Source organism: Amblyomma maculatum, unplaced genomic scaffold (genome assembly GCF_055883805.1).
Source record: "Amblyomma maculatum isolate TAMU_Amacu unplaced genomic scaffold, ASM5588380v1 scaffold_13, whole genome shotgun sequence".
NCBI classification, from domain to species: Eukaryota; Metazoa; Arthropoda; class Arachnida; order Ixodida; family Ixodidae; genus Amblyomma; species Amblyomma maculatum.
Genome location: NW_028146738.1, coordinates 5,254,185 through 5,398,363, shown reverse-complemented (window position 1 = coordinate 5,398,363; position 144,179 = coordinate 5,254,185). Strand labels below are relative to the sequence as shown.

Genomic DNA, 144,179 nt, shown 5'->3' with positions numbered 1-144,179 from the left:
GAAAACCAAATGAAATCGTCACACAGATTTCATGTTATGGCAAGAAGGAATGCTTTTTTGCCAATAAAAAGCAGGAAATATGATACAGGAGTGTACATATTTCTATTCTCTAATGCTTCTGAAAATTTAATTTGTGAGGCTGCTTTGCTAAGTTTCAGAGTCCAGACAAAGTAGCAATTTTTTTGCTGTATCCCTCTCCTTGATATATGGTTTTAAGACTGCCCTTTGCTTAGCACTTGCCACGCCATATAATATTGGACAGCATAGATCTCAACAAATCTAAGACCAACAGTGATGTTGCTTACCATATGCATGCACTGCTTGATGGTAATTTTCACTAGTCAGCACATTTTTGGCAAGTGCTTGACGCAAATAAATGGTATAATTACAGCCCGTTATACCATCCCATTTTTTTCAAACACAAAAATACCCGTTTCCTTAATGTATTTCTAAACCCGATCTTCTGTGTGTTCAGAGATTTCAGTGTTTTCACCAATACAAATAAACATACAAAAGTGCCCAGCTTCCTGAGGAATCTGGTCATTTGAATCGGCTCCAGCTATCCAATCATGAGAAGAGTAGTATGTAGACCTCAATGGCCCAAAGCTGTATGTGGGCTGAGTGGTGACAGTGCAGAGCTCCGGACTAGTTTCAACCATTCATGGTTCTGCTTGTGGGCTATATGCAATGCCGCAGTAGACGGCTCTGGATTGCGTTGACTGCCTGTAATTCTTATGGTGCTATGATTGCATAGTACACAGCTGTATTGCATTTTTTCATACAAATGAGGCTGGACTGTGGGATTTCATCTCGGAACCTTTATGTGCCATGCAAAGCCATTGATGCAGCAGGAGATAAGTTGCAAAATGGGTCGAATTAAAGTAGCATTTTTCTCCCTTGAGTTACTAGCATGAGGGCCTAGGGAACATTAAACAGCAAGATATATTCTTGTAAGTAAGGGACACTATTTTTGTTAGAAATTCTGAAAGGACACTTTTAGTTCCATTATCCTGTTAGATGACATGACTGTACAAACTGATGTATTTAATACAATTGCTCACTCTTCACTTGAACTTCGACCACAAATGCAGTTTGAGACAAGAGCATTCTGTTGACAGGTAAGCAACAACCCTAAGAAATATTGAAGGAAATAGAAGAGGAGAGAGGCGAGGGTTACTCTTGAGGCTTTTTTTTGTCAGGAAAAGTGCCCCACATGTTCAAAACAGCATAAAAAGTGTGAATTTGTTACATCATTTGGCTTTTCACTTTACTGCATTTTGCTACAGCCCTATAACAAAAACCTTATCTCCCAGAAAAAGAGCAATACTTCAGTTTATAATGTATCAAACAGGATGTCTGCTCCTTCACTTCTTTGGACAGAATTTTGACACCAGAGATGAATTGTTAAGATATCCACATACACCACAAAAACACTGCATCGTCAAAAAGTAGCTGTTTCACTCAAAGAATCCTCAAAACACATCTAACAGCAAAACATATAAAGAAGTAAAGACAATGATACAAATTCACACATTTTCAGTTAATTCTCACTCTACAAGCTGAACACAAAAAAATGTTTAGCAGTGGTTTGAACTCACCATTGCATGACATGCTTTTTTACTTGTCTATATCAATTAGAAATTAGTAGAAATTTTTTTTCCTTGACAGAATAGGAAAACTGGCACAGGCTGCCAGTAGGATCTGAACCTATGCAGACTTTTCGGAAACAGGCAGTGGTGGTACCACCAACTGCCCTTGTCCAAAAACTCTGCATTTGAGTCTCGGGATGTTTAGCAGACCACTATTTTCAAAATCCCCGACTTATCCAGATTTTTCCCTATTATTTCAGTTCAATTTCACTGATGAGCGAAGAGGCTCTAAAATGTAGCTGCTGATGAGCAGACGAATATATCTCAACAAAAAGTTATTTATTAATATTATTCTGCAATTTACAATAATGAAAGGCTGTTATTAGTGTTAACGGCCAGTAAAAACATCAAGTTTACTGAAAATTAGAAGGGCACTGATGCCAGGCTCAGGAGAGCTGATACTACTAGCTGCGAAATTTGTGAATAGACTATGAATCAAAAAGTGGTAGTTTTGATTGGTCGAAATTTGGGTGTATACGAATAGTGGCAGTGCCCGCAACCATTAAAGGTCCACAGAAAGGGTCACCAAGAAGGGTAAACAACGCCATAACACTGATAGATATTGAACCACCCATCATTCTCCAACAAAAAATTTTCGATCTACTTCTGCAACACCACATATCGGCGATTAAAAATGAGCCTTCCAATTTTCCCTCTCAACTCGTATGCCGAAGGAAGTCGTAAAGAAATAAAGAATACAAGCAAGTTCAAAGCTCCACCCAGAAATACGTCACTTCGACAAACTTCTGGTTGCTGCGCGCTCACTCGCTCACTGGCATACTCGCGTCAACCCGTCCTCACTCGCCAGTTCACACAGCCCGTTCACAGGCAGGATTAACCACAGTTACGTGAAACTGTGGTTAGCCCATGTTACGTGATAGACCAAACCCTGGTTACACCACTAACCGCAGTTATTGCAAACCGAACTTGGTGACCTCGGCTTGAGTCACTAACCGAGGTTATAGTGGTGTCTGTTGACGGAGGCTACTCGTCGGCGCCCAAGTGCGCGAAACGTATGAGTGGGTCTGCTTCACAAAGTTATTCATTTGTCTACGGTATCACGTTTAAAGATCAATGTATTGAATATCCGGTGTCTTGTGCCACCCGACATCTGATTATGGCCAACAGCGCAGCGTACTGAAGCCTTGTCCTGCCTGCAGTATCATTTGAACAGCTTGTAGCTGAGCAGAATGTCAAAAAATGCGCGGCCTTAGCTGTAATGAAAGTACATGAATTTGCAACGCTTGCAGCACAGGATGCTGTGAGCAGGCTGAGGTATGTTACACAATTACAGCTAGGGTGGAGCGCCCGAGTGCGGCGAATGATGGCACCGTGCGTGACCATCCCTAGTCATCGCTAGGCCTAAATGTTTCGCTTCGAAGCTGTGGCGATTGGTGCTTTGGAACCGATCAACGCTGTCGTAAATCGTCTACTTATGAAACACCATTATTGTGAATCCTATCCTGGCATAGTAAAAGAATCGTAGGATTAACTCTGGTGACGCATTATTCGCAAAGCTAGTATGAGCAGATATCAGATAAGCCGAAATGCTCCAGCGGCAGCTGGCTTGAGCAGAAACTTTCTTGTATCACAGCTATCGCTCTTACCAGCAATTTGCTGCTAGTCAGCGATCCTCATGAGGGCTTCATACTTGATAATCGGCTCAATATTCCAGACGGCAACAAATTTTACCATGCTTTATTCAGACGTTGGTGCTAACGATCCGCAGTGTCGTTCGCGTACGGTATGCGAGAGGGGCCACAGCGGTGGTGTTTATGGCAGTCGAGGAGGTGCTGCCATCGTGTGGTGCTTGACCGTGCTGTTGACGCCTTGTCGGATGACAATCCAGTACTTCTGAAACCACGTTATATAAATGAGTAAATGCAGCTTCGTTCTGCCGATCACTGTGTCACTTCAATTGTACTTGGTGGGCAATGGCCACCTAACCAAGAGTGGTGAGCTGTGTAACAACAGCCCGCACACGCCTGAGCCTGAGGAGTTAGCACAGCGCATGAGCAGACGCCTTTCGCAGCTAACGGAAGTGTGTCCGTGACGTCGTGGCTTCAGTGGCCGCAGCAAATGGCAGCTTCTAGCAAGCCTTGCCAGTCAACTCACTCGTGACGTCACGGGTTAAGGAAATAGTTCCATGCGACACCACCAAGCGACAACTTCTCTGCCTGCAAATTTCAAAAAACGCTGTTTTTAAAAATTAATAATAAATCGCTGGCTTTGTTCCAAGGAGTTATACTTTGGGTTAATGTTCAAAAGGATTCGTTCTACACACTGAACACGTTTATCAGTGGCTTCTTGGTGACCATTTTTGTGGACCTTTAAAGGAAACTGAGTCTAATTGCAAACTTTCAGATTGCTGATAAATATGTAATCTGGAAAATAAAATTGGTTTAAGACTTGCAGTAGCAAAAATTGTTAATGATAACAGCCATAGAGTTAAGGGTTGACGCGAGTCTTAGAGCAGTCGAAAATGGTCAAATATCGATTTCGAGAAAAGTCATTTTTGGAATGTTTATCCTTTCGAGCACCTGGACTCATATTATTAATGCTGAATTCAGTCAGGAAATGTGATATCGGCTTTCAATACCTCATGCCAGCCACGAAATGCCCCTTAAAAGAAGGAAATTTGTTCGTAATTCCCAAGTGCACTGTGGGCATTGCAGCTGGCCGATTGCCGCCATCTTGAGCTTCTTCTGAAGTTTTCTTTGTGCGCAATTTGCACTACCTCAAAATGGCATCGCTCAAGTGTACTGGCTGCGACACCGTTTTTTTCCGAAGGCCGTTTATGGTCTGATTAGTTCTCACGCGGCATACTTTTCAAGACCCTTCTGTTGGGCATCCGGGTTTTTTCCGAGCGTTGGCACGCATATGCCAAAAGTATTATTGGCCTCAGCACAATGCGGTTTTCAAGCATTACATCAAAACTTGCCGGGCATGCCAACGTCACCGACTAAGCCAGCTGGACTGCTCCAACCAATTGATCAGCCACAAGTCTCGTTCCATCAAGTCAGTATAGATTTATTCGGCCCGTTTCCGGAGTCCTCGCTCGGTAAGCGGTATATTTTGGTCACCACCGACTATCTCAGCCGACACTGTGAGACAAAAGCTCTTCATCGTGGAACTGCTGCTGAAATTGCGACCTTCTTCATGCAGAGCATAATTGTTTAGTAACAGGACTCACCGAACGGCTCAATAAGACAATCGCCAACATGATTTCAATGTATGCCAATGAAGACCATCAGAAATGGGACAAAATACTTCCCTATGTCCCCTTCGTATATATCACTAACCGCAAGAAATGACGCACTTCACTCCGTTTCATTTAGTCCATGGTTGCGAAACCATGACTATGCTGGACGCAATGCTGCTTCCTGATATGTTAATCCGTCATGAATGCCGATGAGTTCGTTCTTCATGTCGAGGCCGCCCATCAACTTGCGCGACAGCATATCCGGCGCCAGCAAGAAAGACGCTCACCGGTATGATCTACACCACAAAAATGCAAGTTACGAGCCCAGAGAACAAGTTTGGATATGGAGCCTAATCCATATGAGGGCAGTCTGAAGAGCTACTTCATGGACACTTTGGCCGGTATTGAGGTGGTCCGCCAACTCGGAGAAGTGAATTATGAAGTTTTTCCCCAGGGAGCTGTTTGTTCCTCTTGACGGCCGACATCCAAAGTGGCACACGTCGTTCGAATGAAGGCTTATCACGCCCATTAGCTGCTCGTTCATATCTTACCCCCAGCCACCCAACACTACCGTAGTTCCTTGTTGCACGGTTCCCCCAGTTGTTAGCGCCGAGGCGGACGCCTTTCAAAGAAGGGAGTAATGCCGTATTCCTAATGAATTTCGTAGTGCCGTCATGTGGCTGTACTGCAGTACCGGATGTTTTAGCTAGCCTTAGCCATACTAGTGACTCTGGTGCTGTCTTTCTCGAGTTCCCGGCAGCTTTGCCACGTCCCAGTGCCATGTCACAGTGATTAAACCTACCTTCTGAATTACATTGGCTGCTCTGACTGACAGTGACATTTGGCATGCTTGAAAAGCATGCCGCTTTATGTCTCCCATTGCCTGGCGCGATCAGCATGCCATTCTATTTTGCGTTCGCCGCCATAGCTGGCACTTCATGCACACGTACATTTATGCTCGTGTTCCTCGATTCATCGCTTTGTGCAGTTTTTCTTTGAGATCGAGATGCCAGAAAACAGTAGAATATCACCGTGCATAAAACGAGCCTTTGGAAGCCGTCAGGAACGGGCACGAAATAAAGACCAGACGACGTCGGCCACAAGCGTGCTGTCGAAACCTGTGTTACAGCCGGTGCCAGACTTGTTAGATGTGCAGGGAACATCAACCGCACTGCCCAATGAAGACACTGCCAGTTCAATTACAGCACGAATTGCATCCTGGATCATGGTACTCCACGTGTTGACACTGCCACTGCATAGTACCCTACGGCAAAGCCGGCAAAATATCTTAAGTGGCCAGTGCAAAATCCTTTGACAGAGAAGTCACCTACCCAACACGAGTTTCACCTCGGCATCAACGTGGAAGGCGATGCCAGTACTGACTTTGTGATTGTGGACATGAAAGTGTTAAGCAATTTGCTTGCACACACGAAGCGCAGAGCCTGCGACGAGATCGCGAAGACGTGAGCGGTCAACCACTTGAGTGTCACAACGAACCTTTTCAGGGTCACACAAAAGTGTTTCATGGTGGGGCTCGGACCTCTTTGGCTCCGGACTGCTAGTTCCCTCAAGAAACTTTCAGGGATTAAATACTGTGCTTGCAACTGGGCACACCTAGCCCCGTGCTCTCGTCGGCCAAAAAGAGTTCAACCCATAACTTCATGCAAATATCTTTTGCAATTTCACCATGCACAGATATTCAACATTCTTCAAAATGTTTCCTTGGATGGAATGGTGTTTTGCAGGGCAACAGATAATGAACATTCAAATAAAATTTCCAGTTGAATATTCCACCTAAAATTTTGTGCAGTCAGTGTCAAAACCTCAAAATGCAATTTTCTCAACTTTATATTTTTTGCCAACATGACTTGCCTTACGGAACTTTCATTATCTTATTGTGGTATAATTCTATTAGGTTTTATCCTCCTGAATTCAGGGAGAATTGAACTGTGCAGCCATGCCACTTTTATGTTGCTAGGTACATATCAAATTTTGGTTACTGTAATGTCAGGCTGACAGTATAAGCATTCGTGTGGCGGTTAGGACCGTACGTACCTCCATACATACACACTCAAGCATGTGTGAAGTGTAAATCTGATGTCTGCGCTTGCTGGCATTTTACGCAGTTAACATTTGTGATGAGCAGGCTTCTGGAACGGCTGGAAGTTATGGATTCAACAGAGGCTGGCTCTTTTGGCAACTCATAGGTCGGACATGTCCACATCGGCTCTCAAGAGTCCGTGCAATCCCAACTTCCATCGGACCACCTCCAAATTACCAAGCAAAGATCAGAGATGACAGGAGTCTGACAATACCAAGTTTTTGACGAACGGACCACTGCTTTTTTAATTATAGCCACAATTCCATCGACTACGCCAGCATCAGGCTTAGCATGGCAGCAGAGGTGCAGGACTGCGAGTGCTGGCAGGCGGCGACAGCCACTGTGGGGGCGAGGATCTAGATAAGAGGTCCATCTAGGCCAACATTTGGATCAAGAATGGACGGTACCCAAGGCCACGATTTATCGATGGACACTACACTGCGCCCGAACCTGTCTCCGCCTGACAGGAAAACAGGCGGGATGCCAGGTGCCAAGACCAGCAACGCCAAAGATACAAATTCCATGGACAGCGCCTTTCAAGGCAAGCAGAAGATCATAGTTTCTAGACTATGGCAGAAAAAAGCAAAAAAAACAGGAGCGGCAGGGCAAGATTACCGAGAATACGACAGGAAACGCTCAAGTGGGCAAGACGGCGACAATGGTGCTGCCAGCCAAGATGACCCCTACGGCGGGACATGACTCCAAGATGGCAAGCGGCGCGGAGACCAGCCAGGAAGGCCGCGGAGGTAGCACCACAATGCAGAACTCCAGCCAAGGTCACGGTGCAGCTGGCGCGCCTGCTCCAAGTGGGTGCTATGGACTCGGTGGGGAGGGAGCGTGAAATTCAAAGCATATTAAAGGCCCGTCAGACTACTGCCGATGAATGATGCATAGATAATCTTCAGACCCCAGCAGGGCCTGGTAGTGAAGAACTTGATGACACCCCAAGTGGCTAGCATTATCGTGTGTGCCTGTGGAGGTCCACAGGATTTTCGTCTAAGACTTGTTGGTCCATTTCCGACCGGGATCCGACATCAGTCAACAGCACCCCAGACATGCAGATAGCAGAGCACATGATGAGCAGATGAGCATCTGCAGCTTGAATTTCTAGGAGACCACTCGGTCAATGCCTTCATGACTACACCAGAAGAGTACTTCAAAGGGGTGGCCCACAGCATCAACTCAGGGTCAACAGAGCAAGAATGGAGAACCTGTTCGTCAGGACCCAGGGTGTGAAAATAATCGCAGCTGGGCAAGTCCAAGTCGGCCCTCATTGTCATTGAGGGGCCAGTCGTACCAAAGTGAGTGTACTACTATGGGGCAGATGCCATGCAATCCGTACAAGCCAGCGAAGCATTTTTGCACACCTGCCAAAAGCCAGAACACCGAGCAGATGTATGCCCGAACACGTTTATCAGCGCATGCAGAAGATCCACCAAGCAAGATCTGGAGGAGGGTCACGAGTGCGAACCCTAATGCGCTCTCTGTGGGGGAGCACACGAGACCGGAGCCACTGGCTCCCGACGCAAGCTCAAGGAGATCATAAAGAAAACACACGGCCACGGCAGAGCTGCACAGAGATGAGAGGCATCATGAAGAAGCATCAGAGGTAGTTAGTTTGGATGGGGAGGAGGAGACATAGCGTAGGCGTTCCAGGTCCATTCCAGGTCGGAGATTAAGGCGGAACCCAAGAAGCCAGCACAGAAGAGCAAGCCAGGCGTCTGAGAGAAGAAGAGACAAGATCTTGATCAGGTGAGTTTGCCAGCACTGGCCTCCCAAAAACAGCTGGAGGAGTAGAGAACAGAAATTCTTGTCGAGCTAAAAGGAATTAGAAAGGAGAACACATTAGGAACAATTAGATCAGATGCAGAAGCACACTAACATTACACAAAACAAGTTCAAAAAATCCACACCCTCAGTAAATCAGACTACCGAAGCCATAGGAAGGATAGTAGAGGAGAAGCTAGCACACCTGCTCCCATACATAATTGAGCAAATCATGAAAGCCATGGAGCAAGTCACAGCCTATATAAAGCAAAAGTTCCAGGTGATGCATATCAAGATGACCAAACTGATTAGGAAGCAAACACCAGCCATCACAGTAAGAGAAAGGGCTGAGAAGCCACACCACAGGCCCGGACTGACCAGATTGCAATCTGAGTCCGATCATGACTAGACACCAGAAGGCGAAGCAAGACCACCTAGAGATGTGGCAGTGAAATTGTAGGAGCATCAGATGCAAGAAGGGGATGCTGTCACAGCTGCTGACCTCGCAAGCGGAACCATCGGCTGTGATAGCCCTACAGGAGGCAGGCAGTTCCCTTTAAATTCACGGGTACGAGGTCTTTGCTGCCAATGGCGAGCTGGAAGGTGGCGACAATGTTGGAGAAGACTTATGGCCAATGCAAAGGAATTGAAACACCCCACCTGGTGGAGGTGGTTCAAAAGGGTGACAAAAAAACGGCACTTTAGTTCTAAATGAATACAGCCCCCCCCCCTCCCTAGTGGAAGATAGACTTTGACAGGCTCCTCGAAGAAGCATTGAACTTGGCAAGAGGACATCAGCTAATTATATTAGGCGATTTTAATGCAAACGACCCGAACTAGGATCTTGTGCGACAGGACAAGAAAGGCCACATCATTAGAGAACTAATAGACAGGCATGAATTGGTACTGGTAAGGGACCCGGAAGTGCCCACAAGGACAATACCCCGGACCTTACAATGGTCAAGAACTTCGGCGACGTTGAGTAGATAAACATGCTTAACGGTCTGGGTAGTGATCACCATATAGTGAGCACAACCATCCGCATGTACAAGATTAGGCGTCAAATCGGTGCAGCCACGATTATAAACTGGCACAAGTTCAGAGAAACGCAGAACCAAGGCGAGATCGAGGATGTTGTTAGCTGTAGCGGGGTACTACGGGAAAACAAGATATACACAATAGACAAACACAAATGAGGCCCCAAAAATAGACGCCCATCTCCCTGTGGGAAGGTAGAAGGGGACTTAGGAAGATGGAAGAAACAGAGGCACATCGAAAGTTTAGGCTGAAGACCGTCGAGATCAGACAGAAGGCTGCGAAGTGCACCGAACAACAGGCGAGAGCCAACTGGGGCCAATTCTGCGAATCACTGCAGGGGACACTCAGCACTTCCCAGACATGGTGAATCCTAAAAGCCATCATGGACCCCACACCAAGACCAAGTGAGAGGGACAGAAGTCACTGGAGTGGCTGCTACACACATTCCTAGGCACGAAGAAGAATGTGATCAAGGCCATCTATGACAAATGCTACGGAGTAGAGCTAGAGGATCCATCTCCAAACGCAGAATACAAAGGAGTCCCAAATCTGAAAATGGACAGGCCGATCACAGAGGAAGAAGTCCAGATGGCAATAGCCAGTGCCACTTGAAACACTGTGGCTGGCGACAACAAATCACTGATGGCATAATTCGGAACATGAGCAACAGAAATATCAAGGCAATGGAAGATTTCATGAACAAGCATTGGGAAGCAGGAAGGATGCCAGCGCAGTGGAAACACTTGGTGGTCAAAATGATCCCGAAACCAGGTAAGAAATTGGCAATAGAAAATTTGAGGCCCATTTCTTTAACTTTGTGCCTGGGGAAGATTTTCGAGAAGGTTGTCAACAAAAGACTGCAAAATTACTTGGAGAGCGCTTAGATGCCAGACACCATGTTTGGCTTCAGGGAAAAGCTATCAGCCTAGGACGTTCTCCAGTAGAAAAAAAGAAGACGTCCTGAGAGTTATCCCATGCTCAGCAGAACACGTGGTTTTGGCAGTGGACATTAAAGGTGCATTTGATAATGTGAGTCACAAGGGGATCTTGGACAGTCTGGTAGACACGAATTGTGGAACCAGCCTACAAGTGCATTCAGAGCTTTCTGAATAACCGGACAGGCAACATAAAAACAGACACCTTTTCTCTGCCCAAGGGACGCCTCAAGAAGCAGCCATTTCGCCCACACCCTTCAACGTGGCAATGATTGGCCTGGCCAGGCGACTCGAGAAGATGGAGGGCATTCAGCACGCTGTCACGAATGACGTCCTGAACGACCACAGGATCACTCGGGGAGAAGGAAGTGAAATTGCAAGAAGTAGCATCTGTCACAGAAGAATATTGTCATGGACAACAGGGCTAGACTTGACTAAAATGACGGGATGAAGCTGTACCAGCAGGCGAAGTCCGGCACACAGCACGCGAGAGTCAACTTCAGTGTCCTCTTCTTCCAGGCGCAGCAAGAACATGGGGACACCAGGTGGCATTACTCCCCCTCTTAAAAAAAGAGATAAGGGACGGAGCGCGAGCGATGGCCACTGTAAGCGAAAAGAAAGACCAGCACATTGACAGCATAGATAACGGAGGCGGGGTAAGATGCCCTACGCGACAACGAAACAAGCGCATAGCGCACTACCGCGTGAAATAGGGCTTCATGCGGACAACGTGCACGATCTCGGAGCGTGGTTGCCGACGCGAGGGCTGCACAGTACCCACTGGAAGAACTTCGTAAGTCACTTCCGTGACTCGGCGCAGAACTTCGTAAGGTCCGAAGTAACGAGAAATCAGTTTATCGCACAAGCCGGGCCGACGCACCGGGGTCCACACCCAAACTTTCTCTCCAGGATGGTATGCGACGTGTCGATGACGGAGGTTGTAGCGGCGTGCATCCGTGCCCTGCTGTTGTTGAATGTGAATGCGGGCAAGTTGACGTGCTTCCTCAGCGCGCTGAGCAAACTGCTCGGCGTCTGGCGTGAGTGGATGATCATCTGTGCAGCTCGGAAGCATGGCATCCAACATCGTCTGAACGTCACGTCCGTAGACTAGGCGAAATGGTGTAAAACGCGTCGTCTCTTGGGTGGCCGTGTTGTAGGCATATGTGATGTAGGGGAGAATTTCATCCCAGTTTTTGTGCTGCGAGTCTATGTACATTGCGATCATGTCGGCGATGGTTTTGTTGAGTCTCTCCGTGAGGCCATTCGTCTGCGGGTGATATGCAGTAGTTTTTCGGTGGCTGGTATGACTAAGCTCGAGCACATCGTGCATGAGCTGTGCCGTAAACGCGGTGCCTCGATCGGTTATGACTAGGGACGGTGCACCATGACGCAACACGATTTGCTGCATAAAGAATTGGGCGATCTCAATTGATATGCCCCGCTGCACTGCCTTGGTTTCCGCATAACGTGTGAGATAGTCAGTCGCGACTATAATCCATTTGTTACCCATCGATGACAGCGGAAATGGGCCCAGTAGGTCGATGCCGACTTGGTCAAACGGCGACCGAGGTGGAATAATAGGTTGGAGCAAACCCGCGGGCTTGAGAGGAGGCACCTTTCGATGCTGACACTCGCGGCAGCCTCTGACGTAGCGATGGACGGCGTCAGAAAGTTTAGGCCAATAATAGGCTTGACGAACTCGAGCGAGTGTGCGTGCAAAGCCCAAGTGGCCGGAGGTGGGCTCATCGTGGCAAGCAAAAAGGATATCGTCGCGAAGGTCGGCCGGCACCACAAGGAGGTGCGCTCGATCAACAGTGCTGGAGTTTTTCTTGAATAAAACGCCATTCCGAAGACAGAATGCAGACAGGTGCCTTCCAAACTGACGGGGGACGTCAGCAGCGCGACCCTCCAGGTGGTCAATGACAGGCCGAAGTTCTGGGTCAGCTTGCTGTCGGGTCATTATATCTGAGGCATTCACTAGTCCAAGAAAACCTCTGTCATCCGTGGCGTTATCGACAAATCCGATGGGTGCCCGGGAGAGTGCATCAGCATCTTCATGCTTCTGACCAGATTTGTACACAATGGAGTAATCAAATTCTTGGAGGCGAAGGCTCCATCGTGCTAGGCGCCCTGATGGGTCACGGAGATTGGCCAGCCAACACAAAGAATGGTGGTCAGTAACGACTTTAAACGCACGGCCATAGAGGTAAGGCCTAAATTTCATAGTTGCCCACACAACCGCGAGGCATTCCTTTTCTGTAGTGGAATAATTTGTTTCAGCGCGGGAGAGCGTGCGGCTGGCATACGCAATGACCCTTTCCACGCCAGCTTGGTGTTGTACGAGTACAGCGCCAAGGCCGATGTTGCTGGCGTCGGTGTGGACTTCGGTGGCAGCGTCTTCATCAAAGTGCGCAAGAACAGGGGTAGTTTGCAGTCGTCTGCGCAGCTCCGCAAAAGCCTCCTGTTGTTCGGCGGCCCACACGAACTGTGTATCATCCCGCGTGAGGCGGGTCAGGGGTGCGGCTATCTTGGAAAAGTCGGCGATGAAGTGGCGGTAGTACGCACACAAACCCAGGAAACGTTTTAAACTCCTCTTCGTGCCAGGAACGGGAAATTTGGCTACAGCGGCAGTTTTGTCGGGGTCTGGCCTAACGCCTGCGGCACTTACAAGATGACCGAGAAACTTCAATTCTTTGTAGCCAAAGTGGCACTTCTCGGGCTTGAGCGTCAAGTCAGCTGACCGGAGGGAGTCTAATACTGCGCGAAGGCGTTCGAAGTGTTCTCCAAAGGTTTCAGAGAACACGACAACGTCGTCGAGATAAACTAAACAGATTTGCCATTTGAGGCCGGCGAGAACGGTGTCCATCATGCGCTGAAAAGTAGCCGGCGCTGAACATAGGCCGAATGGCAGCACTTTAAACTCATACAGTCCATCTGGGGTGACAAAAGCTGTTTTTTCGCGGTCCCGCTCATCGACCTCAATCTGCCAGTACCCGCTCTTCAAGTCAATGGAGGAGAAGTACTGGGCACGGCGAAGCTTGTCGAGCGAATCGTCGATACGGAGCAGCGGGTAGACGTCTTTTTTAGTGATGTCGTTCAACTTTCGATAATCAACACAGAAGCGAAGGGTACCATCCTTTTTTTTCACCAGCACGACAGGGGACGACCACGGACTGTTGGAGGGTTGGATGACACCATCACGAAGCATCTCCTGAACCTGTGTCTGAATCGCTTCACGTTCCGTCGTTGAGATGCAGTACGGCTGCTGGCGTATAGGGCGGGCATCATCGGGAGTAATTATGCGGTGCTTCACAAGAGGCGTTTGCCGAATTTTCGATGACGTCGCGAAACAAGCACTGTATTTTAGAAGGAGAGAACGCAGATCGTACTGCTGTGTCTCCGAGAGGTCTGTACTAATATCCAGACGATCAAGGGATGGGCGCACATTTTCAACTTCTCCGAACGTAAAACATTCAGAAACGTCCGCTAAGGCGTCGGCGAATGCAATTGCAGTAGCGCGGAAAAGATGGCGGGGTTCGTTCGTAAAGTTAGTCACCAGGAGCTTAGATCGGCCGTTACGCAGATGGATGAGACTCCGCGCCGAGGTGACGCCGTGGGTGAGCAAAAGGGACTGGTTGCCCTCAGCGACCGCCGTTCCGTCACGTAGTTCATCGCAGTTAACAGTCACAAAAACACTAGAACGTGGAGGAATAGAAACGCTCTCGGCGGAAATTCGAAGAGGGACACGGCTTTGGCGGTCTGCGGTGTCAGTATCATCAGCTTTCTCGGTCGAAAAGGTCACGGTGCGCTTCCGGAGATCGATAATGGCCCCATACACCCGGAGAAAATCGACACCAAGGATACAGTCGCGGGAGCAGTCAGGTATCAAGAGGCAGCTGACAACAAACGTGGAGTTGCGAATTTGGACTCTCGCCGTGCACTGACCGCTCGGAGTTACGACATGTCCGCCAGCGGTTCGAATCTGCGTGCCAGACCATGGCGTCATCACTTTCTTTAGAAGCGCCGCTAGCTTCCCGCTTAAAATCGAAAAATCAGCACCAGTGTCTACCAATGCACTAACCTTATAGCCGTCGAGGAGCACGGGTATATCCAACGAGAGTCTATCTTCACGTGTACGAACTGTCGTCGGGGCCGTCAAGTCGCGGTCACTCACGGGTCGCGTTGTCGGGGGGTCTTCGTCGCGTCGATTTGAAGCGGACTCGCCCCCTGAGGTCGCTGTCTTTAGTTTTACCGGCTCGGACTAGGTGACCGTCGCTGCGCCATTCCGGAGGAGCTGGGCTGCGAGGATGTCGGCGTGGAGACGGAGATCGTGACTGTCGTCTAAAAGTTGGCGCCATGCGCTGCTGGGCTACGTAGTCCTCAATATCCCGGGGTCGTTGGCCTAAAGGAGGGCTACGCATGTCGATGGGGAAACCCTTCAGTCCCAGTTGTCGATATGGGCACTGTCGATACAGGTGACCAGCTTCTCCGCAGTGGAAGCACAGGCGCTGCCGATTTGGGGCACGCCACAGGTCTGCCTTTCGCTGGGGTGGTCGGCGGTTGTCGATGTACGGCTCGGGGTGGGCTGAATGCAGTGAGCCTTGGTCGGGTGGCAGTAATTGCGTGGAATCAGTCGGGGGACGTCGCAAGATGTCCGCATACTTTGGCCGACAGGACTCGGTGGAAAAGGATGGCGGGTTAGCAGCTGGTACCGAAGGCCGAAGTGCTTGCTGGAGTTCTTCTCAGACAATACTAGCGACAGAGCCGACCGTCGGCTGGGGAGCACCGAAAAGCTTCTGGAGCTCTTCACGCAAAATGGAGCGGATGATTTCGCGAAGAAGATCCGGACTAGTCCCGAAGGCCGAATGCGGCTCCGTGAGCGAAGCGGCGAGTACCGGCCTGTCGTAGGTCGCAGACCGCTGCTGGAGCATCCTTTCCATCGTGATTGCTTCCGAAACAAACTCGGCAACTGTGCTCGGCGGGTTGCGCACGAGCCCAGCGAACAGTTGTTCCTTAACGCCGTGCATGAGATGGCGCACCTTTTTCTCTTCGGGCATGGCCGGGTCAGATCGTCGGAACAGCCTAGTCATGTCCTCCATGTACATGGTTATGGTCTCATTCGGCATCTGTATGCGAGAGCGTAAGGCCCTTTCCGCTCGTTCTCGGCGATCCGGGCTGATGTAGGTGTCCAGGATGCAGCGGCAGAACTCGCGCCACGATGTCAGGGCGCCTTCACGATTCTCGTACCAAATGCGAGCGCCATCTTCCAGGCTAAAGAAGACGTTCCTCAGCTTTGCGGCGTCGTCCCACTGATTAAATGCGGCGACCCGTTCAAACTGGGCGAGCCAGTCTTCGACGTCTTCCGTCTGACAGCCGTGGAAAGCCTTAGGCAGTCGTGGGCTCTGTAGAGTGTAGTACGTTGGAGTTTGCATGACAGGTCGAGGGGCGGCTGCGGTGGTGAATTCCAACGGCCCGTGCTCAGGTGGTAGGCCTAGGTTCCTCCGGCTAGCGCGGTGAACAGGAGTGTCGATTGGCACAGGACCTGAATCCTGGGTATGTGGAGGAGTGCGGGACATATACTGGGATCGATACCCTGCGCCGACACCAAAATATGTCACGGACAACAGGGCTAGACTTGACTAAAACGACGGGATGAAGCTGTACCAGCAGGCGAAGTCCGGCACACAGCACGCGAGAGTCAACTTCAGTGTCCTCTTCTTCCAGGCGCAGCAAGAACATGGGGACACCAGGTGGCAATATCTAATGCAGAGGGGCTTGGAGAGCTCATAAAAAAAATCAGAGCTGATCGCATTCTGGAGAGTGAAAGGCAACCAATCTGTTCTCACAGACCAAGGCCAGAAGCTCGAGATCTGGCTACAAGGAGAGAGTGCCCAAAAAGCAACCGTGAGGATCCTGGGGATGTGGCACAAATCAAATCAAAAGTGCCAACACACACTTAATTTGCTTGAGACTGCGACCCAGCAGGTCGTCAGAATAGCTTCATCATCATCATCAGCCTGATATACCCACTGCGGGGCGAAGGCCTCTCCCATATTTCTCCACTTAACCTGGTTCTGTGCTAGCTGCATCCACTTTGACCCCTGCGAACTTCCTAACCTCATCCACCCCCCTAACTTTCTGCCGCCCCCTGCTACGCTTTCCTTCCCTTGGAATCCAGTTTGTTACCCTAAGGGACCATCGTTTATCTTCTCTTTGCACTACATGTCCTGCCCATTTCTTAATTTCCACTAGAATGTCATGTAACATGAGTTATTTCTCTGACCCACTCTGCACGCTTCCTACCTCTTAACGTTACCCCTACTGTTTTTCGTTCCATAGCCCTCCGAGTTGTCCGCAACTTAAGTAGAACCCTTTTGGTTAGCCTCCATGTTTCAGCCCCATAGGTGAGTACAGGTAAGATGCAACTGTTGTATACTTTCCTCTTGAGTGATACCGGTAAGCTGCTAGTCATCATCTGCAAGTGCTTGCCAAATGCGCTCCATCCCAATCTTCTTATTTCCTTTTCATGGTCTGGATCTGCGGTTACTACCTGTCCTAAGTAGACATATTCGTCTACTACTTTAGCTTGGGTGACCTACTAGAACAGCTTGGGTGACCAGCAAAAAAATGGGGACGACGAAGCTGGACACTCAAACTGGTCCAGAGCCTTATGATTAGCAGAGTAGCATATGCGCCACCCTACTTTAATATTGTTATGTTAGGCGATGCATGCGTTGATATGCAATAAAAAAGAAGAATCTGTAGTTTCTGGCAAAGACGACGACGTTCGAGCAGTGTCGACTGGTGCCTGCAGAAAAGGCCTGTTGTGTGAAAGCCTTGTCTCCTGTATCCGCTCTGAAACCTCGAGCTGAACTACACCCCATAACATCTTGGTGGAGACGCTTTCGATCCCCTTGCTAAAGCTACTAGTGTTTCCGCGGCAGAAACCTGGATTTGCACAGTGGATGCCATCTCCCCGAGCTCACCCCACCAACTGCCCCAGTAAGCATGGCATCCCAGGACGCATCACCCGCTTTGCAAACTCCACCTGCCCCCATGGTCTTAACCAAAATCCGCCATCCACCTATTTTTAACGGTGAAGACAAGACGAATGTTGAAGATTGGCTCGATGAATACAAAAGGTGCAGCAAGAACAACCTGTCGGATGCTAGCATAATGCTTGCCAACATCACCTTCTACCTAGCGGTAATGGCAAAGACCTGGTTTACCAACCACGAACAGGAGATGTTGGGACATCTGCAAACAAAAACTTCTGCACTTGTTCGGCAAGCCGATTGGGCGAGCTCTAGCAGCCAAAAAAGAGCTGGCTACTCGTGCTCAATCGTCAACCAAATCATACCTCGCCTACATACAGGACGTCCTCGCCCTGTGTCAAAAGGTGAACACCTCCATGACTGAAGATGATAAATTGGGCCATATACTTAAGGGTATTGCTGATGACGCATTCAAAATATTTTTCTGCAACGACTGCTCTATGGTGGACTCAGTCATGCAAGTCTGTCGCCGTTTCGAACAGGCGAAGCAGCGCTGCATCGTCCATCGGTTTGAGCGCCTTCCCAACATGGCGACTACATCCTCATGTGACGATCTGCCCACTTTGCAGCAGCCTTCAAGTCAGAACAACCTCACTACCATTGTCTGCAGAGAAATCGAGGCCTTGACTTCTGTAACACTTACATCAACTCCTCCACAGCCAACAATAGCTATGATACAGGCTGTCGTCCACAAAGAATTTGCCAATGTGGGCCTCGTCTCCAATCCTACCACGCCATCCCCTGCACCACAGCCAATACCAATGGTTGCTGCTGCTGCTACCACAAGACAGCCCTACACACAGCGCTACCCTACCCGCAATCCTGCGCAGTGGGGCACATCTGACGATAGGCCTATTTGCTTCATCTACTGTTGGGCTGGCCATACGTCCCGCTATTGCCGCAGCCACCCGGCTCCCCCTTCTCGCCCCTATTAGTCCTGTCCGCCATGAATACTATGCCCCACGGCACGTTTCTGCCACTCCAGCACAGCTTCGTAACGAGAACATTGAGCAAGCCCGTCGTCCTAGCCGTTTGCCATCGCTTCAAGCCCACAGTTTCCGATCACCTACTCCTTGCCGCAGCTTGTCCCCAACGTACCAAGGCCCCTACTCGGGAAACTAGGCAACGCAGCCGCTGGACGTGACGCTGCGTTACCAACCTGGACAGCCAACTGTGTTTTGATCTTCGCACCACACCACAACCTGATCAATGTCCTCGTAGAGCTATTAAAGAACAGTACCATCGGGGATCAGCTTTCGCCATCAGCTTAGCCCTTGATAAATTCGCAGCTATATTTGAGTCCCTGTTCCCGCTCTCATTGACACTGAAGCCCACATTTCAGTCCTTAGTTCTTTGTTCCGCAAACGCCTAAAAAAAAATTCTTAAGCCCGCTAACACCTCTACAGTTCGTTTTGCTGATGGCAAAAATGCTACCATCATTATAATGTGCACTGCACGCATTAGCATCGCCAGCCACCACGTCCCTGTGCTCTTCGCCATCCTTACTACTTGTCAAGACGTCAGGCCTAAATTTTTTAACAGCCCATTACCCTCTTATTGACTGTTCCTCCGGACTTCTGTGCCTAGCCCTGCCCCATTGTGTTCACAACCCTAGTGCTGACCATTCCCAGCCTCGCCTCCGCTCCAGTACATTTACTCGCCTACCTCCCGAGGCGGCAGTACACGTGCCCATGTCACCTTTTCCTTCCCTTCCCGACGGTGACTACGTTGTCAACCCCATCGCCGACATCACTCTACAGCGCAACATTGCCCTACCTCATAACAATGCACACGTCGCAAATAACTTCACCTAGATTCCCGTACTCAACTTCAGCATGTCTTCGCAAGTTCTCCCGGAGGAAATTTTTCTTGCTGAGCTGTTACCTTTGTCCAACTATACTATATCATCAGTGCTGTCCGACCATCACGCCGAGGTACCTGCCCAACCAGTCCCATCATAGTCCGGAGGAATGCATCTCAGCCACGGTTGCCTCTGACCTGCGTCCCAAATATGCCAGTGCCCTTGCCGGCCTTTTGCGGTCATACAGCGACATTTTTGATTTCGGTCACGGATCCCTGGGCCAAACGTCCCGTCACACATCGCATTGATACTGGAGATGCCCGCCCTATTCAACGACAGCCTTACAGAGTTGCTCTTTCCCAATGCCGAATCATTCAGGAAGTAGAGAAAATGCTGGCCAGCAACATTATTGAGCCGTCGAGCAGCCCCTGGGCGTCTCAAGTAGTACTCGTCAAAGAGAAAGAACAGCTGGAGGTCTTGCGTAGATTATCGACACCTAAACAAGATAACAAAGAAAGACATGCACCCTCTTCCTAGGATCGATGACGCCCTCAACTGCCTGCATGGTGCCAAATACTTCGCTTCTCCATCGACCTCCAATCTGGATATTGGCAGATCTCTGTTGACGAAAAAGATTGTGAAAAGACGGCTTTTGTCACACCGGATGGCCTCTATCAATTCAAGGTGATGCCTTTTAGCTTATGTAATGCCCCTGCGACCTTCGAGCGCATGATGGACTCCTTACTACGTGGGTTCAAATGGACCACATGTCTGTGCTACCTCGATGTCATCATATTTTTATCAACCTTTGAGGGCCACCTCCATCGTGTTTTGGCTATTCTTGGCATCTTCCGAAGAGCTGGCCTTCAGTTGAACTCCAAAAAGTGTAGCTTTGGTCGCCGGGAACTTAGGTCCTAGGACATTTGGTCAACACCCATAGCATCCAGCCGGACCCCGACAAAATTCGCGTTGTGTGTGGTTTTCATATACCGAAATCTTGCAGCGACGTGCGTAGCTTCCTCGGACTTTGCTAATATTTCCGGCGATTTGCACCAAACTTCACGGAAATCGCTCGTCTACTTACACAGCTTCTGAAAAAAGAGGTCTCTTTTTCCTGGGGCCACAATCGGCCGCCTTCACCACTCTTATTGGCCACCTCACTGGTCTGCAAGTAATGGCTCACTTCAATCTGTCAGCGCCCATAGAAGTACACACCGACGCAAGTGGTCATACGGCAGTGTGCGCCGTCGGTTCTTTTGGCCAGGCCTATACCGCGCAGCCCGCTGATACGTGGCTGCTTGTGACCCCTGTCAACACCGGAAAAAGCCATCATTTTTACCAGCTGGACTTCTGCTGCCGATCGACATCCCCATAGACCCATTTTCTGGAGTGGGTCTGGATCTTTTAGGGCCTTTACCACTGTCTGCATCAGGCAACAAATGGATTGCGGTGGCCACTGATTACACCACACGCAACGCGGTCACACGAGCAGTACCAACCAGTTGTGCAACTGATGTCGCTGCTTTCCTCCTCAACGGCGTCATATTCGTCCATGGAGCTCCCCGCCAACTGCTCACCGACCGTGGTTGTTGCTTTCTTGCACGTATAGTCGACGAAATCCTACGGTTGTGCAACGTTCATCATTCTTTCACAACTGCCTACCATTCACTGACAAACAGGCTTACCGAACGCCTTAACCTAACATTGACTGACATGCTGTCAATGTATGTTTCTGATGATCACCGCGACTGGGACATAACGCTGACTTTTGTAACATTTACATACAATTTGTTGCGCCACGACACTACCGGCTACTGCTCCTTCTATCTTCTATACGGCCGTGAACCTCTGCTTCCTTTTGACAGCCTGCTTCATTATATCGCCACTGCCAGCTCATGCTCGTGAAACCATAGCCCAAGCTGATGCTGCCCGCATTGTTGCTCGCAACCAACTCGCAGCCTCCCAGAAACTTCGCTATGATTTCTGTCATCGCAACACCCATTATTCTTGTGGGTCTCTCGTGCTGCTTTGTACCCCAGCTTGCCACATTGGCCTCTCGGAAAAACTTTTGCCCACTTATACAGGACCCTACCGTATTTTACGACAAGTGACTCCAGTGACATACGAAATTGTGCCTTGAATCCCGCACGCCATACCTCTACACCACGCACCGAAACGGTCCATGTTGCACGCCTAAAGCTGTACTACATGGACGAGGGTTTGGACGATAGTACGTACCGGGACGGTGCTTTTCAGCCGGCGGGTAGTGTTATGTTAGGCGATGCATGCGCTGATATGCGCATAAGGAAAAAGAACCTCGGTAGTTTGTGGCGAAGACAACATTCGAGCAGTGTCGGCTGGTGCCTGCAGGAAAGGCCTGTTGTGTGAAAGCCTTGTCTCCTGCATCCGCTCTCTGCAACCTCAAGCTCAACCGTAACAATATGACCAAAGAAGAGGAAGACAGAGTGGATGCCATCATCAAAATGGCAATCAAGACCACACTCAAGCTCCCCAAGTACACACTAAACCACAAGCTGGCAGCCCTGCGTTGACACAATACAAGAACAATAATTGGCAGAAGCCCAGATCAAGTCTCATCTGAACAAACTTCTGCAAACAAGGACGGGAAGACGGGTGTTGGAAAAGCTGGGGTAAAGCACTCACCTACAGGCTTATAACAGGACAACAGAGGTATCACGGGAAGCCAGAATTTGGTACGGAGTTCGGCCCCATACCAAAAAACAGACCCCCCCCCCCTACACCCAGGAAGGAGGCAGGCGAGCGCAGAGTATGAGAAAACATTCGGCCAACAAGTCACGTCAAGGTTCACTGATGCAGCAAAGGGGGCGGTAGCCACGGTCACGGACTGCGAGGGCCGCGAGTCTTACTCCAAAACTGTATGGTCACCGTGGCAGAAATGGCTACATCGCACTGGCCCTTAGGCAGGAAAGAGAAATGGGGGAGAGTGACAAGTCGGATTCTCAATCCACATGCAGAAATTTTCAATGGGGCAAGATACCAAGACAGCACACCAAATCCCGACTTCCACAAGCGAGCCAACAAAACCATACATGCAAACACGTGTGGATTCCGGGGCATGCAGGGATCACGGGAAATTTTTACGCAGAGAGGGTAGCCAGAGGAGGTAAAACCTACCGTGTACCTAACAGTCTCGCATCAGAGGACCTGATTCCGCTTGATCCCAACTACACCATAATACTGCAGCACTACAGAGGCTTGCGGGAAGTACATCCGGAGCTACATAAAAAGTGAGGCCATAGTTCTGAGGCGGCTACAGACGGGCACCTTCATTAATTTACACATATCAAGATGCATCCCACGACATTCAGAGATGAATGCCCATGGTGCGGGAGGACCCCTGCCCTGTACCACATAACGTGGAAATGCAGTGCACATCAATTACAAACCATTCCAAACCAAAATGAAAGGCAGTGGGAGGCTTTGCTGGCCAGCATTGACCAGGAGGTTCAGCTATACCTGGTCACAAGGACTCGCAAGCTGGTGAAAGCCAGTGGTGCCCTGGACTGGGGGAGCCAACCGCTTGTCACCCTCAGCTTAAGAGGTGAAGAAAAAAATCTCCAAGCATTTTATAATTTTCTCACTCACTCACTCACTACTGAGTCGACAAAACGCACTTTGAAGACAGGCATGAAAAATTTCAGTATCTTGGAAATAGGCTGGCCCAATGCGACCAAAGAAGGACACGAAGTTCCGACATGCAAGGTGGCAGACCGATTCGGGTCGATAAATGTTTGTCTGGGATGAACCGGTTACATGCATTCAGCAAGGTGATATTTGCAAGCTTACCAATGGTTATGCATCACTGTGGAAAGACTGCCTTACTCTGTATGAAAAAGTCTGCAACTTTCAGATCGGTTTTTCCTGCCACTCAGTGAACCTAATCTAGAGTTCATGCAGCAGTTGCAGTTGAGACTGAATGCCAATGTTGAACGGAGGCGATCGCCAACTTCACAGGTGAATGTGGCCAGTACCGGTCCCATGGGTGGTGCAGCCTTGCCCATTCCATCACCAAGCAATGGTCACCCTGGTGTAATCGGCTGGGGCCCATGAGGACGGGGCCACCAAGGAATGCCCTAAAAAGCTCCCTGCGCATTGCCCATGACAGTGGTATCAAGGCTTAACCAGAGGTATGTGCGCTGTTTTAGATGGAAGCAGCGCTTAACTATACCACTTTTTATGCCATCATGCTCAAGGTTCTCCCCAGAAATTCTCGACCACAAAAGCTGTTGGACATTTGTTAGCAAACAAAAAAAAGGAAGATAGTATCGGGGGAGCAGGGGATGATGACGATGACGATAATCGCCCTTGATACAGAAGGTTGATTGTAAATCCGTAGTCATTCGTAATCAATCCTGGCTGCATTTCGATGATGGGAAATACAGTTGGCCATGTACAGTGCAATTTCAGTGCACGCTAGAGAACCCCGGGTGAGAGAAATAGTCCATAGCCTACCTCTGCAGCATCCCTCAGCCTCAGATCCTAGTTGTGGCCCAGTGGTTTTGGTCACCTGCCTCTGCTGCGGGAGGTGGATGGTTTGAATCCGCCGCTGGCCAGCCACTAAAAATTGATACAGACTTCCTCCGACCTTGCAGCCGGGTTCTTCAGGAAGAGAGCCTGGGAGGAGGCTCTTCAGATGTGGCTATGGCTTGTGGAAACTGACTCAGTGTAGAAACTGGTGCATATGTGCAGTCACTGTTCGTGTCCCCGATGTTACCCCTCTCAGTGAGGCCGACACAGATAATGAATAGCCGAGTACATCCTGGTGAATTTGAGCCCGATTTGTTGCCAGAGTAAAAAAGAGCCACATAATGGGCTTTTGCCGTGCTAAGTGAACTTATTGTTGTCTGATAGCAGAATGGATCACTGGCCATTGGCACAGCTATTTGGGACCTATGACCCCTTCCCCAAGCATTTCACCCCAATGAGCTGAGCACCAGGCCGGGAGAAAGCTTGTACCCATTGAAAACTGGTGGGTACTCAGAGGCAGCGGGGATTGAACCTGGTACCTCCCGAATACGTGGCGGATGCTCTACCACAAGGCCATCATCGCTTTTGCCTAGTGGTTAGAGCACCCATCTCAGCTGTGGGACGTGGTTAGTTCGAAGCCCAGTGCCGGACACCCACCGGTAAAAATGGGTACAAGCATCCCTCGGCCTAGTGCTCAGCTTTTTAGGGATGTGCGCTTGGGAGAAGCTCTGTAAACCCCGCTGCGCCCCCTGGTGGGCCAAACCCAGTTTCAAACAAGTAGCCTGAAAAGGTGTTTCATGTTCATCTTGGTTCTCACTTTGAGCCTTGGGTACCACAGCAGTCAGAAGCAATGATAAAAAAAAAGGCCACATATGGGCTTCTGGGCGAGGCGGGCTCATGGTCGTCCGATAGCAAATCGAATCACTGTTCCATCGGCGCAATTATACCGGCCATGACCCCTTTCCCAAAAATTTCCCCCTAGAAGAGCAGAGCACCAGGCCAGGGGAAAGCTTGTACAAGCCAAGCCAATTGAGGAAGACGTACTTCGCATACGCTCAGCTAAAAAGCTGTTTTCCAGCATTCATCTGTGCCTACGGGCCGAAAACCACCACAAAGATCCTGGTCATCACTCCGTGCAAGAGTTGAGTTTGGCCATTCGGTGGATTATTTCCTCTTTTATCGGAATTTCACCGTCAAAATGGAACAGCTATCTAGGCCTAACTCTCAGACCTAGAGTCGCATACTCTACCAGACGTCGACGGATGCCGGCCCCTGTGGTGGCCCGCAGACTACCACTATGAAAAGCGTTGTGGATGGAGATGATACTGACCCCACAGAATTCGAGAACCGTGAGTGGGAGACTGTTCTCAGCATGCACAACCGCATGAAGAAGAAATACGCGAAACCCGCATCGAGCTCTGTGAATGCCGGCAAGAAGAAATCTGCCATTCAGAAAAGCAGGCAAGATCCCACCATCCGCAAGAGGGCACCAATGCCGAAGCTCCTGGAGAGCGACTATAAAATAATCTTCGGGCCAAGAGGCTGGAATTAAAACGACTATGTGCCATGTCGCCTACTGCAGGCCATGTGCGCATCTGCAAACCTACCACATGTAAACGTCCTGGACGAAGATATTTCAAGGATCAACTCCAGGAACAACAAGTACACGATCAGCACGCCCAATCGTCAACGAGCGAGCACTTATGTGAACATCAAATCCATAGTTATAGACCAGAAGACCGTCGACATGGCACCCTACATCGCGGCACCCGACAATGCTATTAAGGGCATCGTATACAATGCCTACAATATCGGAACTCTGGAGGAAGTCCGCCAAGGCTTTATCAAGCGGAGCCCGAACATCCCCGTACTCAACGCAAGGAGAATCGGCAAGTCAATATCTATCCTGATCACCTTTGGAGAGGAAAGGCTCCCAAGACAAGTTTTATACTGGGGATCAGTGTTCACCGTCTAACCGTACCGAGAGCGGGTAGAGACATGCTACAACTGCACGAAGACGGGGCGCAGGACAGATGTGTGCTACAAGCCATGGCTAGAGCATTGCCGCAGATGCGGCGAAAACCACCCGGAGTCAACGGATGGAGAACTACCGTCGTGTAAGCCCGAATTCATTGTATGCAGGGGGATGCACAACACCGGCAGTAGGAATTGCAAGTATAGGCTGCTCAAGACACGGCCCCACAAGCCCAAGAACGACCTAGGGCAACATGACTCTGCACACCAGCCACGATCGCGGGTCAACGACAACCACAAAGGCTGAGAAGTAGGTCGAATTCCTTTCCACCACTGCCGGGGACAGGAGACGGAGTCGTCGGCTCAGGTCCTGACCAAGTCACAGGAAGGAGTCCAAGCAAGAATGGAGACACAAGCAAAAAGGTGAGCTGGCCAGTTAAGACCTCCCCTTGGGAAACGGCTCGAGAGAAGGAACTGGTAGAACAACTCGCTAATAGGGACAGAGAGCTTGAAACCATAAAGAAGGAATTGGCAGAAATGAGGAAGCTTATTATTGATAACACGAAAATGCAGACGATACTCAACAAGTCACCTACACAAAGCACTAGTCAATCGTCTTCATGTAATACTAACGAAATTTTACGTAACGAAAAATCAATGAAGATGGACACCCGAGTTCCTGCGAAAAGACCTCTACCCAGAGGAAAACACAGAAGACAGCAAGCCCAAAAAGGTGGCAGAAAATTCGAATGAGGAAGCATCGACCCCGACTTACAGGAAGCTTAGGTTGGACATGAATGTACTCATGAAGTAGGCAGGAGCTCAAGATGCCAGAGTAGATGCAGCTTCAGCTAGAGTTGACAAACTAACCAAGCAGGTAGATAATCTAACGGCGGAATTCGTCATGGTCAGAGAACAAACAATGACTTGCTTCCAGCAAATCATGGAACGACTAACGACCATAGAAGCAAGGCTTCCCCCGGTTTCCGGCAACGCCCTCCCTCAGCTGCCACCGCAGCAACAGTCCTAGGACATCATGGCCCCTCACCACAAAATTAAAATGTGGCAGTGGAACTGCAGAGATTTCCACTCTAAGAGAGGGAACCTGCAGGCACACATTCAAAAAATTGAAAACACACCCGATGTAATCGCGCTACAAGAGGCAAGCGGAACAGTAAAAGTAACTGGCTACACCGCGTATACCCCGCTAGAATTACAAAGGGGCCATAAACCTAGGTCGTTCACGGCTACGTTAGTGCAGAGAAATTTGACAGCAATACAACACGAACTCGAAAACACGAGTGAAGACTATGTAATGATTGAACTAATCCCAAACACAAAGGGAGACAACAGTCTCTTTATTCTGAATACGTACAACTCGCCCAAAAACCGAGGGGCAGGGCTGGCAGATCTTTTACGGAAAGCCATAAGACTAGCTGACAGGAAAGGGCTAATAATTACTGGGGACTTCAATGCCCCGCATCCGGCTTGGGGATATAGGATGACCTCCCCCAAAGGAAACAAACTATGGATGGAAATTCAACACTTAAGACTAACAATACTAAACCCACAAGACCCCACAAGGATAGGCAACAGCATCAGTATAGACACATCCCCAGACTTGACGCTGGTCAGAGACCTTGAGGGGGAGAAGTGGTCAAACACAGGACACACCTTAGGTAGTGATCACTACATTATAGAGATTGCAGTACATACCAGACCGCTGAAGGGGATGTTGCACAAAAAGACGCTGACAGATTGGGATACTCTTAGAAAAATCAGAGTTAGAACCGCTCTGAGAGAGATCGTGAATCTAAATCAATGGGTTGAACGACTCAAAAGTGATGTAAACACACACACTAAAAAGATCCCAACCGCCGGAAGTGATATTACAGATTCGAGGTTGGCCCACATGTGGGAAGCTCACTAGAGCCTTACGAAAAGATGGAAAAAGCAGAGGCGCAATAGAAGGCTAAAGAAGTGAATATATACACTTGAACAACAGATAGAAGAATACGCGAACGAACTTCAGAGTCAACACTGGGGGCAGATTTGCGATGAATTGAATGGGAAACTTGGGTGTAAAAAAACGTGGCAACTTCTTCGCCACTTGCTAGATCCAGGACAAACTAAGACCACCGCTCAAGGACAGCTGAAAAGATTGGTTCATAAATACCAGGGCACGGCTGAAGATCTCATAGAAGAATTGAAGAGCAGGTACCTTAATACGTGCAAAGGGGGTTCATCTGCACCATATCGAGGACCAGAGAACACAGAGCTAGATAGAGACATATCAATAGCAGAGGTATGGAGAGCAATGATTCAGCTAAGAACCACATCAGCAGCAGGAGCAGATAGGGTCAACAATAAAATGCTGAGAAACTTAGATTTAGTATCAGTCACAGCACTCACAGACTTTCTTAATGGGGTATGGAAACGAGGTAGAATGCCTTCAGAGTGGAAACATGCTAAAGTGGTCTTCATTCCGAAGCCTGGGAAGAAACTTGAAGTAGGCAACCTCAGGCCAATATCGCTAACATCGTGCCTAGGGAAGCTGATGGAGCATGTAATACTAAACAGACTTCAGGAGTATGCAGAAGAAAGAAAGGTATTTTTCGAAACAATGCTAGGTTTCAGGAGCAAGCTGTCCACGCAGGATGTAATGATTCAGCTCAAAGCAGACATAATTGACGCGCCCAATAAAGGGGGCACAAAAACTGTACTTGGCCTTGATCTACAGAAAGCCCTTGATTATGTCAAACACGAAGCCATATTAAATAATCTGGAGGAAATTGCCCCTGGCAAGAGGATTTACGATTATGTTAGGGATTTTCCAACCGAAAGACCAGCAGAAATAAGCCTTGGAGACATCAGGTCTGAAACAATTAAGCTAGGAGACAAGGGCATCCCTCAGGGCTCAGTTCTTTCCCCTTTCTTCTTCAACCTAGCGTTAAAGAACCTTCCACCATTACTGAAAACTGTGAAAGGGGTGAAACATACGCTATATGCTGATAATGTCACGTTATGGACATGCACAGGCAACGATGGGGAAATAGAAAAAATCTTCAACAAGCAATTGACATTGTTGAAAAATATGCGGAATGGGCAGGGCTGAAATGCTCACCAAGCAAATCGGAACTTCCGGTAATCCAAGGAACAAAAAAACGCAATATCAACGCTGCAGACATTTTGGTGGAATTAAATGGCACACCGATAACCAGAGTGGATGAAATCAGGGTCTTAGGACTGATAATACAAGAAAATGGAAAGAACACCGAAATAATAAATCGACTTAAGTCAACAATTAACATGACAACCAGGTTGATAAGGCAAATAGCCAACAAAAGACGTGGGGTTAAAGATAAAGATTTGTGCCGAATTGTTCAGGCTTTTGTGATAAGCGGATTAGGGTACACCATTCTCTACCTCAAGTTAAGGGTGGCAGAAAAGAACAAAATTGAAACGATCATAAGGCAGGCATATAAAGCAGCACTGGGGCTACCCCACTGCACACCTACGGAAAGACTTCTTAAACTGGGGGTATACAATAAGACCATGGAACTATGCGAGGCACATATAATAACACCGCTAAAGAGGCTCGATTGAAGTCAGGAACGCACTTACTATTAAATCGCTACCAAAAAACATGCACCCTGCTTTTCATGAAGGCAGGAGGAAAGCAAGAGCAAAGGCCCTTGAGGCCAAGTTAGAAGGCTCTAAATACACTGTTTATGTAGACGCGGCGGAATACAAAGGAGGCAACTTTTTTGCTATCATGGGCATGAACGACTCGGGTAAAACATTAATGGCAGGTTAAAAAAAATCAAACTACTCAGGGACAGCGGAGGAGGCGGCTATCGCCATGGCGATGGTCAGCACCAAAGCGGTTACCATAATTAGCAACTCCAAATCTGCTATAAACAATTTTGCGAGGGGCATGACCTCCAAAGAGACAGAGCGAATTTTAAGATATAAAGACTGGAACCAAAAAGAGGTGGAATTAATATGGGTGCCGGCACACTCGGGGAACAAAGGAAACGAGTTGGCTCACAGTATAGCTCGAGGTTATGTCAGCCGAGCAGTGAGCCAGGTTTATTCCCCCAATTTCTCGAGAGATGCACTAATCTCATTTCATGACTACACTAATCACTTTAAACTAAAAAGGAGGATATATCCTCCACCAGACAAGAAACTAGACAAAAGTCAAGAAGTAATCTGGAGTCGGCTCCAGACGCGTGGCTTCTTCAGCCCTTCTAAATTAGCGCACATGTATCCAGCACAATACAATCCAAACTGTAAACACTGCGGCGAAATAGCAGGATATTATCACATATTACGGAGCTGCAAAAAAGCGCCGCTACCAGCAAACCTACTACCAGTCCCTTCTTTTGAGTTGTGGGAGGCTATACTGGCCAGCTCAGACCCGTTAACGCAAGTTCGGGCTACTGAGTGGGCTCAAAAAGGTCGCCGAGAGCAACGAACTTGAGGCCATCTAAGTGTAGCGCCCACAAATCGCTCATTGCTGACAATAAATGTTTTCCACTCCAAATGCACCCACTGAAAACCGGTGGGCGCTCGATGGCAGAGGGGATCGAACCTTGTACCTCCTGAATATGAGGCGGATGCTCTACCACGATGCCACCGCTTCAATTAAAATTATGGGGCATCAGCATAATTGGACATTTTTATATAATAATGCATCTCACTGACAATATAAATAACATAGCTCTACATGGCAGGCCATTTGGCTACAGCTACATTTTGATCAGAACAAAATAATATTGATGGAAATGGTCTTAACGACCCGTAAGAGGTTACCTAATTAGGCATCAGTTATGTTACCATAGTATGAGAACTAATTAAGACAGAGTGAAACAAATTACATTTTTAAAAACAGCAGGAAGAACTACACCTGCATGCTAAATTTGATTACAATATCTAATAATAAAAATACAAAATAAAGATAAAAAGAAAAATTATGGCCGATTTGCATGTGTAATCAAATGCAAAGGTGCGTAGCACTACTTATCCCTGCTATACCTTTCCATCGCTTGCAGTCGTGCATCCCGTTGTCCTCGAGTTTTTACCACACTTTTGTTCCTCTTCACTTCGGTATCCATTTCACGATGACGTTCACTGTCTTGAGCAGTTTCCAGAGCATGCTCAGCACATTTCCTTTCTTTGTGCTTCTAGATTCTTGCACTATTTAGCTGTAATATCAAAATCAGTAAACTCACAATCCCATTGTACTTCGGCACACTGTGCACAGGGAACCTGAGCTGCAGTGCTCGACGGCCCAACTATCCATTGCGACGCGAAGCAAACAGGTAGCATAGCCGCACACTCAGCTTTCTTTACACCATTTTCAGAAACGAATGAAAACAGGCACAATGTACCCCTCTTCAATACACTGCTCTGAAGCCGAAAGGTCTGGGATGGGATCATAGGGGGAGAGAGGAGAAACGCACTTGAAGGCGGAGGTGAGCGCATGCTGCTTCACGACGCGGCAAGCAGCTCGAAGCCAAGATTCAGGAAGCACCGCGAGTGAACTTCTGCTGTCCATGACGGCTAAGGAGTCACTGATTAGAGGGGTGAGATGGCGAAGTTGAGGACGCGCGAACGACACACGACTATTCACTGCGGAGCAGCACACGCCTGTGCAACACTGCCCAGTAACAGCTGCCACGACTGCAACAAACACGCCCCTCTTTTACTGCTTTATTCTCTCAGTGGGTGCATCTATGCGGCTGCTCCGCCCCCTCAGTATTAAGTCGTGTTATGTGAGCGTCGCCACTTTCCCTTCGTACTCTTCAAGTTCACGGAGATGGATGGACAGAGAGAGAACGGCTTCTGCTGTAGCTATGCGGCCGCTCTGCCTTCTCAATGCTGAGCTGTGCGTGTGTTGCCCCCCCTTCTTTTTCTCCATTTCAAGTTCACTAAAGAGAGACAGAGTGAGCAGCTTCAGACAGACATAGGTGAAATCCGTGATTGCGGCTAGCAGTAATATGCAATAAAAAGTGATTTCTAAAAGGCAATAATGGCAACAGCAGAAAGCCTCTACTGACTGTTTCTAAATGGTGCAAAAATTCATAAGCACCCGAAAAATGAATAAAAAAATAGTCACTTTTTGAGCGAAGCTTCCCAACATGTATGATCCCAAAGCTCTGAGCTTCAGAGTACGCGACTCGTCTACCCCGGCAAAAAGCCCAAGCCAATCTAATACAATATGGGTACACGCACGCGCTTTGCAGTACAGGTCACTGATCACTTTTGCACTGGCCTCAGCCGGCGTGGTTATTCCTGCTTTTTGTCGCATACTACTCTCAAGCAGCGCTCCATATATTTTATTAAGTACTCAACTCACATGTGTATTGGTTCTTCTATTGTGGCAGCTCAGCCATGCATTGGCGTGAAAGTAATATATCTCGCCTCGTCTTACAGTGTAGCCGGGTAGCAGCTGTGCGCTCATTACAAAAAAAAGTGCATGAACAACATACTTGCCTTGTGCCAGCTTAAAATGAAAATGTACTGCAGTACAATAGTAAGGATGGCGAAGAGCACAAGGATGTGGTAGCCGGCACTGCTGACGCGCACAGTGTACATTCCGATGATGGTAGCAGCGTTTCCATCAGCAATACGAACTGTAGAGCTTTTAGTGGGCGTAACAACTTTTTTGAGGCGCTGGCGGAACGACGAACTAGGGACGAGTTGCAGGAGCCAAGGCTTCGAGTTCTCTCCGGATGATCCGAGTGATGTTTAGTGGATGAGAAGGCTGTTGCAAAGGTGCCAGGTCAGCGCAGGATGATGTAGCCGCCGTGTTCGGAAGGCGCTCGAAGCATGTATGAGACGTTGTTTAGCCTGCTCGAATTTTCAACAGACTTGAAGTACCAAGTCGGCGGTAGAGCAATCCGTGCAGAAGAGGATGTTCAATGCAGCATCCGCTATACCCTTGAGGATATACCCTATCTTGTCACTTTCTGGCATGGAGCTGTTCACCTTGCGGCACAACGAAAGCACGTCTTGAATATCGGCAAGGTAGGGCTCCGTGGGAGATTGGGTGTGAGTAGAAAGTTCTGTTTTTGCTGCGACAGCCCGCCCAATCGACTTCCCGAACAAGTCCTGAAGCTTTTATTTAGAGATTTCCCAGGTCACTAGCTCTTGCTCGTGATTTTGAAAACATGTTCGAGCTGTTCCCGCCAAATAGAAGATTATGTTCGCCAGCATAATGATCGCGTCCCAGTGGTTGTTTCTGCTGCAGTGCTCGTACTCATCTAGCCAGTCGTCTATGTCTGGCTTGTCTTTGCCATTAAAGATGGGAGGGTGGCGGATCTTCATGAGTACCACTGGCTGAACCGATGTTGCTGTGATGGTAGGGGCTGCCTCGGAGGTCTTGGTTGTCGTTGCCGACATTGTGAGCCCAGGTAGGTGGCGGCCACTGCGCATATGCAGCTTTTCCTGTGCTATTTTGCTCTTCAATTCTTTTCTGTGCACAAGGGGACCTTCAGTCACCTCCACCAAGACGATACGTGGCAAGGTAAGGCTAAGAGATTAGTCCAAGATGACACAGCACACAGAAACACAGCAGCGCCAACCAGGAACCAGCCGACACTAGTCGAATGTCTTCTCCAAAAACCACGAGATTCTTCTTCATTCCTTATGCACATAACAGTGCATGCACTGCCTAATGTAACAATATCGTGCCATTCTCCCTGACTTGGCGAAATTTTTGATGGTTTCCCTGACATTTCCGCTTTTTCCTGGTGCATGAAATCTCCCTGACAATTCCCAGTTGCTAGACACCTTGAGCCTTGTGCTCCCTCAATCTTAAGAGGGCTCACCAGCTGCAAGGCAACTCAGATTTGAATTTTGTTTGTCGATAGATGGCAGCACTTAAGCACCACAAAAGGGAGGAAAGTTCTATTCCCCGTCCAGGTGTGTAAATTACACCGTGACACGAAAGTGTTACTTCTTCCGCGTACAAAAAGTAGAGCCGAGAACTTTCAGTTGATATGCGGCCAAACCTGGGGGACCGGAGTGGGGGCCAGAGAATGGTCCTTTTCTCCAGTAGCGCACCATTGTAGCGTTTTCTAGTTTGGGTCGCCTATGCCCCCTCCCATCTTTTGTGCGAAGGAAGAGAAGGTAGATGAGGAGGAAAGGCAGGGAGGTTAACTCGTAAAAGAAACCGGTTTACTACTCTTTACAGTGGTAGGGTGAGGATTCTTTGCAGGCAGTACTAAGCAGGGCTGGTTTCGACTAGGGAGAGAGAAAGGTGTGAATCATCTTTTGACAGAGTTGAAAACGCGTGAAGGGAACCTTCCCCCATATTAGCCTTTGGTTACTGGAAAACAATCCATTGTGTTGGGGACCCTAATATTCAGCCCCCAGATAAAAGGAAAGAAAGGAACTCCTAGTGCACAAAATCTTGTCTGCTTCCCTTTCCAGCATTGCCTCGGTTACATAGCCACAGAGAGGTGTCCGTGAGTGTATGACCGTTTACTTTGCCTAGTTGCCTGCCAGCGTTCACGTCACCAAACACATATATCTTCCGCTCCTTCGTACCAACAAGACATGTGTGTTTCGTTCAATCCTTGGTCGTAATCTTATGACAGTTTTCGCGCAACGCTGTGCCCGACTTGTGATTTCAGTCTAGTGAACAATGAATCAGTATCAAGTGACTTGAATACCAGAAGGCAACGAGGCAGCAGACTGTTGACCAACTTGCAAAAGACCGCCGTCCATGTTCCCTTCAACTGCACCTTGGCGGATACGGACTGTGTGTCTGAAAGAAAGCAAGGTCTTCGAAGTAAGCTGATTCTTGTATGCAGGATGTGCCGAAGAAAGGATGTCATCCACACCGACCCGGCACCTGACGCGCAAGCTTCCAGGGGCTGCGGCGACATAAACACGGCAGCAGTGTGTGGAATAGTGTCAATCGGCTGCGGTTTCTCAAACCTCAACGAACTGCTGGCGTCCATGAACATCCCAGGAATGTCATCGGACACTTACACAAAAATATAAGACGACGTTGGACAAATTATCAATCAAGCCACCTGGGAGGAAATGAAAAAAGCGGGCGCGGAAGAGGCAAGGCTGGCAAGAGAATGTGGAGACATTGACAGAGATGGTATACCCACGATAGCAGTCATCACAGATGGAGCGTGGTCAAAAAGATCCTACAAGAACAAATATGACGCTTCGTCAGGAGTGGTGAGTGCACAAATTTATTGAATTACGATAATAACAAAAAGCGCTCCATTTTATACATGGAAATGTTTTATACTTAGTGCAAAAAGATGCTTGACCTTTTTCCACTGCCCCATTGTCTTGATCGCTGCCCACACCTCCATAACCTAGCACTAAAACTGGTTTCGCTTGCATCGTCTAGCGTCAACGAAGAGGGCAAGTGTGTGATGGTTAGAATTGTGAATACAAAAGTGCTGCCAGCGATGTTATGTGTGCTTGAGTATACGTGTGTATACGTGCAAACACACGGACCTGAATGATTATATTACTTTCCCTTTTGTTTACAAATATTCACATTACAATTAAGAAAAAAGAATGTTGAACATCTATGACAACAGGGATAGGTACCACTGGGATCGAAAAAGATCATTAAAAAGTAACACATGAGTCGCAACTTGCATGATAAGCTGAAATACCTATCTGTTCTAGCAATAAGCACTGCAATCAGCAGGGCAGCTTTGTGACTAATATTGGTGTTACTCTTTCAGGCTGCTATCGTTGGTCACAGAACTGGAAAAGTCCTGCACCTTGGCGTGAAAAACAAGGTGTGTGCAATGTGTGCTCGTGCTCCACAAGGTGCCACCCCGAAACAGCATCAGTGCCACAAGAACTGGCACGGAAGCTCAACCAGTATGGAGCAAGCTATTGTGGTTGAAGGCTTCAAGAAAAGCGTTGAACTGCATGGCATCAAGTATACAAAACTTATTGCTGATGGTGATTCGAGCACTTACCGCTCTATCATAGCAGCAGCACCATATGGAAACCAGCGGGTTGAAAAAATTGAGTGCAGGAACCACATACTTCGCAACTATGCCTCAAAGATAAGAGAGATTGCACAGAAGAAACGGCTGGAAAAGCTTCCCCCGAAGGTTAAAAAATCTGTTCTCCAAGCAGCTGTGCGCCTGCGGCATGGTGTTGCAACAGCAATAAAAGTTAGAGGCTCTGAAGATGCATCGTTTTCTGAAAAAGTAGAGCGCCTTGTTAAGAATATAAAGAACGGCCCAAATCATGTGTTTGGAGACCACGCCAACTGCGCTGGTTACTTCTGTTCCGGGGGCAAAGCGGGAGAAGAAAATATATTTCCTGAAATACTTCAAAAAGGCATATTTGAAGAAATTTGTGTGGCCATGAGCAGAGTGGTTGCAAACGCTGCGAGCCTGATAATGGACGTCGACAATAATGCTGCCGAGCATTATAACTCTGTTGTGGCAAAATTTGCAGGCGGAAAGCGGATTAATTATTTCATGAAAGGATCGTACAAGACAAGGTGTCTTGCTGCGTCTTTATCGGTGAACTGCCGAGGAACATACCACGAAAAAATAGGGCGCAGAATTTCCGGAGGGCAGCTTGGAAGATGTACAGCATCATTTGTGAAGGCATCAGTTTCAAAGAGCAATTCAAGGCGAAAGCTACCGAAAAAGAAGCTGTCAACCACGCCATGCTGCCAGCGCAGAGATAAAGAGCTACATCTTGGTGCCGATGCTGACTACGGCCTACCAGACATGGAGCCCGATGCTTTTGCAACTGCTTCGGACAACTTCCTGAAATCGCTTTCGCTCTTGGCAAACAACATTGAAGACCTGCAGCGAGCAACGTCAAAGCAAAGTGGACCCACTCTATGGAAGCAGGAAAGGCGAAAGAGATTGACAGCATCACTGTTTGGCGCTGTGTGTAAAATGAAAGCAACGACGGGATGTGGGCGGACAGTTGGCGATATCCTGTACAAAGAAATCACATCTGAAGCCATAAGGTACGGAAAGGACCACGAGTGCTTAGCACTAAAGCAAATCGAGAAAGAATGCAACGTTTTGGTAAAAGAGTGCGGCCTGTTTGTTGACCAGTTAAACCCCTTTCTTGGAGCTTCCCCTGACGGACTCATTGGGGAGGACATCCTCGTCGAAGTCAAGTGTCCGTACTCAGCGAGGGACATTACTCCACTAGAAGGAGTTCGCGCCAAAAAAATAACCTGCTGTGTCGAAAACGAGGACGGAAGATTGCAGCTGAAGACTAACAGCAATTATTGTACCAAGTACAAGGCCAGCTCAATATCGCTCGCCGTCAGAAGTGCTTGTTTGTAATCTGGACCAAAAATGGCATGAGTATTGAGGTGATTTCCAGGCATAAATCGTTTTGGGAGGACGAGATGTTGCCACGTCTAAAAAATTTTATATTGTCACGTAGTGGTGACGAGGTCGACGACACAAATGAAGGGGTCGATGACTGCGCTAAAGAAACTCTTTATTTGGGCTGACTTGCGCCCGCAAAAGAACTAAGCAACTCGGCGGCGGCGATAGAAACAAACGCGCTCGTCGATCGTCGAACAAAGAATGCCCGTCACACTCGGCAACGCTCAATTTAAAGGCTGCACAGAAGAATCTAGGTAACGTCGCAAACAGCTACCAGCATGGGCTGGAACATTGTGGAAAGACAAGCGAGTGGCCGGAACCTTTGAGACAGATCTCGGTGCGTCTTGCGCTACAACAAAACTGATAAAGGTGTGACTGTTTGCTGCCAGAATTCGTGGACCCAAGAAGAAGCCGTGGCCTTCCAATTCGCGAACCTCATTACATTGTCGAAGCACAGATGACTCGCTCACTCAAGCGACCTTTGAATGCAAAAACTAAAAATGAAGACAGCCGAGAAATCGTCTAGGACACTCTTCCTGAGCACAGAGCATCTTTCCCCTTTCCTTTTGTCACTGTCACGATCATGTATTGGAACAGGTTTCTTGCTACTGGTAGATTTTGTTCAAATAACAAAAATGCAATCTAAACAGAAGGAAAGAGGGGTGGTGGCCACGCCACCCGCGTATGATCTTTTGTACGCAAAAACGGGGCAGCAACCCTAAAAGGAAATCTTCCAACCAATTCCGACTGGTTTGCAAGCTGAAATTCCTTACCTCATATGATTTCCAAGGAAGGCTTAGTAGGCGCCCTACTTCAAGTTGCACTTTTTTTTGTCGCTGTGTATTTTGCAGCGTGGTGCAGGAGGTCCTGCTAGCTGCGGGGCATACCGAGCCGGCTCTAAATGGGAGAATAAAGGCAGTGATCGAACGCTTGACTTAGCGAAACCGGTTCAGAAGTGGAACTAAATGATTTTGCCTGCCAGGCTACTTGCCTTTGAGGTCATGTTATTTACACGACGGATCAGTTCGACCAGTTCTCATGAGGTCGGAGCTACAGTACAGCAGAGGCTAGACAAGAAAAGGAACGAAATGGTTATTTCACCCCTTGCCTTAGGGAGATGTCAGCTTGTATAGACCTTTCCAACCTGATTGAAGCCATAGGTACCATAGGGCTCGCTGGATTGATTTTTCAGCTGGCGCTACCAACCGATCCGTGGGCAATGCAGCAGAGGCTAGGCAGGAAAAGGAAGGAGACAGGATTCTGTCCCCTTGCTGTGGGGAGTGGATGTTCGCTTTTCATGCGGAGGTGTGAAGGGGGAGGTTGGAGAAAGGGTGCGAGGTGATTAGAGATCAAGAGCCCACTTCCCACATCATGGGCACAAAAGCCAACAAAGGCTCATCTCCTTTGCTTTCCTGTCGCACCTCTTCTACATGCGCAATGGATAGGTGCCAAGGATGTTTGCTCCTGCCTTCACTTGTATCCTACTATAGGTCGCCTGAACCACTGCACACCTTTGTTGGGGTGGGAACAATGCTGTTCTCCCACATAAGTGGCCCTGTGAGTCACTTATGCTTTGGTGCGAAAAATGTTATATCCTCGGGCAGCGGGGGAGGGGTTCTTCTTGACTGCGCCTGGCATCTCACTTCACAGCCCAAGCAAGAAAAAAGGACCGAAAGAAGTCAAGTTGGTTAAAATTTCGAGAAAAACATGCGCGCACTAACACTGACAAGCAAGAGGTTGGTGGTAGAGTGTAGTATTGTCTAAACAGTTTGACACCAGATGGAGCCACGACGCAAATAGTTAAATTTGGCGCGAACTTCAATTCCCGCAGAAAATACATTCACAACTTTCAGAACCTGTAAAACGCTAACAATAGGTTCGATATGGATAAAAATTGCAGATTAACAATCACGAAAGAAAAAGGAAGGAAATGTTGCGGAGGAAATTTTGATGTTTAGTCTAGTTTTTTTATGAGATGACAAGGAAAACCGACATATCTAAAAATGCAATTTTTAGGAATATTTGTCTCTGATTTGAAATAAAATGAAGCCTTAAAAATAAAATCTGCCCACAACATTTCCTCTATTCTCTAAAGACGAAAACGCTACCACAAACCCCATGAAAATTTAACCTCATTTGGACACGCTAGAGCTTCTCAAAGTTACCATGTATTTTCTATGGACGTTGGCACTGGTGAGCCCTCTTAACGCAGATGGTTCTGGTTTCGCATTATGCATGGCCAAACCAGGTTAAGCGCTACTTTTGAGCTTCCTAGGCAATAAAAGCGACAATGCACAAGCTTTGTGTTGAGGCTCACCTCAAACGTCTGGTTTAGGCAGCAAAATTTTTCAAAACAGTTTCAATAAGTTGCTGGTAGCCATGCGAAAACAACTCAAGACAAAAGCTCCTGTAACAAAGTTTCAGAGTACAGATTGCTAGTAGAGTGCGCAGAAGGAATCACTAAAACTAGATGCGCTGTACATAAAAGGTATATCACAGAGCACACTGGAAAAGACTGCTACAAATGAAAACTTCATAAACCACGGCATTGAGAGGCAGGTAATGTTCAGAGTAGACTAACACAAAGCCTACAGTAAACAGTACTGCATTAAAATACAGCTTTGACAAGCACACAGAAATTTGTTGTTAAATTCAAGACTGGGCCATCAAATGGTATGCTTTCTGTGCAGTGTCTGCAGATGCCCTAAGTCATGGATGTGATGGGAACTAGACTATCTACAGCCCTGGCTTGTTGTAAACTATGTCCTGCACCATATCGATATCTCTTTATTGCCAACATTATTGGCATATTTCTATTGGTAGCCGATGCAATGCAGTGTATAAGTGTGGCTCTAGCGCCCAACTCAAAACTTGATAACCTGCATACACACAGCGAGACCAGTCTGGACATGTTAGCACATATATTCAAAATAGTTTCTACCTTTTTAACAATTCCAAATTTCAGGTGCAGAGAGAGTGGCCTTTTTCAGAGTGAAACGAAGTCTTGAGGCTGTTGAGCATCCTGTGTAGTATCCCCACGAAGGCCACTGCAAAAGGGAAGTAACGGTCGTTTTACTCACGAGTCAAAAACGATTAAATAACTGATATGTGTCAAAAAAGCGTCAGTATGGACAACAAAGTCACCAAAACCACAGATCCACTTGATTTAATAGCTTCAGTGAGAGGCAACAAACATGTACAATCAGTGTAGGTTGTTAAGACGTGCATTTGCCACCAAATAGACACCTTGATGCAGTTACTAGATTCTAAAGGCAATGTAAGGCCGCAGTGAAAAGCGACTCGCACGTGCAGTCGAGCTGGCGGTCGAACCCCCCCACGCGCCGAGGCCAAGGAGCGAGCGCTATTTTTTTTTTCTCCTTTTCTCCCCTTTTCTTGGGCGCGGGCGCACAGGCGCGCGGAAGGCTTGGTTTGTTTCGCCCCTTCGCCCCGAGGCGTCACCAAGAAGCGAACGGCAGACGCATCCTTATCAGCAGGGAACAACAGCAGCACGCTTCTGCGAACCACTTTACGGCCAGCTCGTCCAGCGATGTCCCGCCGTGGCGCCAAGCATGGGTGCAGAGAGACGCCGTTAATGAAGCTTTTTGCACTGCCACAAGCGCTCACTAAATGTCCTGCAGAAGGCGACAATAGGTGCGACCCTTGGCCCTCCCAAGTAGGCAATCAGCCCAGCGGCCTCCCGCTGTGTCGCGAGACATTGGGTCCGAGCAACGGCGACTGTACACTGCTCTGGGACAGTGCCCTGCCCCCCCCCCCCCCCCCTTTCCTCGAACGGGACGGCTGGGTGGCCTAGTCTCCAGATCCCCCGCGGCATTTCTTTCACAAAGGCGCCAGCTGCAAGGTCGTGTCGCAAACACGCTGAGGAGGGGAGGCAAAGACAGGCACTGTGTGAGAGGGTTTGGGGACCAGCGAGTGGAGAGAGTGTGTGTTTTGAATGCTGTATTTTTATTTGGCGTAATTAAGGACCTGGGTCCAAGATTATTCCCAACCCACGGGGGTTGTGGCATGTTTTTAAATACTTTGATTGGCTGCTTCATTTTCGGGGCGGATCCCGTAAGGTGACCGCCCTTGGGTCTTTGTTGATGTCTGGTATCAAAAAGCGGTCCTCGGACCATGTTCGACAGTCAAGATTGAGGCTCCGTGCTTAGCACGTATTTACACCCCCTAGGCTTTAACCGAAACGCTCGGTAGGAAAGTAAGGGCCTGTAAAGTGACTTCTCTGTGTGAGAGTCTTCATTTTCTTTTAAGTTACGGTTGTCTGTGTGACTTGTTGCTGTAACTTTGCCTATGTATACTATTTTGCTTCTGTAAATATATATCTCCTCCTGACCATCATCAGATCATCATCTTCTACTTCATACCTGCCGAAGACAGCTAAACATCACTGGCAATATTTGTGCAAAAGCACAGCAGTATAGACAAACAAAAAGCTTTAACTGACATGTAACCACAAAGCCACAAGCTCCCTCCGAAATTTCATTTTTAGCGACTGGTGCACACTGCTTGACTGACCGCGACATCATTTAGACCATAAGACACACCAAACAAAATAAGTGAACACAGAGAATGAAACACTGGCACTACTGACAACAGATTTTTTAATGAAAAGAGCCAAGGTATATATATATATATATATATGTATGCTCGCAGACATGCAGAGGCTTAACTGTACATTAATATGAAAAATCGGCTTTTTAACAAAAGAGAAAAGAAAAAACTTTTATCTCTTTCGCAGAGGGCCAAGGAGCTGCCGCTTAAACATTCATATCCCCCTTTCCTCATCAAAAATGACTAAGTTTCGCGAGTAGTTTTCCAAATCTTGTGTTTGAATCCTAACTGGAGTTTCATAACAACCAACAAACAAAAGCAAGCGTGTTTCATCAGAAAATGGCACCTAGCAGGGTTTGCTACTGGCCGCTGTCAATGACACGGGGTTTTTAGTATGCTTTTGCTGCAGCCAAGCTTTTAGGTTATCAGTAAGGTAACGTCCATGCAAAGCCCAAATACCAACCCCCAAAAAGCACTACCAAGAGAATGTGAGTTTGTTGGCCGGAAAACTGCTGCATATACAAGGCTCGTGAGACCACTTCATGTCCCCTCTCCAACAGCTGCACCACTAGCGGCAAGCGCTGTCTCTATATGAAATTTTGGCTGGAGTTTCATGACCATAAAAAGCCTGTGCCGTCATTGTGTGTTGTTATTGTTGTGCTTGAATTATGAGAAGCATTGAAGGACTCTGGTTATAATCAAGGGGCCCTGACATGATAATTAGGGTAATATTTTGATGCAAGGAATTCATAGATGGTTTTGTAAAATTCAAGTTAAATATAAAAGGTCAGGGTGGAGCCTATAAACTATAAAAAATTTTTAAGTTACCTGGCATCCTCCCGCAACCTATTACGGTGACACGTCCACGCATGCCCCTTCCCGCTGATATCGTTAGGGCTTTCTGGGTGCACCCACTTATCGGACAATGTCACATGAAACAAACAGGATGGATTGTGGTGGGGTATCATCACAACTTGACTTCTTCAGCCAGAAGCCTTAAGGCTCTTGCCACGTAGAACTGATGTCATGAGTAAAAAATTTTGTGCTAAATAGGCTAACAAAGAGGGCTGGGAACGAAAAATGGTAAGGGCAACGTAGGAAGCATGCAGAGTGGGTCAGAGAAATAACTCGAGTCACTGACATTCTAGTGGAAATATAGAAGAAATGGGCATGGGCAGGACATGTAGTGTGAAGAGAGGATAACTGATGGTCGCTTATGGTTGGATTCCAAGGAAAGGAAAGTGTAGCAGGGGGCAGCAGAAAGTTAGGTGGGCAGATGAGGTTAGGAAATTCGCAGGGGTCAGGTGGATGCAGCTAGCAGAGGACTGGGTTAGTTGGAAGAATATGGAAGAGGCCTTTGCCCTGCAATGAGTATAGTCAGGCTGATGATGATGAATAAGGCATAAAGTGAATAGGAATGTAGTGTCATAACTACAGCTAATAAAGGCTGCATATCCAATCATGCCTTGCTGTTTGGTCAACATCCGTCAAGGTCCACTCATACCTTAAAGTCACCGAAGCAAGTCACACAAGAGACACTCCTATGGCTGGGCCTATCCCTCCTTGCTGCCTCTGTCATGACATCTGCTTGCAAGGCATCACTAACAGACACCATATTTGACCTTACATATCAAAATATTCATGCGAAAACTGCCTTGTGATACTATTTTCTAATTGGCATACATCTGCTAGTCAAGTTAGTGATAGCGATTCGAACCAACATATGTGCTTCCATTTCTATACCCTCATCACCTTCCTATACCATATGACCGAAGAGCATTTTCAAAGGTTAAGTGAAGAGAGGTGTTGAAGCAGAATGAGCACAGCGTCAAGCTACGGGTCGCGTGGTGCCATGCACCAAAGGAGAAAGCACTGGAATCGGGCACTGCTACTGGAGCGAGTGTTTGCTTTCAGATACGTAGGCGGTTCTAAGCGTCTCGAAATATATTTTCTTTTTTTGTCAACAAGTGCTGAGATCCGGGAGTTATTTTTCATCCCTGATATATTTGGCATTACTGAAACTAGTTTGAAAATATTAGTATTGTGGAGGGGACTGATCGAATACTTGTTGCTCGCTTGCATTTCTGTATTTAGTAAATAGCTTTTCATGTTACCCTTAATTTTAGCACTTCATTTTTGCAGACAATTTGAATTGCTACGAGAAAATGAAACATGCTAGTGTTCATGTCTCAATGTAGATTATATTGATTGTCCCTTTGGTGGGGTTTAAGGGCCACAATCTTTTTTTGCAATAATATCAGCCTGCGAGTTACCTGCAGTTAACTTCAGCAATCTCATTTTCTGCTGCAAATAGTAAACTGGACTAGTAATTTTTGATATTGGCAAAAAAATTACATATCTATTCATCGCCTTTTCTAGAGTCCTCTGCAAGCTAGCTAAAGACATGTGCTTCCAGGTCTCCAAGAAAACTGCAGCCCCTGCCATAGTGTTTTATTTTGTACACTTTGCATATACACATTTCAGTTCAGGCGTTCAGTCATGTCCGACTCCTCGTGACCCTATGGACCATATCACGCCACACTTTCCGGTCTCTCACTATCTTCCTAACATCACATAACTTCATAATATATGCATAAGTTATGCATATACACACATTGCCTTTGTTTAATATAACATTTAGCTTTTCTACAATTGCACATGCTGCTCTATATTTATGAACAAATATGCCTCATTTGTTTTCATCTTTCATATGCATGTGACCAACACTGTCATAAACTTGTAAATCCTTTTATATGTTCAGCATTAGAAGCATTGGAAGCATATATGGGAACATTGATACAAGCGAGGAATTTTCGCTAAAGGGTGCACACTGGGCTCTGCTTAGCAAAATACCACTATGGTAAAAGATGTATACTTAGCTATCATTGCTTGTTTCTAGTCACCAGTTAATGTGCACCTTATAATGTTCTGAGGAATAAGTTTCAGGATATTTTTAATGTTATTCCTGAGCTATATCTCATTGTGATTTGCTTACATGTGAAACTCAAATTTCTAGCAGTATTTGAAGTCGTGCATAGCACAAATAGGCACTACAGCAAAAGATGCATGCTTAGCTAACATGCCTTTTTAATCCTCTGAAACTGCTGAGAAAGTGGGCACATTTGCAGAGAGGTAGTAAGGCATGTCAGCTAAGCATGCATCTTTTGCTTATTATGCCATGCACAACTCCAATTTTGCTTCAAATTCAAGTATAGCATGCAAGGAAATCAGCCAGAGATAGTCCTGGAAAGAAACGTAAAAGATCCCGAAACTTTATCCTGAGGAGATTCTAAGGAAGTGCTTTGGATGGACAAATGGATCTCATATGGTCTAGTTTATACCCAGGTCAGACGAGCAATTTTAGTGTCACTTTCAACGAGTGCACTCGCATTTAGTGTCATTCGCATCATGTCACACGATGAACTTTAATGACACTCACTGCCAAACACACTCGGCGTGAAGTGAGTTTGGCAAACTCACTACACTTTGTCCGGCAGGCGAGTGTGTAGTCTCGACAGCAGGGCACTGACATATCACTCATACATTTTTGAAAATTACAACGTTTTGAGATGTTTATCTTAATTTCATGAGTGTTTCAATTGATAGGCAAGAGATTTAAGTTGTCACCAACTAAGAATGATGCGCACACTTGAATAGTTACCCTCGGTCTCAGTGCTTGCGCTAAGGCGAAGGCGTTCGTCTGCTGCTGCACATTGATATGGCATTGAGCAGTATCTCAAGCTGCATCAACGAAGTTGGAGTTATTTGTAACCCAATCTCTAGAAAGTCGTCGCTGACAGGCAGCATTTCGCTCAAGCGCTGGCCGGAGACACCACTGCTTTTGCTCCCGCAAGCCGCCAGCGCCAAGCCAGCACCTTACCCGCTGTCACCGGCGTCAGAAAAGTGTGCGAGAATTTGTTTTTCCCGTAAATAATCCCTGAAGTAAAGCAAGGTCAGTAATTAATCCTTCTTGGGGATCGTTCACCTATACCGAGTCGCTAATAGGTGTAATTGCTGCGACACAAGCAAATTTGTGCTCACAGCTTCATAGCCATCGTCGCCGGCGGCGCGGCGCACCTCACCCTTGCAGTACACGTATACGCTATCTAAGTCATCGATTTGAATTGCACCTGTCACTTATTATGAACAGACAGCAAGGTTGACAATAAGGCAGTGCCACGAGTGAGCCATATATTCTATTAAGCTGGCCATATGAAAGCGCCTCCCACTGATACTTCGATGCGAAACAAACTATAGGCCTAGCGACGACCACGGAGGAGCGCACGGCCAAGCGCTACTTGCACCGCGCGCTCTGCCTTTCACGGGCGCTTGATGGGCGGTACTACAGCGGAAAGCTAGTAGCATCCGGTGCTGTGAACGCTGTGAACTTGTCGCCTACTTTCATGATACTGTGGAAACCGGATTGTTTTCGATGTTGTGTAAGTACAATGGCAAGCAAACGCTGTGAAGACGTGACGATGCTGCCGTACGTGGGTGCTGCGCCACTGAACATTTTAGGCTGCATAGAAGCGCCGTCGTACATGATTTCGTGTGAAAAATGCATGCTGCTCTGAATCATACTAGCTCGATAACTTTTCACGCTCAAACACCGGTGACTCTGCTCCATATGTATACTCGCTACCGGCATTTTTTCGGATAAAGATGCAAATCGGTCGCAAAGCTACGTTCGCTATAACCGTGGTTAGCAAGTGCGTAACTATAAACGAGGTCGGTCTTGCATGTGAACAGCAGTAACCATGCACGTTAGCGAAAAGCATGGTCAAGCTAACATGCCCGTGCGACATCGCGATGTTTTTTTAGTCAAATACATGTACTCAAATGCACAAATAAACTGAATATTAGCTTGGGGTCATTGTGCTTGCAATAAAATTGAATTTTAAGGTATTTTCACGAAAATTAATTAATTTACGCATAGGGCTGCAGCATCCGCATCGGCACTGCCGTCATTTCAAAATGACACTTTATTTTGCCGTGTGACAGCGAGCACCGAAAGTGTCACTCTTCCTATGTAAGTGCACTTCGTGAAAGTGCCACTAAACTTGCCCATGTGACTGGGGTATTAGAATCATTTGAGGACTACCTAAGGATGTCCTAACATTCTCTGAACAACTCTGCATTTATTGGGATGTGTTAAACGAAGACAGCTCCAGACGAGCCAAATTCGAAGCCGTAACTGATCAGCCTGCACCCAAAAGCGAGCGTACAAGAACAAAACAAAAAACAAAATGTCAGTTCAAAGCACACATAAAAAATATGATAAGAGAAAAGAAACAAAAAAAACAGCAAGTAAAAGCAAAAACACAAATGCTGCAAGGATATCAGAAAGCAAAAAAAAAAAAAAGCAGATGAGTGCATCTTTGGCTAGTGATTTATGCTTTCTAGGGGCTGGTGATGACTCCTAATATTAGGTTATATATTTCAGGCATAGACCAGATTTTACAGTATTTGACTGTTCCAGCCTCCTCAAATGTTAATTTTGGCAGTCATGGGCTCCACTGCACCGTTATAGAATTCAATATGTAACGCTGGTGTGCATTTCCTGATCTGCAGACACCCAATAAATTCCACATGTACCACCTTAAGTTATATTACCACAAACACAGAAGCTCGTAACTGATGCACCTCCTACACTATCTGACGAAGGGGACATGAGTCTATTAAAGAGATAGCATAGATACATCCCTGTGCATCAGTGGCACAACAAAATACCAAATCCTTTGAAGAGCTGTATAAAAAACAAGCGATACATCCCTTAAAAGCATGTGCTGCTCAAGACACAACTGTACTAGTAAAAATACAACCCACTAAATTTCTGCGTGCCTGTTCTGCCCCTTCATCTAAAACCTTGTCAAACGATGACACAGACGAATCTGGCTGCAGATATGCCTGCCCAAATGGACGGTGTTAGTTTGCAGCAACTGTCAATTAGATCTGCATTGAACACACTGGTGGCCCTATAAAAATCTGAACATTTAAGACAATCTCTGTGTTGACAAGCACCCAAGTGCTTTTCCTAAGTTGCATTAGTTGTGTTCAAGGTTTCCCAGAAAAATTTCAGAGGTGGACATTTGAGGACCAACAGGGTGGGGAGTGGTGGTATAACCTGAATAATGACAACACAGCCTACATCTTGAGAGAGAGAGAAAAAAATCAGATACAGCTGTGAAGCTCTTTCTTTTAATAAAGTAAAATCTCGTTGATTCGGCCGTCAGAAAAAATGTTGGAATTAAGGGATAGCCTAAAAAGCTGCCAAAAACTGTTTGCAACACAGCAACTTTTTCTAATCTGGAATACGGCTGTGTATACATTTGAGGTGAAAGCTATGCAAGTGACAATGTTTTGTAGATTCATGAAGTGCTTTGTTTTGTGCACATTGTGCAGAGCGTCCACAATAACCACTGTGGCCCTATTTGCAGTGCAATGCAGTAGCAGTGGTACGTTATTACAAACAGCCCCTTTGCATTATGGAGTCTCTTTGAATCGCATGGACTGTGACACCTGCAGTGAAGCATCCTCAAATGAGAAAGGTTCAGCATACTCGAAGAGCAGAGCAAGTATGTGGATGCAAAAAGAAAAATATGAGCAAGCATTAGGACAGCATGACGCCTTCTCAAAATAGAACTAAAAGGCCAGTGACGCATGCTGCAGCATCTGAAACGCCGTGACTGGTCCCATCACAAGCCACAGAAAGTGGTCTCCGAGTATGGCAAACTTTTGCTGCTAATCAGAGCATTTTGCACAGCATGGCCCAAATTTAATAAATTCCACTCTTATGGCGCAGCTTGGCACAGAAATATGCAGCTGTCAGTGCTGCTACTGCCAAACTGCGATTTGGAGCAACCTTTGGAGCAGTAAAAAATTGACTTTTGAGCACTTTGGAGCACCTGTGTGCTGTTTCTAAATGGTTCGTTACTCACCAAGAAGCCAATACATCAGCTCAGCTATTGTGAACAGATCGATTTACACCTACTATCTTGCCATTGCCTTCCCTGTTCATTATATCAAGGTGTTCTGCAGCAAGGAAGTGTACCACTAAGAAAGCAAGTATTACATGCTTTATCTATACCAATGATTATCAGAAGTATTTACTCAATCAAAAACGATGAGTATGTATTATCATAAAGCATTTTATTCAGAAGAAAAACAAGCCCAGTTTTCCAGATATTGTTTCTCCAAAACTGCAGCACCCTAAAAATGCTGTTTTGAGAAAACAAGGAAGTAAAATTACGAGGGACTTTAGCGACTAAAGAAGTGAAAGGCGAAAGCCTGAGAAGTTTCATCTTGTCTAGCGTTCCTGCCATCTGAAATTCCACACTTGAACGCATGCCAAAGAACGCCACATGACCGCCGCTGGAAAAGCGGGACACACTTTGTCTATGACAGTATGAGCCTTAAGACATGTCAGAACATGTAGCTTTAAATTATGGCAAGGCCTGACATATCAATATGATATGAAATTGTTGGAAAGTAAATTAAAGCAAAAATAATGTTCTATACCAATTTGAGCCAAAGTTATACCATAAAAAAAAAAATCTTCAAAGGAAATGTCCATTTTGGTGCCAAGACAATCTTTTCAGTAAATTTTCCCGTATGGTTATTACACTTACGTTTGAGTCAAAAGATACATGAGGTTAGCTTTCTAGCGAAAGAAAATAACTATAGCAAGAGCAGGACCAGAAATATTTATCTGGTGACTGTCCAAAATTCAATTTTGAGAAATCGGTGAAAAACATTTTGGCATATTTATTTTATTACCAAGACTAACAGCAACTCGATAAATAAGTATGACTGGTTTTTAGTGTGAATGCACTGTTCCCATCGAGGATTGCCCCTGCAACTCAGAAGCAAATTTATTCCGACAAAGTTTGCGATTCCACATGCCGCGTGTGACACTGTTTTGCGATCGCTGCTGCCGCCGCGCAACTGGTCCTTTGACTGGTCCTGTTTTGAATTAAAGAGCACCACCACTGCTGCTGTGCAACTAAGTTTTCCGAGTGCTCGACCTGTCGCGCCCATGAAAAGTGCTTAGGTATCACTTTTTCATCTGCATCGTCATGATTACGATGCTCGTACATGGCGAGAATCACCTAGAGGGAATCGTTCGCTCTCCTTCTGTAGTGTCAAGCATCACTGGCTACACCCTTATCGGCCCATCATGGAGCGTCGCTGCTTCGTCGCCGATTGCTGACAACAGGATGCCACGTCACCGCCGTGCCTCTTATCTGTACCTTTCTTCGGTTTGTAAGCCAGTATGACGATTCCCCAATTTACGCCGTGGTCGTCACAACGAAAAATCGCTAAACAAACTAGGCCTAGCGCCTAACTATGCGACCTTTTCAAAATGGTGCCAAGCCACAAGCAGTCGACGCCAGCAGCCAACCAATGTGGTCATTTGGGTTACATGCTTTCGGAGCCCAACAGCAGCGTGTGTTTTGCACTTATTTGCCCTTTTGTTTTCCACTTCATGCGTTTGCTCACGGATGCTGATCGTGACATGGGAATAACATGAATCACAATCTTTTGAACGAGACCAAAATTATGCCAGTGGACAGCGTATTTCTTGATATGCATCTGATAAAAACTCAGTGCGATATGACCCAATTTAAAGGGCCAAATGTTTAGATTCGCAACTTTGGAATGCTGTAACATGCAAAATATGCAGTATTTTTCAACCAAAATTTAGAGATAGTTGGGGAAACATCCTAGGACCGCGAAAATGCTGAAATAAAAAAATCCGATTTTTAGACCGATTTTTAGCCACAAAGAGCCGTGTCCCCCCTTAAGGAGATTGTACCTGCGAAGCACATGCAATGTGTGGCCTACAAACATGGCCGCCTGACTAACACAGCAAAATAATGTTTAATACTTGAGGCACAAGAAACAATTTTGTCAAACTGCCCTGCTGCTCCACGATATTCCATAACTGAGTTAAACAGTCTGTATTCTTTTCCGAACACGACCGGTAACCCAAATCGCACCCGGGAACAAGGCACCACATCTGAGTTTTTTTTCGTCGACGGCGTTTCTGCTAGCACGCAACAAGGGTGTTCAAGCAGCAGACGCAGGAAATCACAGCACCGATAGGCCAAAACACCCCGATCATGCACTGGCTTCCTTCATCTGCTGCCACCTCATCGCACCTCCCTTTCTAACCACCCTAGCAAAAGCTAGCAGTGCCATGTTGGCAGCAACAAGCCACCCTGCTTTATATATTATCTTGCTCAAATGGCTATGTACGAGATTGCATTCAATGCATTAAATGACCCTACACAACTACAACTTATCATCATCATCATCATACTCCGGCCCACAGCCTATTCACCTCGACCCTGGCTGCTCTGATCCCTCTACAGCCCTGTCGTTATCATCATCATTGCTTGATAGACTCATTTTGGAGCACTTTGGCACATTTTTGGCAGTTTGTATCATGATAGTGCAGCAAATCGCATTTGGCACAGAATGACGCAATTGGGGCAAGAGTGGAAGCACTAAGCTGTATCAAAATGATAGCTGTTGCCCCCTTGCCTCTCCCTCCCTCCTGGGCCACCTTTAGGGACCAAAAGGTAGGAGCACCGTTGTGCAGTGTGAGCCTTCCGATTGCCTTTCAGAGCGCTGCAAACAGCTAGTGGAGGAGAGAGCATGCAAGTAGGCACCCTGCAGTTGCAGTGCAACAGGTGCTATGCTCGGCTGTTTTTGTGTCTCCTCTTACCTGGCACCCAAGCACTGGTTTCGGTGTAGCCTAGGGTACCTTAGGCTTGTGTGGCATTGTGCAACAGCAGTAGAGTTCTGGTGGAATTCTCTCATTGCCCAAAAATATTTGCAAAAAAAAACCTAGAGGGCACTAGCATTTGTTCACAGCATGCCCCTTTACAATCAGAATTCAAGAATTTTTAAGGACCCCCCAAAAATTTCACAACTCTTAAGGTTTTCAAAGACCTGCTAGAAACCCTGGACAGAGTATCATGTAAGCTTCTTCGTTTAACATCCCGAAGCAACTTCAAGCTATGATGGATGCCCCTGCGAGTCCTATTACTAAAGCAGCAAAGAAAGGGAGCTTTACACTGAAGAGCAAGGCACTGCAAAGTAACATCACCTGAATATGTTCCGACTATGGGTGCGCGAACATCCAAATTTCAAATAGCTTTTTGAAACGTGCTTGCTATCAGATTTGATTTGCACCTTACTTTTACTATTTGAACCTTCTAAATGTTTAGACATTACGAATTTCTAGCTATATACACTTGCAGCGAAGCCTTGCGACATTCTTATGTGGTGGTTACCTTGCACCTGCCACACAACTTAGCTGGCTCTGTTCCCTCACTAAGCAACTGAGACACAACAAAAGCCCATCAAGCAATGGCTGTGACATCAAAGAGGGGTCACATGAGGGAAACAAAAACCTGCAGTAGATTCGCTGCTTCTCCCCCTTTGTGATTCCAGTTTTCAAAGGCTGGACATATAGCGCTCTGGTAAATTAAAAAGGGCAAAGTATCCGTTGTATCACACGTTTAGCATCCCTCACATGACCTACACTGCAACTCTGACCTTGCAGCCTTTCTCGGCTGCTGAAACTGAAACCTAAACAAGTGAGAAATCATGGTGCTGTGGACGGCATTTTAGAAATTATGCTTCATCATGAGGCATCGCGAAGGAGCATGAAAGGAACGATCCCCCTAGCACTACTGCTCAAGTTGATACTCTATAGTTCGTTTTGTGATTTGCCTGATCGCATTTTTTAAGTGTTCTGCATTACCGTAAATTGACTGCTGATGTCATGCCTCCAGTAAAGAGCGATCCACCTTACAATGTTCCATTCCCTTTCTACACGAGCAGAGTCGAATTGGGACATTAAATTTTTTACACTGATAGCAACTATTATGAAATAAATACACACAAGGTATGCAAAACATGTGAACTATAGTCCACTGCTATAAATACATGATTCCTGCTTTTTTAATGCTTGCTGGCCTTACAAAAAAAAATTATGCTGATAGAAAAAAATCTTTTTTGCAATGTCTCTCCTTACAGCGGTGCTCTGAAATTATGTTGCTATTTACTCTCATTTTCCTAAATATTTGAAATCTGAAAATGTTCCATTTGCAACCCATTTTTATCATTCAAAGCTGTTTCGCATGCAAAACCTTTTACAGTCGTTCCCCGCTATTATAGTAAACTCAGATGTAGCAAAGAAAAAGGAAAAGACTATAGTAAAAGGCATCTGGCTGTGGTGACTAACTTCTCGTGGAATGCTGACATTGTGGCCCGAGTGCAGACTGGAATTGCGAGGCTGAGAATATTGAAGAGCAAACAGATACTGGAAATAATAAAATAGCACTTTTTGTGTCGGCTTGACCACCTCTCTTTTAAGAGGTGAGCAGAAGCAATCTTTCCAACAGTCTTGGGCATGTGAGGCAAAGCGCACAGGACCCATGGGCAAAAAGCAAAAATGTCCCATGGCTACAAATGCGATGAAGGTGGCACAGGCCTACAAGAATGTTGACTGAAAGGACAGTAAGGAGAATTAAAAATAAAATACAAATAAGGTCTGCTGTGCTCGAATTACTGTGCCTCTAAAGATTGCTTCTGAAATGACACTAATGCCACGGAAGATGACGCGTCCATGCAAGCTTTGGTTTTCATATGCAATCAAGCTTGCATTATATTCAGGGAAATGGTGCCTTCACAAGATGTAAATGGCTGTGGAAATGTGACAGCATAATATTTTGCAAAGTAGCCAATTACTTACTGGAAAGCATTTTCACTGCCACACCACCCCTAAGAACTGATATAGTAAAGAAATCAATACGCAGGTGACACATTTTCCGAGCTCCAATAATTCGGGCTTGCACGATATTTTGAACTTTATTCAGGAACCATCACATGGCCCATAGCAGCGTGTAAATTTTCACAATTGGTATTTTGGACACTATGATGTCCAAAAGCTCAATTTTTCGGACCAAATTTGGTGCAAGCAATACTGTGGCGATCGTGTTTTATCTGAAGGCTTATTTTTTTGGGACCACTTAGATGCGACCGGGCATCATTTTTGCAAATATGTGGTTTTGCTGGTTGTGAAAGCTAGGTGAATCAATCATTTGGACAGACTGGGGCTCTGGTTCCGGTCACTTTTTTCCCACGAGTTCCATCTCTTGGTCTTGGCTACCGTGGTTAACCATGAAGACTGAACATTATCGTTCGGCATGGCACAAGCATTTGTTCATGGCACGATCGACTGTGTCGCAGTACATCGTGAAGTGGCATGCACATGCCAAAGCATGACTGGCCAAGATATTTTAACTGGAGGGTTATAGCAGTCACAGCTTAGCGTGATTCGCTTCTGTGGGGCACCGCTGCTCTTACGGTGACTACCTTGAGCGAGTTGCATGCTTCCTGGCAGTGCGTACGCCTGCCATGGCGGAACCAGCCAGCACGAGCGCCATCAGTGTGCCACGCTCACCATACCAAATCACGTGAGCGTGTACACTTGGGCGGCATGTGGAAGCTGATCATAGTAGCAGATCGTGCTATAACTCCGTTATCGGCACATAAGTGAAGCATGGGATTCAGGGTGTCTAGCAAACCACTATTTTCAAAACCCCTGACTTTTCCAGGTTTCCCTGATTATTTCAAGTCAAATTCCCTGACGAGTGAAGAGGCTCAAAAATGCAGCTGCTCATAATGAGCATAGCCAAATAATTCCCAACAAAAAGCTATTTATTAGGCATATTCTCCAATTTACAATAGTGAAAGGATGTTATTAGTGTTAATGAATGGTAAAAACGTCGCAAGTTTACTGAAATTAAATGTGCACTGATGCCAGCCTCAGCAGAGCTCTTTGATACTAACAGTTGCGAAATTTCTCATAGGCCCCATGTATTAGAAACCGCAGTTCTGATTGGTCAAAATTCGAGTGTAATAGAATGCCTCGATGCGAGGCACCCAAGGTCACAGCCGGTCTCGAGGGAGAGCACGCTCTCCCTCACGACAGGCCGTGCCTAAGTGTAAAATAGTGGCAGCGCCCGCGGCCATTAAGGGGGGACAAGGGTCTTAAAACTGACGTTTTTAGTTATGGCTAGAATCTCAGAAAAGTTTGCACACATGTGTGCTTTTCTCTCCTTATTTCAAAAATGTGATCATAATTGAGCAGGTGGTCAGATCAAAAGTTATCTAACAAAGTCCAGAGCATAATTAGTGTATTTCTTACGCAGCTTTAATGGACTTTCTCATTGTATTTCGTTGCTTTTAAGGGGAGATGCGGCTCGAAAATACTTTTTCTTTAATAATGAACCTAAGGTTATGAAACTGGCCATTTATAGGGTTTTTAATGCTGATTCCAAATGTGTTTTTAAGTTTCTACATTCCTTTATTAGTTTTTGTTTAAAAGTATCTGCAAAAGCACAATATAGGGCCTTTTGTACACAGTTTTTTGACAATGAACTGTATGTTTAGACCAGCTTGCAATAGCTCGTTCTGTTGCTTTAATAGTATTGTATGTTGAAAGCTTCTTCAAATTTATTCATTTTATCCTGTAATTGTGAAAAAAATTCAGGAACACAATGTGTATATTTTGGGCACCATGTGTCAACATTCTAAATTTTTTTGAAAAAGGTTGGAAAGGTTTTATAATCAGATAGATAACAACATTCTACATACTTTGAAGAGGCAGTGTGCAAAATTTCATCCATATCTGACTTGAAAGTACTTGAAGTTTGTTGCACAAAATGTAAAAAAAGCTGAAAATTACGAATGAAGAAAATTGCATTTGAAAGTTTCAAACATCTGTATTTTTCACACACACAACAAAAGCACATGAAACTTCTTGCCAAAATGAAGAAATAAGTAGCAAACACTGCAACGTTTATTAGAACTCCCTTGGCCCATAAGTTGACCCCTAGAGGTTTTCTCGAACAGTCTGTCAGTCGAGATTTCTTCACCATATTACAGCGATGCGCTCGGGCTACAGCAGTCTGACGGAGTGACATTTTTTTCACCCTTCTCTGGTCCCGGGAATCACCCAGGACATCAAGCTCTTTTGGTGGCAGCACACCAAGCTCCTGAAGTACTTGTTCAAAGCTTGTGTGTCCTCTATTATACCATAAAACAACAATGGCTGTTGCTGTTTCCACAGCAGTTCTGAAAGCAAACCTGGTGTTTGGGCACAGCAGCCAGATTTTACTGTTCATGGACTCAGCTGCATTTTGGGTGTTCCCCTGCAAGCAGCGAGCAGCTTTTCTTTAGTGAAGTGCTTGTATATGGGCAACAGAGCTAGCCCCTGTGCCTTTGTCAGAAGTGGGGTGTGGTCCAGTGCAGGCTCTCTCAGCGCTTCAGCCTGTTGGTGCTTGCACCACGATTCCACTCCTTCGGGGCAGAACTTTAGGCTGTTAGCATTATTTGTAGAACAGGAGTGAAAATATGATGCCCAAATGGCACGATACATTTTCTGGACGTCACCCCTGCTGCTTGTGACAGCAATTCGATAGTAGTTTTGCAACTTCAGAATCTGCCTATCGTTCAACTTCTCACCACGTGTAAGAGGTGTCTTCAACTTCCCAAGTGCCATGCCTAGGCGCTTGGCCACATGATTTTTACAATCCTCCTTCTCATTGGAGGTTCAGCATATAATTTTGCCTGAGAAACAGTATTAAAGGCTTTACTGTCCCCGTCACTTAGGAATTTGGTGAAGCACAGTGGTGTCTTCTGTGAGGGGGTCCGCATCCATATGTGCACTGCTGCCTCCGTTTCCATGGCGTGAGAGGAGCATTCGGTGTTTTTCTGCTAACCGGGCCATGAAACGCCTGCCAGATTTCTTCTTTGCTTCCAAGGTGTTGGTGCCGACTGCACACAAGACAGAAGTTTGACAGGACCTAAAAATTGAGGCACAAACCACTGTCTGCAGACACAGAGGTGTCAATGCCGTTATGGCTCTTGTGGCCCCGTTTCTGCCATGTGCCGTTAAACATAATGGCAATATCCGTGTCACTCACCCTTTCTTTTGTGAAAACCCTAGCGTTTCTTCATATTTTCTGTCACTGCTTTTATGGCCGCACCATGAACTTTCTTGCCGATCGCAGCAAAGTCCTTGTGGTGTAATGGGTTCGGCAGGGCAAGAATAGCACAAAATCACGACAGCTATTCGTGCCCCGATGCCAATCGCACACACAGCCACCACCCCCTTCACGTTGATGGCGAAGCTGTCGCGAGAGCTTCTACTCCGATAGTCCAGATTTCCGCTGGCACTATCCGAAAGTTCACCAGGCACAATGCGGCTTGAGGTGTGCACAGCAGAAAGGACTGATGCTGGGCACTCACTATTTTCACAGTGCAGCTCAAGAAAAGCCAAAAGCCCCTTTTGCTTTTCCACCAGTTCCCGTACAGCAAAGGTACAGGTGCAATGTCTTCACCTGCAGCCTGTAGGGCAAGCAGCACCGCTTACCAGCCCCATAAGCACGCTGACCTCGCATATCGCAGCACTCACAGTGATGATGACTGCATGCTGCTATCTTCCTTGAAGAGTCCAATCTTCACCTCCGAGGCACTCACAAAGTTTACCATGGCATCGATCTCATCCGAGTGCCCGTTGGCCTGGCTAGGGCTAGCTTGCGTCTGGTGACTGCTTTTCACTGCAGTTTTCTGGAGAGGCCCGAGACATCCTCGGTACAAGTTCTTCATCCGGGACTTTCGAGCTCAAAAGTCGCACTTTTGCGTGTCGTTCATCGCGAACTCAACAAATGCTGAAAGGCCGCTGAAAAGAACTAGCAGAGCACGATGCAGCACGATTGAGATGCTGTACAAAACGAAAGCAGGAGGTAGGCTTCACCACAGTGTCGTATCAGTCTGGGCCAATGGCAGCCTCTCCAGAGCACCATGTGATTTAAAGGCCTAGTAAGAACTCTCGAAGTATGCATGAAAAACATTTTTGTTTACTATTTTCAGCTGAGATACGCAACTGCGGGAGACGCTACCTACAAGAAAACGGCTTACTCAACCTCTCCAAGCAAATGGCAATCGCGGGCGACACAGCGTTCTCGAGATTCAGGCGCTCGAAAGTTGACGATTTGCATGGAAAATAGCACTTTCTTAAGCTACCCTGGTTGAATAAAATGAACTTTTTAAACTTTGCGATCGAATTTTGCCTTGATCTTTCTGGAAGTTGTAGCTAAATGTCCGAAGATAATTTTACAGGCAAAAACTCAAAACTGAAAAATTACTTGGAAAACTCGCTTTTCCGACCCCCCCCCCCCCTATTATTCTCTAGAAAAAAAAACAACAGAACCAGGCTTAGACAATGTGCACTACACTATGCTTGCCCATTTTTCTGAAGCTTGTGTCAAAGCACTGCTGAAATTAAATGGGGACATCCCTCTAGAACCACTTTTTATTTGTCGACATTTTTGCACCAGATTTGCATCGTTTGTCTATTTTCTTGCACCGATTCTAAAACTGCAAACTGTTTTCACCTATGGCAGGTAGCTTTAAATACATTAAGGAAAGCTGGTCTTTTGTCTATGTCTTCAGATTTCCTATGTTTTCATGTAAAACTGTCACAGAATTACGAATTTCTATATAGCACATATATCAAAATATTGTTAAAGAAACATTAGTATTACGAATTTGGCTAAAATTAACAGTGTCGCAGATCGCAATCACAACTCTCGCGTGATAGACAAACCTCCATCTCTATGTGTATGGTCTGCATGCTGTAGCTATCATCATCAGCATATCTAGTGCCAGCTCCTACCACCACCATAAAGCTATGGTTTAATATGCAGTAGCCAGCAGACCTAGCTGCCCGTTTTTTTTTTCTTCCTGTGTTGTGTGTCATTTGCCGGTCAATCACTCATGCCATTCATGTGTGTGGAAAGGTGTCTTTTTTTTTGTCACAGATTATCTTATTCCAAAGTCTGTGCGAGATCTGACAATGACTGCAACTAGCAAGGGTGCCAAGAAGATAAGAAAGCAGCTTTCACTACAAGAAATCGACACAGGGAAGAAGTGAATTGGCCTCTGCAGAGAGCTAGCATTGCCACGAATGCCGCTATCATTTTGAAAGACCAAGATAACATTTTCAAACTTCGGGGAACACTGAAGATGAGCTCATATCGAACTCTGATGTTTTTTTTGCACATGGACAGTGTACTTTCATTGCTCGGTGCAATCATGCATCCGATGAGGTGTTGCACAAAGTGGAAGGTGCATGTGCAATAGGGGTATAATGTAGTATGTGGACGTGTTGCTGCACGCGGCAAAAGAAAATAACAGATTTCTTCAAAAATACAGCAGCTTTGAAATTAACATATTATTTTCCTTTGAGCTTTTACTTGTCTACACACGTGCCTACTGCCAAGGTACATCATTTTCATACTTAGGTTAGAGCACAGGCTTATAATTACAGATTTTTCATTACCATATTTAAAAATAACAAACTATCTTTTGCGATCCCACAGAATTCATTATATCAAGATCTGACTGTATCTGGACTTGATTGCAATAGAAAAGCTAAATGTCTTACTGGTCGACCAAATATTAGGTCGTGGCCACAGCTTCAATACAGCATTACAGTCGAGCCCACTTAAACGAACATTAGCGTCACGCGAATTTGTTCGTTGTATACAGAAGTTCGTGATATGTGAGCCGCTCGCAAAAAAAATTGACATCAATGAAAAAAAAAAATTATTCAGAAAAAAAGTCAGTGATCTTTGTCTGCCTCTTAAGGGGGGACGCGTCCTTTGAAAACCGAAAAATCACGAAACAGTGGATTTTTGGAAGTATACAAATTCCGGTAGTGTGTCTTATACATGAGTTTATAAAGAGGTGAAGGGTGCTGCCATATTGGGAAGCTGGGCTGCTATCGTAGCACAAGAAAGTTTTGATGACTTCCCCCCTTAACAGCCCAGTCAAACCGGTTTCTCCAAGAGTTGTAAAATGGTCTTTAAATTACCCTTTCTGTAATTACCAATGCCCAACTTGCCATAGAAATATTCGAAATTAATTATATAACAAGCGGTGGCAGCCGCGGAGCAGCAAGCAAGTGCCGAAAATTCCTAAACTTTGTGTGCGCCATTCCTCTCCTGCCGAACTGAGCGCCGCCATCTTGGTTTTGTTTTGTTTGTGAATTCTTGTGCTTTCTTCTGCCACCCTGGCGGTGGCGACAGCGGCGCAGTCGAGGCGTGGCTTGCCTCCGATTAGAAGCCTCGTTGTGGCTTTTGAGTTTCCCGCGCTCGAATTCAAGGCTGCGATTGGGCAAAGCGCGTGCTCCGCGATTGAGCGACTGCTATTGGCTGCTGCGTCCGCTGACGCGTCGGTCTCCGCCGGCTACCTCCTCGTGTTACCCGCGTCGTCTGCTCCGGTTCTTTGCTGTCGTTGTTGGCTGTCTTTGTACTTTGTGAATCACGCGTTCTGTTCTTCTGAACGGTTTCGAGCGTTAAACGTTGCGTGGTCGCTCACAATGCCTCGAGATGAGACACACGTTCAGTGCAGGCATGGCTAGTTTTTTTTTCTTTTTCGCCGCTTTATTTGCCGTGTCGCCGCTCGTCCGCGCCTCCGCCGATGCAGCGAAAGATAACCCGGGAAGTCGCTTGCCGCATTTGGGCCGCTCCTTGTTCCTCCGGCGAGATGCCGCGAGAGATAAACCAGGAAGCAGCTAGCTGCATCTGCGCCACCCCTCATGCCTCGGGCGAAATGCCGCGGGGGATTTGGGAATGCCGACTGTTGCGGCTTGCAGAGCACAGGATCGACGGATCTCAGCATGTGGAAAGTGGTCCGCGGCACCAAGGCGTACGCTGTAGCCGATCGGCTAGTCGCATAGATGTTTGTTGTAGCCGAGACAGAGCGCCATAGTCGTAATGTATATTTTGACGGTCGCACCGTACTTGTTCGTTATAAGCGAGTGTTCGTCTTAAGTGGGGCCGTTATAAGTGGGCTCGACTGTATGTCTGCATACAACGGATGGCTATGCATAGCTGCTGCTGATATAGTTCTGAAGTTCTGTCCCATTAGAACTGTAAGATACTTTGGTGCAATATTTTTCACAAGCACGGCCGTTAAAATGAACTCTCAGATAAGATCAGCAATGTAAAACCATTTGGCTGGTTTCCTATAAGACTCAATATAAAAATCCAATCAAGCTTACAGCTTTGCTGGTATTTAAGTCAAGATTAACTTTTTCAGCAACGGCACCCAACGGTCATGCTTTGTCCTTCATAGGGCATTTGTGTGGCACTAGAGAAAGGAAATTATCAGGGGTCTGAGAATGGTATTTGCCATTCGATGCACATGCTCAAAAATTATGAAATGCCCTGTGAATTTGCAGCCAAACATTGCAGTGCATTTTAACTGCATTTGACAGTTAGAATAACTCGCAATTATTACTTTAGCTACGTGCTGTTTACTTGCAGATTCTAAAGCTGAGATGCTGCAGTGATGAATCTGGCATAAAACCGATTCACTGACAGCCGTTGCAAAGTGGCCATTGCCAGAAAACAAAAGGACTGCCCAGTGCTACGCTGCAGTCGATGACTTGCTGTGAACATGCTAGTGGCATGCCAATCGACTGCCAGCAATGCTCTCATTATTGATCACAACAATATGAGACGCAGTGTGCATACAAGCAAAAATTGCAGACCATAGCAGTGAAGTTTCATCTCGCTTGGCTGTGGTCGTTTCCCAGAAGCCACTGCCATACCTAAAAGTTTTTGTATGTTAAATCAGGGAACTGCGCATTTTGGCCACAGGGGATAAGAAACATGAACCCCGAAACTAGCGTGTGAAACTGCTTTGAGTACACCACAGCCTGTGTGCAGAGAAAATGAAACCATGTCAGCCACTGGGCACAGTTTTGTTTTCGAGGCGCTGGCCTTTTTTTGCAAAACATTTGACATCAATGCTGTCACGTAACATCAGCAAAAAATAAGAGCAGGAAATTCTGAGTTTTTGAGCAGTAAAATCCAAATTTGGAGGTCAGCGGCAAAAAGCTGCATTTTGGAGCACAAATATAAAGTCTGCAGCAGTTTAAAAGGGAAGAAATGTTACTTTAAGTACAAAAATAAAAAGGTGAATATCAGGCTACATGAATGTCAACCATAAAACCAAGGAACTTATTTTCTTTTAAATATGAGGAGGAAAGAAGCCAACAGTTGGCGAGGCCAAGGAATTCATTGGGGATGGTACTTTGTCTTTTTTTTTTTAATGTTTACTTGGATAATCACAAAAATTAGTAATGTAGACCGTTTAGGGGAAAGATAATTAAACACAAAGTAGAAGAAAAAAAATGTGCCGATGGTGGGAACCGAACCCACGACCTCCGAATAACGCGTCCGGTGCTCTTCCAACTGAGCTACATCGGCTGCTGTCCCCCCTGCTACTTTCTTGGGTATTTATGTCATCTGTATACGAACCTTGAGAGTGTTCACCAGCGCCACCCTCAGCCATAGCGGCGGACGTGGAACGTCCTTTGTTACCGCCAGCGTCATGTAGAACGTGATCAAGAGCAAGGGCGAAAGCTGTTCTAGAACTCTCTTACGCTACCTATGGCTTCAGGACTGCCAGAACCGAGATTCCCGTAAGCTACAAGCAGATCAATTAAGGGGAAATGAGGGTGCTCGTTATAATGAATTATCTTTCCCCTAAACAGTATACATTACTAATTTCTGTGTTATTCCAAGTAAACATTAAAAAAAATGACAAAGTACCATCCCTAATGCTTTCCTTGGCCTCGCCGACTGTTGATTTCTTTCCTTCATGTATTATAATGAGCACCTTCATTTCCCCTTAATTGATCTGCTTGTAGCTTACGGGGTCTCGGTTCTGGCAGTCTTGAAGCCATAGGTAGTGTAAGAGGGTTCTAGCACAGCTTTCGCCCTCGCTCTTGCTCACATTCTACGTGATGCTGGCAGTAACAAAGGACGTTCCACGTCCGCCGCTATGGCTGAGGGTGGCGCTGGTGAACACTCTCAAGGTTCGTATACAGACGACATAAATACCCAAGAAAGTAGCAGGGGGGACAGCGGCCGATGTAGCTCAGTTGGAAGAGCATACGATGCGTTATTCGGAGGTCATGGGTTCGGTTCCCACCATCAGCACGTTGTTTTTTCTTCTACTTTGTGCTTAATTATCTTTCCCCTAAACAGTCTACATTACTAATTTCTGTGATTATCCAAGTAAACATTAAAAAAAGAAAAAAAGACAAAGTACCATCCCCAATGCTTTCCTTGGCCTTGCCGACTGTTGGCTTCTTTCCTTTAAATATGAGGGTGAGATAAAATACGCTCCCCTCCATGCATCTAGTGTGCCTTGACAACCTTAATCACAAAATGTTATTTTGCTTGCATGACTCAAACTGTTTTATGAGTCATACCCATAACTTAGAACAGCAAAATTTGAAGCTGTGACTGAGACCAACCTGTGCCTAAAACTGAATGCAGTGTGAAAACAAAAGAAAAAGGAAAGCGGCAATAAAAAAACTGGACAGAAAAAAAAAATGGCCAACTGAGTAGCAAGGTGACAATCGCATTAAGGTGCTTGAGGGAGAACGCAGACAGAACAAAAAAAAAAGCTAGCAAAAACAGAGTAGGAAGCGAGTTAAGCAAAAAAAAACTGGCGAGCTTGTCTTTGGGCTGTGGTTTACGCTTTCTAGGGGCGGACAATGACTCGAATGTTTAATTGTTTTGTGCCAAAGCATACACTATAGTACGGTCAAACCCACTTATAACGATGCTAGTTTTCACAATGTATCGGTTACAACAATGAAGAGCTGCTGCACCGTCCACTTTTGTATGTTTTCTATGGTAAAATAACCCGCTAACAACAATGCCCCCATGCCACATTATCGGTTATAACAATGAAGTCTGGCTCCTGAGTGCTCATGCCAAAAGGCAGTGGAATGCAAAATCCTTGAAAAGGAAAAAAAAAAAGAAATTCCAGCAACTGCACCCTCTCCGCCGTGCACTCATACATTAGAACCTGTTTGCCGGCCTTCGCATCGCCAGCCTCACGCATCTCTCCCGTCGCCCTTCCACCCCTCCAAACACAAATGGGCTGCACCTATAGCTCTATGCTGCGCCATCCTCCGAAACATGAATGAACCTCGTCGATGCTCCGACAGCGCAGAACTGCTTGTTCCTCCCTCATTCTGCACAGTTCTGCCAGCGGATTTGGTTATGGTTTTTCACTGCGTCAAAGTCACTCCTGGCCATGTGGTTTCTCCGTCTCGTCTGAATCACCACCGCAATGGAAGATGGCTGATCCGCTAACTGATGCACAGCTATCGATCTGGAGACGAGGCGCAGTATCGTGATGGACTATACCAGCACCTCCTTGAGTTATCCGTACCTGCAGCGTTGGGGGTTTTTCCTCCCGCAAAGCCCTCTCCCTCTACTACCACTCCCTTTCCTAATAGGCTGTAATTTTGGCTCCGCCTCGCGGCTACGTTGCAGTTATTCTCTAGCAGCATGGCCTTTGAAATCCGGAGGCCATGCTAGCAGACGCTTTGCGGCAACTTCCACAAATTTTAATGGTCTTGAAGGTGTTTCAGACTAACAGAAAATCAAAAAAGGGCTACGAATGGAAAAGCGCGCCTGCATTAGCTTCGCACGCACCTAACACATGTATTGAGCGCCACCACACAGTCCCTCAGCGAAACAGACCGCCAATTTCAATACTATGGAGCCAGGCGCGACGCTGCAGGCTCTGTTTTCCAGGAGGCACTGATTATACTCCATCCGAGTAGTTCTTTTCAGCACTACCAAGGCTACGGTGAATGCTGAGGCAGTGTCCTTACTGCCTCAGCAAACAGCTTTGCCGGTCGCCGTAGCCGAGACTGGAATAATCAGGGGAGCAGCAGCAACTGCGTGCTGTTTGGCTTGTACTTCACATTCATACCAGCAAACCAAAACAGTAGTGTTATCAGAAGGACTGCCTGCTATACTCGTGTAACAGCAGCATGCCTGCACAAGTGTGCAGCTTTTAGCAACGGCGCCTCCTGAGGGTGCGCCGGGCGACAAACTGAGCTGCTCCCCACCTAACGTAATCGTCCCTAGACCTACCCAGTTTCGCTGACCGGCGCTTCATGACGGGTCAACATGAACAAGAGCAGAGCAATCTTGCTAAGCTGAAGAGATACTGTCAGCTTCTATTTTCTAGCTGTTACTAGCGCCACTTCACGGGCAGCGGTTAACAGCCGTCGTGCATGCCGGCTGGCCGACTCCATTCATGTACAGAGGCTGCGTCCTTTGTGCTTGCCGTGTAGCGGCACGCTGCTCCTCAGTTTTGCTCCTTTAGTGCAATAAGCCACCTTTGCAGTCAAGGCCTTGGCGGACTGCCGTATGACTGGGGTGCAACACGACCGTCGTGCACAGGCTCATTCGTATCTGCTGCCCTCGAGGTGGGCAAGCTCGTGACTGCACGTTCTCGTCTTCATAAATATTTACACCCCCACCACATAAAAGGACACCGTGCGTCTTGCATGATAGCTGCAGTGTACAAAAATTTTTGTCCTGCAGTCAGTAGCAGTAAAGTACACTATACTCCATTTCATACATCAAGTGTAACACTGCCAAAACTACAACTCTTGTTTGCACTCTCCGCATTCGCAATGAAAAATAGTGCCTGCTCTTGATGAGAGCAAATAATAGTTATTTTGTCTGCAAGCTTAATACATCTTACATTTGCCATCAACTTCATAAAGAGCACCTTTTTTAGGGAGAAAGGATCGGATTCGGTGAATTTGTATGTTTTTATGACGTTTTCGTTCGTGTCGCGTTTTCACTGCCCCGCAACCTTGTCAGCTGTGCCACTAGATGGCACTGGCTGTGCCCTCCGTGCTGCGCATCTCTTTTTAAGAAAATGGTTCTTCGTTGCGCATTTTTTTTTATAAGATCTGCACTGCGAAGATGTCTAGGCACGTGAAGCAAGTTATTGCAAACGTGTATGCTCGGAATAGAGTCCGTTTCCGCAAGAACAACTCGGCCACAAAACGAGCGTGTAGTGATACGCCTCCATTTTTTTTCTTGCAAACTACTTGTGTAGCTTTCGCTGTGTTGCACCTGATGTATAAAACGGAGCATAAAGACGGGTGCTCATAAGTGTTCGAGAACAAATACTTCAAGCGGGCTAGCTGTTTTTGTCGACCCATGAATGCCCACACTGTCGCTGACACGTATAATTCCACTGCGCACGCCCCTAAGGAAACCTTTAACATGTGATTAATACATACTACTTTGTGATGTAGCAGAACACATAACATGAATGCTTACCGATTACCGACAAACTCGACGGCAAGACAGTTAAGGCTGTCACACCACATATCGCTGCTTTCATGCCAACATGGATCCATATACAGACCTCATCCGACCGACAGAGCGCTAGTAGGAAACATTTGTTATGCGAGAGGGTAATGAGCACAAAATACCTGTTTGGTGACAAAGCCATATGGGTACCACTAAGTCTGTATATGCGCACTTATATAACCCTAAGTTTCAGATCTTTGCTGTGTACTTCTTATTGACGAACGCATTCTTGATATAAAAGTGCTAATATCGCATTATTGTCCATTCAGTGTTCGCTTGAGGTAGTAGGCTGCATCGATTTACTCTTTTCAGCTATATCTACATAAGCCACGAGAAGACGACAAGCAGACGACGAAGCGTGGAAGAGCACGTGCTCTCCTGATTGGCCAAGAAGGTGCCTGCCTTTGCTAGTGCTGAAGCTTAGTTATGGGGTGGGGTATACAAAGACGCTAAGAAAGCATGCAGCTTGGTTAAGAAATATGTGCTATCGCAACCGACAGTGTCGACGATCATCCGCTCCACTGAGAAGTTTGACAAAGAAAAGTGCTCGCTTGACAGCAGGCACAAACCCGTTCGACAAGGTGCCTTTAAGGAGGAGGTGGAGAAGGCCCTCTACGAATAGTTTCTTGGTGCCCGTGCCCAGAACTTGCCTATCACCGGGCCTACTTTGTCTACAAGACAAAGCAGTTTGCCCTGCTGATTAGCCAGGTGGCGGCTGGATACAGTGCTTCAAAGGGAGACATGGGATTGACTACAAAGCCACCACCAACAAGGGAACTTCAATGCTTCTAATTGGGCTCGTTGGTGAACGGTGCTAGCGGACAAGACAGGGGGATAGGATTAGCGTGTGTCATGTCAGGACTAGCGTGTGTCCTGTCCACCTATTTTTTGTGTGTCTTGTGCGCTAGCACCATGTCGGAGGGAGCTTTGCTTGACGTGGAGGCGAAGAAGTGGCTGCAGGAAATGTTGCCCGTATCCTCGATAACTGCGTTGACACCGACAAATACAATGGCGACGAAACGAAAATGTTTTTCTAGATGCCCTCCAAGACGTATGCACTGAAAGAAGACATGTGCAAGGGCAACAAAAACAGCAAGCTGCACCTCACCATGTTTTTGTGCGCCTACATCAACGGGAGTGACAAGCGCCCTGCTGTTTCCACAGTGCTGCCAGGATACCAGTACGCGACCATAACAATCGCAAGGCATAGATGATGCGAGAATGTTTTCGCGAGTGGCTGTTGGCGTTTGGTTAGTGCATCGAGCGATCGATAAGGAAGGTGACACTTGTCCTGGATAACTGTAGTGCCCATTACTCCATGTTCAATCTCTCAAACGTGAGTTTTTTAATGGCAAGCTTGCAGCCCAGAGATGCTGGCGTGATCGCCAATTTTAAGATGATGTATTGTCGTCACGTTCTGAGCAAGGTTAGTCTTGTTGATGGACATGGCTCGCGCAGACAAGCAAGGAGCAACTAGACTTGAAAATCAACCTGCTGATGGCCGTGCAGTTTATATTTGATGCGTCGTCCGAAGCTGGCACTCCTATGGTGCGGAACTGATTTAAGAAGCCATGCTTTGTCTGAGGCAGGAGTGAGACGAAGCCTGCGAAGTACCAACCAACGAAGTGATGTCACAACTTTGGTTCATAGGCTATGAGGATCCTTCACGACTCGAATAGTTTCTGCATGCGAACGAGGCATTAATAACAGAACTTCTCACCGATGAGGCGATCATCATGAATGTGCTTGAATCGGACAGTGACGACGACAGCGATGATGCAGGCAGGCTGCCTAAACGTTGTCCTCGCAGGTAGCCCTGCAGTTGATTCAGTCCCTCTGGAGCTTCGTTTTCGCAAGAGATATTCCACTGCACTACGTGGAGTACCTGGATGCCATGGAGAAGGATGTCGGCAAGCTTCGAATGAGGTAAGCAAGGCTGACGAACATGGGGCTTCCTCGTGCATGCCAGTGAGAATTACGTGGCACAATGCTCGTGGCAATTTCACCCCAGCATTTGTTCCGGATTTCTCAACCTGAGTGGTGGCCATGGCAACTTTGTTGTATTTTATACAAGGGCCCTTTTGGGCCACCAAAACAATGCCTCGGCGGGGTCACGGCGGCGATGCTCTCCGTGACCCCTCTGCAGTTATGCTTTCTATCGTGCAACTCATTTACAACAATTATCAGTTACAACAATGAACTTATGTGGTGCTTGAATATTGTTATACATAGACATGACTGCGTTTCACTACCCCAGTAGCCGTAAATGTCATTTTTGGTAGCCTTAGGCTCCGTCACATTGCTATGGGATTGAAATTCTAACTTCTAAAACTGCTGCATGTTTACCGACCCATCGACGCCAGTAACAAATATTACCAAGATCTCCCTCAAGTTATATAGCCCAAACCCAGATGTTACAGATGCACCTGCTACATTATCTGGGAATATGAACGTGGTTCCAACCATGAAAAAAAGGTAAAAACAACATCACGGTGCATAAATGATGTAACAGAACACCAGCAACTTCAAGAAGCCGCATAATGCAACACATGCATTAAAAGCAAGTGGCACTTAAAACATGACCGTACTAATAAAAATATAACCTGTTAATTTATGTGCGTCTACTTTCCCGCTTCAATTGAAGCCTTGCAATGAATGACACCATTAATTTTGCCGTAAGATAGACATGCCCCAATGTCAGTGTTTGTAGCACCTTTCAAATCAATCTCCATAGATCACACTGATGGCACACACATTTTTGGAATAAAGCTACCCATTTAAATCGGCCCCAAAATGCTAAAGTTCACTGCCAATGCTAAGCAGCATAGCAAACAATAAGGAAAAGGAACTCAAAGAAAAATAAAAATTCAACCAAGACCATTATTCGGAGTGAACAAGTATGCACATGCTTTCCTTTATTTCATTAGTTGTGACCCCACGACTGGATTGAATTAGCCACTAAATAGAACTGCAGGTTGCCAACATGGCTTTTATTATTCACCAAATCTAGCACCCTCCAAACTTCTGTGGCTAGTCACAGCATTTTGGCATGGCGTAGCACAAAAATATTGTTACGAAGACAACGAAGCAGGCAGTGGCGCAGGGTGTAGAGCTCGTGCTAGGCCTGCTGGCCATTAAAGCAGATTTCATCATCATGTCATCACGTCCTGTTTCTGTTGTGTCGTGTTCCATTGCTTGCCATATGCCACCCAGCAACATTTGGTTGGAGGTGCGGTTCATCCCCATCCTTGCCTTGCACCGTCGATCGATGCCAACCGTACGGCAGGTCCATCGGCCGAAAGCCCATGGAGGCTTGAAAGGCAGCTCGTTTCTATCCCGAAGGAGGGAAGATGGGAAAGGTTGGTCGCCGCAGCCGGAAACAAAGTGCCACTCCCCCGCCGTCGCCGCCGCTTCAACGCATTTGGCAGCGGTCGCACGCCGGCACCCGCTAGACCCGTCTCAGTCTTCAGCTTCTGAATAATCTGCTCCAAACTTCGGCTGGAGCCCCATTCACAACAGTACCAACACAGCGCGGGACGAAGTGTGCCAGCTTCGCGCTCAAGCACTAAGTTTTGAACGCATGATAGAGAACATACCAGTACGTCAGTGACACTGAGGGGGGGGGGGGGAGAGGGGAGCATAAAAACGTAGCGGTATGTTCGTGACAGCAAAAGGGTTAAGGAGGGACACAGGTCTTAGAACGGCCATTGGCAAAAACACATTTTCAAAATGTTTGTACTCTTGAGCACCTGCCTTGTAAATATTAATGCTGAATTCAACCGGGAAATATGGTAAAAGCGACTTTCTAAACAGCACGGGAGCCACTAAATGTGCAAAATTTGTTCGAACTTCCCGCGCATGCCGCGGGTGAAACAGCTGGCCAATAACCGCCACCTTGGGCTCGTTTTGAAGTTTGTTTCTTTGTGCATATTTTGTGGCCCCTCAAAATGGCATCAGTCAAGGAGAGCGAACGCGCTCAGCAGTTTTTCGATTCCCTTTCTTGCGCTGCTGATTGACCAGAGCTCTTGCGCGCTAGGCGAGCCTACCGTTCCAGGTCTCCCATTGGCCGACCCGACAGGCGTGTCGTTTTTTCTTTGTTTTATTTTTGCACTTTTGCCGTCGTGATACTCGCTTCGTGCGTCTGACCGCATCTCTTTTTGTGCAGTGCTCGCTTAGCGAGATCATTTTAGTTTCACCATTCCTACGTAGCATACTTCGAGGGCACAAAGTAGTTATGCCGGGAGACGCGCGTTTGATGATGAGGACGCGCCATGCGTTTGGGAGGAAGAAGCGTCAGCCACCCATTGCAAAACGCGGTTTGACGTTGGTATGTTCAACCATACCGGATGAAAACAGCTCGCTGCCACAGCGAGCGTCGCTTGCCCTGTTGCCTGCCCCCTGTTCTACCATGCCGGATGATGAGTGTTCCGAACTGCAGCGATCATCGCCTGCCCCATCAAATACCCAACGTTCGACTGCAACGAAGGAAGATTGTTCGAAGCCGCAGCTAGCGTAGCCTGCCACATTGCCTGATGAACTTGCTCCAGAATCGAGGCCCGGTCCCAACGCGTCTCGTCGACTTGACACGGAAGTTTACACAGCGGAGAAGGTCGCCACGCGTACGGAAATGCAGACATGGCCAAGCGCGGCATTGATGCTAGGCCGGCAACGCAGTGCAAATTTGACCTCCTTGAAGTGAATCTGGTGCACACGGAGGAGGCAGAATCGGGAAGTTTATCGTGGTGGACATGGCGGTGCTGAAGGAGCTTTTTGCGCAAGTAAAGTGTGGCAAGTGCGGGCTGTCTGCACTCGATCTGAACAAGTCCGACAAGCAATACAGTCTATTTCTTGTTAAGCACCTCAAGAGAAGAATTACAAATAATAATCAATCAATGGTAGCCAAAGCAGAAAGGTTGGGCTAAAAAGCATAGACAGAAAATTAAAGGAATGGTCAGCAGCCTCGAAAAAAAACAGGTTTTTGCAGTTGCTAGCTAGCCATTGATAGTGGTAAGAAATTACATCTACTTAGAAAAGTATTTGTTGCGATTCGGGAGCACAAAAGTGAAAAGACTAGAATAACTTTGGAACGGAGCGCATTTGGCGGTTTTCATGAATTGGAGCCTAGCAGCATGCCTCGGGAGTTAACTATATAACAGAAGTATCTTATCGATACTTCCCTATATAGCAGAGTTTTCAACGTAAATTGACAACTAAGATATCTATGGAAGGGAAAATGATAAAGCTAAGGTTGTGTCAGCCAGATGGCGTCGAATGATCAGGCCACTCACACACCCAGACGATGCAACGCCATCCACAGCCGACACTTTCCCCAGAGAAGGAAGGAGAGAGGGAAGAGAAGAAGAAGAAAGGAAGAGAGCGACTACAGGAAGAAGGAAAAGAAAATGAAACTGGAAGTGACGTGCTCAGCGTGCGACTATTGTGTGGCATGTTTTTCATCGCCGAGGGCTAAAGGACCTGCTATGATCACACCCTTTGAGGTGAACATGAGGGCCATGAAAAGTATCCAGAGCATCGGAAAAGGTGTTACGGCCTTCTCTGATTTCTGCGCCGCAATGAACCTCTCACACAGAGGTCTCCACCACAATACGTTACAAGCCTACCTAAAGGAAGTGGTCGAGGTTTGTGAGGGCACTGTGGCAGCCTCTGAAGCTGCTAGTGTTAGTGTTTAGTATCCTGTACAAAACTCGATCAACTTAGAAAAAAGCATTTCCCACAGTTCAGTGATAACTACATTCCCCTACACCCTAGCTTACTCTTAAGAAAAAATTCACTGGTTAAAATGTCTTTTCTCGTTGATTTCTTAAAAGATGCCAACCTTCTAAACCTACTCAAGTGTATTAAAATAATCACTTGCTTCCTTTCACCAAACAGATATGTAAACCCCGAGTTTGGTGCATGGTGGCCTTAGCTGCCTATGTGCCATAAAACACAACACCCAAAATTCTCGCGGACGCAGCCATTTTTTGCCTTGAGAGCAGTCACGTGAATGCCACTCACGCGCGGGGGCTGACGGGTCTTGTCGGGCAGTAGGTTCGGCCAGTTCAGCGTGGTTTGGTCAGCTGCCCTTTTCACGTGCATAGCGGCAAGAGCGGCTTAGTGATTGTGTGGTTCTGTTTCGTCGCGCTATGTGCTTTGATTTTTGTTGTGTATGTGGTGTCTGCAATGCTTGCTCCGCAACAAAGCTGAATGCAGCCGCAGTGACCAATGGCTTATGCGATGCGTTCAGCAGCTCGAGGACGCTTTTGTCGGGCCAAATGCCAATGTGAAGCAGGCAAGTATTACCCCCCCCCCCCAGTTCTTTCTTCTAAAATAATAAAATTCAGCTTTTCCTGAGAATTTTTTTGCGTTTATTACAAAAGCTCCCCTTGAGCAGTGGAGCGTCGACGGGCGCGACGGGCCGATGGCCACCAAAGCAATTTTGCTCGTCGCCGTCGCGCTAAGGTTCTGGGTTTTTAGAAAATTTCGCATGTCACCCAGAAGCAGCTCGCGAGACAGCCAATCACAGAAGGCTTTGAGCTGCTCAATTTCAGTCGTGGCTTTTTTTTTTTTTTTCCAAGCGAAATTTGTTTTCCTAGTCTGGTTTGAGTGAAGAACCTGCAGAAGCTCACTTCGTCTGATCCATGCATATATGAGCGCATCGAGATAATTCAGTAAAAACTTGTTAGGGTAGTAAAGGAAAATAAAAAGGCTAGTGTGGCTAGATATTGTCACTTTTTCAAAAGGAACAGGAGAAAGCCACTGCTGGCAATGCAAGTATGCATCACTGTGTAGCAGCACACCGCTGCGCTGCGACCTTTTTCTTTTTTAAACACAATGCGTAAATATTTTATCAGTGTTATTGTATTTCAAGCTGTGTAATGTTAGAAACAGGATATAGCCTAACTATACTCCCCTTGACTGAATGACGACGGGATGGTAACAAAGCAACGCTGAAAACGCACCTCTGTCGCAGAGTCCCGTCGCTCCGTGCGGTGTGCACCAGTGGCAACGACAGGCATTGGTGGCAGCATCGCACGACGGATCACCAGAGATTGTCACCAAAAATTTGACAATTTGCTTAATTCTAAGCTCTGCATATCTCGAAATTTTTCATGGATTTTACAACTTCTAGTTAATGAGGGTTTACGTATATATCCTTTCTCATATGAACAAAGCCTCACAATGATTCCACTTATATTGCCATAGCTCCAGTGTAGCAAAAGGCAAAGGTTCTCTCAAATTGAGAGTGCGTTTTTCTCAGTGCTGTTTCAGGACACTGTACTCAGCCTTACTGGGCTTTTTCTCTACATTCTCACTGAGTGACAATGGCAAACTTAATATCATTGCAGTCACGTGAAAAGATCAGTTAATGATCCAATATCACTCTGTCGAGATTTTGCAAATTTCCATTAACCCTTGGAGGGTTTTTGCCAGAAAAGTATGGCGGCGGTTTTCCATCCCTCAAGGTTTTTGCCATACCGGTCTAATGATGCATGCTCATTGGGAGGTGCTGCCACCTCCTAAGACTTACAAGAAGCGCTTGAAATTTATTACGCTGCCTTCTTGCGAAGATAAACGTGATTGCTAGCTACAGCGTGTCGCCCGGCCCCATAGCGGTTTCGGCTTCGCCACCTGATGACGATGGAGGCACAAAACTTGATTTATATAATTATGGGCGCTTCCAATAAGCAACTGATTGCTAGCTGCAGCTTGTGGCCCGGTGGTGAGGGCCTTGCATGGTTTCGGTTACCCCCCCCCCCCCCCCCCCCCCCCCGTGATTGCAATGGAGGCGCACAAAACTTGATTTTTATCCTTATGGCCACTCCCAGTGCAGGGGCCACAGAAACCATCTTTATTGGGGCTGCTGTTAGCTTGTTTATAATCGATGCATGTGAGGTATTTCTGCTCTCCTTGCAGTTTTCTGAGGATCCTGAGATTGCAGTGTCAAGCAACGTTGACTCCAAAATACGGTTCCTAATATTTTCTATAACTTTTCCTTGACTTTACTCATATTGAACTTTCAAAATCCACAATAAAGTAATTTCACCCTCTGCGAAAGCAAAAGTTTTTTCAAAAAAATTTGACCCTCAAAGGGTTAAAATATTGCATGTCCAAAATTTTGCTGATTTCCTAATGGCATACACTATCTGGGCCAAGGGTAATGGCGAATGCTTCAGTTTTAGTTTACATAGTCAAAATCCGAAGACAGTTTTGAAAATGGGAACAGCATGTCATTTTTGCTCAGAAATATCAAGTGAGGCTACTGATCATTCAAGTTATAATATGTGGTCAAGCTTCAAATGCTGTTTTCTCAGTTTCATATTTTTGGTCGATCTGTACAGTCGTACGCAGGGTTTTGATAGCTTCTTTTTAGTTCACACTAATAACTTTGGTACCATTTTTTTCAGAGAAAATGAGTTACCGATGACATTTTTAACTTTTTCGTTTAGGCAATGGATAAATATCAATCTGAGATTAGCTTAATGAGTTCCAGTGTCAAATAATGAAGCCTTTTACTCTCGACATATGTGAGGATGATGTGCCTTTAGAGGCAAATGAAGAATGTCATCGGGAATGGGAAGTCATTGGCTATCAATCCATGCAATTAAAAGCAATGAGAAAGTTTATTAAATCTACGTAATAGATTCACTAATTATGCTCTGGACTTTGTTAGATGACTTTTGATCTAAGACCACCAGCTCAATTATGATTACATTTTGAAATCAGGAGAGAAAACCACATCTGTGTGCAAAGTTTCATGAGATTCTAGCCATAACTAAAAAAGTCAGTTTTAAGACCCTCGTCACCCCTTAAACCCAAAGATATGTGGGCCTTCATGTGCATGAGGATACTGAGCACGTTCACTAACAGAAGGTTCAAGAGGCGGAATCAGAAATAATGCAGCAATAACAACCTTTCAGAAGCACAAGCAAACAATGCGTGCTGTACCTCGATGTGTGCAGTAAATTGCCAGCAAATAAATCGATTAGAAAAGGCGAAGTTATGACCCCGCATGCTGTGAGAGAGTTGACGCATATAAACGCATGTTATGGCATGCCAAGAAGGTGAAAAGTACAGAGAAGCACATATAGCTTAACTAAATATTGACGCCAGCATCAAGCTTCCCTCTGGCGAACGGCCACCTGCTGCACCACGTTGCAGCACAATACGGAGAAAGAATCACGTAGGCAGGTGTCGCACTATTTTTCCACTGCTTAATCATCAAAGAGAGCGAGAATGAAGGGTACAGGTGTTCTCTCAGCGGATACCCTCAGCACCAGCACACAACGGAGTGCACATCTGATAGCTGCGCCATGATAGCGGAAAGCAGCCGCTCCCCGGCTATTCAGAACGGCCTAGGAAAGTTTGATTGACCCTGTATATTACCATGAACACAGATAAGGGGAAGAATGCCTTTTTAGATTAAGCATCAAAATTGTAAACTACCTATCAGCATGCACTGAAACTTTGGAGAAAATGCGCGGTGATGAAATAGTCAAACCCGGATATATTGAACTCGAAGGGGATCACAAAATAGTTTGATATGTCGATAATTCGATATACAGAAATCGACTTGAGACGCCACTTGCGATTGTGAAATATGATACTGTATTTGTCGCGTAATCAACCCACTCGCATAATGAACTCACCCCCACTTTTGCCCATGAAAATTTAACAAAAAAAAACCTTCGGTGCCGCGTCCCTCCATTACGGCCATTGCATCCACAGCTCATTTACTGGCAGTGCACCAAGATGCTGTACAGCAATAGCACCAGGGCGTGTTTATCTTTTGACTATACTTTTGATAGATCAAGTGGTGATGGGGAGTGAACTTGGCAGAGTACCCGTGATGACATTGCACAAGCCTGGGTAAATTTATCACGCCACGCTTGGAGCGGGCGTAGTCCACTGCCACAAAATCACTGGAAAGCGTGATAGCTGCAAATGCCGTTTGAAGCGAACAGTGCTAAAAGCCGGTGTTAGCTGACTGCGTGCTTTCTTGATTCATAGATGCAAGAATGGATAACTCGTAAAAAAAAAAAAAAATCTGGCGCTTCTTAACATCCGCGGCTGCCATAGCATACGCTAAATGACACGTTCAGCATGACAAGAATGGTCAACTCTTGGAAAAAAAATGCTGCTTCTTAACGTCCACAGCCACCACAGCATAAGCTACGCCGGACTCACGGAAAAAAAAAAAAAATCTGCCGCCATAGTTTATGCACGTTCAGCACAACGACACGAGATGTGCATCACGCACCATTGCCGCGCGCACAGCGTTCACAACACAAACTGGAGAAAGCGTGTGCCACGGGCCGAGCTGGCTTGTCCATACATGTGTAGTGCCTGCTGCTGCGAACGAAGACCGGGAAAGAAAGAGGAAGGGGAGAGATAAAGCTTGGCAGAAGAAATCAGCCACAACAATACATAGCGAGTGTCCTACTCGCAATACGACACCACGCTATAACACAAACGTGGTCCGGTCGTCCATCGACCTCCACAGTTTGCGACCTAGAAATCCACACCTTCTAACGCAGCAGCATCCCAAGATGGCAGGCTGGCAAGACCCAGCATCCAGTGTTCTGGCCAGCAAGCGTCAACATGTGATTCGCTCAACTGCAGGCTGTGATGTCCTTGAATGGCATTACGAATCAGCCACTTGCATTACGACACCACGCTATAACACAAACGTGGTCCGGTCGTCCATCGACCTCCACAGTTTGCGACCTAGAAATCCACACCTTCTGACGCAACAGCATCCCAGGATGACAGGCTGGCAAGACCCAGCATCCAGTGTTCTAGCCAGCAAGCGTCAACATGTGATTCGCTCAACTGCAGGCTGTGATGTCCTTGAATGGCATTATGAATCAACCACGCAGTCCTCAGCAACCTTATCTCATCCCACCTCCTGTGTTGACTCACTTGCCTTGCCTCAGGACGCCGCCCATATGATGAACTGTGCACTGCCATCCTGGCATACTTCATCCTATCCTGCTGCCACTCTAAGTACCTGCTTTCACCCCCGTCTGTGCCAGCATTGCACTCGCCTCCGGCTGCATCCTGGGGGCACAGCACGCTGCAGCCATCAACAGTTGGTGCCCTGCCACTTCTGCCAAGCGTCTCCGATACTCTTGCAAGAAACGCATCGGGCGCTGCCACAATGTCACCGCGGCAGCACGTCCTCATGGTCCAAACATGCCAGCAGGACTTTTCAGTGGCTTTAAGTCCACTGCCATGCCCTGTCAAGCTGGGTGAGGTGCCTGGCCTACTGTTTGCCATGTTGGCAAACGCAGTGATGGGTGTGCCTCACAGCACTCTGCTCAACTGCACAAATGTGCCTCCCCTGAACAGCACCACTGGCCAGGCCATTGTTAGCCTGATGGACCAATGGCCTCTGGAACCCTGCAACGCAGTTCGTTTGCCTGTAGTGGTACCGCTACCCCTTGAGCTCTCCCATAAAGAGTGCCCCATTCCTTAGCTGCCAGTATCTGAAGCATCACCTCCACATCTCTGGTTACACCTTCCATACGCAATGCCATCAGCTGCACAAGATTGTATGTTGCACACCAAATGTTGCCCGCAAATCCCAATGAAGGTGCATTCATCACTGCAGCATTCCCCAGCTAATTCAATGGTCAGAGCCAGGCCCTCAAGCTTGGCCTTCAATATGTCCATGGACAGTGCTTATCATCCTTGGGTGAATCTTTATGCTGGTCACATCCCTCTGCGCGTTCCCCTTATGGCACCACTTGTCCACTGCACAGCAGCCAGCCTCGACCACCTGAGATTGCTTACCCACCAAATGGCCCTTTACAGACCTTCAAACTGAACTGAACTTACTAGCATCCCTTTTTCATGCCTATTATTTGTTTTGATCATGTTCTTCACCGTCCTTTTTTTATTTCTTCTATTGACTGATCGACTGGGGGAAGCCCTGTAACGATGCGCGTGCCAGCACTGGCCGCGTGCCGAAGAGTGAAAGAGGCAGCGCCGACGCAAGTGCTGCAGAATTTGCCCTTAAGTTGGATGCTGCCACTCTTCCAGCTTTGATTTAATAAATGTAGCCATAGCGGTTGCCCTTATCCAGTGACCTCCCCATGCCAACAGGTTATTGCACAAGAATGACTTCGCTGATGAAAGCACAGCTGCTGCACACCAGAAAAATGAATGGGAACAACAAGAAACAGGCAAGAAAGCAAAGGACAATCTTCGACCATAACAGATATAAAATCTCTCAGGAATTGAACATGGACTGAGGAAAACGTGAAAAAAGATCTGATGACAGACAGATGTGCTTACTGAATGGAAAAGCCTCTGACAGAGGTCAGCCGGAGAGTTGACCATCTGGCATGCTACTCTGCACAATGCAATGAGAAAAAGAGAAGGAAAAGGGCAGTGGTGGGTGACAGTATGATTTAAGGTTAAGGGGGGCCACAGGTCTTAGAATAGCAAAAAATGGACAAAAAAACACAAATTTGAGAAAAATGCATTTTCGGAGTGTTTGCACCTTCAAGCACGTGTCCTAAAAATATCAACGCTGAATTTGATCGAGAAACATAATAAAACTGACTTTTAAAGTGCCATGGGAGCCGCAAAATGGCCCAGAAGGAGAGAGAGAGAGAGCAGAATTTTTTATTGATTCCAGCGGATGAAGAGGCTCCGGCCCTCCGTCGCTTGGGATGGATGGCGGGTGCCCCGCCTCAGACGCAGGCCGGCAGACGTTGTTGGCCGGCGGCGTCCCAGGCCAGCTGGATAACGGCTAGCTGGAGCCCAGGGTCCGAGCAGCGCAGCATGGTCTCCCAGAGTTGCGGCGTCAGATTTAGACCCCTCCTGGGAGAAAAGGGGCAGTCCCAGAGGATGTGTTCGAGGGTCCCTCTCGAGTCACAGTTTGCACAGAATTCAGATCTTTCTCCTGGGAGCATATGGCTCACCAGGAACGGGTGCGGAAATGTCCCAGTCTGAAGGCGACGCCAGGCGACGGCCTGCCTGAAATTTAGGGTAGGGGCTAGCGCAGCAGCCACCCGTCTACTGAGTCTATAATGCAGCAGAATTTCTGTGTAAGATTTGGCACACTCTATGGTCCCCGCTCCAAGCCCCCCCTCTCTGCCGCCGGCTCGGTGGTAGAGCCCTCCAGCCATGGCATGGGCGGATTCGTTGCCGGGAACGCCAGTGTGCAATGGAGTCCAAATCAGCTGTATAGTTCGCGAGATTGGTGATTGCTGTAATATTCGAATTGCCTGGGGAGCAATCAACCCACGACTGTGATTTCGTATGGCAGTTTTGCTGTCGCAGATCATGAAACGCGCCTTTGTCTGGGCGCAGGGTAGAGCTACAGCCACTTCCTCAGCTGCCTCAGGAGATCTAGTTTTCAGGGTGACCGCGGTGATCGGTCTACCCGACCCATTCGATACCGCTGCAACCATAAAGGGGCTTGCCCCTCCGGCAGCATCTACAAAGGCTACTTCCTCCGGCGGCAAGCGGCTAAATTTCTTACTGAGCATTTGAGCTCTTTTTTCCCGACGCTCCGTATGGTGTTCGGGATGCATGTTTTTTGGCAGCGGAGGTATCCATAGCCTGTCCCGTACAGCCATGTCTATTTCAGATTTTGTCCGAGCGCCTCCCCAAGTGTCGATGCCCAGTTTTTCTAGAATGGATCTGCCTGCGGCGGTTAGGCGGAGCCGTTCTACCTGTGAAGTGCGCACTGCTTCCGCGATTTCATCCCATGTGTTATGGATGCCCAGCTGCAGGAGGCTAGCGGTGGAAGTACAGCGCGGGAGTCCAAGGGCTCTTTTAATACTTGTGCGGATGAGGCTCTCTAATTTCTGTCGTTCTGCTGCCTTAAGGGGTAAGTATGGAGTAGAATAGCTGATTCGACTAATGATAAATGCCTGGATTACGCGCAGAAGGAACAAAATTTGTTCAAAATTTCATTGCGCCCTGCGGGCGAGGCAGCCGGCCGATCGCCGCCATATTGGACTTGTTTTGAAGCTTGTTTCTTTGTGAGCATTTTGAGGCATGTCAAAATGGCATCGCTCAAGCAGACCGACTGCCATTGCAGGTTTTCTGAAAGCCGTTCTCAGCTGCTGATTGGCTGGCGCACACGCTAGCGAGGTGGGCCCCGTGTCTCGCGCTTCCCATTGATCACCACGACTGGTGCCAATTTCTTTTTTGTTTAGTTCGCCATTGCGGCGGCCACTGCGCATGTTTCTTTCCTGCCCTTGCGATCATATCAACTGCTCTCGCAATCGCCAGTGACCTTCTGGACGTACGCGATAAAGAGCAAATATATATATATGCAGTCGACGACTAATTTTTCGGACTCTCAACGGACCAAGAAAATATTCGAAAAAACAAATGTGCACCAAAAAAGCTCAATTTATTGCCTATTATTCATTTTGAGGCCGGAAAAAGTGATAAATGCTTTTCTGCACCATGCTCCGCTTCCGTGCTAACAGGTCCACCTGAATTTCGCTTGCATCAGCTCAGCTTGCGTCGGCTGCGCTGCTGCAGGTGAGTCATCATCGCCCTCGCTCTCAGACTCCACAAGCACTTGGCGAATAATTCCTGCATCTATGAGCCCAGAGCACAGTTCCAACTGGTGGTCCACGTCTGTGAACTTTGTAAATGAGACAGCCCATGGAATTTCGACACCAGCAGTGAGAAGGTCGTGAATGAACTGCTCACTGCCTGACAACTGCTTGACGACGCTCTCCTCGTCCGAGGCAGCCGACTCGTCATTCAGCACAAATCCCGCGTCGTGGAAGCAATTGGGCAGCGTTGTAGGTGCTACAGACTTCCACGCATCGGCAAGGGTACTAAGTGCTCCAAGCAAATCGACAGAGTAGGTTTTCCCACTGTCGAGGCACACCACAACCACCAAACACTGAATCACAACACCGACTCCGTTGAGTGCCTTCTCGCTGTAGCGTTGCACGAAAATAAAAAAACATAAAATCCGGAAAAAGAACTGAAGCTGATTCAATAAAATGCGAGCCACAGTGACAGAATGTAGTTCTCGCATCAGCATGACCATGGCTAGGCCTACACGGCAAACACACAGAGGAACAGGCAGTAGAAGCGATCACGCTAAAAGAAAAAAAAAAAAAGCACCCACCCCGGCAGCGACATTGTCCCGGAAACGGAAGCTGCTAGGCAATCATTATAGCCTCGATCCAGCGTGTTTAGCTAAGAAACGGCACGCAAGGCCGGCACCGGTTTCGAGGCTAGCGAAGGAAAAAGTAAACAAGATGGCGGCGACACCGCTCAAAATGTGTGGCAGTTGGCCCGGCTGACGCTTTCGTACACTCTAGTGTCCGAAATTTTGAGCAGCGTAATGCATTGACTTTATAAGGTATGTCCTGGGGCCGGGAAAAAGTCCGAATAATCAAGGATGTCCGAAAAATTGGGTGTCCGAAAAATCGGTCGTCAAATGTATATATACAGTCGAACCCGGATATATCGAACTCGGAGGGAATCACGAAATAGTTCGATATATCGATAATTCGATATACAGAAATTGGCTTGGAATGGCACTTGCGATGCGAAAAAAACGATACCGTATTTCCCGCGTAATCAGCTCACTCGCATAATGAACCCACCCTCCAATTTAGCAACCGAGAATTTGGGGGAAAAAAAAAGCATTAAGGCCAGCTCGTTCACACGCAAGCAATTAAGCGATCTGAGTGACGAGCGGCAGCAACAGAGCAAAAAATTTCCAACTTGTTGGAACTGCGTCCCTCCATACAGAAAGAGATTGGTCCCTCTGCCGTTCGAGCCACCGCAGCAGCTCAAAACAAGGTTGCTGTGTCGCCGCGGCAGAAATCGCCAGTATTTTCGCTTGCATGTCGCACTCCATTTCGATCGTCTCATCCACAGCTCATTTCTTGGCAGCGTGCCAAGATGCTGCGCAGCTATAACGTCGCGGAGTGTTTATCTTTTGATAGCTCCTGCGGCGGTGGGGAGCGAACTTGGCAGACTGCCCGTGATGGCTTGATTACACAAGTCTGGTTCGATTATCACGCCGCGCTTGGGGTGGGCGTAGTCCACTGCCACAAAATCATTGGAAAGCGTGATACAGTAGCTGCAAATGCTGTCTGAAGTGAAAAATGCTAAAAGCCGGTGTCATGATCGCAGCTGACCGCGTGCTTTCATTGATTCATACATGCAAAGATAAACGACTCCAGCAAAAAAAAAGAAAAATGCCGCTTCGTAATGCCATATCTTATGCTACACTGCGCTTACAGCATGATAAAAATAGACGACTCTCACAAAAAAAAAGACCTGCCGCTTCTTGACTTCTGCAGGCGCCATTGCCACGTCAGCCGCCGCGCGCAGAGGGTTCGCAACGCACGCTGGAGAAAGCGTCCGACGTTCTGTCTGAAAACAGGCTGAGCTGGCTTGGCGCATGCGTAGCGCGTGCTACTGCGAACGAAGGCCGGGAAAGAGGAAGGGAGAGCTGAGCAAAAGAATGGGCACACCCTCGCGCTTCGCTCTGTCGTGTTTTTCCCCTCTCGTTCCCACCGGTTCTCTCTGGTTCATTCATGCACATGGCTTGCAAACGTCACATGCTGGTGTGCAGAAAACGACAACCGCAAATGCGCGCGCCTTTAGGGAATGGGTGTGGCGCTGCCCTAGCCGAAGTGTCCCCTCTCATTACTTCCGCGCGTGGCTTGAAAACGTCACGCGGCAAATGGCCACGGGTGATGCGATCGTCTTTGGGAAAGGCACACTTTCCAGTGCGTGGTGCGGAGTTCGATATATCGAGCGACCGAAGAAATTGAGTTCGATATACGTCGCGGCTTCCCTATACTTTTGCATGGGATTTTCAAGGGGATATTCCGTGAGTTCGATATAACCAAAATTCGATATATCCGGGTTCAATATATCTGGGTTCGACTATATATACAGTCGAACCCCGCAATAACGAAACCGCCGGGGAAGGAAAACCTTTTCGTTGTCGCGAGAATTTCGCTGTCGCGAAAATGGACAAATAAGCACACCCATTACCTTCCAGAACCAAGATTTAATTAAAAAAGTCGCTTATTTTGCTCTGCTTGACATTGCTGTGCAGGAGCTTGACGACTCTGGCTTCACAGCTTGATAAGCTATGCATAGCTTCGTCGTCGTCGTCGTGGTCGCCGAGAAAAGTCCGGATCACATCGAATGCATCAAGCACATCACGCGAGCTTACTTGCTTACCTTGTGCTTGGTTTTCGCTATCTTCGTCGTCACTCGCCTCATTTCCTTTGTGCACACTGTCGATAATAGCGTCGTCGCTGAATTCCTCGTGCACGATCAAGTCGGCGTCCGCACACAAAAAGTCCTCCAGTTCAACAGCCTCTGGCACCATTGTATCTACACTGCGAAGCGCGTTCCAGGCTTCGGTTAGTGGCTGCAGATCGTCACCGCTTGCAGCTTCCGGTTCTGCCAAGGCGTGCTGACCAGCTGCGAAACCGGCGTGCCTGAAGCAGTTCTGGACAAGCGTGGCCAAAGTAGCAATCCACGTGCCGGCAAGCATCTCCAGCGCCATGAAGAGGTCAATTTCCGTCGGTCGCTTGATTTCGATGTTTAGCAACATCCGCTGTATGAGCCTTCTTCGGTACGCAGACTTCACACTTTTGATAACCCCCTGATCAAAAGGCTGGATAACGGATGTGCAGTTCGCGGGGAAAAAAATCAAGCGGATGCTCGTCAGGGCAACGTCTTCAATGTGGTGCGCACTGCAGTTGTCCAAAAAAAGGCAGACAGATCTGCCCTGCTTTCGCATGTCCATATCAAAGGCTTCCAGCCAGCTTGTGAATATTGCGCGCGTCATCCACGCTTTTTGGTTTGCAGTGTACTGGACCGGAAGCTTTCGGTTACGTTTAAAACACCGTGGAGTCTTGCTCCGGCCGATCACGAGGAGGGGACGCTTGTCAGATCCATCCATGTTTGAGCATAAAAGAATGGTGACCCGCTTTTTGCTCAGCTTGCCGCCATGGCATTTTTTTCCTTTCAGGTCTCGCGTTTTTGAAGGCAACATTTCATAGAAGAAGCCCGTTTCGTCCGCATTATAAATTTCGGAGGGCTCGTACTCGTCCATTATGCCTTCGTAACTTTTTTCCATCCAGGAAGATGCTGCTTTAGCGTCTACGCTCGCCCACTCCCCCGACAACACTTTGGCGACGATGCAGTGCCGCGCTTTAAATCGACTTAGCCATCCGGCACTCGCCTTAAAGTTGTCGTGCCCCAGAATGCACGCGTAGTCAATCGCCTTTTGCTGCAGGAGGCTTCTGGACAAAGGCACCTTGTTCGCTCTCTTGTCCAGGAACCACTGAAATACGGCTTTGTCCACGTCTTCGTAGACCGGCGCTGCCAAAGTCTTGTTCTGAGCGCGCGCGCCGTTCTGGAGTGCCGCCATGATGCCATTCCTTGATTTCAGAATCGTAGAAAGCGAGCTGCACGGGATACCGAACTCCTCCGCAATATCAGTCTTCTTCCTGCCTTTTTCAGCTTCGGCGATAATTGCAGCCTTTTCCTGCAGCGTCAAAAACTTGCGCTTCTTTACAGGAGGCGGCATGTTTCCGACAGTAAAAAAAAACAACAAAAAACACTGTACACAGGCAAGTCGCGAGCGGCACAAGGCGGATGGCGAGATCGGCGAGATAGCGTGGTCGCGTGGTCGGCGTACTAGCGAAAAGAAAAAAAAAGGAGGTTCCTTGCTCTTCCCCGGTTGGCCGGCGGTGTCGTCACGTGGCGTGAAACGTCACATACATGCGTAGTGGCCAACAGACAGGCTAGCAAAAAGCAGCTTTCAGCGGGCAAAAAAAAAAAAAATGCTTTGCTATCATCATCATTACCGAACCAACCGAAAGTAAACAAAAATGGCTGCGCCGGTGCTTGTTGGCAGGTGAAATGAACGGGCTCGACTTGTCGGATGAGTGTGCTGCTGCAGTTTCGCCCATTCTATGTTCCCGACTGGCTGATGTGCCGAAAAAATGTTGCAGATCACTACCTCAAACATTCGTTAATGCGGGACTGCTTTTTAAAAACCCTTCGCTGTTGAGAGGGGACAAATGCATTGAACCCTATGGGAGTTCGCCGGGGGCGCCAGAATTTTTCGTTGTCGCGAGAATTTCGTTCTTGAGGGCCTTCGTTATAGAGGGGTTCAACTGTATATATATAGTGTAAAAGCTCGTTAATCCGGATCTCAAGGGACCAGAAAAAATGTCCGAGTTAACCGAATTTCCGAGTTAACGAGATCCGGATAAACGAGGTTTTACTGTATATATAAAAAATGAGAGCATCCGGGGAACGCTGCGTGTGCCGCTTAAGATAGAGCATAAAGCCAGGCCATCTGCCACTGCGGCACAGGTTCACCATGCTCGACGTACTGAAGTACAACGGTTATGAAGGCAGCGGGATCGTGAGTCTACTGATTCTGATATTGCAGGTAAACGGTGAAAGAATCTAGCACATAGAATCAGGAAACATGCCGTGCGTGCTCAAGAAACTGCTCGACACTGAGTGTCGTCATGAAATGAATACCGAAGTGAAGAGGAACAAACGGGCGGTAGGAACTCCAGGACAGTGGGCTGTGCGACTGCAAGCGATGGAAAGGTATAGCAGGAATAAGCAGAGCTATGCACCTACTTCGCATTTGATTAACTATGCAAATTGGTCAAAATTGTTTTTTTCCCGTGGTGCGCAATAAGTGTGGCAAATAATAAACTTCGCACCGCTGTATGCAATGGAGTGCAAATAGAAGCTTTTGCTCCAGCAAAGGGCTCTGCACATGGCTTTGCATCTGATGAACAGCAAAGTTCCACTATGGGACAGTGACCAGTTTATTAGGTCAATTTCAGAAATATATGCCAATGTGTTTAGGCTTAATGGGAAAGTTTATTAATATGGTGATACCATGTTATAGCACAATTTTAAGTATTTCTTTACCTTGTAGGGCACTGGAACAGGCATGTGAAGAAATAAATGTAGTTTCTTACGCTGATTCTAGAAGTACAGCCGAGTCCACTCATAACAATATTCAGGTGCCACAAAATTTCCATTGTTATAACCGATAATTGTTATAAACTGTTTGCACAAAAAAAAGCATAACTGCAGAGAGGGCTCACGGACGGCAAGTGACATGCGAGCTCCGCCGAGACATCGTTTTGGAGGCCTCGAAAGGGGTCTTGTAAAAAGTATGAGAAGGTTGCCGCAGCTGCCCCTCAGCTTGAGAAATCCCGAAGTAACGCTGGGGTGGAAAGAGAGAGAGAAAGATGAAACTTTTATTTAAAAGCAGAGGAGATTGGAGCACACAGGCCCCTGCGGTGAAATCGTCGCAAGCATCTCACCACGTACACCTCACTGGCTCGCACGAGAAAACCCCATGTCCGCTAACCTTGCTTGCCTCACGCGAAGCGTGTCGACATCCTTCTCCATGGCATCTAAATACACCACGTAGTGCAGCCGAAGGTCCCTCGCGAAAACAAAGCCCCAGAGGTACTGAATCAACTGCAGGGCCTCTTGTGAGAACAACGTTGAGGCAGCCTGCCTACCGCGTCATCGTCGCTATCATCGTCGTCACTGTCGTCGTCAGGCGCCTTGTCGAATGTGTCTGCGCCCACTGTCAAGCGAGGACTTTTCTTTGTAGAACTTCTCAAAGGAGCGGATGATCGTCGACACCGTCGGTTGAGATAGTGCGTACTCCTTCGCGATACTGCACTTGTCTTCTCCAAATCGATAGCCATGCGCTTTCTTTTCACTGGCAACGTTGTCCGATAATCAGCGGATGGATCAGCCATCTTACGTTTCGGCGGCGATTCAAACGAGACAAGAAACCGCGTGGCCAGGAATGACTTCGACGCAATCAACTTGCACAAACAACTAAATCCATTTACAAAACTGCGCAAAATGAGGGGCGAGCAGGTGAGTGAGCAGATAGCGGATCAGCGCTGTCGGCACGCTGGCGAAGTCCATTTGTGTTTCGGAGGGTGGTGCAGCGCAGAGCTATGGGCGCAGTCCATTTGTGTTCCGAGGGGTGGAAGGGCAGCGGAAGAAAGGCGCGCGGGCTTACAATGTGGAGAAGGCCAGAAAACAGGTTCTATTGTATAAGCGCGCGGCGGGGTGGGTGCAGCAGCTGGAATTTCTTCCTTTTTTTTTCTTTTCAAGGATTTCGCATTCAACTACTTTTTGGCACGAGAATTCAGGAGCGAGACTTCATTGTTATAACCGATAATGTGGCAAGGGGGCATTGTAGTAAGCGGGTTATTTTACCATAGAAAACATACAAAAGTGGATGGTACAGCAGGTTTTCATTGTTGTAACCGATATATTGTTAAAACCGGTATCGTTATAAGTGGACTCGACTGTACATAGCTTTATGTCAAGCTTTTGCAATTTTGGGGGGATGGTACTGTCACATATTTTGTACAGACTGTCAAAGAAGGCTAGGTTGAGACGGCAGGGTCGTGACGGCAAGGCCAGCGATGCCTTGTATAGCGTTTTAATCCGATGACAAAACCCAGGCGCGTGCGGGAGCCGGCGCCGCGGGACGATGATGATGGTATGTACAAATGAAAGAGAAAGATCATGGCATTCACAAATTAAAGAACATCCATGGAAGGCTCACACAATCTGCCCGGGGGGTCGGAAGCGGCCAGCCTGGCCGCTCCTACCTAACCGATGCATCGTGGTGCACAAATGGTTTCAGACGAGACACATGAACAATTTCAGTTCCACTGTGGCGCCGATCAGCTGGGGGATCGACAGGCGTCACTTTGTAGTTCACTGGGGAAGTTTGGCTTATGACCTCATAGGGACCTACGTAGCGGTGGTGGAATTTGTCACTAAGGCCAGGGGTGCGCAATGGTGTATAAAGCAGTACTTCGTCACCAGGACGAAAAGAGACCACTCGATGTGTAGAATCATAGCGAGTCTTGCGGTCTTCCTGGCACGCTGCTGTGTTGAGGCGGGCAAGATGACGGCATCTGGCCACACGAGATAAAAAATGGGTAGGTACTGATGTGGAGTAGTCGGGTGTAGAGAAGAAGGAAGCGTCGAGAATTGTAGTGGGATGATGGCCATAAACAAGTAAAAATGGAGAGTAACCGGTAGTTCGCTGTACTGCTGTATTATAGGCGAATGTGACGAATGGTAGAATAGTGTCCCAATTTCTATGATCTGGTGTGATGTACATGGATATCATGTCCAACAAGGTGCGTTGAAATCGCTCAGACCGTTAGTCTGAGGATGGTAGCTTGAGGTTGTCTTATGAGGGGTGGATGACGCGTGAAGAACTTTGGCAACGACTTTCGATAAGAAAGCTGTACCGCGGTCACTTAGGAGCACCCGAGGAGCGCCATGACGCAATACAATTGATCGCAAAAAGAAATTTGCTACTTCTTCAGCGGAACCAGTGGGTACAGGTGCTGTCTCAGCGTAGCGTGTGAGGTGGTCGACAGCTGTTATAATCCAATGGTTACCCCCATAGGAGAGAGGTAGGGGACCATATAAGTCGATGCCGACTACGTCGATTGGCGTGGTGGGACAAGGAAGAGGTTGTCGAAGGACAGCGGGCAAAAAAGTCAGCCGTTTGCGATGTTGGCACAGAAGGCAGGATGCGACGTATTTGGCAACGGTGGAAGATAAGCCAGGCCAAAAAAATCGTTTTCTCACGCGGTTGTACGTTTTGTCAAAACCAAGGTGACCTGCAATAGCATCATCGTGGAGAGCCGCCAGTATACGTGGGCGAAGCACACGCGGCACGACTGGAATCCAGCGAGTTCCATCAGGGCAATACAGGTAGCGGAGTAGGATGCCATCTTCGAGCTTAAAGTTGCGAAGCTGTCGGCGAAGCCTAGCATTGGGCGGGCCCGAAGCGCCGATAAGGCGGTCGATGATAGGACGGCAGTAGGCATCGGCTAATTGCTGCGAGCGGAGAGCGTGCTTGTTCTCAGAGTCGTCAAAACAAACGGTTGTGATATACGTCGGGCAAAGAGATGGTCGGCTCTGGTCAGAGGTGGAAATGAATTGGGAAGAAAAACAGCAAGTGGATTCCGAAAGGGGGCAGCGAGAGAGAGCGTCGGCGTCTTGGTGTCGGCGACCAGATTTATAAGTGACGTCGAAATGGTATTCTTGCAGGCGTAGAATCCAGCGGCCAAGTCGGCCTGTCAAATTTTTGAGTGAAGACAACCAGCAAACAGCATGGTGGTCGGTCACAACTGTGAAGTGCCGACCGTATAGGTAAGGGCGAAATTTTTGGACAGCCCAGATGACAGCAAGACACTCTTGCTCGGTAATGGTGTAGTTTTTCTCAGCTGGAGTCAGAGTCCGACTGGCAAAGGCAATCACTTTCTCATGCGATGTTGCATCACGCTGCAGAAGTACAGCGCCAAGACCGTGACCACTGTCATCGGTGTGCAGGATATTTGGAGCGCTGTCACTGAAGTGGCCAAGAACAGGATCTGATGTGAGGGCGTGCTTTAGGTCATTAAAAGCAGTTTCGCACTGTTCAGTCCACACGAAAGGGCTGCGTGCTTTAAGCAGCTCATGAAGTGGTGCAGCAATAGTTGCAAAGTGCCTTATAAAACGTCGGAAATAGGACGCAAGGCCGAGGAAACTGCGCAAATCTGTAGTCCGTTGTGGACGAGCAAAGTTCAAGACCGCAATGATTTTTTCAGGATATGGGCGAATGCCGTCATGGCTGACCAGATGTCCCAATATTCTAATTTCCTTCTGTGCAAAGTGGCACTTCTTGGTGTTGAGCTGAAGGCCTGCCGAAGCGAGGCAGGTGAGGACTTCATTCAGGCGCGTGAGATGGTCATGAAAGGTTACCGAAAAGATAACAATGTCGTTCAAGTAACACAAACAGGTTCTCCATTTTAGGCCACGAAGTACAGTGTCGGTCATTCTTTCAAATGTCGCTGGTGCGTTACAAAGTCCGAAAGGCATAACATTAAATTCGTAAAGGCCATCGGGTGTTGCGAAAGCGTTTTTTTTTTTGTCGTCCTCGTGCATAGGTATTTGCCAATAACCTGAGAAGAGGTCCAAGGTCGAGAAATATTCGGAGCCTTGGAGGGAGTCAAGGGCGTCATCAATTCGCGGCATCGGTTATACCGTATTTACTCGAATCTAACGCGCCCTCGATTGTAACGCGCACCCGTTTTTCATGACCCCCACCCCCGAAAAAAAAAAAAAGCTCCGATTGTAACGCGCACCCGTTCTCCGCGAAAAAGAGTACCGCGCACCTAACGCTTTCATACAGCAATACAACTTTGTCTCGTTTGGAAAAGCAAAGATTTAATCTCGGTGCACTAAAAAACACACACACAAAAGGAAACGGCTTATCTTGCCAAGATTGTCACTATGCCGGCACAAGGTTCACTCGTCGTCGCTGTCAGACAACTCCTTGTCACTGCTGACGGACCAAAGCATCTCATCCTCGGTGCCGTCCATGGCATTCGATATGCCACATTTTTTAAAGGCCTTGATGACCATGGCAGACGGTATCGTGCACCACGCATCTTTCGCCCATCCAGTGAACTCTTGCAGCGAGGCACGCTTCATTCTGTTGCTGGGAGTGAATTCATGGCAGCCACTCACAAGCCATTCGGTGTACAGCGCCCGAATCCTATCTTTCACTGGCTTGTTCAAGCAAACATCGAGCGGCTGGAGCTGCGATGTCATGCCACCTGGTATCACGACAAGGTCGGTGTTGCACGCAGCGAGCTTGTCCTTGATGCGTTGGTCGAGATGGCACTTGAAAGCGTCGAGCACAAGCATCGCACGCAGGCCCAAACTGCCGCCGGGTCTCTTGCGCCAGACGTTATCGATCCAGTCGGCGACCAAGTCCGTTGTCATCCAACCTTTTTCATCGGCGCGCACAATCACGCCACTCGGAAACACGATTCCTTTCGGGAGCGTCTTGCGCCTGAATATGAGATACGGGGGCAGCTTGTGTCCATCCGCGGTGCAACAAAGCATTGCGGTGACGCGTTTTTTTGTGGCCGGAAGACAACACGCGCACTTGCTTTGCCCCCTTCTTTTCAACGGTTGTGGTGGCAGGCATGTCAAAGTACAGCGGTGTCTGATCGGCATTTCCAATCTGGCCGAGGTGGTAGCCGTACTTGCGGCGCAAACTTAGAACGAACCGCTGAAAACTGTGCAGCTTTTCTTCGTACTCTTCAGGCAACTTCTGGCATATCCCTGTCCGCCTTCGAAGAGAAAAGCCTTTTCTCTTCATAAAATTAGACAGCCAGCAAGTCGCTCCGCGTTAGCCCTGTTTGTAGGGCTAGCTGCATCGCCCGGACTTTGAGCAGGTCCGTCGTCACTGGCCGCTGCGCCGCTCGCTGCTCTAGAACATATTCTGCGAGCCGCTCTTCTATTTCGGTGAACCGGCCCTGCTTCGGTCCACTGAAACCTTTTCGTGTAGCCTTGCTGCCGAAAATCTTTTCCTTCTGCTTGCGCCAGTCCCGCACGCATGTTTCCATAACTCCGAATGCGCGTGATGCGGCCCGATTTCCGTCCGTCTCTGCACACACGATGACTTTCCGTTTAAATGCGGCATCATGATGAACTCGACGAATCTTCGGCACGTCCATACTGGTCGGTCAATCGCAGAAAACGGGTAGGCTAACCAAAGCACATGTACCAGAGCACACGAAGGACGCTACTGCAGCTAGGCATAGACAGCTAGACCAGCTAGTAGGCTCGAAGTGCATACCAGGCGGCCATTTTGAAATGCCGATGGCGATATGATATCGGAGATTTAGGGTCGTACTCGATTCTAGCGCGCACCCAATTTTTGGACACGATATATCGGAAAAAAGGTGCGCGTTAGATTCGAGTAAATACGGTACATCTTTGCGGGTAATTTTGTTGAGTGCATGGTAATCAACACAAAAGCGTACCGAGCCGTCCTTTTTTTCAACTAGCACTACTGGGGATGACCATGGGCTTGTTGAGGGACTAATTATATTGCAATGGAGCATGTCATTTACATTTTCTTCAATTATTTTTCGTTCAGAGAGGGAAACTCGATAAGGCCGTCGGCGAACGATAGAGTTACCTTCAGTAATGATGCGATGGTGCGCAACACTAGCCCGTCCCAGTGGTGTTGAAGTGGCACCAAAAATGGTGCTATGAGTACGTCCCCATCAGTGATGTGGTCAGAAACAACAGTAAGCAGTTTTTCGCACTGAGGAGGCAAAACAGGCTCACAAGACTTTCTCTTGAAGAGCAGAGCTACACACTGATGCCAATTACATTGCTGTAGCTGCATTCTAGAAAAAGTTACAGTTGTTTGAAACTTCAAATGCATTCAAACTACATGCACACCAAACTAAGTGTGCACCAAAAGCTCTGAAGGAAACATTGTACCTCTCTAATATCTTACCAGTGTTGGAATACGTGTGTGTGGCTTAGGACCCCTTCACAAAAACCCTTGAAGATAAGTTAGAGCGTGTTCAGAAAAGGGCTGCAAGATTCATCACGGCTATCTACGACTACAGAATTAGAGGTTCTGAAATCAGGGAAAGTCTAGGTTGGAAACTGCTCTCTGTACGCAGGAAAATCTTCCAATTAAAACTTTTGAACAACATTAACAATAGTGACACAGGAATTGATAGGAACACATATTTAAAACAACCTCATTATCAGTCTAAGAGATGGGAAAATTCCAAAAAAATCAGGCATATCAAAGCCGCATAAATGCATTTTCATTTTTTCTGCGCTAAATTTCAGATTGGAATGAAGGAACAAAACAAAGCTATTTGTAAGAGGTCTGCGTTGCATGAACATTTTGAAAACATATGAAACTCTAGAAAGGGGGAGGTTGTATTTGCAAAGCTTAAACTTCAAACTTGCATAACTTTGGCTGGAAGTAAGGCAGGTCCATAAAAGTAGTTTTATTGTATTCCTTAGACATTCAGGAACAGATCCTTGCAGTTTTAGCAATTTTACTACAGTAGATATTTCTGAAATCGTCCTGCAAACTTCAATCACCAAGGTTATTGTAACTACTAAACACATTTATGTAGAAAGAAACTAACACCATATTTGAAATCAGCACAAAAAGTTACATATACAATGCTGATTTCAAATTAATAGCAATAATAAGAAAATTTTGTTCAAGACCCAGGTCCCCCCTTAAGAGCACCTGCAAGCAGCATGCCAAAAGCATCGACCAGGAGCTGCCATCTTCCTCCTCACCATCAAGTAACTCATGTTGCATGTCGTCAATTCTCAAGCTGCTATACAGAACATCCAACTCTGTATTCCTGTAACCCCAATTATGTAGCCTAAGCTGTAATTAAACCTCAGTTATCCCCATGCAAAAGAAGTTGTTAGTTCATTCAACCAACCACTATGAGACAAAGCACTAAAAGGAATGGCCATTTACAGTCGTTACGTCACCCATTCAATGAACATACAACTTTTTTTCATATACAGCCTCCGACACCATCACTGTGTCAACCGGAGCAATGTCTGTAGCCATAAATTGAGTTTAGGTTAGCAGTTTTAAAAGACAGTTCTATATGCTATTTGCTAATTTATTTCCTAAGTCGGAAAAAGGGAGCCCCAAGGAATATAGTGTAATAACTCGAAATGCTCAGAAAAAAAAAGAACAGACTTTCCATTCAAATTAGATGCAAGACTGCTTCTTGTGAGTTGCAGGAAAAAAAGAGGCCACAGCTCCTCTTCTTTTACGATGGCAGTCATGTAATTCTCCTGTTTTGTGACCCACACAGCTTAGAATCCTCTGGCCATTTCCTTGATTGCCACCAATGTCCTGGTAGAGGTCACAATGGGTCTACATGAGTGGCATCTGTATCTTTTCCTACCGTCTTGATATCATGCTCAGTTGAATGCCTCTCTGCTTTATTCACTTTTAATTAATTCTGGCCTTCATCTGGACATGATGCATGCTCACTTACCTTGAAAGAGTAGGTCTAAGCAAAGTCCTTCCATGTAGCCTCTGTTGCTGTTGGAAATTGTCCAACTTCTCCAGTACCAATCCAGGTGGCAGGGCCTTTTCAGCATACAATATGATTTCCTGAAAAAGGCAAGAAGGTTGAAATATAATTAACAAAGTATGCAAATGAGCCAGACAAACTATGCTGCAGAAGAGACAGAAAGCAACTGCTAATGTACAAATGCAGATTAACTGTTTTAAACATTCAGAGCAGCCAAATACTTTAGCCTTTTGCCATTCTCTTCCCAACAGTGTGAAAACAACAGCTGTTATCATTCCTGTGGTGCCATTTCAGAGGCTAGAATGAGCAGTTTGCTCATTGCAAAGTCGTAAGCCAAGTGGTCGAGGATAGTTCATGTTCACAAGCTTGCTCTTCTAGCACAGCTCCGATTTCGGCAAAATGTGCCTACTTCACATCATTGGAGGTTAATTTACACATTTACATTGACTTGACGTTGAGGTTTGCAGTTCTTTAAAGTATAGTTAGTATAGTAAGGGGGTAAAGTTTCTAAAATTCTGGGACAAAATAGCAAATGGAGAAAGCTAGAGATTCTGCATTTTTTTTTTTTTGTAAGGCGAAAGCCTTTCTAGGCTCATTGAAATCCCGTGCATAGGATCTGTACGCTGATGCGTTATTTGCAAATAATGAATGTATGAGAAGGAAAATTAGCTATCAATCATAACAGATGTATGAGGAGGAAAAGTAGATGTCAATCATCCTGATGATGTCATGTGAAAAATAAAAATTCTGTCTCCCCCGGAAATCGAACCACCACCCCTTGTATCCCCAGCCGAGCGTTTTGAAAAACTGCACCACACCTGGGATCGTGAAATGCACATCATAATTCTCCTTGTCTAACATGAGGATGATAGTAGTGATGACAATGATGCTGGAATTAGTGATAATGATTGTGCATTTTGTTTATAATGGCAATGAGAGCAAGAGTGGTGCACCGTGCGCAGCAGCAATGATCCTGCTTTCGCATTTCTGCAGTTTAGATTCCACAGTGCTCTCAGAATTTTTTTCTTAATCGAGCGTGGTTTGACAACCTCAATCACGATATCTTGTCTTGCTTGCACAAAGAATCATAAAACAAGGTTTATTGTCCACAAAAATCAACATCTTGCATCGCATGAGGGCAGCTCCAGAACAGCCCAATTTCAAGACAGCTGTGATCAGCCTATGCCCAAAAGCAAACCCACTAAAAAAACAGAACAAAATGCAAAATATCCATTTAATAGCGAACATAGAAAAAACAACAAAAAAGGCAACGGGGCAAATGCCGAAAGCAGATAAGAAAGCAAGTTGTAAGCAAATTACAGGTGAGCATGTCTTTGGCAACATGCTTTCTCGGGGCAGGCAATGCTGGGCATATCAGGTTATATACCTCGCGCACGTTTCAGCAGCTTTAAAGGGGTCGTGAAACGTTTTCCGGAAATTTTGCACGGCTTAGTTAAATGGAATCCTTGTCCTGCATCATATAATATACCTCGATTCGTTTCATCGCCCGCGTTGATTTAATAGCGACAAAAACAGAATTTCGGTTTCCTAGCGCGCGTCCTCCTCAACTCAACAGATACGTCATAACGCTAAGCCAATGAGAAGCTCCCGTTGCCGGAGCCTGCTGAGCCAAAGTTGACCGAGCTCGGTGTATTTTAGAGGTTTTAATTGTGCCCTACTCTACGCTCACACAGGGTTTTTTAATATGGCCGACGCCTAGGTTCCTCCGTGGGTTCCAGCGTCGCTGTGCTGCTATAGTGAACTAGAATATAGTCGCTACTGTTAAAACATGGTTACATCGTGGGCTTTGAGCCTTACGCCGACGCAACTTTTCGGGTGCCAGGTCGGCGAAGATGGACCCTGCGAGCGACCGGTACAGTAACACTTGTGTCGAGAGGCCGCGGTAACCGCGGCACAACTCCGGCTTGCAGAAGCCCCGACCGTCAGCCTCCCGATACCAGCCGTTTCGGAACTACGCATTGGTATGTATGTCCGAGTCTTGCAACCTAGCCTACGTTTGACCGTTGCGAGAGTTCGCAATCGCTAACCGAAGCTTTCGAACAGGTGCAGCTGCGGGCGGTGCGTGCCGATGCCGACTGCTCTTGAGAGCATCCCGGCGGCGACTACGTAGTTGAAGCAGCCGTCTGGGTGTTACAGATCATCCGCATTTACTCCAAATGCTTCTTGATCGTGGACTGCTAGTCGAGAACACAAGGTAAGAACCTTGAGCGAAAGGCGACATAACTTGAACAAGCGGCACCTGTTTTTCATTTTCTCGAGCAAGAAATGCTGTAATGAAATCTATTGCGGAAGGCAGTGTTAATAAAATAAAGCTTCCCCTTTAACGTTACTTACCTGCGATCATCTACACTGTCTACAGTGTTGATATTGCGCCACGTTAGTGCGAACACATCGCTGGTTTTCATATTTTTCTTGTTTTCGTAGAAGCGCATGAGCATGACGTTTCACCATGCAAATTACTGGTTTGCTTAATTCCATGCATGAGTAAATGAGAAAACACGCATCATCTGATAGTGTGAACTTGCTAAATGGAAAGGGCATGCACATTGATGTGAAGTAACGAGGGGGGGGGGGGGGGGGACGCTGTCCGGACACATTTGCTTGTTTTATTAGCCAGGTATGACCTTCAGCAAGTGCAGCACTTCAAAACATAAATACATAAGGAATGCCACAAGAAATGCAGTAAATAAGTACAAAAGCAATCTCATTTCGGAGGACTCTGTGCTAAGTGAAATTGCATGCAGTGAAGTAGCCTGTCTCCTGCGGAAGCCGTGGGAAAATGCACTAAAAAACGACACAGAAAAGAAAAACACACAGAGCAGGACTGGCTTCTGCAGACGATCACTAACTAGCCCGACAACTCTTGTTATAGCCTGTCCCCACTTGCTGCCAGAACAATCACCATACCAGCACTTTAGTTTTACAGTTTTATTTGCTAGTTTTTTTTTTACCCACTTGCATTAGGTGAGTGTTGTATAGTGTGCAAATATAATTAAAAAAATTGACTTCACTGATACTATCATCAACACCTGCACACAGTAAACCTCTCCAAAATGCTTTGACACTGACATTTTACATGTGCTGAAATGTAACAACCAAAAAAAAACAAAAAAAAAAGAAAGACGTTCTCCCAAAGGCCAGTACACCGAAACTTCCACAGTTTGAGTAAGTGTTGGAAATTTTACAGTTAGCAAATGAAGTTATAGAGTAGTTTTGCGGCACTTGCAGAAAGTTTGGCACGTGCCGTGTTGTGGGAAAACAACGGAGAGCTGTTGACAGAAGTGCACTTGTAGTTTATGGCTCCTTCGAATAGAATGACTCCATGCACAGAGCTGCTTAATGCATAAGTCGCATACTTAACATCTTCGTGCTATGCGGATGATATCAGCGTGGACATTGACATCGGCCACAACACTAGTATAGAGGGTGTAAGACGACTACCAGGTTTTGTCAGTCAAAAGCTGCATTGCCTTCAGGCATTATTTTGCTGCAGTAGCAAATTGTGATTGCACTGGAGTTCTAATATTGGGTGGGTCTCATTCTCTCTCAGTCACCTGCAGCAGAATTCAAAGTTTGCCATACTTCCAGGGAGAATAAATTGACAGTGAAAGTTACACTGTACAGCTTCTGTTAGACGGGAATTAATTGTACAGATGCATGAATAACTTTCAAATTTGTAAAAGACCTAAATCATATTTTCATTTTGCTATGCTGAAAAGTGAATATTGCTTTTTCTCTTGTCAACAGGAGGCACCACTACATCTGCTACAGCCAGCTTGCGCACTGGCTTTGGGGATGCCTCGGCAGACATCACAGTAAAGTCCTCCCTATTTGTAATGCAAGCCAAATAAGGGAAAGGTTTCCATCTGACAGTTACGCTGGTTTCCAGTTTGTGCAAGGTTTGTTGAGTCATCACCTTATTCATTCTGAAACAAGCCGGAAAATTGAGAAGAGAGAATTGCAGGACAGCTGGACTAATAACTGGAATTTTACTAAAGGATAGAGGCAAAAGAAGACTTGCACAGAGATGCACATGTAAAAAAGGCCCCAAAAGACTGTTGACCGATTTCTTAGCCACACACACGTCCTTAGCCTTTGCAGTATAGTGTGCCTTTGGACTTGGATCTGTGGCTTCCCTTTTGTAACGAGTGGTTCTTGACCATAAGGAATTTGCTTTTTTTAGATTTTGATTTTTTAGACCCTTTCTGCTTTCCACGCTTTCACTGCTTTGGGGGTTTTTCGTGCACGTGCATTTCTGTGCGAATCTTCTTTTGCCTCTTTCCTTCAGTAACATTTCAGTTGTTAGTCAAACTTTGTCTTGTGCTCCTCTCACGTGTTTCGTCTTCTGGCTGGTTTTAAGATGAATCAGTACCAACTCATCCAGTTGTTAGTCTTGTTGATATCACTAGCCTGACTGCACCCACTGCTGGGCAAATGCTTCTCCCATATCCATCCGAATAACCCGATCCTGTGCCAGGTGCATGATTCTCGCAAACTTCCTAATTTCATCTGCTTGCCCGAGTTTCTGCCGCCCCCTGCTAAACTTGCCTTCCCTTGGAATCTAAAAGACATATATAGGCTCACTTAGAATGAATTTTGTGTACTCACTCCCTTCCTTTACCTTTGACGGTTAGAATTTTTCTTCTTTTGGAACTGACCGCAGATACATCAGCTGCATCCATATGATCCCCGCAGACTTCCTAATCTCATCTGTCTGCCCGAATTTCTGCCGCCCCCTGCTACGCTTGCCTTCCCCTGGAATCTACAAGACATATATAGGCTCACTTAGAATGAATTCTGTGTGTTCACTCCCCACCTATACCTTTGATGGGTGGAATTTTTTTTAGCACTGACCGCAAATGCATCATAATTTTGCAGTTGTGTATATACCTGCTTGTATAGATGTCTCTCCCATATCTATCCAAATAACCCGATCCTCTGTCAGCTGCATCCATCTGATCCCCGCAAACTTTTTATCTGCCTGCCTGAGTTTCTGCTGCCCCCTGCTATACTTGCCTTCCCTTGGAATCTACAAGACATATATAGGCTCACTTAGAATGAATTTTGTGTACTCAATCTCTAACTATACCTTTGTCGGATGCATTTTTTTTTTTTTATTTAGCACTGACCTCAACACATCATGATTGTGAAGCTGTATATACACATTTGTATATTTAGGAGAGAGGAAGACAGCAAAGAAGCGTGAATAAAAGATATCTTGCTCTAGGTCAACTTCCTTCTAGCCTAAAAATTTTTGTATGCACTGATGAACCTGCGGCCAACCAATAAATTATTTTGAAAGCAACATGTCTCTAACACTCATTTGGTAACATTAGATAATGCCCAAATGTACTACAAAGTGGTGGTCCTTGTGGCACTGACAAACCTAGATTTTCTAGTTGCCGTGTTCACCTTTACACGTCCTCAAAAAATAGTGGCTCATGGGGAATAGAAAAATCAAACCGTTTTCTGCAAAAGCTGCTTTGAAAGGTGGCCACTGTTTTCAGCATTTTGCAGTCTCATTCAGAAGCAAGCCAGCATAATCTGCAATCTGTAGACATGCATACAATAATATGTGCCTTATACTTTGAAATGTACCAGACTTTAACCAGTCATAAAACAGCGTGCTGAAAAGGTATGTATAGTAAAGCCTCCTTCGTTGATTATACCCGTAGTTTGCATGAAAACATCTGCACTAGAACCTGCATGACGTTGAGTTAATTGGCCTGCTGGTTGAATATGCCACCAAAATGCTGGTAATACAATGAACTTTGTCGGTGCTGGGGTCAAGTCTAGAAATATAAAGTTGGGATGATTTACTTGTGAAACCTTTCTGCTGAATTCACTGCAGGCTAGAATGTAACAGGATTAAAGGGCAGCTGTAGACGTAAGGGCAGTCCACATTGTCACGGCATCTTATGCGTCCTAGTACACATATCTACATACCGTGCATGTTTTGCTAGTAAACAATGTAACCACAGATTTGCGAAGCTCCAAGAATGCTACACTGATGCTGTCTGAGTAGCTGCTTGTGTCGCTGAATATTGTGAAAGCCTTTTGATGGAACGAAAACTGCTTGGTGAATACTTATGCAGAGTGAGGTTGGTCAGGAGCGCAGGTGATATGTACACCCTCGCAATTTAACCATACAAGCACAGACTATGATACTCATACAAATTGAAAAATATAAGGGAAGGAATTGAACTGAAGACTTCGCGGTTCGACAATCCAAACTTCTACTACATGTGCTTTGGGCTGTGTGTGCTAGCCCGCCTGCAATCTGATTGCCCGAGCCAGGAAAATAGTACACACCCATATGAGCACCACTCCCAGTACTCTTTAACATGTACATAGAAGTGCAGGTGCTTGGGATAAACTTTGGCTGCCGCAATGCACCTCAAACAATGGCATGTTAGCCAGAATAGCAGGTTGGGCTGGTTGGTTTTCCATCCTGAGGTAACAGCGCAAAATGTGGACGGGAGCACAAGACGAGAAGACGATGAGACATTGTGTCGTCTTCTCGTCTTGTGCTCCCATCCACGTTTTGTGCTGTTACTTCAGAATGTCACGTGCCTGCCCAATATCTACATAATTGTCACACGAACCACTTTGTGTGTATTTACGACTACTTGCACAACACCATTGCCACCCACTGATGATGAGCAGCTGAACAGCAGTTTTTCAGGTACACTCCGCTGCCATTAATTACAAATGCTATCACGCTACGACTTCCCATACCACCCCACCCAACCTCTGTGTGTAATGACTCAACCTTTGGTGCGTTTGCATGTTCTCGGGATACTGGAGAAATCCAAGATATCAATTAGTAGATTCAAGCAACTTAATCTGACATACATCTGGTGAGAATATTACAACTCTATCCATGTATACACAGATCTGTATCACCGCAAGCGTCGCCTACAATTGTGGTGATGCCGCTCAGAACATGACTCATCTTTTTTTTAAGGGCATAATTCTCCACAAACCGCTGCTGAGCTTGTGGCCCCTTGGTAAGAGGCTTTCCACATCTGTGGGAAACCACTTTAGAAGTGGTGTGAATTCACAGTTTCAAAGCCTGCATTACAAATTTTTGGAAGTTTTCAACACCACACCCTTACCAGCCTTTGGCACTACACATCACTGAGTTCCTTATATCTACTTGTGCTCAAGGCCACAAGGTAGTGCTTTAGTGGATCCATACCCACTTGCCTAGTTATATGCCATTATGCATGCTTTCTCCATAGACTGCATCTAAATGTGGTTTCACACACAAATATTTATACTTAATTGGGCAGGCGGACTGCCCAGAATGTTCCACATGTGACATTACGGAGACTCTGGAGCGTGTACTAGTGGTGTGTCCCAGTATATGCGTGCAAAACAATAACTCGAGTTACTTCTTTGAAGTGTTTTGGCAATAGGCCTCTCTCAGAGGACTTATTGGCCGGTTGGCCAGAAATGGAAAGCTCTACAGGCAGTGCAGGCTTTCTGCTGCTTCTTGCATGACACAGGACTTGACTCGTGACTGTGGTGCAAGTTACTATTCCTGTATATGTCATGACCCTCTTTGTTCTTCCCTTTCTGTAGCAGGTCAGATATTAAACTTTTAAGCCAATCTATCCGCCTTTCCAATCAATAACACTTGCGTGAATGCATTTCTCCTGGATGGTTGATCTGGTAATCACACCATCGTAATGCAAGGACATGGGGCGTATGAGCTTTTGAGGTGAACAATTTTTACCCTAGAAATGTCTTAAATGATGTGAAGGATTCTGAGCTCTGCTCAACATGATCCTCCTCTTTGGAGTCTTCATCAGGTTCTATGGGACGAGATGAGTGCTGTGGAAAGAACGTGATCGAAGTGGAACCAAGGGGCCTGTTCTGGGTGGTACGATATCCTGGTAGGGGCACCTGTTGTGCTGGCCTCACGGTATCGTTCAAAATAAAAAAAAAATCCAAAATGCGCATATTACTGCTATGAGGGCAATCTGGCAGGAAACAATCAAATAGAACTGGTGGCTTCTGCGAGTCGAGTAGTTCTCAAATAAGCATATCTGTAAGGCTACAAATCGCAACTACGTTTACTGCCTTTATCACGCGACCTACACTTTTTTTTGCCAATGCACTGGGCCAGCGGTTTTGCGTCGGTACGACGCATCGTTTGAGGTGAGCTTTCTTCGTTTCCGGTCCATGCCGAGGCTTCGAATGACGCCGAGGTTCATTTAGGACTTCCAGTAGAAAGTAGTAAGAACACATGAACCCAATCGGTGTGCCAAAACTTGTGAAAGCGAACGTTACTTCCACTCGGAGAAGCCGTGCTGCAATCGATCGCGACGTACACGGTTGGCATAGCGAGCACTCAAACCCGCACAACACGCCTAAACCCAGAACCTAACGGTGACAGGAAAAATAGGCGAAGTCTGAGCACTGTAGACGTTGTAGGAAGTATGCTTCCTCTTTTCTCTTTCTTTTTTTCTTTTTTTTTTTCTTTTTTTTTTTTTTTTAAAAGGGTTACGAGAGAGGCGTCGGGAAGGTGGGGGAGCAAAGCTGCGACAACGCGTATGAAAGGGCCACCCAAGTACATTGTAGCAACCTTTTTTTTTTTTTTCGGTTTCCGGCTTTCCGTGTAGTGCCATAGTTCAGGTCATCCGGCCGAAATAAAGGAAGCGAAGCTCGACACGCTATTCTCAGTGATGCAGCGCGGAGGCGAGCAACTAATATACGAGTATGCGCCGCGGCGCCCGCTCCTGAAACACTCCACCCACCACTCGGATTGAACACACTTGTCGATTTCTTTGACCTGGAACCGTATTTAGATCGTATCTTTAATGACGCCAAGAATAATAATAATAAAAAAATTACAGCAGCGGCCGCACAACCAAGTTGTACCGGTGGTATGAGACTGCTCAAGACGTTGTGCTCCATCACGAATGTTCACAAAAAAAAGAAAAAGAAAATAACAACAAAAAATTAGACTGGAACCATTTTCATTTGGAGTACCCGGCGGAGCGAGGTATAGCCGTCGTTACCGAAAATCTGAACTTGAGCGTCACCTCTCGCTCTGTTCCAGAGCGCAGCGAGAAGCAGACACCACCCGTAAAGTGAGCTTTACCACCCGTCCTGCTCCGCCGCCGCCGCCGACCGCGCGTCACGTGACAGTATTGTTGAAGAAATGCGTTTGCGTGAGCGAATAATTGATATAATATATTTTTATTTGCTAACTTTAACAGCAACCTATTATTGTATGGGAAATAATGATTATATCTGCGTTTCCAAACAGCTAAACATGACGTAGGCGAGTACTTCTAATTCCGGCCTACAGGGTCGCATGGTCGCTTCAGGAACGCAAAAATGCTTTGATTTCAGAATGGTATTATTAAATGCAGAAGCAATATTTCGACGAGATATTTTGGAATAGGCATACCTAATGTTTACTGAAGCAAGGAAAATTGCAACTGGGCTGCTACATTTTCGTTTCACGACCCCTTTAAACTTTTTTTGGTGGACTTGGGCTTCGTCACGGCGTTATAGAATTGAAAATTTAAAACTGCTGCACATTTTCCGGACTGGCTGGCACGTGAAGCGAACTTTACATGTGCTCGTTCCCCCTGCTGATCTTTGTCAAACTAACCCTTCTGAATTTTCCTGGTGCTAGCATGGGCAGACACTGTGTGCCATGCATGATGGTTTGGTTTATAAGGTCTAATGTCCCAAGGCAACTCAGGTTATGAGAGATACCATACTGGAGATCACAACGGAGTCCAGAGCGAACACAGCCACAGTTAGCTCAAGAACAATGGTATCAAACTAACGGCGGTGACACGATGGCTTTGTACAATGCAAGCCCATTTTATATGAACCCAGCACACAGCCCCAACGCAATGCTACAGCCATAGTCAATGATGAAAAAGAACAATTGCTTCCACAAAAGAAAGCCAGTCATAGAAAAAAAAATATTCAAATGAAAACCAAGTTTCACTTCAAAAAAATCTGCTCCATAAAATGCACTCGAATTATGATTAGCAACAATTTGCTTCATGGGCTAGGTGCCAAATTGCTAATAGGGTGGAGCAAGTCATTAACCAATCTGATGTTACCTAAATGTGCAACCACCTCCAGCACGACACCATGCTAACCAAAGGGTGCCAGACCATGGTATGTTTGTGGTGGCTGGCAGTTCAATTTGCCTGCTTTTCGCCAGTGTCCAATCGGTATTCCGACAACACGCTCATGAAAGAGGTACTTTTCCATATTTCACCTCTGGTTGTGGCCTTGTGCACTGAGAAGACCTGGGAAAACACTCCCTGCATAAGCGTGTTGTTCAGGCAGCAATCCGGTACAGGAGAAAAAAGCAGCCAGATCAAACTGTGCATCAGCTATCAGCAACTGCAGCCAACCAGAAAGAAAGCATGGTCTCACAACTAGTAGCTAAAGCTTTATGGCAGTGATGTCAGTCTATGCCATACCGTTGGCTGTACAGTAACTTACACTTGTGTTACCCACATATGAAACAAGCATTTCAGGATAATGAAAACTAGAGCAACTACTGACAGCTTTCCTGTCTATTTTATGTAAATGTTGAGCACATCAATAGTCAATACTTGAAAAATAATCACCTGAGCATGTCATTACTTCCTGAACACAAAGAGCACACAGTGAAAGTATAACACATATCAAAAGCCAGGCACACAAGATGAGGGGAACAAGAACCTTCTCTGAGCACCGTGGGGTCTCAGGTGGAGATGGTCTTGTAGCCATAGGTAGCCATAGCTTGTCAGGTAGCCATAGAAGATGTGCATGAGGTACTTGGGGCCAAAGAATGGCGAGCTCAGTGCACACAATAGTTTGCTTGTTACACCACCCACGGAGTGCTGCATGGAAATGAATCACCAGGGACACACACAAGACTCAAACCTCTGCCATACAAGCACACCTATTTTACTCAAGGCAATTATGTACCAAGCAAGTGCTGCTATGTGAACAGTGGTTCAACAATGTTGCACAGAATACACAAAATGAAATGCATACAAGTAGACTACACATGCACACCTTTCAGTATTCTACTTAAGTCTGCATGATAACAATGGGTAACAAGTTTTTGTTATTGCAACTGTAGGAAGAAGGAAAAGAAAATGCACGGGCCTGCTACTGGCTCTGTAGCTGAGCCACCTCCGCTGCCTCGTGCGGACAGAAGAGAAAATAGAGATGAAAGTAAGAAAAAGAAAAGGGAGAGAAAGACAAGCGTCGCAACAGCCGTCGTCCACCTTCGAAGCAGTGGTGGATGGCTGCCTCCGTCACAATTAAGCGGCGGTGACCTACCAGTCCCGGCCCCGTAGGGCCAGGAGCAGCCACCCCAAGTTGCTTATGCATTTAAGTGCAACTCTTGCTGCCACTCACAGCCACTGGGCCACAGAGAGAGAGACAAAAAAACTTTCTGCTTTTTTATACAAGATTTTAAGCTGGTTGATAATGTTGATGATGTTTGCAGTTGTGTTTGATCCAATTAACTTTTAAATATATGCAATAAATGCCATTGATTTCACAGAATAAAAGCTTCCTTTGACTAGCAAATAACGCATAGCATTTCCCCGACCTAAACCATAAAAAGACAAGTTTTTAATCCATTTCTTTGTCCACGCAGCACGGTGCACCTTACACCTGTCTCCGCTCATCGCAAGCACACTGTTGTTACTGTACAATGCTCTCACGAGGTTACAGGTGCACAACCGTTCGTATCTCAGGCCAAACGCATTGCATAATAAACTTATAAATGGGCGAACTCCCCACAACACAATCACAGTCATAACATAGTACGTAAATTACTACACATGCACTCCATAACGTGCGCCTCATGCAGGTAGAATGGAGTCCGAAGAGAATACTGGCATGGTTAGCTCGAGAACAATGGTATCACACTAACGCCGGTGACGCGACTCCTTCGGACAGTGCGAGCACATTTGCATCAACACTGCTCGGAGCCCTGAACGCAATTCTGCAGGCATCGCTTACTCAATAACAGCTAATAAACTAGAATTTCGCAAGCTCACATGCGAGACAGCGAGAAACGCGAACATGAACGTCATACCGCGTTTTCCACCACAGCGCAGGGACAGCAAAGGCAGTGGAGCTTTAAGGCCCGAATTCTGAAACACTCCTAACCAGCCTCACACACACGCCGTAAGGCGACCTGATGTCAATTTTGAAACGCTCGTGATTTCCCTCTTCGAGTGCTCGTTACCTGTGTGCGCTTGCGTCTGGACCACTTCTCGACGCCGCTTTTCTGCCCTCACAAGGACGGCGATCGCGAGTGCATCCAATTACATCTCTGACCCTCAGGAAACGAGCAATGCTGCCGACGCCGTTTGTCATCGAGGACGGCAGCTTCGAAAGTTACCGAAGGTTTACTCCGCGCAAATGAACTTTTGCGTGGCCGTGTGCATGAGCCAATTTAAATTTTCTGTTTCGTCCCACAATTTCTTCAACTGTTTTACCTCACGTGGGCGCACGTTTGGCATGCTGTTGTAGTCGGTGCACAAGCGCTCCCACACTTTTGACTTCACGTTGAGCGACACGGCGTCGTCTTGTTGCTCTCGACCGCATTTTTGTACTTGCGCACCAGCTCGACAAGGAGGTCTTTCTCCTCTTCAGAAAAATAGATTTTACCTAGCATGGCAGCACATATGTCACAAACGCAGGTGGTCGCTGTAAACAGGTGGCGGTGGCCATGGCGAAGGCAGCCGAAACCAAATTAACTCCCATAGAAGCCTGCGTGTCGACTCTGAGCGAGGCTTTAGTTTCCCGGCGCCCCCTGCGAACTGTGAGGCAAAACAAACACGTGACGTTGCTTGTGCGTCACGGTGACATAGATTTGACGGGGAATTCGATTGTCTTTGTACTTATGAACGAAAAACAAGGCCAACAACGACGGAGGCAGAACGATGCTCGGATAAGGCAGAAAAATGGACACCGTAACTGTTCAGCCAACTTTACTTGACATGGATTTCTACTGTCAAGTTTTACGTTAACTGAAATGTTACGGCATCTTTAACCACCTTATCATAGCATCGTTCTGCCTCCGTCGTCGTTAGCCTGGTCTTCCGTCGCGCGTAATGTAAACGCATTCTGGGGCTTATTTCTTTGGGCACGTTTGTGAAAAATGGCCTTCAAGTGAATTCGACAAGCACATGGATAGAATCACATGGCTTGAAGCATTTCACTAAGGGCCTAAATGAGTGAAGCTTCGGCGATAATTGCAGCCTTTTCCTGCAGCGTCAAAAACTTGCGCTTCTTTACAGGAGGCGGCATGTTTCCGACAGTAAAAAAAAACAACAAAAAACACTGTACACAGGCAAGTCGCGAGCGGCACAAGGCGGATGGCGTGGTTGCGTGGATAGCGTGGTCGCGTGGTCGGCGCACTAGCGGAGGTTCCTTGCTCTTCCCCGGTTGGCCGGCGGTGTCGTCACGTGGCGTGAAACGTCACATACATGCCTAGTGGCCAACAGACAGGCTAGCAAAAAGCAGCTTTCAGCGGGCCAAAAAAAAAAATATGCTTTGCTATCATCATCATTACCGAACCAACCGAAAGTAAACAAAAATGGCTGCGCCGGTGCTTGTTGGCAGGTGAAATGAACGGGCTCGACTTGTCGGATGAGTGTGCTGCTGCAGTTTCGCCCATTCTATGTTCCCGACTGGCTGATGTGCCGAAAAAATGTTGCAGATCACTACCTCAAACTTTCGTTAATGCGGGACTGCTTTTTAAAAACCCTTCGCTGTTGAGAGGGGACAAATGCATTGAACCCTATGGGAGTTCGCCGGGGGCGCCAGAATTTTTCGTTGTCGCGAGAATTTCGTTCTTGAGGGCTTTCGTTATAGAGGGGTTCAACTGTATATATATAGTGTAAAAGCTCGTTAATCCGGATCTCAAGGGACCGGAAAAAATGTCCGAGTTAACCGAATTTCTGAGTTAACGAGATCCGGATAAACGAGGTTTTACTGTATATATAAAAAATGAGAGCATCCGGGGAACGCTGCGTGTGCCGCTTAAGATAGAGCATAAAGCCAGGCCATCTGCCACTGCGGCACAGGTTCACCATGCTCGACGTACTGAAGTACAACGGTTATGAAGGCAGCGGAATCGTGAGTCTACTGATTCTGATATTGCAGGTAAACGGTGGAAGAATCTAGCACATAGAATCAGGAAACATGCCGTGCGTGCTCAAGAAACTGCTCGACACTGAGTGTCGTCATGAAATGAATACCGAAGTGAAGAGGAACAAACGGGCGGTAGGAACTCCAGGACAGTGGGCTGTGCGACTGCAAGCGATGGAAAGGTATAGCAGGAATAAGCAGAGCTATGCACCTACTTTGCATTTGATTAACTATGCAAATTGGTCAAAATTGTTTTTTTCCCGTGGTGCGCAATAAGTGTGGCAAATAATAAACTTCGCACCGCTGTATGCAATGGAGTGCAAATAGAAGCTTTTGCTCCAGCAAAGGGCTCTGCACATGGCTTTGCATCTGATGAACAGCAAAGTTCCACTATGGGACAGTGACCAGTTTATTAGGTCAATTTCAGAAATATATGCCAATGTGTTTAGGCTTAATGGGAAAGTTTATTAATATGGTGATACCATGTTATAGCACAATTTTAAGTATTTCTTTACCTTGTAGGGCACCGGAACAGGCATGTGAAGAAATAAATGTAGTTTCTTACGCTGATTCTAGAAGTACAGCCGAGTCCACTCATAACATTATTCAGGTGCCACAAAATTTCCATTGTTATAACCGATAATTGTTATAAACTGTTTGCACGAAAAAAAGCATAACTGCAGAGAGGGGTCCCGGACGGCAAGTGACATGCGAGCTCCGCCGAGACATCGTTTTGGAGGCCCCGAAAGGGGTCTTGTAAAAGGTATGAGAAGGTTGCCGCAGCTGCCCCTCAGCTTGAGAAATCCCGAACGCTGGGGTGGAAAGAGAGAGAGAAAGATGAAACTTTTATTTAAAAGCAGAGGAGATTGGAGCACACAGGCCCCTGCGGTGAAATCGTCGCAAGCATCTCACCACGTACATCTCACTGGCTCGCACGAGAAAACCCCATGTCCGTTAACCTTGCTTGCCTCACGCGAAGCGTGTCGACATCCTTCTCCATGGCATCTAAATACACCACGTAGTGCAGCGGAAGGTCCCTCGCGAAAACAAAGCCCCAGAGGTACTGAATCAACTGCAGGGCCTCTTGTGAGAACAACGTTGAGGCAGCCTGCCTACCGCGTCATCGTCGCTATCATCGTCGTCACTGTCGTCGTCAGGCGCCTTGTCGAATGTGTTTGCGCCCACTGTCAAGCGAGGACTTTTCTTTGTAGAACTTCTCAAAGGAGCGGATGATCGTCGACACCGTCGGTTGAAATAGTGCGTACTCCTTCGCGATACTGCACTTGTCTTCTCCAAATCGATAGCCATGCGCTTTCTTTTCACCGGCAACGTTGTCCGATAATCAGCGGATGGATCACCCATCTTACGTTTAGGCGGCGATTCAAACGAGACGAAGAAACCGCGTGGCCAGGAATGACTTCGACGCAATCAACTTGCACAAACAACCAAATCCGTTTACAGAACTGCGCAAAATGAGGGGCGAGCAGGTGAGTGAGCAGATAGCGGATCAGCGCTGTCGGCACGCTGGCGAAGTCCATTTGTGTTTCGGAGGGTGGTGCAGCGCAGAGCTATGGGCGCAGTCCATTTGTGTTCCGAGGGGTGGAAGGGCAGCGGAAGAAAGGCGCGCGGGCTTACAATGTGGAGAAGGCCAGAAAACAGGTTCTATTGTATAAGCGCGCGGCGGGGTGGGTGCAGCAGCTGGAATTTCTTCCTTTTTTTTTCTTTTCAAGGATTTCGCATTCAACTACCTTTTGACACGAGAATTCAGGAGCAGGACTTCATTGTTATAACCGATAATGTGGCAAGGGGGCATTGTAGTAAGCGGGTTATTTTACCATAGAAAACATACAAAAGTGGATGGTACAGCAGGTTTTCATTGTTGTAACCGATTTATTGTTAAAACCGGTATCGTTATAAGTGGACTCGACTGTACATGGCTTTATGTCAAGCTTTTGCAATTTTGGGGGGATGGTACTGTCACATATTTTGTACAGACTGTCAAAGAAGGCTAGGTTGAGACGGCAGGGTCGTGACGGCAAGGCCAGCGATGCCTTGTATAGCGTTTTAATCCGATGACAAAACCCAGGCGCGTGCGGGAGCCGGCGCCGCGGGACGATGATGATGGTATGTACAAATGAAAGAGAAAGATCATGGCATTTACAAATTAAAGAACATCCATGGAAGGCTCACACAATCTGCCCGGGGGGTCGGAAGCGGCCAGCCTGGCCGCTCCTACCTAACCGATGCATCGTGGTGCACAAATGGTTTCAGGCGAGACACATGAACAATTTCAGTTCCACTGTGGCGTCGATCAGCTGGGGGATCGACAGGCGTCACTTTGTAGTTCACTGGGGAAGTTTGGCTTATGACCTCATAGGGACCTACGTAGCGGTGGTGGAATTTGTCACTAAGGCCAGGGGTGCGCAATGGTGTATAAAGCAGTACTTCGTCACCAGGACGAAAAGAGACCACTCGATGTGTAGAATCATAGCGAGTCTTGCGGTCTTCCTGGCACGCTGCTGTGTTGAGGCGGGCAAGATGACGGCATCTGACCACACGAGATAAAAAATGGGTAGGTACTGATGTGGAGTAGTCTGGTGTAGAGAAGAAGGAAGCATCGAGAATTGTAGTGGGATGATGGCCATAAACAAGTAAAAATGGAGAGTAACCGGTAGTTCGCTGTACTGCTGTATTATAGGCGAATGTGACGAATGGTAGAATAGTGTCCTAATTTCTATGATCTGGTGTGATGTACATGGATATCATGTCCAACAAGGTGCGTTGAAATCGCTCAGACCGTTGGCCTGGGGATGGTAGCTTGAGGTTGTCTTATGAGGGGTGGATGACGCGTGAAGAACTTCGGCAACGACTTTCGATAAGAAAGCTGTACCACGGTCACTTAGGAGCACCCGAGGAGCGCCATGACGCAATACAATTGATCGCAAAAAGAAATTTGCTACTTCTTCAGCGGAACCAGTCGGTACAGGTGCTGTCTCAGCGTAGCGTGTGAGGTGGTCGACAGCTGTTATAATCCAATGGTTACCCCCATAGGAGAGAGGTAGGGGACCATATAAGTCGATGCCGACTACGTCGAATGGCGTGGTGGGACAAGGAAGAGGTTGTTGAAGGACAGCGGGCAAAAAAGTCAGCCGTTTGCGACGTTGGCACAGAAGGCAGGATGCGACGTATTTGGCAACGGTGGAAGATAAGCCAGGCCAAAAAAATCGTTTTCTCACGCGGTTGTACGTTTTGTCAAAACCAAGGTGACCTGCAATAGCGTCATCGTGGAGAGCCGCCAGTATACGTGGGCAAAGCACACGCGGCACGACTGGAATCCAGCGACTTCCATCAGGGCAATACAGGTAGCGGAGTAGGATGCCATCTTCGAGCTTAAAGTTGCGAAGCTGTCGGCGAAGCCTAGCATTGGGCGGGCCCGAAGCGCCGATAAGGCGGTCGATAAGGCGGTCGATGATAGGACGGCAGTAGGCATCGGCTAATTGCTGCGAGCAGAGAGCGTGCTTGTTCTCAGAGTCGTCAAAACAAACGGTTGTGATATACGTCGGGCAAAGAGATGGTCGGCTCTGGTCAGAGGTGGAAATGAATTGGGAAGAAAAACAGCAAGTGGATTCCGAAAGGGGGCAGCGAGAGAGAGCGTCGGCGTCTTGGTGTCGGCGACCAGATTTATAAGTGACGTCGAAATGGTATTCTTGCAGGCGTAGAATCCAGCAGCCAAGTCGGCCTGTCAAATTTTTGAGTGAAGACAACCAGCAAACAGCATGGTGGTCGGTCACAACTGTGAAATGCCGGCCGTATAGGTAAGGGCGAAATTTTTGGACAGCCCAGATGACAGCAAGACACTCCTGCTCGGTAATGGTGTAGTTTTTCTCAGCTGGAGTCAGAGTCCGACTGGCAAAGGCAATCACTTTCTCATGCGATGTTGCATCACGCTGCAGAAGTACAGCGCCAAGACCGTGACCACTGTGATCGGTGTGCAGGATAGTTGGAGCGCTGTCACTGAAGTGGCCAAGAACAGGATCTGATGTGAGGGCGTGCTTTAGGTCATTAAAAGCAGTTTCGCACTGTTCAGTCCACACGAAAGGGCTGCGTGCTTTAAGCAGCTCATGAAGTGGTGCAGCAATAGTTGCAAAGTGCCTTATAAAACGTCGGAAATAGGACGCGAGGCCGAGGAAACTGCGCAAATCTGTAGTCCGTTGTGGACGAGCAAAGTTCAAGACCGCAATGATTTTGTCAGGATATGGGCGAATGCCGTCATGGCTGACCAGATGTCCCAATATTCTAATTTCCTTCTGTGCAAAGTGGCACTTCTTGGTGTTGAGCTGAAGGCCTGCCGAAGCGAGGCAGATGAGGACTTCATTCAGGCGCGTGAGATGGTCATGAAAGGTTACCGAAAAGATAACAATGTCGTTCAAGTAACACAAACAGGTTCTCCATTTTAGGCCACGAAGTACAGTGTCGATCATTCTCTCAAATGTCGCTGGTGCGTTACAAAGTCCGAAAGGCATAACATTAAATTCGTAAAGGCCATCGGGTGTTTCGAAAGCGTTTTTTTTTTTTGTCGTCCTCATGCATAGGTATTTGCCAATAACCTGAGAAGAGGTCCAAGGTCGAGAAATATTCGGAGCCTTGGAGGGAGTCAAGGGCGTCATCAATTCGCGGCATCGGTTATACATCTTTGCGGGTAATTTTGTTGAGTGCATGGTAATCAACACAAAAGCGTACCGAGCCGTCCTTTTTTTCAACTAGCACTACTGGGGATGACCATGGGCTTGTTGAGGGACTAATTATATTGCAATGGAGCATGTCATTTACATTTTCTTCAATTATTTTTCGTTCAGAGAGGGAAACTCGATAAGGCCGTCGGCGAACGATAGAGTTACCTTCAGTAATGATGCGATGGTGCGCAACACTAGCCCGTCCCAGTGGTGTGGAAGTGGCACCAAAAATGGTGCTATGAGTACGTCCCCATCAGTGATGTGGTCAGAAACAATAGTAAGCAGTTTTTCGCACTGAGGAGGCAAAACAGGCTCACAAGACTTTCTCTTGAAGAGCAGAGCTACACACTGATGCCAATTACATTGCTGTAGCTGCATTCTAGAAAAAGTTACAGTTGTTTGAAACTTCAAATGCATTCAAACTACATGCGCACCAAACTAAGTGTGCACCAAAAGCTCTGAAGGAAACATTGTACCTCTCTAATATCTTACCAGTGTTGGAATACGTGTGTGTGGCTTAGGACCCCTTCACAAAAACCCTTGAAGATAAGTTAGAGCGTGTTCAGAAAAGGGCTGCAAGATTCATCACGGCTATCTACGACTACAGAATTAGAGGTTCTGAAATCAGGGAAAGTCTAGGTCGGAAACTGCTCTCTGTACGCAGGAAAATCTTCCAATTAAAACTTTTAACAACATTAACAATAGTGACACAGGAATTGATAGGAACACATATTTAAAACAACCTCATTATCAGTCTAAGAGATGGAAAAATTCCAAAAAAATCAGGCATATCAAAGCCGCATAAATGCATTTTCATTTTTCCTGCGCTAAATTTCAGATTGGAATGAAGGAACAAAACAAAGCTATTTGTAAGAGGTCTGCTTTGCATGAACATTTTGAAAACATATGAAACTCTAGAAAGGGGGTGGTTGTATTTGCAAAGCTTAAACTTCAAACTTGCATAACTTTGGCTGGAAGTAAGGCAGGTCCATAAAAGTAGTTTTATTGTATTCCTTAGACATTCAGGAACAGATCCTTGCAGTTTTAGCAATTTTACTACAGTAGATATTTCTGAAATCGTCCTGCAAACTTCAATCACCAAGGTTATTGTAACTACTAAACACATTTATGTAGAAAGAAACTAACACCATATTTGAAATCAGCACAAAAATTTACATATACAATGCTGATTTCAAATTAATAGCAATAATAAGAAAATTTTGTTCAAGACCCAGGTCCCCCCTTAAGAGCACCTGCAAGCAGCATGCCAAAAGCATCGACCAGGAGCTGCCATCTTCCTCCTCACCATCAAGTAACTCATGTTGCACGTCGTCAATTCTCAAGCTGCTATACAGAACATCCAACTCTGTATTCCTGTAACCCCAATTATGTAGCCTAAGCTGTAATTAAACCTCAGTTATCCCCATGCAAAAGAAGTTGTTAGTTCATTCAACCAACCACTATGAGACAAAGCACTAAAAGGAATGGCCATTTACAGTCGTTACGTCACCCATTCAATGAACATACAACTTTTTTTCATATACAGCCTCCGACACCATCACTGTGTCAACCGGAGCAATGTCTGTAGCCATAAATTGAGTTTAGGTTAGCAGTTTTAAAAGACAGTTCTATATGCTATTTGCTAATTTATTTCCTAAGTCGGAAATAGGGAGCCCCAAGGAATATAGTGTAATAACTCGAAATGCTCAGAAAAAAAAAGAACAGACTTTCCATTCAAATTAGATGCAAAACTGCTTCTTGTGAGTTGCAGGAAAAAAAGAGGCCACAGCTCCTCTTCTTTTACGATGGCAGTCATGTAATTCTCCTGTTTTGTGACCCACACAGCTTAGAATCCTCTGGCCGTTTCCTTGATTGCCACCAATGTCCTGGTAGAGGTCACAATGGGTCTACATGAGTGGCATCTGTATCTTTTCCTACCATCTTGATATCATGCTCAGTTGAATGCCCCTCTGCTTTATTCACTTTTAATTCTGGCCTTCATCTGGACATGATGCATGCTCACTTACCTTGAAAGAGTAGGTCTAAGCAAAGTCCTTCCATGTAGCCTCTGTTGCTGTTGGAAATTGTCCAACTTCTCCAGTACCAATCCAGGTGGCAGGGCCTTTTCAGCATACAATATGATTTCCTAAAAAAGGCAAGAAGGTTGAAATATAATTAACAAAGTATGCAAGTGAGCCAGACAGAACTATGCTGCAGAAGAGACAGAAAGCAACTGCTAATGTACAAATGCAGATTAACTGTTTTAAACATTCAGAGCAGCCAAATACTTTAGCCTTTTGCCATTCTCTTCCCAACAGTGTGAAAACAACAGCTGTTATCGTTCCTGTGGTGCCATTTCAGAGGCTAGAATGAGCAGTTTGCTCATTGCAAAGTCGTAAGCCAAGTGGTCGAGGATAGTTCATGTTCACAGGCTTGCTCTTCTAGCACAGCTCCGATTTCGGCAAAATGTGCCTACTTCACATCATTGGAGGTTAATTTACACATTTACATTGACTTGACGTTGAGGTTTGCAGTTCTTTAAAGTATAGTTAGTATAGTAAGGGGGTAAAGTTTCTAAAATTCTGGGACAAAATAACAAATGGAGAAAGCTAGAGATTCTGCATTTTTTTTTTTTTTTGTAAGCCGAAAGCCTTTCTAGGCTCATTGAAATCCCGTGCATAGGATCTGTACGCTGATGCGTTATTTGCAAATAATGAATGTATGAGAAGGAAAATTAGCTATCAATCATAACAGATGTATGAGGAGGAAAAGTAGATGTCAATCATCCTGATGATGTCATGTGAAAAATAAAAATTCTGTCTCCACCGGAAATCGAACCACCACCCCTTGTATCCCCAGCCGAGCGTTTTGAAAAACTGCACCACACCTGGGATCGTGAAATGCACATCATAATTCTCCTTGTCTAACAAGAGGATGATAGTAGTGATGACAATGATGCTGGAATTAGTGATAATGATTGTGCATTTTGTTTATAATGGCAATGAGAGCAAGAGTGGTGCATCGTGTGCAGCAGCAATGATCCTGCTTTCGCATTTCTGCAGTTTAGATTCCACAGTGCTCTCAGAATTTTTTTTTTAATCGAGCGTGGTTTGACAACCTCAATCACGATATCTTGTCTTGCTTGCACAAAGAATCATAAAACAAGGTTTATTGTCCACAAAAATCAAGATCTCGCATCGCATGAGGGCAGCTCCAGAACAGCCCAATTTCAAGACAGCTGTGATCAGCCTATGCCCAAAAGCAAACCCACTAAAAAAACAGAACAAAATGCAAAATATCCATTTAATAGCGAACATAGAAAAAACAACAAAAAAGGCAACGGGGCAAATGCCGAAAGCAGATAAGAAAGCAAGTTGTAAGCAAATTACAGGTGAGCATGTCTTTGGCAACATGCTTTCTCGGGGCAGGCAATGCTGGGCATATCAGGTTATATACCTCGCGCACGTTTCAGCAGCTTTAAACTTTTTTTGGTGGACTTGGGCTTCGTCACGGCGTTATAGAATTGAAAATTTAAAACTGCTGCACATTTTCCGGACTGGCTGGCACGTGAAGCGAACTTTACATGTGCTCGTTCCCCCTGCTGATCTTTGTCAAACTAACCCTTCTGAATTTTCCTGGTGCTAGCATGGGCAGACACTGTGACCCATGCATGATGGTTTGGTTTATAAGGTCTAATGTCCCAAGGCAACTCAGGTTATGAGAGATACCATACTGGAGATCACAACGGAGTCCGGAGCGAACACAGCCACAGTTAGCTCAAGAACAATGGTATCAAACTAACGGCGGTGACACGATGGCTTTGTACAATGCAAGCCCATTTTATATGAACCCAGCACACAGCCCCAACGCAATGCTACAGCCATAGTCAATGATGAAAAAGAACAATTGCTTCCACAAAAGAAAGCCAGTCATAGAAAAAAAAATATTCAAATGAAAACCAAGTTTCACTTCAAAAAAATCTGCTCCATAAAATGCACTCAAATTATGATTAGCAACAATTTGCTTCATGGGCTAGGTGCCAAACTGCTAATAGGGTGGAGCAAGCCATTAACCAATCTGATGTTACCTAAATGTGCAACCACCTCCAGCACGACACCATGCTAACCAAAGGGTGCCAGACCATGGTATGTTTGTGGTGGCTGGCAGTTCAATTTGCCTGCTTTTTCGCCAGTGTCCAATCAGTATTCCGACAACACGCTCATGGAAGAGGTACTTTTCCATATTTCACCTCTGGTTGTGGCCTTGTGCACTGAGAAGACCTGGGAAAACACTCCCTGCATAAGCGTGTTGTTCAGGCAGCAATCCGGTACAGGAGAAAAAAGCAGCCAGATCAAACTGTGCATCAGCTATCAGCAACTGCAGCCAACCAGAAAGAAAGCATGGTCTCACAACTAGTAGCTAAAGCTTTATGGCAGTGATGTCAGTCTATGCCATACCGTTGGCTGTACAGTAACTTACACTTGTGTTACCCACATATGAAACAAGCATTTCAGGATAATGAAAACTAGAGCAACTACTGACAGCTTTCCTGTCTATTTTATGTAAATGTTGAGCACATCAATAGTCAATACTTGAAAAATAATCACCTGAGCATGTCATTACTTCCTGAACACAAAGAGCACACAGTGAAAGGATAACACATATCAAAAGCCAGGCACACAAGATGAGGGGAACAAGAACCTTCTCTGAGCACCATGGGGTCCCAGGTGGAGATGGTCTTGTAGCCATAGGTAGCCATAGCTTGTCAGGTAGCCATAGAAGATGTGCACGAGGTACTTGGGGCCGAAGAATGGCGAGCTCAGTGCACACAATAGTTTGCTTGTTACACCACCCACGGAGTGCTGCATGGAAATGAATCACCAGGGACACACACAAGACTCAAACCTCTGCCATACAAGCACACCTATTTTACTCAAGGCAATTATGTACCAAGCAAGTGCTGCTATGTGAACAGTGGTTCAACAATGTTGCACAGAATGCACAAAATGAAATGCATACAAGTAGACTACACATGCACACCTTTCAGTATTCTACTTAAGTCTACATGATAACAATGGGTAACAAGTTTTTGTTATTGCAACTGTAGGAAGAAGGAAAAGAAAATGCACGGGCCTGCTACTGGCTCTGTAGCTGAGCCACCTCCGCTGCCTCGTGCGGACAGAAGAGAAAATAGAGATGAAAGTAAGAAAAAGAAAAAGGAGAGAAAGACAAGCGTCGCAACAGCCGTCGTCCACCTTCGAAGCAGTGGTGGATGGCTGCCTCCGTCACAATTAAGCGGCGGTGACCTACCAGTCCCGGCCCCGTAGGGCCAGGAGCAGCCACCCCAAGTTGCTTATGCATTTAAGTGCAACTCTTGCTGCCACTCACAGCCACTGGGCCACAGAGAGAGAGACAAAAAAACTTTCTGCTTTTTTATACAAGATTTTAAGCTGGTTGATAATGTTGATGATGTTTGCAGTTGTGTTTGATCCAATTAACTTTTAAATATATGCAATAAATGCCATTGATTTCACAGAATAAAAGCTTCCTTTGACTAGCAAATAACGCATAGCATTTCCCCGACCTAAACCATAAAAAGACAAGTTTTTAATCCATTTCTTTGTCCACGCAGCACGGTGCACCTTACACCTGTCTGCGCTCATCGCAAGCACACTGTTGTTACTGTACAATGCTCTCACGAGGTTACAGGTGCACAACCGTTCGTATCTCAGGCCAAACGCATTGCATAATAAACTTATAAATGGGCGAACTCCCCACAACACAATCACAGTCATAACATAGTACGTAAATTACTACACATGCACTCCATAACGTGCGCCTCATGCAGGTAGAATGGAGTCCGAAGAGAATACTGGCATGGTTAGCTCGAGAACAATGGTATCACACTGCCAGGCTTGTCCCTTTTCGCATACATGTGGTTTTTGCCTATGCCCAATTTCTTCTTTACCGCTTTAACGCTTCCCCCGTTATAACAGCACGCTCAATTTTCTCCATATTATACTTCAGAAAATTACAGCTAAGCCAAATGATTTGTTTCCAGAAACTCTGCAATGAGACGGGCTTCGTACGCCAGTGACACTTCCTTTCTTTGAGTGGTGCAAGAGTACACTGGGGGCGTTTGAATTGAATATGCTTTTGCAGAGACATGCTTGGAAAACGCCGGTGACGCGACTCCTTCGGACAGTGCGAGCACATTTGCATCAACACTGCTCGGAGCCCTGAACGCAATTCTGCAGGCATCGCTTACTCAATAACAGCTAATAAACTAGAATTTCGCAAGCTCACATGCGTGACAGCGAGAAACGTGAACATGAACGTCATACCGCGTTTTCCACCACAGCGCAGGGACAGCAAAGGCAGTGGAGCTTTAAGGCCCGAATTCTGAAACACTCCTAACCAGCCTCACACACACGCCGTAAGGCGACCTGATGTCAATTTTGAAATGCTCGTGATTTCCCTCTTCGAGTGCTCGTTACCTGTGTGCGCTTGCGTCTGGACCACTTCTCGACGCCGCTTTTCTGCCCTCACAAGGACGGCGATCGCGAGTGCATCCAATTACATCTCTGACCCTCAGGAAACGAGCAATGCTGCCCACGCCGTTTGTCATCGAGGACGGCAGCTTCGAAAGTTACCGAAGGTTTACTCCGCGCAAATGAACTTTTGCGTGGCCGTGTGCATGAGCCAATTTAAATTTTCTGTTTCGTCCCACAATTTCTTCAACTGTTTTACCTCACGTGGGCGCACGTTTGGCAAGCTGTTGTAGTCGGTGCACAAGCGCTCCCACACTTTTGACTTCGCGTTGAGCGACACGGCGTCGTCTTGTTGCTCTCGACCGCATTTTTGTACTTGCGCACCAGCTCGACAAGGAGGTCGTTCTCCTCTTCAGAAAAATAGATTTTACCTAGCATGGCAGCACATATGTCACAAACGCAGGTGGTCGCTGTAAACAGGTGGCGGTGGCCATGGCGAAGGCAGCCGAAACCAAATTAACTCCCATAGAAGCCTGCGTGTCGACTCTGAGCGAGGCTTTAGTTTCCCGGCGCCCCCTGCGAACTGTGAGGCAAAACAAGCACGTGACGTTGCTTGTGACGTCACGGTGACGTAGATTTGGCGGGGAATTCGATTGTCTTTGTACTTATGAACGAAAAACAAGGCCAACAACGACGGAGGCAGAACGATGCTCGGATAAGGCAGAAAAATGGACACCGTAACTGTTCAGCCAACTTTACTTAACATGGATTTCTACTGTCAAGTTTTACGTTAACTGAAATGTTACGGCATCTTTAACCACCTTATCATAGCATCGTTCTGCCTCCGTCGTCGTTAGCCTGGTCTTCCGTCGCGCGTCATGTAAACGCATTCTGGGGCTTATTTATTAGGGCACGTTTGTGAAAAATGGCCTTCAAGTGAATTCGACAAGCACATGGATAGAATCACATGGCTTGAAGCATTTCACTAAGGGCCTAAATGAGTGAAGCTGTGCTGCATAGTAAGCCAGGCTTTATTAATTCACGATTACTTACATAGACGCTTCACGACAATGAAATCTTTATGTGTAGGAAAGCGACCATCGCTCATTCGCCACGGTCTTCATGAACTCATCGTGATAACAAAATGACCTGAGCGTAGTTCTCCAAACGAGACGCAGTGAGATTATAAAAGGTAAAAGGCCTTGCTAACAAACAAAGTACATATCAGTGTCAAAGAACCAAAAAAACAAACGAACGGAATAACTAACGCTAGCGCTAGAACGCCAACCTGTAAGAGCTTAGGTAAGCAATTCAAATTGGGATTACTAGTATTTAGAAGTTAATGCGCCTGAGAAGTGAAAATATCTACGATATAGCTTCGCTCCAATAAATATCGCCCTGTTTACGATTCCATTATTTTACTCGCGCTTCATTTGCCACTGAGAGGAGTCAATGTGAGGTAACAAATTTACAACTTAAGCATTTAACATGTTCATGAGAAAGATCCCATTGACAATAGGAACATCACTGTGATAACAGCTAAAGCACGTTCGGCGAACGTTGGTGCGGTAATACGACGCAGTAAGCAAAACACGCAGCAAAGGGTGCGGAACGGACGGCTTTGAGCAATGCGACACGCGTCTTGGGGGCAATAAAATCTCACCTTCACCGCTCAATTAAAACATGCAGCGATACGCCGCTCATGCAGACGTGTATCCGTAAACAAGCGACCACTTTTGCGACGTGCCTGGGAGGCCAAGCCGAGCCGCCGAGCTGTGACGCAGCATTGTCCCATCGTCCGGAAATGCGCACATGCAGCGGAAATCAGTTTCTCATCGAGCACAGACAGTCTTCGCCTTGCTGTAAAGCTCTACCACAACCAGCAGAACGAAATACTGACTGTTTGTAACAGATAACCCACTCTGTACGCAGCACGCAACGATGAACGTTGAACCGGGGCCGATGACGCACCGATTCCGCGGATGAAAAAAGCTTTGGTCTGAGCCATATCTGATCCTTGGGCAACTACGCAGCGGATAATAAGTGGCCGAGAGAGGCCGTTAGAAACAAGTTAAAATATTATTAAAAATGTAACACGTTTTTTCTTACGCAAGAAACAAAAACTGCATTCATTCCTGAGCGAGAATATTATGTTTACTTTCTAATTCTTTGGAGTTCTGGCAGATCTTATTTTCTGTGCGCTAGTAATTTGCCTCACAGTTCGCAGGAGCCCTCATCATCGAGTTGATGCCGCTGGCAGTAGGCAGCTGCACGCGTTTTCTTCCAAGTTGCGCGACCAGTTGTACATTGACCTTGGTATCCATTCGATTCTCGAAAAGATACGGCGGACGTCGATATACAGGCTCATGGCTATATGCACGTCGAACGCGGCCACATTCCGCTTGCTACGCGTGAATGAATCTTATCCTCTGATATCAGCTAGCCGCAACTCTCGATGAGGTGCTACGAAGAGTGCATCCGTTCTAATATATAGGGTCTTGAATATTTGGGGGCTGGGATTTAAAAAATTCCTATGCAAAATCTACTACCCCATTTCAGCTGAAATAACGTTCAAAAAGTAGCAAAATATCGTCTACGTTATCTGATAAGTGATTCAACATTGGTACTTGCCTAGATTTTCCGAAATCGAGGAAAAACTTCTCTCGGCGGCGTGCACAATTTTCGCAGAAGAGAGTCGAAAAGCTATTTTGACATGATACGTCATCTGTCGAGCAGTGAGACAAGCTCCATCCCGGCCGTCGGCGCGCTTGCCTCGCGGCCCGACAGATGACACATCATGTCAAAATAGCTTTTCGACTCTCTACTGCGAAAATTGTGCACGCCGCCGAGAGCAGTTTTTTCTCGATTTCGGAAAATCTAGGCAAGTACCGATGTTGAATCACTTATCAGATAACGTAGACGATATATTGCTACTTTGTGAAAGTTATTTCAGCTCGAATGGGGCAGTAGATTTTGCATAGGAATTTTTTAAATCCCAGCCCCCAAATATTCAAGACCCTGTAGATCACGGTCTTCATTCAGGATTGTGTACGGCAAGTATCGCTGTCACGCACATAGCTGCAGGCGATGCTATGTACTGCATCAGCTCCACCAGCTGGCATCGAGATACGCACATTCACGAGCAGCTTTCGCTTCGCACTAAACTATCGCCTCGATCTGCCCGTAATGCGAGCGAGCTATTCCTAGCATTTACGCTGTCTCAGGTCCTGCATCGACCTCCGAAGATCTAGCGCCGGCACAACACACACACACCTCGCCGTTCAGAACATTCGGCAGTCCAAATTATGTATGTAAAATGACATTATGCTCGTTCCTCACACGCAGACCGAGGAAACAGGATGTTTCTAGCTAAATTCTTCGTTTAAATTCTACCTCAGAGCCGTGGCAGAAGACATGCCGAATCTACTAGAGGCTACTCCGGCGAGCTGCACATCGACTCGTCGAGGCGAAGACCTACTGCACCGCACCGCAAGAGTGCACAACCGGAAAGCCGGAAGCGCGAATGATCCGAATTCCCTGTGAACAGCAATGTTCTTTGGTATTTAGGGGAAGCCTAGACTAAAGTGCTTAGCCTGCATCTTTTTCTTGTCGTTGAATTTTGCGTACATGTAGTTTAAACCCCCGCATGCTCGAGGTTAGCGTGACCCGACTGAACGGCCGCGCAGCTTTGAAACGACCGGGATCGATATGCATGCATCGCCAGACTTAGGTACGCGGTACAAAATGTGCGCTGCACATTTCGTTGCAGAAGCTGACTCTTGGAATTTTGCAGAGTGTGCCATGCAAGTGATCGTTGCTACAACCACGCATCCATGTTCCAACGGCTGGCCTACCCCGAGGCGCATAAATGTTCAGCCGTGGAAGTATCAATGATCGAAGAGAGGAAAATTTTCACAATATTGGGCGCGGAATCGATAGCTACCAGTGCTCACTGTTAGAGAAATTCTGCCTTGATCATGCGCAATTCAGTGTTTCAGGTGTGGTCAGTAGCTATAAGTTTGAACAGTTCGCCTGTCAAGTCAGCGGCGCCAGCGATGGACCGGCGGAGCGATTTTCCATGCTACACCGCTGTCCTGCTAGGAAGCCTGCCTAGGCGGCGTTTGACATTCAGCTGCTTTTTGTGGGCCCCGTAATTGAAAGCAACACCTTCAGAAACGCGTTAAATGTTCAAAAATGTATTCTCTTCAACAGTTTCACTCCAGGCTGTCAAAGCAGGCGGACGTTGATAAAACAGTTGAGCACTCCAGTCTTTAGAAATCTGTAGAATCGCCTTCAGTTTGTAAAATTATTGGAATAGGTCACTTTCCAATCGCTGGGACATAGACCCTCATGACAGCGCTGTCACGTGAATAAGGACCACACCAGACTGAAAGCTTGTCTCATATAACATAGCTAACAAAGGTATACCTTACAGCATTGTGTTGATTTTTATGATGCATAAGTGACTAATGCTGCCATGCACCAAGAACAAGGTTTAATGTATTTATTTTGTGTGTAATGACTAAAATGTTCTCTAGAATGCAGGAAATTTGCACATCTCTCCTACGATCATGCTGGGATGGAAAGGGATCTGTTGCAAAATTGTACAAATGTTTCCTCTTATTTTCTCGACTCTGGCGCACGTGTAAGATATGGTTCATTGTTAGTTCATCTCCACACTCCTTACATATTGGTTTGTTCTCTTTCATAAGTATGAAGCTGTGTGTCAGGTGTGGGTATGTGTTTTGTGAAGATGACCTAAAATGGCCTCCATGTTGTGTTTTTGATTACTGCATGATTTCCATTCCTCAATGACAGGTTTGACAAGTATAGTTTATAGTTTATTTCAATGTTTCAAAAATCCTGCCATTTCACTCTCACTTTTCTTTGTACAAGCTTCTTGGTATCTTCATGCAGCATATTCACCCTCTGTAATTTAGCATTGCGTCAAGGTAACCTGGTTATTTCTTTTCATCACCTTTCAAGACAACTGTCCCGATTTCATAAAGTGTAGGGTTTCTGACGACAGGAACTCCTTGGAAGTCATAGAAATAAATGAGATCCACAATCATGAGCTATCTAGGGTATGCATATACATGTCCATCGCTCAGTGGAATGGTGTCAGTACGCTGTTAGAACAGGTTTTGTGGTAACAACAACCATTGTCTGAGGTGGTCCTTTAATGGGCATTGAAATGCTATGTAACTACAGGTACTGATAGAACTCTTGATCATGTTATGTGATGATGCGATCCTTGCATGCATATAGGTATACATTGCAGAATCTGCAGTGCACCACTTGACCATTTGCCACCAGTTTGTGTGAAAATGTATTTTTCATGCATGTTAACCAGTATTTAACAGATGACCCCTGTGCACAAGCCAAAAGTGCCACGAGCCAAATGTCACGAGGCCACATGACATGGCAGGAGCTGTTAAGTCAAGCTTACAAAGTTATATTTGAAATATGTTCTGGGACGTTCCAGCTCCAATTAAGAAAGGTTGAGGCTTACAGAGGTCTATGCCAGATTGTCTATCACCTAACAGGGCAGCCTACGACCGTATGCTAATGAGTATATCTGAGATAACAGAGACATGAATTAAGGAATTAGTAATTATGTTTGTAGCAAAGGGCATGTAAATTAACGGGAATCCACAGTGGGATCTGCAGAAAAGAACCATTAACGCTGGCACACCATATCCTTACAGGTGGAGATTAGGAGTCTCCCTAATTTTTTTTCTCCTCAAAGCTTGTCATTTCCTTCGTTCTTCCAGATGAGGAAGATGTGAAAATGATGGCATCGAAAATTCCAGAGACCATCGTTAACAAGGATGATGATCCAAACAGCGTAAAAAGGAATTTCAGAAAAGATGGGGGACTAGTAATGCTGGCAACAGTTGAAGCTAAGTGGAGAGGCATGAAATTGAAATGCAACATATGCAGAGGTATGATGCGAGACGACCAGTCTGTGGTGTGCGACATCTGTCTCCGTTAGTTTCATCAAGTGATTGGCCAAAGCAGATGGGGCTTGTGGTTTTGTGATAAGTGCAGTGTAGTAGCATAGATGCAACCTTGCCCATTAATAATTGGAGTGGAGTAAGTGCATTGTTTTGTTTTTGTAAGGTGTTCATGGTTTCATGCAAACATTATGAGAAATTTTTTCCTAGAGTATGTTTGCTGAAATGTGAATATAATGTGCAATAAAACTAGTGTTTTCTTGCTATTTACTTTTCCTTGTATACATTAGTTCTGTGAAGAAAACCACAGGCTAGAAGGAAATGTAATAGCATGCATTTTGATACTTGGCCCCGTTGTGCTGGCTCAGTAGTTAGAGTGCTTGGCTGCTAAACCGAAAGATGCAGATTTGGTTCCAGCCACAGCAGGGGCATTTCAATAGAGGCGAAACAATAGGCCGTCATGCACCGTGCGGTGTCGGTGCATGTAAAAGAACCCCAGGTGGTCGAAATTATACTGGAGCCCTCAACTATTGTGTTCCTCATAGCCGTAGTTATTTTGGGATGCTAAACCAGATATTGTATATCACATCATACTCTGAGTAAGATGCTATTCATGGTCAGTTAATCATACACTAAATGATCAATTTTTTTCTGCATGGTACAGCAGCTGTTGTACAATTTTACTTTAGCCTTCATGAAGAATATCACACTGGCTCCACATGGCCTTCTGTTGACCCTTGATATGCGTCACAATCACACACCCGAGTATGTATTTGTCTAAGGGCACCTATGCATGCAAGGAGGGGACCGTTACTTTCCATTTGTCAGAACTGAAATTCACGATCCACATCATTTCTGTAATTCAACTGCCTGCTATTTGAACTGTACAGCATTGATGCAAGTATCAAAGAACTGCAATTAGCAAATTGATCCAAGCAGGAAACCATGCCAAGAACTGCTTCGGTTTCATCTTTAACAACTGTTTGAGAACTAAAATTAGCCAAATGTTGCAAAACATAAATGAGAGGTTACAAAATCTAAAAAACAATGAAGCCTACCTGTGGCATGTAGGGTTTCACATCCTAAAGTGACATATGTAGCTATGAAAAATACCATAGTGGAGAGCTCCAGACTAATTTGACTGCCCGGGCTTTGTACTTTGCGTTGACATCTTGCAGGAAACAGAAGCATTTGCATTTCACCTGCACCAAAGTGCAACTGCCATCACTGGCATTAAACATCACGACCTTGGGGCAAGTAGCCGAACGTGCCACTAAGATGTCGCAGCGTCTACGTACATGCTATACACGTCAACCTTTCTAGCATTAAAGCTGTCACATGCATGGCGGATATTCATGTTCAGCTTTGAACTGGCAAGTTTAAAAGTGTACTATTTGTGTTTGTCTAGCATGAAAAACAAAGGAAACAAAGGAAAAACGAAAAAAAAATTAACATATGTTGAAAAAGCACTAGTCATTAACACATAAAGCATATTCGTTCCTTTATTAATAATAAAGTGGCCTTCAACAATAGTACAAAGCCTGAACATTTATTAAGCTAGGTGCTGTGCCAGGCAGCTATTTTACAGAAACCTGAACCATTTCACCTGTAGTAATGCGCATCCCGGCGGTGTGGGCTGGGCACTTATTTTTCGGTCCACTCCAACATGCGAAAACTGCATCATGTGCATTCCCATTTTCCGAATTTTGAGCTCTGTAGTGCAGGTTAACAAATTGTCGATGACTTATTTTCGTCCGATTGTTGCACAGCGCGTGTAAATAAATTACCTCTGCACCTAATAAACACTGACATGCACGTGCAACATCGCCGATCATAAACGGACACACTGATGTCCGTCCAGACATCGGCGCACTCATCACAGCACTCTTCGTAGTCTCACACAGCACTCTAGTAGGACGTAATCCGCACGTCACAGCATCTCACGGTAAGCACAAACCACACCTCCAACAAACACGAATGACGTGATGCTTGGGCTAGAGACACGCCGGCGGCATCCAGCTTTTTCAGCGCCTCTTGTATATGTGCTACGTAGAACTTGCAGCACTAAACCTCAATGCCAGCAGAAAGCGATGCGTTACGTGACGCATCTCTTCACAGATGGAAGTGACGAAACTTTGAAGAATCAAAACTACATAACAACCGTCGTAGACGTTAATCCACATGATGACGAGGACCAAATGAGCGGGCGTGCGGGCCGCGGGCTGGCCGTCAACACCGCGATTACATGCGCTTGCGCTCTGGTCGTGCTTGCCACCCTGCCGCGGTCCAACTCACGTAAACCTATCATCATGCCATCACGTAGTATATCATCCATTCTAGGCACTATTCTTGCCACTGTACTATTCTTTGTAATTTCACATTTCACGCATGCAGTATGTAGTACATACTTCTTGCACCTCGCACGTACACCTCACAAAGTATATATACCTTGCAGCACCTCATACCAACTTCGATTTGGCTACATATGGCTACCATGTTGTTGCTACAACCACATCTGGGGATCTCGGATCCGTCCGGCTTTCCCGACGGATCCCAAGGCCCATATCGGAGAAAAATGCGTTGGGTCCGTCGGAAGAACCCTACCGATCGGGTCCGCCCGCCGTACCTCTGAAAAATATTTCCCGGATCCGTCCGTCGTATCCCGAAGAAAAACGCACCGGGTCCGTCGAACGTACCTTTAAGACCATTGATCGGGTCCGTCCGACGTACCTTTAGCCACAGCCTTTGCATATTCCTTTATGTCCTAGCTGAGACAATAAACAATTGTTATTGCCACCGCGCTTGATGTTGCGCTCCCACTCTTGCCTCTTCCCTGCGTCTTTCGGTGTCCTGAAGAGAGAACATTTCACCTTGCACGAGCGCTACCCGGTCTTGCATCCGGGCAAGAAACACGTGCTATCACGCTTACCCCGTTTTCTGGACATGACGCTATCACATAAAAAAGGCACACTTGCACACATGCTAGCTAATTTGCGCGCATTCCGGCTCGCGAGCGAAAAAAAGTGCACGTGGTGCACGAGCCTTCACGGCACCAACGGATCAGCGCGGCGCAGATTCGCAGTACGGCACAACCGCCACAGCAACACGTACACAACGCGACCACGCTCCGAATGCGTACAGCGCCTCCTGAGCTTTCACCCGGGAAGCGGCCAACCGGTTCCATAGGGAACCCCGCTCGGACCCCAGACGGCCACTGACGTCCGACGGACAACCGAACTCGGCCGCAACTCGGCGGCCGATTTCGGACGTCCGCCGGAATTCCGGCGTACGTACGAAAGCGGATGGTCGAATCCGTTCGCCCAGCGGACAGCCGCCGTACGTCCGCCACTGGATTTGCTTTTACACAGCTATGATATAGTTTGTAGTCGTCGTGCTCGTCTGAACTGCGTATAAATCAGTAATACCGTCAAGTCTGCATTATATGATGCCAGAGCGAATCGATGCGATAGAAAGCGTTTCCATTAAACAGTTTTTTTTATTTTCCGCGTGTTTCATCGTTGAATTCTTCCATCAAAAATTTTTGATTAAAAGTTAAATGACCATTAAACATTTTTCTATCATGATGCTTCGGTGAAATTTTAATCAGTGGCTGAATAGACGCAGCAAGCAGCAAGCTCAAAAAGACAGAGTTAATGTATTAACTCTATGCAAAAAGAACGAAACCGAACCTATCCTCAAAAAAATCTGAAATGAGCCAATCCAATCCACCTGACAAGTTGAAGTTTTGTCATGGAAGATCGTTTACGTGTTCTGCATTTTCTGCGCAGTTACAAATACCTACGGCTGTAATGCACTGCTAGCATTGTTTTTGCTGTGGCTCTGTGCGGCTGGCACACTTTGTTCACCCGCCGATTCCAAAGTAAGTATTTCACCGAACTTTTGTTTCTTTAGTGGAACTTTTCGATGCACCGATAGTGGTGAGCTTTTGGGTAAGGAAACAGCTCTGTACAGCAGCCGAACGGTCGAGTGTTTTAGGCGATACTGACAGGATGGCTCCGCGCCGACTAACTAAAGTGCAGCCTCAAGTCTGAGGGCCATCTTTCTCGGCATTACTGGATGCTGCGCCAGTAAGCCGCGCAACTTCTCTGTCTCTGATAAAGGAGTGCCTGCCCGAGCTTTAAAGGAGTTAATTTGTTAACCATGCGCAACGTGCTGAGTGGTAAAAACTATACGAGAAATCTTTTGCACTCCTCGAGCCTATCGTGCGACATGCCTACACCTGTGAAAACGTCGCGAGTTTTTTTTTTTTTTTTTTTTTTTTTTTTTTTTTTTTTTTTTTTTTAATGGACAGCCGCTGATCTTTCTCTCTCGAGCTTTACGGCAACTACAGTTTCTAGAAGGAACGGCTGTAGCTACTAAATAACTAAAGGTTTAGTACTCTCCTTCAGCTTTGACGAACCAGGACAGCACCTTGCGCATGTTGGTTATGCATGTGGGACCGAACCGCGCAGAACAACCGGACAAGGAGATGAGAGAAAAAAAAAAAAGTCAGCACGTCTTTTTCTTGACCCGTTGTTCTGCGCTGTTCTGGCACGAATTTGACATACCGCCGCCGCGATACGGTTGGGCTGTGAGCTCTCGTACCTGCAACGCCTTCTTTTATGCAAAACAGGCATACTGGGAGGCCATGCAAGCCGCGGGCTCAAAAAAAAAAAAAAAAAAAAAAAAAAGAAAACGAGTTGAGCAAAAGTGAGATAACAAAATTGTTGTTGCTTTGTCCTTACAGATATTCAAAGGCTCCTCAGAACTTCACTGCATTATTGACAGCGAGATAATGCCAAAGCTACACTAGAGCCATGCAGCACCTTATAGTGCATGATACTGAGCTTATGTCTCGCACTGAAAGCTCTTACCATGTTCTTAGATTATCATATTAAAGTAGCTTTAAACCCATGCTTGTTAATACAGTGATAGCCATAAATTGAATCTAGGGCATCATGCTCACATACAAGGCTTCTGATAACCGCTGGTCACATGATGTGGGCTATAGCAGAAACCTGTACCTGGTCATCTTGCAAGCATTTGTGCAATTGATGCTTTTAATGTGTTGTAAAAGTTTTTGTGTTCTGTTTCTGTATGGGAATGCTTTCCTTATTGAAGGCTAACATTTGGCTTGCTACAGCAAAACCTCTACCTAGTCATCCTAAAAACAGCACCACACTTGGTGCTTTTAGTGTGTTGTAAAAGTATTTGTGTTCTGCTTCTGTATGGCAATGCTTTTCTCGTTGAAGACTAGCATGAGGCTTCCAAAAATTTTTCAGATGCCATTTGCTGTAGCCGATTTCGTAGGCCAACAGGAAGCAGCATTTTGAACATGGAAAACTGTCATCCACGGGGGAAAAACAGCAACATCCCTTTGCATTCTCATTTCTTTGGTATGGCTAAAAGTGAGTATTGTATCATTATCTATATTATTAATATTGAATCATGATTGTCAGTGTTGAAGTTGTTTGAGCGTGATGATTTTAAACACACAGGACATCCCTTCGACATTAAGGTTTTAGCTTGTTTACATGTAGGATGTAGAACTGGTTTCAACAAACTTTATGCAGCAAATTCTTTTTACATTGTCCACCATGTTACTTTTTGTCATTGTCCATTGAAGTAAATAACCAGTATTTTACGTTTACACAGTCGTCCACTCTTAGCTTAAATGGGAATGTGTGGCATGCAGTTTGCAAAATAGCAATGCATCCGTCACAGCCATGCATCAAGGCTAAGTGGCTTGTGCGTAGAGGGACCAGCTGCTCCAGCTTCACGTCATCTGCCTCTTTGCTCCGGTGTGCAGACGTGCATTGAGGCAAAGTGGTTTATGTGTAGAGAAACCAGGAGCTTCTTTGCCACATCTGGCTGTTTGTTACGGTGTGCAGATGCGCATCGAGGCAAAATGGCTGATGTGTAGAGGGACCAGGAGCTGCTGCTTAACGTCCTTCGCCTCTTTACTACAGTGCACAGCTGTGCATTGATGCTAAGTGGCTTGTGCATGGAGGGCCCAGGAGCTGCAGCTTCACGTCTGCCTCTTCGCTCAGGTACGCAGGTGCGTATTGAGGCAAGATGGCTTATGCATAGAGGGACCAGGAGCTGCTGTGTGGCGTAGTCTGTATATTTGCTATGGTGCGTATCGAAGTACAATGGGGGGGCTCATGTGTAAAGGTACCATGAGCTGCTGCGTCATGTCGTCTGCCTCTTTACTATGGTGCGCAAGCATGCATCAAGGCAAAGTGGCTTATGCATAGAAGGACCAGGAGCTGTTGCTTCACATCTGCTATGATGCGCAGCTGCGTATTGTGGGTGGTGGTGGAAAACATTGCCATCAGATACAAATACAGGAGGTTACTCACTAGCTGACCCTGAGGGGGCCTGACCTGACAAAAAGAAGGGGTCCCTAGTTTGGGACCCCAGTGGTGGTAGAGGGACTAGAACTGGTACTTCATGCTGTCTGCCCCTTCGCTACGGTGTGCAGCTGCGATGGATGCAGTGGCATCTCAAAAAGTGCATGCCACGCACTCGCATGTTCAGCCTGAGTGGACGACTGTGTACCTGCTATAGCTTTTTTATTCATAGAATAAACCTAGGCCAAGTTGGATAGCTCACCTCATATGTGGTCAGCAAAGAAAAGCCACTCCAGAAAATCTGATGCATTTACTGTCATAGGATTCTTATTCATATACATGCTACTGACAAGTCAGATTCTTCACCCTCAGAAATGCCAGAAAAATAACCAAGGGTGCGTCTCTAATAGTCTAGCTTGCTCTTTCTCTGCAGACTTGAGTCAGATGTGTGTTCCATTGCTGTGGGTGGGACAGGTGTGAATCTTTGATTTTAAGCTTGCAACAAGTATGTTATTGTAGTTTAAAGGCAAAACGGTACTAATAATCGTAGCCCCCCGTGGCCTTTATCCCCTTTTAATAGTGTCGCTAGACACTGAATTATTAGTTTACTCTGCACTGTTTCTGTCTAGTTAATGTGCGGAGATGTACAGCCTCGTCCACTTCTAGCTATAACATGCTCACCGCCTTCAAAACGCTGTTGCGTTCGAACCGGCCACACAATAAAGCTAAGTGGCAGGCCATGTGAAGCAGCACATCCGGGTCCCTGTGTGTGTGCACTGATTTGCATCGATATGTGGCTGTTTCGTACGTAATGTTGATTTGAGAGCAGTGTCTGTGTTATAGCTAGAAGTGGACGACCCTGTACATATATTTATATGACTTGGAGTTGTCGACTTTGCACTTAGAAACATTGTAGCGTTATCTGATGTGTTGCTTTCATTTCTTTAATGATTTCTGTAAGGGATCGGTGGGTATGCTAGGCACCATTATTAGTCTGCTCTTTTTGGGTCACCTGTTCAATGCCCAGCTGCGGCTGTCTCCCACTTGCCCTCGGACAGGAGGCAGAGAGACGCGCACAGAGAGGCAGCTACAGCAGCTACAGTGCTTAACGGAAACGTAGGCAGAGAGGGAAAGAAGTCCCCTCTTCCGAGGACTTTGCTGTCGCACTCGAAGACGCGGGGACAAGCAGTTTGTTCTCGTTGCTGTGTCATGTAGGGGGCTCATTTTTATTTCAGGAGCTTTACGAACAGTATACAACTAAGGGGTCCTTAGTACTAAGCGTACTAAGGGGTCCTTAGTACTCTGACTGGACCCATCACCCGGAGGTAGCACAGCTTTGAAACGAGCACCTCTTTTGGAAGAACTGCTTATCGTTCGAAGAAAAAACACTGTCAGGTTGAAGGGTGTAAGGCCCTCTTCCTTGTTGGGGAGCCCATAAAAGTGACAATTATTCAGTGCAGGCGCGCTGAGTGGGGTCTCGTTGAGGATTCCAACCCTGGATGTCAACAATGGTGGGAGATGGTGGCGTTGAAAAAGGGCAAGTGTGTAACAGTGACGGTATGATGCGGAGCGGGAGGATGTGGGTTGGCTCTTCTGATGTGGTCCGCAATGGTGCTGACTCGGACGCCAAAGATTGCAATAATTGCCCTGTAAAAGGAGCCGCCAAGGATGCAAGCTTTGGGCAATGGTTGCGCACGTGGGACACCATTTTGATGGGTTCTATTTATTTTTTCTCTTTTTTTTTTCCTAGGGGAGAGAGTTTGGCATGTGACCTAGTGAGCCAATCATTTCGACGTCCATTCTCTAAATTCCGTTTGTTGTGAAACGAATTTGTTGTCCCTTTTGCATTGCTTGTATTAGGGAGAGGATGAAGAACTTATGAAAGTGGAAAGACATGCCAAAATGTTTGTTAGCCAGTCATGTGTGAGTTCGTTGTCATTGGGGATGAGAAATGTGGGCGGTGTCCCGAAGTTAATGAAACGGCCCCGCGGCCTGGAGAACTCGTTCTGAGCTAGATTTTGATCTCTTTCCTCTTCGGCATAGATCATGGTCATTGTTTCACCTGTTGTAAATACGTACATTCGTGTATAAAATTTTCAGTTCATCTTCCTCTCCGTGTGCAAGTTGTTGTGGCCAGATGCAGTAAATTCACTATTTTCATTTCTATATAACGTGCCTTTCTGAAGATGGTGAGCTCTTTTGTCCAATCCTGTAAGAAAGCAGCAAAGCGCTCCCAAATCTTCCACAAAACTGTGTGATATCCTTAATACTAACTGCGGCTTGGTGTCACTCAAAACATGTAGTTGAGGTAGATTTCTTCCCCCCCCCCCCCTCTTTTTGTTCGTTCAAATGAGGACCGGCGGACACTAACTCTTGCTTTTGTAATGCCCTAGGCCCCGCCTTAAGGCAGTACTCCAATGTCAATACCATTTTTATAGCTATGGCTGTCCAACAGCACTAATGTCTTTTATACACTTCTTTTACTAATCTCTTACCCAAGTGGTGGTTATACTGCGGGGGCGAAAGTCTCTGGACAGTATGTCTGGAGATTTTGGACTAGAATCGCGATGTAAACTAATTGTGACCTTATTTCTCTTGCACACATGAAAGAACTAACGTTCGACTTTCACATCGACAAGTATGGTCCGAGTTTCCTGGTCGATGTAAAAGTTATGTGCTTTGATTGCAGTTTGTGTAGTCCACACACTTGTCCCCGATATTACATAGGGGCAAATTAGGTGCCTTTACAGGGGCAGTTTCTTTGGCGCCCACTACCTTCCCCATAAAAAAGCTACAGTGTTGCTTGTGAACAGCTGGCTGCATTTATAAATACTATTTTTTTTTTGTAATTTGTTGTGCGTAGTTGAGAAATCCATGACATACATGCACAGCTGGTTGCCAGAATTATGCAACCATATTTCAGTAACTAACATCCATGCTGCATGCTGCCGGTAATACATCAGGAGCTTGTGGTTGTCAGCTTTTTGTGCTTTGTGTAACTATAAGCCTTGCTATTGTAATGTCACATATAGCGCTGTGGGTAAACAAATAACTACTTTTAACTCTTGTAGAAGCATGAACACTGCGCAATCACTGCGGCGGGCTATGCTTCCACATTGGGCTTTAGCCACATGTCAAATGTCTATCTTTATTCTGCTGCAGCAGCTTGCATGTTATCAGATAAGTTACTTCGTCGCAGCTGCTCTAAGGAGACGCTTTCTAGACGCTTGTAGCCTAGATGTTGATGTCGATATACCCCCGACACGCCCAGGGAATGTCTTCGGTAGAGGGTACATGGAAACCAGCGAAATGTGCACTTTACAGAACAAAAAGGTAACAATTTTAAATGATGTTATTATTGATCACTTCTTTTCAGAGCAGGAACAATGACTTTAGAAATCTGCCTGTTAAACCGCTCAAAATGCAGGTTTCTGCCGCCAATGCGTACCTGTGTAATACTGCAATGCTCTGGCTGTGCTTTATGTTCATATACAGCATCCTTTATGCTTAGTTTCTCTGCATGTGCACTCCATGTCTTGGGCATTGCTGAGGGTGCATAGCAGCAAGCATAACATGCCATGTTTGGTCAGAGTGGCATGTTCAAAGAGACGACATAAAAACATTAAAATACTGAATGCCAGGTTCTGGTCAAACTACGTTTGTATCTTTTGTTATTCTGCATGGGTTTTGCTGCAGTTATATGACCTTTCTATATAGTATGTGACAGTTCTGAATGGAGATGCATGCGTACAGTGCCATCTGGAAAAAGCAATTGAGAGAAACTGGCAGTTGCCCTTGGAGATGTGTAATCAAAGTTCAGCACAGATAACTTGAATTTCATTTTCCCTTCTATTGCAGGAGGAGCCCAGCCTGCTCTTTCCATCTTAGGCCTGAAAGACCAGCAACAGCTGATCGAGCAAATGCACAGGATAGTAACTGCTCCTGGAATCCCGGCCTGCGGAGGCCGCCCACAGGAACTTGATCATCTCCCCGTTAATTCCGAAATATTAGGTTTCAATAAATACCTTTTCCTTCACCACCTCCCCAAGGGAAGAGCTGTCACGGCCAAGGATAATTAAAAAAAATTATTCAAGTAGATTCTTAATACTCCAGTTGGCCTGCATTTTACCATGCCATTCCTTAACATCGATATTTTTGTAGTGTAACATCGATATTTTTGTAGTGTAGACTATTTATGCATGCAGTTTTTGCAATAAAGCCAAAAAAAAAATGCTTTTTTTACAACCTCGCATGCTGGTATGCCTATGCACTTAGCATGTTTTCAGGAATGGTGCATTTGTGTAAAGCTCAGCTAGCATATGTGCCTCTTTGATGGAAGTTATAATTGCACACTACTGTTCAGTGCTTTGTGCGTGAAAGTAAAGCAGACAACAGGAAACTTGAACCTGTTGCATATTCTGTTGTCTGCTTTACTCTCACGACAAAGGCATTGAGCACTAGTATGTGACTGAAATTTCCATGGCACATGCTTGCTGAGCTTTACATAAATGTTATTGACAAGTTTTTACACCAATAGCGGGCCCTGCAAGCATGTTCCGGGAAACGTCCGAATGTCCGCCTCCGGCTGCCCGTCGGACGTCCGTGGGACGCGATCCGGATCCACGAACGATAGTCCGACGGACGTCCGCTGTACGTATATCGAACATAACCGGACTTCCGTCGGATGTCCGAAGGTCCGAAAACGGACGTCCGTCGGTCGACCGTCGGACGTCTATGGCCGTCTGGGGACGGCAGACTAGCAAATACTTCTAGGGACTCTACCCTCATCATTGAGTTGATGCCGCTGGCAGTAGGCAGCTGCACGCGTTTTCTTCCAAGTTGCGCGACCAGTTGTACATTGAAAGCTGATGATGATGATATGGCCCAATCAATCAATTTAGGCAGAGAGTGGCACACACCGTGGCACTAGTACACTACTGCTGCCACGCATAAAAATTCGTCACGCTACGTCATCATAAACCAAGCAAAAGAAAAAATTGTGCGCAACAGCAAGTGAAATATTTGTAATACTAATTTATAACTTTAAATTTTGGCTGAATAAAGGTTACTGTTTATTTTCTTAGTAATTTTAACTTATGTAGGTATCGTCAGCGTTTGGCGCGTTGGTCGCGCACACCGTGGTGGCGCGCGCTTTTATTGCTTTTATTTCAGTCGAAGCGTTTCGCGTACTCATATATTCTGATATATCAAATCCTCCTTGCTAATCTCTGGATTAGCAAGGAGGATTGGAATCTGCGCTTGATTGCTACGATCAAGCGCGGAGTTTGGACGCGCTTGAATGTGACGTACAGTTGCAGATAAATTTTTGAATTGGAAAACATTTATTTCGTCAACATGCAGACGGTCCGCTCTAGATGGCCTCCAGTCCATGGCCATCTAGTCCATGGCCATCTAGACCTTAGTCATCGTTTATAGATCCTTTTTAGATTTGAAACTGCGCATCCAAAAGCGACCGCGCTTTGCGCCTAGGCCATGGTAGAAGAACAAATGGTAGCGTAACTCCCATGGAAGCCTGAGTGTCGACTCTGAGCGAGGCTTTAGTTTCTCGGCGCCCCCTGCGAACTGTGAGGTACAACAAACACGTGACGTTTCTTGTGACTTCACAGTAACGTACTTTTGGCGGGGAATTTGATTGTATTTTTACTTATGGACGAAAAACAAGACCAACAACGACGGAGGCAGAACGATGTTCGGATAAGGCAGAAAAATGGACACCGTAACTGTTCAGCCAACTTTACTTGACATGGATTTCTACTGTCAAGTTTTACGTTAACTGAAATGTTACGGCATCTTTAATCACCTTATCATAGCATCGTTCTGCCTCCGTCGTCGTTAGCCTAGTCTTTCGTCGCGCGTCATGTAAACGCATTCTGGGGCTTATTTCTTCGGGCACGTTTGTGAACAAGGGCCTTCAATTGAATTCGGCAAGCACATGGATAGAATCACATGGCTTGAGGCATTTCACTAAGGGCATAAATGAGTGAAGCTGTGCTGCATAGAAAGCCAGGCTTTATTAATTCACGATTACTTACATAGACGCTTCACGACAATGAAGTCTTTAAGTGCAGGAAAGCGACCACCGCTCATTAGTCACGGTCTTCATGAAATCCTCGTGATAACAAAATGACCTGAGCGTAGGTCTCCAAACGAGACTCGGTGAGATTATAATAGGGTGAAAGATCTTGCTAACAAACGAAGTACATATCAGTGTCAAAGAACAACAAAAACAAACGAACGAAATAACTAACGCTAGCGCTAGGACGCCAACCTGTAAGAGCTTAGGTAAGGAATTAAAATTGGGATTGCTAGTATTTGGAAGTTAATGCGTCTGAGAAGTGAAAATATCTGCGATATAGCTTCGCTCCAATAAATCCCGCCCTGTTCATGATTCCATTATTTTACTCGCGCTTCATTTGCCACTGAGAGGAGTCAATGTGAGGTTACAAATTTACAAAGCATTTAACTTAAGCATTTAACATGTTCATGAGAAAGATCCCATTGACAATAGGAACATCACTGTAATAACAGCTAAAGCACGTTCAGCGAACGTTGGTGCGGTAATACGACGCAGTTAGCAAAACACGCAGCAAAGGGAGCGGAACGGAAGGCTTTGAGCAATGCGACACGCGTCTTGGGGGCAATAAAATCTCACCTTCACCGCTCAATTAAAACATGCAGCGATACGCCGCTCATGCAGACGTGTATCCGTAAACAAGCGACCACTTTTGCGACGTGCCTGGGAGGCCAAGCCGAGCCGCCGAGCTGTGACGCAGCATTGTCCCATCGTCCGGAAATGCGCACATGCAGCGGAAATCAGTTTCTCATCGAGCACAGACAGTCTTCGCCTTGCTGTAAAGCTCTACCACAACCAGCAGAACGAAATACTGACTGTTTGTTACAGATAACCCACTCTGTACGCAGCACGCAACGATGAACGTTGAACCGGGGCCGATGACGCACCGATTCCGCGGATGAAAAAAGCTTTGGTCTGAGCCATATCTGATCCTTGGGCAACTACGCAGCGGATAATAAGTGGCCGAGAGAGGCCGTTAGAAACAAGTTAAAATATTATTAAAAATGTGACACGTTTTTTCTTACGCAAGAAACAAAAACTGCATTCATTCCTGAGCACGAATTTTATGTTTACTTTCTAGTTCTTTGGAGTTCTGGCAGATCTTATTCTCTGTGCGCTAGTAATTTGCCTCACAGTTCGCAAGAGCCCTCATATTCTAGCCACTGTACCCTCATCATCGAGTTGATGCCGCTGGCAGTTGCGCGACCAGTTGTACATAGATCTTGCCTAGGCACTGAGATGGCGCTGCGGTCGTTAGTGAGTAAGTGGATGGGCAGAAGCAGTCTCCTAACAGAGCTACAGGGAGAGTTTCGCCACGGCCGCTCAATGGAGGAGCACTTGGGTGCGGCTAGAGTCCCTAGAAGTATTTGCTAGTCTGCCGTCCGAGCGGGGTTCCCTATGGAACCGGTTGGCCGCTTCCCGGATGAAAGCGCAGGGGGCGCTGTACGCATTCGGAGCGTGGTCGCGTTGTGTACGTGGTGCTGTGGCGGTTGTGCCGTACTGCGGATCTGCGCCGCGCTGATCCGTTGGTGCCGTGACAAGGCTCGTGCACCACGTGCACTTTTTTCGCTCGCGAGCCGGAATGCGCGCAAATTAGCTAGCATGTGTGCAAGTGTGCCTTTTTTATGGATATGTGATCGCGTCATGTCCAGAAAACGGGGTAAGCGTGATAGCACGTGTTTCTTGCCCGGGTGCAAGACTGGGTAGCGCTCGTGCAAGGTGAAATGTTCTCTCTTCAGGACACCGAAAGACGCAGGGAAGAGGCAAGAGTGGGAGCGCAACATCAAGCGTGGCTGCAAAGGCAATAACATTGTTTATTGTCTCAGCTAGGGCATAAAGGAATATGCAAAACGAAAATTAAAAGGCGTAATAAATGAAAGAAAATAGACTGGCTGTGTTCTAATAAAATTCAAGAGAGAACGATAATAAGGCCCTTGCGTGCAAGCAATGTACGAAGATGGGTTGCTCGGTGAAAGGCCCACTGCCGTCAGGTGCCGATATTGTCGGCTTCAGTGGTGGGCAAACCCACAAGTGGTGAATATCTTCCTCATTACTTTGTGAGTTGCAGACAGGAAATCCTGGACGTTGATATAAATATCGGTCTATCCGGATCGGGGTTGCCCTCACATTACTGTAACACGAATAAGCTAGTGTCGACGTTTGTGAGCGACACTTCAAACCCTGCTTCATTGAGCGAAGTTTTAAGACAGGTAAAGCTAATTGAGATTCCACGGGATGTTACGCAACTCACGAAGGATGCATGCCATCTCAACGCTGTTTCCTGACACTCCAAAATACTTGTTGAAACCCCTGCCTCTCAAGAGAAAGGAGCGCAACTTGTACGAGCAAAAACAGTCAGCAGGGAGACCTGCAGAGAAAGAAAAAAAGTGCACTGATCCTGAAGCATCAGTGGAGCCAGTTGAAGAATACAGCGGTGGTGGATCGTGTGACGTGTGCCTGCTCCAGGAATGCAGAAAGCTGCATGCCACCGCCACTGGGGACAAATGTCGATCTTTCTGATGTTGAAAAATGAACATTCGCATAGTGCCACTCAAGCGAGGATGAATCTCCGGAGGCAATTGCCATCGGCGAGTTCTGTTCCATCGCAGTGGTGAAGCTGCCATGAATGCTGCTGTGTGCGTTCGAGGAAACAAAGTCAAGGAGATAGCTGAAAAGTCGACAGAAGAGGTAATTAATCTTATTCAGGACATTTCGAAACTCAGCTTGTGTCCTGGCAGCGGATTGAAGCCTATTACCAAGACCTTTCCCACCTACAATGGGCGTTGCTTAATTTGCGACGAACTGTACCATTATTTCTGATGCAACATGCATATAGCCTGCAAATACTTTCGAAAGTTAACTCAGAACACCCTGTTAAGAAGAAGAAAAAATTAAGAAACAGACTTCTATGTCTCGAGCAGTTTGTCGTACGAAGGACAAGGTGGCAAAGCTGGTAAAAGCTCTCGGTGAAATGAAAAATGAACACCTTCAAGGACAGAGTTTGAAAGAAGTGTTAGTGCCCTTCCTCTCAACTAACAGCTGGCTGTTAAAATATGTTTTAGAGGTTGTAAAACGGAAGTCAACAAAAGTGATGGCATATTCTGATGAGTGGCTACTAGGCTTCCTAAGTATACCAAAGAATGCCTATCAGCAGTTTGCCTGAAGCGCGGTGCGATTTGAAGGGCTCGGGTTCCCATCTTGCGTGCTTTAATTGTGCATGCATCCGAAAGTTTCTAGTTTTACTTACGTGTTATATCTTAGCTAAACGTCCGAAGAAGTTAAGATGAAACTATAGCGCGAATGAAAACGCCGGCGACAGCGCTCTGTTGCTCGCACACATGGTCCTTGGAGCCTAGAATGTGCGTCTAGTTCTCCATGCAAGCGCAATTGTTTGCACAAAATCCTCAGAAGTCTTCATTACAATACGGCACGGCGGTAGCTTCAGCAGGATAATAGGGTATAAAAAGCAGCTTCGTTTCTACATCGGCTCAGGGGCATGCGCGCAAAACTTCGCTCACGAAAAAGAAAAGTCGCATCCGTGGTTATGCCAACAACTCGGCTGCGAATTCAATATTACGACTAAACTGAAATCAAAGACTAAAGAGCGGCATCGCATGTACAAGGCACCTGACAATGAGCATGCAGCGAATGCATTTCGAAGCGCACGGCCGCGCGCGTCGTCTGCTCCGTCAGCAGTGGCGCACTCCGGTTCACCGCAGCGCCACCGCGGCGATCATTCAGCAGCAGCCCCCGCCGTGGCCGGCGGACGACAGACTAGCAATATTTCTAGGGACCCTAGTGCGGCCCGTCGCGTCGCCCAGAAGAGCCGTATTGCGCCTAGTTCTCATCGCCAACGCTGCGGCGCCACCGCTCCGGGACGGGTCCGGGCGGAGAGCTGCGCGCAGCGGCCGTGGCTGTACTTTCGTTTCGGCGTCCGCGTGGTCGGCGCTTGCTCAATTTAGGATTTATGAGCGGCGTTTCACACATTATGTGATGCTACGTGCAAGTTTGCTATTGATAAGGTGATAGCGGCATATCATCAGCACTGGGCTTTTCCAAGTCATTCGTGGTCTTCCGTTTACAACGAGAATCGAGGCAGTCGTGTGCTTCGCTGAGTGGGCACCCATTTAGTTTCGTTTCAACCACTATAATAACGTATTAGATATTACAATCTTGAAATCGGGACAAGGTTTGGGGCTATTTATTCAGTGCGCACTTTTCTGGAAACTTACAATTGAGGACGTAGCGTTCAACATTATTGTTCAGCCAGTTCCTCCGATTTCACTGGAAATAATATTCAAGTGGGTACCACCACCTAAACATACTAGCTAACACAAACTGTTGCAAAAGAAACAACACAAGACAGCCAGTTCATCGACACGCCCGCAAGCTCAGGCAATTTTTTTTTTCGTTTGATTATGAAGTCGCGTGATGCACAGAAGGCACGCAAGCTTAGTTTACAAGCGAAGAACTTTCCTCGAAAAAGGTTTGTGTGCAAGCGTGATTTTTTCCACTGTCAGATTGATGTTGCCTGTCCAGTTGGTCAGCAGTGGTCGCATTAGTTTGGTTAGGTCCTTAGTGTGACTGTAGTCTTCTCTCTCGCAAATCAACTCCGGAAATTTCACAAAATAGGGAAGAAGGGATGAAACTAACATGTTGCATAGCTTGCTGCTTCTTATGACCTCCGGCCACTTCACCACCTTGCTAACAAAGGTGCATGGTGATTTTCAGATACCTTAGGCATCCGTCATCAAGAATTTTGATGTCGAGGGTTTTGCAGAAATCACAAGGCACAAAGTTAATAAATGGATGGGGACTAATAAAATAAAATTATTGACACTGTAAAGTAAGCACTAGAAGTTATTTAAACTTTGGTAATATATCTATAATGAAAACACGGGCAGGCACTGAAAACAATAAATAAAAATGTTTCATGAGATTCTGTAAAACTATTCATACTTTCTCTTCAAATGGACGTGCAAGGTAACCAGCCAGAAATGCAATCGGTGCTAACTCTATGTCAGCTGCTGGTTCAGACCACACATGAATGAATCCAAGCTGACTCGAAAACTCTCTCGCAGCAGACGTGATATGGCAGTTGGCAAGGTACGACTTTCATAATCACGAATTCCAAGTTTTATAGCTGCCTATTGTTGATAGGTGCATTTGCAGACCGATGCTTGCAAGTTGCCAACGTGCACAAAGCATGGCAAAATGTGTATAATCTCAGTCGATATATATTTTTTTTCGCTTGGTACCTTCAGTATTTTCTCCGAGGGGAAAACGGCAGCCCTTGTGTCAACTTTGTTGTTCCCGTCTTTGAATTCCCTTAGGCTGCTAAAAAGCGATACTAGAGGCCCGCTGTTGAGGGCTTGCTTTAGGGCGTATCGGAAGCTGAAAATAAGATTCGGTTAAATGCAATGCACTAGCAAGGCACACAGAAGACATTGTTGCAAGATACTTGATGGGATTTAGAAGGTACTTAATTTGCGCCACTGTGGATCTGGTTGTCATGATTGTTGCTTCGTACGTTTGTTTGGTTAGCCTTTGCTTCGACGTGCCTCCTTGGACCTGAATGTCTTCGATATGGCAAAGTCCAACTCTAACCAAGAGAGTCGCTCGTCATCTGACAAATAGAGCGGCTCCTCTTAGTGTCTCCATGGCTTCACTTATGCGATGTTGGGCAAGGCATACCATTTTGATATCATCGTGATAAAAGTGATTGTGGCGCAGCTATCTTGAAACACACATGCTTCAGGATGACACGGGGGGTTGTCCAGGAGGAAATGAAGTGTAGCTATAACAAGTGGGGAAAATAAAGCTATTGACCTGCGCACATTAATTTTTTCAAGGTTGTTTGGCTCAACATGAGCCCGCGTGAGTAACTTGTAATGTGGGCAGTTCGGGAACACGGAGGGGACAGCTGAAGGAAGCAGGATCTTCAGTTTTATGTTCTTCCTGTAATCGTCATCTGTGAAGTGCAGTGGAGTATACCAGTGACTTGTCACTCAGCTTCCACAGGCTTCCTTTTCCGTCCTAGCCCTCCCGAAATGTGTTTTTCAGCCATGCTGCTCGACGTTGTGAATCGCACGGGAACTCATGGTAACCGATCTTTTCTTGCTTTCGTGGTGCACAGCGGCACACAGCAGTTGTCTGGCATG

The 144,179-nt window shown here is 46.4% G+C and overlaps 1 protein-coding gene, 2 long non-coding RNA genes and 3 pseudogenes across 4 annotated transcripts; 4 read left to right on the top strand and 2 right to left on the bottom strand.

Annotated features, from left to right (window-relative positions):
• The first annotated feature begins 22,878 nt into the window (after positions 1-22,878).
• LOC146172138 (SOSS complex subunit B1-like) lies at positions 22,879-23,667 on the top strand (annotated as a pseudogene).
• A 12,520-nt stretch (positions 23,668-36,187) lies between these two features.
• On the top strand, positions 36,188-37,926 carry LOC146172137 (uncharacterized; annotated as a pseudogene).
• Positions 37,927-40,311: 2,385 nt separating this feature from the next.
• LOC146172134 (uncharacterized) lies at positions 40,312-120,417 on the bottom strand. 2 transcript variants are annotated; one of them, XM_084586074.1, is made up of 6 exons: positions 120,046-120,417; positions 117,825-117,985; positions 115,151-115,269; positions 104,953-105,113; positions 94,183-94,301; positions 40,312-40,447 (listed from the first exon to the last, which is right to left on the bottom strand). In XM_084586074.1, the coding sequence occupies exons 3-6, from the start codon at positions 115,254-115,256 to the stop codon at positions 40,387-40,389; spliced, it is 447 nt and encodes a 148-aa protein (XP_084442200.1). In that variant the 5' UTR covers positions 115,257-115,269; positions 117,825-117,985; positions 120,046-120,417; the 3' UTR covers positions 40,312-40,386. The 2 variants fall into 2 exon arrangements, with proteins under 2 accessions (XP_084442200.1, XP_084442198.1); XM_084586072.1 differs by lacking the exon at positions 40,312-40,447 and adding an exon at positions 78,944-79,099.
• Positions 56,167-57,656, bottom strand: LOC146172136 (uncharacterized; annotated as a pseudogene).
• On the top strand, positions 95,815-99,547 carry LOC146172135 (uncharacterized). The gene is made up of 3 exons (XR_014702478.1): positions 95,815-96,203; positions 96,286-96,436; positions 97,990-99,547. It is a non-coding gene; the product is annotated as an uncharacterized LOC146172135 (long non-coding RNA).
• Positions 120,418-129,328: 8,911 nt separating the features above from the next.
• On the top strand, positions 129,329-136,242 carry LOC146172133 (uncharacterized). Its single transcript, XR_014702606.1, has 3 exons — positions 129,329-129,451; positions 130,854-130,979; positions 135,783-136,242. It is a non-coding gene; the product is annotated as an uncharacterized LOC146172133 (long non-coding RNA).
• The last annotated feature ends 7,937 nt before the right edge of the window (positions 136,243-144,179 follow it).

Excerpts from the sequence above, each read along its gene's own strand:
- LOC146172134 (XM_084586072.1), bottom strand. The coding sequence starts at position 115,256 with ATGCTGAAAAGGCCCTGCCACCTGGATTGGTACTGGAGAAGTTGGACA. Across the intron at positions 94,302-104,952 it reads CCCCACGGTGCTCAGAGAAG|GAAATCATATTGTATGCTGA; the intron begins GTTCTTGTTCCC and ends TGCCTTTTTCAG. Across the intron at positions 79,100-94,182 it reads CTTAGACCTACTCTTTCAAG|GAGGGGTCTAAATCTGACGC; the intron begins GTAAGTGAGCAT and ends CTTTTCTCCCAG.